Source organism: Triplophysa rosa, linkage group LG2 (genome assembly GCF_024868665.1).
Source record: "Triplophysa rosa linkage group LG2, Trosa_1v2, whole genome shotgun sequence".
In the NCBI taxonomy this organism is placed as follows: domain Eukaryota; kingdom Metazoa; phylum Chordata; class Actinopteri; order Cypriniformes; family Nemacheilidae; genus Triplophysa; species Triplophysa rosa.
This window is the reverse complement of record NC_079891.1, coordinates 31785300-31929478: the sequence shown is the minus strand read 5'-3', so window position 1 is coordinate 31929478 and position 144179 is coordinate 31785300. Positions and strand designations below refer to the sequence as shown.

The window sequence follows — 144179 nt, the reverse complement described above, 5'->3', positions numbered from 1 at the left end:
TATTTTATTTGAGCATTTTTGCACAGTCTATAGTGAGTTGGCCTGATTTTATTTCACTACAAGTTGAATGTTTCTATAACTGTGTATGTGACAAAGAAAAAACTCTTAAATCATTAAGACTAGAGTTGTTTTGGAGCTTGTAGTGAGACTCTGAGCAAACGTTGTTGGAATATTTCCCAAATATATATGGTGAAACGCATGTAATAAAATGTGCTCACCTGCAGCTCGCCAATCTCGTTGCTGTGGCGGTCCTCCATCTCTGCCAGCTGCCTATCTAAAGCCTCATTGTGTGCCCTCAAGGCCTCGATTTCCAGGGTGCGCGACTGGAGCTGTCGGCGGTACTCGGACAGCTCATCCTTGGTCTGCTTCAGCGCATCGTTGTTGCGTGCCGCCACCTCCGTCACACTAGAGAATTTGGAGCGGTACCACTCCTCTGCCTGCTGCTGGTTCCGAGAGGAGAGAGACTCGTACTGGACACGGATGTCCTTCAGAGCAACAGCGAGGTCCGGTTTACTGACTTCCATCTCAACAGACACCTGAACAGGGTTGAATACGGTTTTAAAACGAACATTGTTATGTCAAGGAGCAAAGTGCCATTTAAACTTTTTTATAATTCTTGTTTAATTATTATACATAAGTAGTTTTTCATGACGATAGAGACTTATTTGTACTTAAATAATATTAGTAAATAATCTGATACACATCCACAAGGCCTTAAATCTCCCAAAATATATGGCGCACAGTCTAATCTTAAATAATTAAGCATGTTGCTAAATGTATGGTAGTCCTTAACAGTCTTTAGTCTGTGTGTAAGTAAGTTATGGTGTGGTATTTATCTGGTGGGTAAACCTTAATTTAGTGGTTAATTATTGATTTCTAATAAATAACTAACACCCAGAATGATCATTTACATTGCATTATGTCTAAGCGTATAAATTATATACAGATAGGCTACTTTGGTGGCAAACCTAACATGTGCAGTACTGAAGTTGGCCATTACATGTTTCATGTCTCTGAGCTCTTAAGGCTGTGGGATGGAGCGCAGACTCAGGGGTTTTATGCAAGAGGAAAGATGACGCTGCTATTTCACCTGGACCTGCTCATTTGTATGGCGATGCTGCAGCAGTTAATCACCCACAACATCAGCACCCAGAGACCATGCGTGATAAGCATCAGCTTACATTAGTTAATGAGATATTTGTAGTCTTGGTGTAAACACTAACATAGGCCTTTCTAGAATGAAAGCTCACTTATAATAACGTAATCATGTTTCATTTGAAGTTTTTTACAAAGGTGTTACCAAGAGTTTTTAGACTGGGGTCTCTGAGTTGGATTAGAGTCTGGGTAGGATGAAGTCTGCAAATATTGTAGGGAAGAACCCAAATGATTATTACTTGTTAGCATTGCAAAATGATTTACTGCAGTATTCTGAAAGTCTGACTGCAGCTGAAATAAAGCATCACTTTTATCTAGCGGCCCTGAAGTATCGTTACAAATGGGTTTTTTTTCTGAGCAGAAGCTGCATGACTCTGCACGACTCTAACATGATGCAGTCCATCTCAAGAACGATGCGCTGCGGGGTCCCGTCGCCACACCCAAAATCCTGCGCTACCGGATCAATGTTTGCACGTAGCCAAAAGGTGAAGAAGTTAAAACATCCCGAAACCAACAACTCTCACATTACCTTGATTGATTTATTAAGCAACTCATTATTTTGTCCTATTAATGCCTTACTTGAGTTTAAACTTAGAAAGGAAACGTGTGTACTTTTTAGGTGTCCTGGCGCAGTGCGGGGGTGCACGACTTGCGCTCCACGGACGCGCACGAACGTCTGAGCTGCAGTGCTGTAAATTCAGTTAGACGCGCGCCGCCCTGAATGACAATGCATAGCACGCCCGTCTCGTGCATTATTGATGAAATATGACTACATATTAATTATAGCTTTGTCTTTTTTCCTTTTTATAATAACAACATTTGTTGTGTAAAAAGTGACCTGTGCAATTACAACTTTAACGAACTTGTTCTACGAAATACCTTGTATATCCAATATCTCCAGGTTGATACAGTCATAATAAACAACTCTTCTGAATCGAATAAACTCAGCTTTACTCACGTTCTAGGTTTCCTGGCTAAACTTGCTTTTTTACTTTTATCGAGCAGTTTTTTATACAATCCCAAGCACAAGCAGTGTTTCGCTTAATTGCAATTTATGCGTTTATTTCATAAGAATATCATGTAATATTTTCAAGCACAGATGCAAATGGATCGTTATGAGTTCGCAGATCAACTTTTTACCTGCGTGGCCTGAAGTGACGCCTGCAGTTCCTGCAGCTCCTCTTCGTGCACTTTCCTCATGAACGCGATCTCATCCAGCAGGGACTCGACTTTTTTCTCCAGCTCCAGACGGGACAGAGTGGCGTCATCCACGTCCTTGCGGTACCCCTTCAGGTTGTTCTCGGCCTCCTCCCGGAGCCGAGCCTCCTCGTCCAGCCTCTCCCTGAGGCGCTCCAGCGCCTCGTTCATCTGCACGCAGTCGATATGCATTTGGCTCTTCTCGTGCGTCAACTCCTCCACGCGACCACGCAGCTCGCGGACCTCCTGCTCGTAGAGGTCGTGAAGACGCGACGGCTCGTTGTGGCGCTGACGCAGCAGGGCGACCTCAGCCTCCAGAACTTTGTTGTGCTGCTCGAGGTTGTGCACCTTCTCGATGAACGTCACGAAGCGGTCGTTGAGGCCCTGCAGCTGCTCCTTCTCGTTGGTGCGGATGATCTTCAGCTCGTTGGTGATGGCCGTGGTCTGCGCCAGATCCACCGAGTCCGGCATGGACTGGAAAGCTCCGCGGCCGGACGCAAGTTTCGTGCGGTAACTCGAGGACGTGATCATGGAGGGTGGAGAGGCGTAGGCGCGGTGATGCTGGGGTCCGGAGCGGTACCCCACCGTCACCCGGGACGGGCTGCTGCTGGCCACGGTGACGCGTCGCGGCGCATCTCCAAAAATCTTCCTGTACGAGCTGCTCGTGTACATGTCGCTGGAGTAACTCATGTTGAAATGTTTCTCCCTTCAAGAAGACGAACTGTGTGAGTGAGGTGTGTGGATGTGGGAAAGAGAGAGAGACAGAGAGAAAGAGACAGAGGTGAGATGCGAGTGCCAGTCAGGTTGTCACTGGCGCATCTTTTATAAGCGGAGACCGTCAGCATCATCTGACGCAGGGGCGGTGGTGAAGAGGGGGAACCTGCAACCCTGAGCAATAAGACAAAGTCCCAGGAGAGGAATCATTCATCCCCTTCAGTGCTCTGTCCTGTGGTTTTTGACCACTCATCCTTTTTTCTGATCCTGTAACGTATAAAATGATATATATGTGCATCATGCAGACAGTAAAAACACAAAGGACGCACAAAGGTCATTCGAAGTGAATACTGGTACGTTTAAATACATTTTTAGTCATTTTAGATTTTCATGATGTTCTTTGTATGAAGGAATTGGTAAATAAATAACTAAAACAACAAACCTGCATTAAAATGCTGATATCCTATAGATAGATACAGATGTATTGCATTGAACACCAGATCAATCCCATTGCTTAAACAGAGGCACCGCATGTGTTGCATGTCCGCATGGGATTGAAGCATGTTGCAGAGAGAGGGAGTGTCTACCTCTGGGTGTTGCGTGTGTTGTAATGCGGGTGGCAGTCTGTACCTCTGCAGTGTCTGCAGACTGAGGTCCTGTTTGGATGACCCTCCTTGATGCAGAACTCGGTGCGAGTTCCAAATCAGAATCACATCTTACAAATAATTAATTATATCCCCTATTCACAAACAGTGCAAGGGCTATAAATAGACATCTTCTGCAGAGTTGTAAATATTAGCACATGTGACAAAATACATACAAGCTTTGTGTAAGCTGCGTCCCATCGCACTTTTTTCTGATGAGTCATCAGTATTGGTTGTCAGGGAGTGGTGTGCTGGGGTTTGTATTTTGAGCGCAGGACTGTTGCACCATCCCTTCACACAGACTTGGGTGGGGGCCAGGGGCAGGAGCCACGCCTCAGTACAGGCTTTAGCATGATGGCACCATCAAACCCCTAGAGAGATGCTGCAGGCCTCAGTGTCTTCAATCAGCATTCTCTTAGACCTGAGGCACATGATTCGCTAGTTTCACCCAAAAATACAAATTCTTTCATCATTTACTAACCCTCAGGTTGTTCTAGACCTGCATAAATGTATTTGTTCTGCTGAACAAAAAGGAAGATATTTGGAAGAATGTCAGTATCCAAGCAGATCACCCCCCCCATTTACTGCCATAGTAGGAAAAATAAATACTATGGGAGTTAATGGGGGATGACATCTACTGTGTATTGTCCCTTTAATATAGATAGACATGAATGTAGACAGACAGACAAATCTTCCCTTTTAATTGCGTAACTTATTCATTTTCAAATGTTCTATTCTACGTTATAAATAATTTCAACATTTTTGCAACTTACAATCATTGTTGGTTTGAATATGGATAGATATTTTATCTTTAATTTCTTTTTATTTCATTTGCTTTTCTTTTCTAAACGGCCTATTTCTGTACTTTAGGTAACTAACAGTTTTGTAAATGTAAATAACCGTGCCAATAAATCTTAATTTTTGTCTGTATATACATACTAGAATTTGTCAATTGTCACATGTCAGCCAGTAGAGGGCGTAATAGCTCATGAAATGAGAGTGCTAAATGTTAGGCCTATGTTAAAAAATATTAACAGCCTTAACCATATTGCCAATGCCTTTGATATTTTACTTTATTATTACTTAGATAACTATATAACTAGACAATTTACTTTTTAATTAAGTATAGTATAATTACTATTTTTGCAGGATACACTGCCACGTGAAAGATGTCAAAAGGGTTTTTATCAGGGTAACTAAAGTTCCAGTCCGATAATTTTTTTATTGATTTATGATCATATGCGTTATGATTGTATAATACTTTGTCGTTTTATTTGTTGTTCAAAACTGTAATTTTTGTATTTGCATGGTCATTTCTAAATAAAACAACCCTAAAATATATTCAGCCAGGTTTTAATGGTAGATTTTTTTATTTCAACGTTGAGGACTATTTTTGTAACTCTATGGTCAGATCAAGTTGTCACTTGTGCTTTACATATTCAGACATAAATAATATAATATAAAGAAATATTTTGCCATCATTTCATTTTTTTCACCCTCATGTCATTTAAAACCTGTATATGACTATTTCTACAGTAGAACATAATAGAAGATATATTGAGAAATGTCTCAGGTTTTGTGTTCATACAGTGGAAGTCAATGGAAGCCAGTGTGCATGCTTCAAAATATCTTTTGTGTTTTGTAGAAGAATGTCATGCAGGTTTGCCATGACATAAGGGTGAGAAAATTAAAGTGAACTATAATTTTCATTAGTATTTATGTTGGCCAAATATATATTTGTCATCTTTAGATGTTACATAGTTTTAAATCAAATCAAAATCACTTTTTATTGTCTCTCAACCATTTACACAAGTGCAGGTGAAAAACTTGTGTGCAGTTCCAACCAATATTTTTTTACTATTTTAATGTTCAATTTTAGGCAAAATGTCACAAAAGTCAACAACCTTATGTTTTTGCCTGGCTAATAATGGTGCAAATGTTCAAAAAGCTTCTTTTTTAGCAGAAATTGAAAATCAGCCAAACCTGAGAAATAATCATTGGAGTAGAACGCATGTGACCTCTCTGTCCTTTGACCTGTTGTTAGATATAAGAAACCCTGTCCCACTGCATATAAACACAGAAACAAACATGGCTCACCCTCAATGTCTCGGTTGTCAGTGTCTCAGTTCTCAATGTCAATGTTTTCAGTTGGCTAAACAGCTGACATTATGAAAAGATGCCTGAGCTATTTGTCTCCTGGTTCCACACACAGACTCACCCACGCTCTCGTGCACATGACCATCATTCTCAAGCTCTTGTTAGTATGTTAGAACTAAAATAGAGACATTGCATCCAGGGAGGGAATTCCTTGCGTAAATCCTCTTAAGGTTTAAAATAGAGGTAAATACAAATAGATGACTGGACAACAATCTGTGACCAAGTGCGTAACGCAAGCGTGTTTCTGTCTCTTACGTAAAAGACATGTATGTTTCGGATGTGTCCTCTTGACACGTCTATGTGATTTATTGGCTGTTAGCTCAGCTCATCGGGGTCTGTGTGCTCACATGTGCACAGGGTGGATCTCTTGTTTGTTGCCAATAGCCTCTCTCCCCCTCAGTTCTGCTCCCATGAGATCACAGCCCACATTCAGCCTCTCTGCTCTCCATCTGTTAGCTCACAGCCCTGTGGCAGCTTCACTGCGTTAGTTCCTGTTTCACTGTGGAGGAAGGAGGCTTACTGCCCACTTATACTGAGCACACAACACTTCACCGTCATCTGCTGTCACTTTCACTGTCTGCTGGACTGTGTTTATAAACGTTCAGCTCATAGCCACGAGAAACATGAATGTGCTCAGGTTTCACATTGCTATATGATAAGGTTTCATTTGTTAACTAACTTAGTTAAAGAGAACTAACAATGACAACACTTCACTTTAAAAAACAACAACACATCTAGTGTTAAATTTAGTTTGTGTTACTTTTAACTCAGCTTTGTGTTGTTCCTTTTATTTATTTAACACACAATCAAAACAAAATGATACATAATGTGTTCAAATTTATAACACTATGGCCCGGTTTCATAGACAAGGCTTAGCCTAAGCCAGGACTATGCCTTATAATTTAGGCTATTTAAGTCGTTTTTATTAAAATTCCTTAGAAAAAAACATTACTGATGTGCATCTTGAGACAAAACAATGGCACTTAAGAAGTTATTTTCATATAGTCTTAAGCCTTGTCTGTGAAACCGGGGCAAAATGTTCTAAACACTTTTTGAGAGTGTTTTAAACATTTACAAGTATTTAAAACAATACTTTAATATATTTAGTAATACATTTTAGTGAAAACCTGCTTACTTTAGTTGACACACAATTAACTAACACGAGAAACATTTGTATTAGCATTAACTAATATTAAGAAGTATTAATTAATGCTGTAAATTAATCTGTCACTTTTAGTTCATGTTAGCAAGTGCATTAAATAAGATCACCCAATTATAAAAAATCTCTCAATTTACTTAATACATTTTGAAATATACTAACCATTATACCATAGCAAATCTATATCACTACATAATCTATACAATCTGTAAATTATATTTAGATAATTTTATATTCAATAATTTTATTTTATATGGCGCTCAAAATGGTGAAGGTCCTTGATTTATTTTTTTTATGTATATTTATTTTTATATATTTTATTTGCTATTCCTTTAAAAATATTAATGAATGGAAGTTTAGGGGACAATCTGTTTTTACCCAGTTTAAAAATATGTTGTCTTTGTTGTGCTATAGTGTATTTAAGTTTCTGGTCTTACTTTTTATAGCCTTTATACTTGTATAATGTATAGCACGTTGGTTATGCTATAGAGCTAAATTACTTGCTAATTAGTTTTGTAATGATCATTGTGTTTAAAGCAGGGTTGTGCATTCTTATTCCTGGGGTTCACTACAGAGGACACACCTGGAGAACAGTGGCTCTTCAGGAGCTCGATTGGACAACCCTGATTTAGAGAGACTAAGGGGGTCGATTCCCTTCTTGAAAATCAGTTTTATAAGAGAGTGTTTCAGGACGTGGCACATTGTTGGCCGATAACAGGTGCACGTATTATTTAGGCCGGTGTGGAGTGTTGGTGTATGTGGGAGGTCGCTGTTGGTCGACTGCTGGATAAAATGTGGGATTTGTCTAATCTGACAGCCATAGCGAGGGGTCAAATAGACTCTGACCCCCACACACAAACACACATCGGACACGCACAAAGGCAAACAAACACACACTTAAACTCATCCAGAGACAGCAGAACTCATTCTACATGTCTGTCGCAAAATATTGACTCACAAATGGCTACCAATTCCCTGTCATTATCCACCCCGAATCTATCAATTACAGTAAAACACTGCGTAACAATCCCATTTTTGGTCGTTTTTCCATAAATATAAATATTTATTAAAAACTTTGGTTTAGGTGAAATCGTCTTATTTTAAAACATCCCAGTAAAACACAGACAGTATTATTTTTCTTATAGTAAAACTTAATGGGTAAAGACCCTGAAGAATAGCCACACTGCTAAAATCCGTCTCTTAATGTTAAGAACAAAATGACACAGCTGGACATTCATCACATCAGGATATAGTGACAAACGCTGTGCTTGAATGAACGACTCTTAACTAAAGGTGAAGCAACGCATTCTGAGAAAAATTAGCTTTATCGGACATATTTCTCTTTTTAAATTATTTTCTACATAATATCATTATTTTTCCTTTCTACAAAACACTAAAAGGGAAGGAAAAGAGATCACTATAGTGACCTTTAAGCATTAGAGCTTTGTAGCCATAATCCAGCTAGGATGTAGAAACCCTGACAGCCCTCATCCCTCTTTATTTCTTCTCTGTTTGGTCTATTGCTTCCATTTTTGTGCCGTCTAAAAACGACACCTACCCTTCCCCCTTTCATTCTTCTATCCATCCTCCACCTCTGATCTAGTTATTGAACGACAGCTAAAATGTTATCTTCACATACTCGGGGGATTAAACTGAATCTTATTTCATGTGAAAGAGAAAACCGGTGCAGTCAGGAAGCACAACGTCCGCTAATTTAAACAGAAATGTAAATATGAACTTAAACTGTTATTCTCTTGTAAAATTTTACAAATTATAAAATCAAAGTTTATCAAATTTGAGTTTTGTGGATTTGTCTGTTAACTGACAGTGTTGTCCGTCTGCTGACATGTATATTTAGCAGAGATGCACATATAACATTTCCCTCGTTCTATTAAAAAAAAATTTCACCACACAGTTGTTGTCGAATAAAATGCTCTCTGAATTATAAATGACACATGCTTGTGATACAAACTAAAGAATGCTATATAAAAAAAGGACAAGCCATTTAATGTCCCAAGTTACTTCCCGTTTCATTCTGTCAACACACTTAAGGAAACTGCAAACCAGAAAAAAGCATCGAACCATTTGGTCTCTAAAGCAGAAGTGTGTAATTTCTGTGCCATTTGTTTTGCTTAATTTCTGTGTTATTTCTGGGACAACACATATCGTGTTACTTTAAACACAACTTGTGTTGTCCCTTTCATTAATTTCACACAAAATCAACAAAAATGTGTCAAAATGACACACAATGTGTTAATAGCATAACAAGCGATGTGTTAATAATTAACACATCATTTTTAAGAGTGTACACTGTTTGAGTCAGTACCATTGTGCACATTGTCTACACTTTATGGAAAACACATAATTCTTTGCTGCATATGAAATAGAAGACAAGAATGACACGCTTCAGCTTTGATGCGTCATTAAACATTGTCAATTTTTCTTTAAAAAAAACCCCCACAAACAACTCTGCTCTACATTTTAAGTTTTTTATTTTAAGGTCATTCCTTTTAACCACATATTTAGCAGTCAACATCAAAGTAGCCCAATTCTTAAAAAGTAACAGCATAGAAATGTCCATTTCTGATTGAATGTAAAACAGACATAAACCTCTTTTGTTTAGCGTACAAGAGGCAGTATGTGAAGGACGAGTGTGTGTGTTTGTGTGTATTTGTGAAGGTGTGAAACACCTGAGACGCAGTCACAATCGATGGGAATGACTGGCGATGGGCTCTTCTCATGTGGACCACGTCTGCCATCGGTTTCTGATGACATCTATGGAGTCCATACATTTGTATGTCTTAAGGCTCTAGCCGTTTTCAGCGTACGATAAATAACCCATATATACAAATCAAAGTAGTACATCTACCCCCCTCCCACGGTGACATCATTGACTGTGATAAGCGCAGCGCCGGGACACGGTACGTCGGAGCAGGAATTCACATCGGTGTGTGACAGCACCAGTCTTTCACATAACGCTCGCAATGCGTTAGCCATGTCCCGTCACCAGTGTTCACAGAAGACGACGAGATAGGTTACGCATAGAAGGGGTCAGACTGCGGAAAGCAGAAGGAAGTTCAGTGGGCGTGAGAAACTTCAAGACACCAATTTTTAACAAGACACAATCTTGAGAAAGAAGTTCACTTTTTGTTTGCACTTTTCTTAAAACACCTGTAACAAATAAAAACAAGACAAAAGCATATCAATACAAAAGGCATACAGCCCTAAACCCTCCACCCTCCCAAGAAGAAAATAAGAGAATCGAGCCCTTTCTCTCTGTCTGTGGACAGTGACGTCACAAGCAAACATACATTTATACACACCACCCCTCCCCGTCTCCAAAATACACGGTGCTCTAATGCTCTCATTGCTACAATGCACACAAAATGTTATACTTTTTTTTACATTTCATATTTATAACAACCCAACAGCAGCATTCCATATGTAAAGAATGAACAATCGTTTATTTTTGTTCTATTTAAAAGGATTTTTTGGTGCATCATTCGAGTTCTATAAAATGACATATTGTAAAATCTGAGTTAATCTTGGCATGTGATGCGATAGTGAAGACGGTTTCACTACATTCAGACGTGTATCCTTCACAAAGACTCTTTACAAAACCTACATCATTTTACTCACTAGTGTTATAGGAAAACGTATGTAGTTAACCATTTCCCCAGACCCATCAGGCACAATAACAACAGGACTTCATTCCCATAGCCACTTTTCACCACTTCAATACCACCAACACACTAACAAATACCCCCTATTTATTTTTAATGCGTTTTCTCGATTTTTAATGCTTTTTTAACACGTTTTTATTTTTTGTGCAGGAAAAACAGGAAAGTGAAAGAGCACCAATTTTAGGTCATGTAAAGTTTTCGAATATATAATTATACGTATTTTTATGTAGTGCAAATCAACTACACGTCGAAACTAACAATATAGGGAAAACAAAAGCAACTAAGGCAATCACTACTTAAATATAATCTCATATATATATATATATATTTATATATAGTCTATGTTTGAACATATATGTAGATCAAATATAAACACTTTATCAATATACGTACATACAGGGTAGATATCTCTCTTTTTCTGTGAACTATATACATGACTACATTTAGCAGAAATGGTAGATAGCTGGGTGCCGAAGTAAAACTGCAATGCAGTAATGTAGCCACCAAGAAACCACACACACGCATGCTTCCACACACTCGTACAATGAGCCTGATGGCACAGATGCGGAGAGGATTCATTGCTCATAGGTAACCTGAAGCCTCAGACCTTTCTATCAATGTCCGCAGTGCACGCAATAACCCCGACCACGCTGCTCTGCTTCTCATGGAATGTGCTTTTACAATCGCCCTCGTACTTCTGGTGCTAAACGGTCGAGAGAAAAAAGTAAGCCAAAAATTAACAAGAGGATGCAACACGCGCACACACAGGAAACCGCCACTGTCCTTAGAGAGAGAGAGGAAGAGATACCTGAGATCCAGATTTCAAAACCATCCCTGCCCCAGTTCATAAAACCCACCCACAACCCCTTCAAAGAATCTCATGCTCCGTTCTTCACGACGATGTCAGGTGTGTCGCCCCCCGGTAGTAATAAAATTCAAGGTGGCAGCTCGGGGGCATCAAAAGCACAGACGCTTAAAAAAAGACAACGAAAAACAAACCCCACCGACAGCCTTCTTTTGCTCCGGATGTCAAAAACCGAGCAGTCAGTTCAGTTGAGAGGTGTATTGCTACCGACCTGATGATTCTGCACAGCATGAACATTACGGGTGCTTGCTGGGTAAAAAACACACAACAACGACACATCAGTGATAACTCCCAGCACGTGACGGGAGTGGCAGGCGGGCGGATGGAAATTAGACAGTGCAGGTAGATATTTTTAAGACTAGCTAACACACTACGCCTGATACATCACTACAGTAGCTGCAGTCCCTTAGAAGAGACGTTAGAAACGAAACGACATTACAGTACATCTTTTGACACCGAGCGATCCTTGCCTGTACGGTAGAAGTGGCCCTTTTGCTCCGTTGTCCCGTCCGCGTTCATTCTGCGTGACAGGGCGAAAGCGGCTTCGGTCGAGCGTAAAGAGGCCACTCCTACTAAATCGTTGTCTAAGTGCAAAATACCATGCTCTGGTAGGTTAGCTAACTGGTCAAGTGACCCAGCCCTGCGTCTTCTGGACGGTTCATTCTGATTGAAGGAACGATAAAGGGCCGTCAAAGACAGCCTTGGGCGCGATTGTCCCAGAGCGAGACAGTGAGTAGGCAGTGGACGTGGTATGGTACACATTCTTCATCTGGCTTTGAGGTCTTTAAAGCATACCGCCGCCAAAAAATGAAAATTCCATCATAAATTGCTCACCGTCAAGTCGCGTGTCAAGCCTAGGACCTCCACAACGCAAATTAAGGTCCTGGAGCTTTCTGACTCCTCCATAGACTGAAACGCAACCAAACTTCAAAGCGCTGAAAGTGAGTAAAGACATCGTTGAAATAGTCCATGTCACTCCAGTGGTTCAGCTTTAATTATATAAAGCGACAAGGATACGTTTTGTGTTAGTTTCCACGCGCGTTCACGAGTCATCGCATCTTGGTGCTCTCGTGAACGCGCGTTGGAAACTAACACAAGTCAGGAAATTGTTGAATATAGTCTGTATTTACTGTATGTTTGTTTGCGTTTCAGTCTATGAAGGAGTTCTGGAGATAAACGGAGGTCCTAGGCTTGACGAACGAATTTAGGGTGAGTCATTTATGACAGAATTTTCATTTTTGGGCGGAGGATCCCTTTAAGGGTCTCTGTTGAGGAGGGAATGTCCTGATCGAGTGCCTCTCTCCATAATTGGATGATGGGAAAAGGTGGGAAGATATGATTGGACTAAGGCAGGCGTTAACATTCTGCCTCCACCACCGGGGATTGGGGAGTGGAGCCGATGGTGTGAGGGGATCGGTTAGGGTCGCGGAGAAGGCCTGTCTTCGGCAGGCTCACACGGGCCTTGATTCCCAGTTAGCGCGAGGTTTGTTTATTGGACGCCACGGTCGAATTCCAATACCTTCTCCATGCATCCTCCTTTGGACTCCACACACACACAAACACAACAGACTGGATTTGTCAGAGCATCGAGAAAGGCCGTTTCTGTCTTTGTCATCGGTCACAAAGGAGGCAACATCGTTGGAGTATTAGAGCAGGACGTGGCAGGAGATGACTGGAGGTACGGGTTGAGGTGGTGGGTGATGAGTGGCAGAGTAGCGTGGTGATCTGTGCTCTTAAAGACTGAAGCCCAGCGTCGGGCTCTTCTCCTGAGAGTTGGCGAGGTGAAGTAGACTGGCACTGGAATAGCCTTCGTCGCTGCAGCTACTGCGCAAGCTTCCCCGCTCGTCCGAGTCGCTTACGCTGCTGGTGCTCCACTCCAGATCACCCAGCAGATAGTCCGTTCCCTCCACGTCGACATCCACCTCTTCTGTAATGCAAAAACCAATTCTTAATAATGTGCTAAAAACTAGTAGAGCACAACGCTGCAATGTGTACATTGGATGATTTGATTTTGTGTCAAATCAACCACATTTATTTCCATAAAAGTTTGATCTTTTTTTTTCTGCAAAAATCAATACTTAAATGATGAAGAAAGCCTAAATTATTACATGCCATGGATGAGCATTTACCAAGTAATTCACGATTTTGTAGAATGGGTACAATTTTAACCTACTGACAAATTACAATAAAATAACGTTGACATCTTTTTATTTTAACACAGATATTGGTCGGTTTATTAGTAGAATATGTTGGCTTAAGAGATTCTTGTTGCATTACACGCAAGTTTAAAAATGAGAAAGCACACGTGTTCTTTTTCCAGTCTGTGTGCTTATAATTCAAGAAGTATTAAACACATCTTGATATTCTTTTATATTGTAGTTTTTAACAAACGTATCTTTTGGTGTCCTCATTCATAAGGTCATGTGTGGTTCAATGTCAGAGATGTAGGGATCCAAATATGGCTCCATGTGTAAATTGAAGTCAATAATCCAATGTGGGTCACTTTGCATACAGCTGATATTTAAAAACAATAATGAGGGTTTGACAGATCATGTTAACACAGACGTCTGACACTGTCTACAATGCAAAAAAAGGGTTGTGACAAGACAAACTAGGTCGATCCCTATATAATCAATAGAACTGTCAACATCACACACTGACAGTCAGCTTTGTTAGTCATAACGGAAGCGATCCCGTTTTTGTTGCGTTGTTCCGCTTGCTTGCATTGTGTACATTTGCGTTAACGCCATCTGACAAACATTCCTCAATGATCCAGATCGTACGTATACATGTTTGTTGCAGATTTTAATCTCACCGTATTTTCTACATAGTAATGTTTGTACGAAATACCAATTTTACATTAATCTAAATAATCAAAGACTATATATCCACATAAAAGTGCTAACGTTACAGAAAATGTTACAAAACATGTTACTAAAAATACAAGCTCATACAAAACTGAACAACTGGTCTGGCCAAGAGAGCAGAAAAAATGCAATTGTAGCGTAAATGTAAAAACGTTAAATCTGTTCACATGCAAAGACTTTATTGCTCGTGTCATGACGCAAGCTGTGATTTGCTTAAGAACTTGTTTCAATCGATCATTGTTAAGGTTACGTTTTCAAGTGTGCTACGTTTAGTCGAGCTGGTCCATTATCTCCATGGCAACATTCCAATTTAGGTGTTAAAGCATTCATCATACACTTCCAACATGCTGCAGTCTGCTTCTTGCCATCTGTTTGTGGGACAGGCCACAGCACATATACAATGGGAAAAAACTCATTCTGGGAAATCTGGGAAAAGCGTGTGGGTTTCCTGTGCGATCACCAAACGTCCACCGTGTGTTTGCGAGACAACTAAGTTCATGTATACTGATTAGGGATGTCAATTTATACAAATTCCCATAATCGATCTTCATTCAAATTAACGATCAATTAATCGATTACTCGATAACTTTAATAGGCTACTGCAGTAAAATATAGAACTTAAAAATATTTCTTAGTCTAAATAAAAGACTAGTGGCAGTGTAAAATAAGTCAATTTTAATGGATCGTATGATAAAATGATTTATTTTAATAATCAAACAACAACTCAGATGTGCATTCTATTTCCTTGAGTGTGTCCGCGTAAGAAAATATGATATTTTGTTATTATAAGTGTGTTACTTTCTTCCCCAAATTAATGTGCATATCACAGACATTCTGGAGAACTCGAAAAAGCACGCTTTTACTCTTGAATGTCGATGACGTGTCACAAGTTTAACCGGCTGCGGTCCTGCAGTTGAGACTCGCGTATATCAAATGATGTTATCATTTGTATATTACATGCATTTCTTTGAAGTTAAATGTAACAGTTAAGGTAAATGATTAGCCGATTCATTTTCATCTGATTAAACTGCCCACTGAATGCGTTGCGGTGGAATGCGATGTCAAAACCCGACATTTTTTAAACAATATACTCTGTGGTCAAATTATAAAAAATTTAAGGGGGGTGGTGTTGTAAAATGTGAGTGTATTAGGGCTGAAACGATTCCTCGAGTAACTCGAGTAATTCGAATACAAAAAATCATGGAGGCAATTTTTGTTGCCTCGAAGCCTCGTTTAATCCATTTAACTACAGTACACACGGAGCACTGCATTTCCCCACAGACCGTTATTACTGACGCACAGCCCGCTAAACTATATTCATGTTACAGGGCTCTCAAGTCTCACGCATTCACCGTGAGACACACGCATTTTAATCTGTTCACACGCTCACACGTATGTCTCATGCTGATAAATAAGTGAGAGCTTATTGACATGGTGAACTGCTATTTTACTTAGTTTTAGTCTAGTTTGCGAGTGAAACTTGTTTTCCGGCTGCATTGAGTCCATAAAACTAGATTCGGACTAACGTTAGTTGATGCCGAATCATGTTATTTACACATGCCATCTGACTGTTCTGCGTGTCTGAGTGAATGAACTGCACTTTATGAGGACATGAACACATGAACTTCATCTCCAGAGTTGCTCTGAGAGTTCATTTCAGAACATTTTACTGAGTGAAGCTAACACACTAAAAAATAAGCGTCTTCCGACGACCTGCCAAAATAAAGTCCGGTTAACTCGGTATTTTTATGTGGACAAATATATTACTATTTAATAGTAAAAAATAAACTAAAACTAATTTGGATAAACTAAATGCATCATGCATAAGCTGAAGTTAGTTGTTTACCTTTGAAATTATTCTTTCTATTTTTATTAATGTTTCTTATTTATACATTTGTATTATATTGCATTTTGAATTTAATATGGCAATGGAATGTACTAAATGGGTTTAGTTTTCACAGATATTAATGTATGCAATTTCAGCAATAAATATATTAATTTTTCTAAAAAGGAAACAAATTAGTTGTTCATTTTAAGAGACCCGTTTTATTTTCTCTTGTATATTTAGTATTGCTCTTTAATAAATAAAAAGTACTTATTATCCGAATACCCGATTAATCGATGGAAAATCAGTAGAATACTCGATTACTAAAATAATCGATAGCTGCAGCCCTAGAGTGTATTATAACTTGTTCAAGTCAACCGGACTTTTATTTTGACGGGACGCCGCAAAGAGCGTTAGTTTAAGTTAACCGGACTTTTATTTTGATACTGGTATCGGTGCATCCCTACAATTATTCGATCCTCGATTTATCATTAACATCCATTATGCCGATAGATGATAAATAGTTCTAGGTAGGAGCATTAGCAAGAAAACAAACTTCAGCTGTTTCTTGGTTTTTAAAAAAGTTCTAGGAAGCCTCAAGTGGGAGACGATATTATTTGAAGAAATATATATTTAATGATAGACACAGCTTATTCCATTTTTTTAAATTATCCATTTATACTTTCTATTTGTCATAATGTTTGAGTTAAATAATATAAGGCGATACAACATAAATAAACATAACATAAAAAACACAAAACATATACAAACAAACCTAATAAAAAATGTAACATAAAAAGATGACTAACAGCTGAACCTGCTTTTGTTTCTTTGGTGTTATTTTTGTTTAACCACTCTGTTGTTTTTTCTATGTAGTGTGTTGGTCTTTGTGTAAAATCATGCTCGACTAAGAAAAAAATCGTAGCATGATTAGTCATCAGTTCCTTTGGTACTTTGTGCTGCTGTTCTTGACCTAAAGCCACATGCTTCCTTCTATATATACTGTGTATATATTAGAACTCACAATATAGTAGAATTTAACTGTGTACAATGGTAAGAATAAAAAACTTTTGAATGCAAGTATAATTCCTAACTTTGAATGCAATAATTTAGTATATTAAAAGCTCTAAGCATCTAATGGTTCCTGTTATAACCTTAACCCTGTTTCTACTTACACAAACACCTTAAATATGATGCAGAACATCGTGTGTGGTGTCATGTGAACTCTCATGTGATGTTGAATCCGCTCATAAACAATTATTTGAGGTAGAATGCGGCAGTTTTACCATGAAGTCTGTTTTCAAATATGGAACAAACAAAATATGAATTGACCACTGAATTCAGAACTGCTCTGGACCAGACTACTTCCTCAACCATTAACCTGCTGCACATGAGAGCGTGACTGCATGTTGAAAGTGCTTTCTTACTAGGGCAAATAAATCTTAAACGTATCTGAGTGGCGACAAATCATGTGCAATAAACACGGCTCCCTCGAAAAACTGTGACAGACCTATCTGCTATGGTCAAACTGTCACTCACTCAAATAAACAGATGACATTTTAAATTGCACAGCCTGTATATGCGCTACATGATGTGCTGGATCACCAACCAACCGCCTAGAATTCCAATCTGCCAGTTACGTTGTCTATAACAGTGTGTATTTACCTTGGTCAGAGTCAGATTTGTCAGAGGAGATGGTGGAGCCCATGCTGTCCATGCGTGTGCGCTCCACTCCCAGCTGCTCCAGACGTCTGCGCAGGTGTCTTTGTTCTCTCTGCAGATGGTCTAAAGTGTGCTGAGCCTTTCGCTCGCCCTCCTCCAGCCTCTGGACACAACACACACACACACACACACACAAGTTCAAAGGCTTTTTATAGAAAAGACAGTTTAGCTCTCAAATCTGATTAGATGAGTCGTGCTTGAAGCCATTAAAAAGTTAGTTCGGCTAAAGAATGGAGAAATTATAAATGTCTCTAGATGGTAAATAGACATTGGTCTATTTGGCTTATGCAGTGAAAACTTTAAGCACAGGGCTAGCAACACCAGGGTTATGGGTATAAGTTTCCAGAAGTACATGGACTAATAAAATGCATTTCAAACGCACTGTAATGCATTTGTTTTAAACATTTAGAAAAGTTAAATGGCTTCTAAAAGGTTTCTAGAGGTTCCTAAATGTGTTTAGGCTTTACCCTGTTTTACTATGGTTTAGAGGGTTTCAATTACTGCTGTACTTTTACTAACCAGTGCACATGTGCTGATGTGACAATAAAATCTGATAAAAAAGAACTGCAATGCAAAGCCTCTTGTTAATGATTGCTGTAATATCACACCGATGCCGTTGGGTCTTCTGAGAATTTCATGCCAACACCATGGGCACATACGCACGTACCTTGATGTGTTCCTTAGCCCTCATAAGTAGGCTGAGAGTTGTGTGCCTGTTTGAGTCTGGTCCTAAGGGCACGATGGATTTCAAGCGTTCCAAACACAGCCGTAAATGTGCCCTCCTGGGTTGAGTAACATGAGGAAAGAGAGACAGAGAAAGAGAACACAAAACTTTCCATAAGCAATTTTTTTTAGCAATAACATAAAGAGGATTGTGTCGACAATCTAAAACAATATATCTGTGCCCTAGTGTTGGCAAAACACTGAAAATCAGCGATCTGAATCTCATCTAAATCTAAAAAATAAAGCTTCAATATATAAAATATTGATGTTTTGTTTTAAAGATACCACGGACAAAATTCTAACATTCACATTGCGGTGTATTGATCTATCTTTCAACCTGTTGTGTAACATAAGTTGATGTTTCCCAACACTACTTTATGTTTATCGGTCACGTGCGTCGGACAAGATTCACAGCTGCCAGGGCGTGGTGAGGATCGGTGCCAGCAGCCACATGACCTGTTATGCAACCTGCCAGAAACTGCAGACTGCTGTATTTGTACAGAGACGTGGATCGCAACCCAGCTATTTTACCTTCCAGACACTGCGTGTGAACGTCTGTGTGTTAGCACTGAAGGAAAAAGAGCTTTGTCAAAAGATAATGATGTGCATGTTTGCCACTAAAGCCACTACAGTTAAAGGGACAGTTCATTCAAAAATGAAAAATCTGTCATCGTTTACTCACCCTCAGGTTGTTTCAAACCTGTATACATTTCTTTCTTCCAATGAACACACTGTATTCCCGAACAGTATAATCTACTCATTAAAAATAGGCAAACTACTCAAAACTGTGAAAAAGTTCATTTATCTTACAACTTTTAAGTGCGTTTAACTGTTTTGATATTTTGAGTTCCAGGGCCACAACATTTTTTTAATAAATAAAAAATATTAATTATATCTTCCAATGACGTCAGAGCGATTTCCAGCATGCTTTGTGTGGACTGGATAATGGAAGTAAATCTCGAAATAAAGTGTTATTTTATGTAAAATTACAAAAAATGACAAAATTACAATGGGAGGAGGCTTATACATGTTTAGTATTCTGTTCTAATCTGATATTTAAAGAGTTTTGTGACATTAGTGATCTTAATGAGGTTACCATTGTGCAGAGAGTAGAGCATTTGCTTAGGAGGGAAACAGACTCGATTCAAATTTTAAGTGTTTGATCTGAAGGCATTACATTGGTAATGCTACAGCTGTAATTGGCTGTTGTTCCTTCACGACAACATTAATAAGTGAAACTCAAGTAAATGTAAAATGAAATAATGAAAAATGAAGTTTTCAAAATGAATTATTTTGAGTTTACTATACTTATGAGTTTAGTGTTCTTTACTCAAAAGAATCGAGTTATCAACTTAAACATTTGTGGAAACTGATTACCGCAAAACTTTTAAGTTGTCTTAACTTATCGGGGTTTACAGTGCACAGAGAAAGATATTTGGAAGAATGTTAGCAATTTTCAGTTCTGGGACATCATCCACTACCACATAATGAGATGCTTTGAAGAATTTAGGAAAACAAAGAGTTTTCAGGCACCTTTGACTACCATTTAATTCTTCCTACTATGGTAGTCAATGATGTCCCGGAACTGAAAATGACTAACATTCTTCCAAATATCTTTCTTTGTGTTCATCGGACCAAAGTAACTTATAGAGATTGGATGAACTATCCCTAAAATTTCAACACAGTCTCAGGAATTTGTGACATTGTCATGAACTGTAATCTATTAATTCGTATTTACTGACACGAATTTCCCCCTTTTTCCGTGTCAGTCTGCACAACTTTTTTCGTGTCACCAAGCAAGACTAATGTATTTTAATACGCGGTATCTTTCATATGTATAAATATACTGTATATCAATGCAATCTGATAGGAATTCATACCTATTTTACAAGGTGGCTCATTCGTGTGAATTCCTGTTTCCTACGATCTCATTGGTATGATTTGTTATGATTTGAATTTTTCACTGTGACGTTAGGTTTAGGGGCGGGGTTAGGGGAGCCATTTATCATTGATTTGCCACCTCGTGAAACTCGCGTTTTTAGCAAAATTTGCCTTTGCGGCTGTGATTTTAGGGTGTCGGGTGAAGTAAGGTGTTGGTTAGCCACATTCTAAAATATGTATGACTTCTTTTGATATCAAGTTATAAATGTAAATTCACATGCAGTCTGTCTTGAAAGTCGTGATGAGTGACACGAAAAGCAAGTCGTGCTGAGTGACATTAAAAAAAGGTCGTGCTCACGGACACGAAAAAATGGGGATATTCGTGTCCAAGAACACAAATAAATAGATTCCAAATTTCGTGTCTATGCCACGAACTGCCGTGAGACTGGGTTGAAAGTTTATTATAGATTGTACAAGGCACTTGAAAACAAAATGGTGTTTCTTTTTCCACATGGAAATGGTTATTAAATTATGCAACTTATTTAATAACACAAAAAAATTAATATACTACTTGTCTGTAGAAGTCCATGTACATGAATTAGAAAATGGACAGATTTGCAATAGCAAACCAATTGTACAATGCAAATAACCATGGAGATCAACTATTAACTTGTTACCTTACATGCCTGTGACTCTATCGGCTATCTTTAGCAGCTATGTCGCGTCTATTGACGCCCTATAGACATGACTATATTAACAACAGCAAACCATCAAGTCCCTCATTGATTAAGTATGAAGCATTAAGCATCTGCATTGCATTCAGGTATTTACATTCTTAAATGTTGCTTCTGCATCTCAAGGCCACATGTGCCATTGAATCAAGTGGATGCTTTAACAAATTAGCAAACGTGAGTTAAACAAGAGGTTGAATGCATTTGTGACAGGTTTGTTTGCAAGGACTGCAATATGCTAGACTGCTAAAGGACGGGTTGTGTGTACACCTGCCTCTCCAGCCCACACATACACATAAACGTCTAACCCACTAGGTCATGTTTACAGCCCTTCTCTTCGCTTTCATTCTGCGTGTGGTTGGCTGGTCTAAAGGGCAGGAATACTATTACATAACTTTAAAATCTGCCACCGAAGTGGTGACATAACCTGAGTAGGGTGTTTGTTAAACAAATACAGACTGCAGGCTCCGTCTGTCATTTACACACACAGTGCGTCGTTGCACGGATCGGGGATTGTTGCATGAAAGCGTATGCAGTTTCGTTTCTCTTCTACAGTACTTCTGTTTTCTCCATTCCTTTATGAACCACGCCATTCTCTCTGGGGTCATTTCATGAGGTTTCCTAAGAAGACCACTGAAGGCTGCAACAACTAATCGATGAAATCTATAATAATCAATAATCAAATTGATCTTTTTGCGGCACACAGAGAACCACTTTCATTTAGCGAAAGACATTTATATTTAGCTGTTTTTAGAATGTGGGAATGCCTATTTCTTAAAACCAATGGAATAACGATATGTAATATCGATATAAAAACACAAAATTATATTAAGTGCATATGTATTTTAATCAAACAGAGCAAAAAAAGGTTTATTTAGGTTTTAAGTTAACCCCAGCTGAAATGTAAAATCTCATATGCAACTCAGGTAATGGTATTTTTACAAAAGTGCAACTCTAACGGAATAACTGAAATTAAAAAGAAGTTCCTTACATAATGAAAGTAAAATATTACTGCAGCTGTTCCTGCAACACAATAATCTGATTAATAAAAAATAATAATTATTAGGGCTGTCAACCGTTTAATCGCGATTAATCACATTCAGAATAAACGTTTGTGTTTACATACATGTCTGTGTACTGTGCATATTAACTTTGCTTTTATAAGAACAAACACATACATGCATATATTTAAGAAAAATATCAAATATAAAAATTAATAATAAACATTTATATATAATTTTAATTATTGTTAATAAAATAAATACATGCAAATATTTCCTAAATATGTATACGTGTATGTGTTTATAAATACAAAATTAATATGCACAGTACACAGACATATATAATGTAAACACAAACTTTTATTCGATTAATCGCGATTAATCGGTTGACAGGCCCTAACAGTTATTAAAATATCTGCATCCCTAAAGACCACCCTGTATCTGCACTTAAACAGGACTTCTGCACACCTGCAGTTAAACAGGTCACCCATTCCCAATTCAAGCCATATGACATTCACAGTAAATCATCATCCTCCCCTAGCCTTTGACTTCTGACTCCTAAGTAATTGTCTTAACCCCACTGGAGAAGTGTACACGCACAGGCATCCATGGCGGCTCGCAGCTCAGATTACACATCTGAAACCTCTCTTAAAGGCAAACAGGCCACCAGCATGCAAGGTCTATCTAAAGAATAAAGCCGCCATGTTGCAGGCAAACGTAACCATGTGGAGAGAATGTTGCTTACAGCTGTTGTTTGTGTATTCTTTTAGAAGCTGTTAGGCTACAAAAACCACCCTTTCGCTTTGCCTATAGGGCATAGTGTGCATTACATATGCTATAAATTTTCACCCTGCACCCATTATGGGCCTTGTGTGACCCAGGGGGTCACTGGGGCGAGTGTGACAGATTCACACGATATAGGTGTGTGAAATTTTGCATGATACTGATAAACCCCAATAGTAGATTGAATATGGAGCATTTCAAGTAAGATTCGAAAGCTGTTGTATTTGTGATTGAGCCAAACAGTGAGAAGGTTGAAAGTGAAAGTGCTAGCTCCTGCTATTTAAAAAACAAAAATTTAACAAATAAGCTTTTGAATTTAGCTAGTAGGCAACGACTTAGAAGCTACCTGGAACACCCTACAATGTCATGAGAACGTATTAAAAACCTCTCCAAAACACCTTAGCAACAGCATAGCCATACCTGGGCAACCGTACAAAAGTCCCAGTACCGTGGTCCAGGGTATAATGCATAATAGTGGCATGGTATAAGAATTTTTAATTTTTAATCATTTAAATTTACAAGTTTAATTAAACCCTGAATGTTGCCAATTTTGTGAATTACAGTTTTCTACATAAAATCATAATAATGTGAAAACAATGTAAAATAAAGTAAATAACATTCTGTGAAAATATAATCTTGATATCTTTAATTTTGACTGAGTAAGTTCATGGCAAATATTGAAATAACAATAAAATGAATGGCTGAAATTTAACTTTAATGCTCATTATCTTAAAATTTAGACTTCAGCTTGGTTTTCACAGACTAGGTTACAATTGGATGCAAAAAATATAAATAATTCTGTTGAATCTTTATAAACATCAACAATGTTGTGATACTATTATATGAAGAGTTTGGTTTCAAAATGAGATAACTCTGTTTTTAAAAATGTTCAAAAATCATGTTTTTTTATTGTGCATTCCAATAAATATCAATGAAACTGCAGTTGGTTTGTTTTGATTTAAGCCATAATAACAAAAAAATACAGCTAACTAACACAATAAAAATATGAAAACATAATTAAAAACATGAAATGAGTTCTCATTTTGGAACCAAACTCTTCATATTATGAACCCATTATTGTGTGTATTGTATCGAATCGTGAACCGAGTCTTTCATTACACCCCTATCGTGGTCGCTTCATCTGAACGGGTGCAATGACTCAACGTGTCGACCCACGCTATCACTAGGCCATGGCTGTGTTTTTCAAAACTAAAACGCTAACTTTAATGATTACAACACAGCTGCACTGGTGCACTAGTCATCCTGCCCATTTATCCAAATCTGCATAACAAATGCACTCCCACTTGAGTTGCTTTATGAATATCAGCCATGGACTCCATTTTGAGCCAGCATGAAACAAAAAATAAACACAAGGAGCCTCTGTGCCCTTCTTTAGCTGAATTATTCTAGCAGGGGATAAAAGCCAGTCTTTAGAAATGAACAGCGGGCTTTGTGACATCAGAGCACTGCATGAGGAAAAGAGCATGCTTTACTAAGTATGTCTGGTGTCAGACGAGGACTGTGACTACAATATAGCATGCATTGTTAGGAGTGTAAAAGTCAAAGTCCAGATGCCTTGGTTTTGCTCACTGCTAAGCTTTACAACATGTATTATTCAATGCATTGGGCAAGCTGAGCTCAGAGCTCGGCGTGTGTGTAAACCAAACCGCAGCGCACTGGGGACGGAGACTATATGAGAGATCTTTCACATTCAAAATTTCAGGTCATCCATTTATTGAGGATTTGTCTCTAGGTCAAAGCTGAATGGATACACGAGCTCATTGACTGACCTCAATACTCAGCGTTCTCTGGGTCCTAGCGGAGGCATGTGATAAAAGAAGCCTCCAAAAGACTGAAATGAGGCATTCGGTCACATTTCCCGGTCATTTAGCTTTATATTACGGAAGAGTAATCTCATCATTAAGGATGTAATGAAGTATAATCCTTCCGAGTTTACACATAGGAGCTAATGAATGTGTCAATGACATTAAGCTTATATGGACATACCTGTTCTTCTCCATCTCGTTGTGTGTAGACCTGAAAAGACAAAAAAAAGAGAAATGTCAAAAATCAAACTGGCGATGACCAATGATCACTATTTGTATTGCTCAAATCATGCACTTTAATGACATGTGTTATTTGTTTTCGAAGCACTGGTTCTTATGAACGATGATGACACAGGCTTTATGGATTTACATTTGAGGAGCAGGGCTCTAGACTGCGAAGCGGTCGCATTTTGCGACTATTTTTCCTGCCGGTGCGACCAGTTTTTCTTAACGGTCGCGCCGGTGCGACTGCCAAACTGATCAATATATAATTTTTACACATTATAAATTTAATTAGCAGAAACGTTATTTTGTGCAAGCAAAGCATCAAGTCACTCTATTTAGCCTCCTCTCCTTCAGCTATTCACTTATCTATCAGTGCCCCTGCCCCCCAAAGCCGTATTGCGCGGAGTCGCATTCAATGCTATATTGCTGAAGCGGAAGGACAGAGCAGACGAGTGAAGTGCTCACTCTTGCAACTGAAATAAATATGTTTTGCCTGCAAAAAACAAACAAACACTAAAAGCCTTTTAGGTTTGTTTGAGTTATGCGCGCGCCCAGAGAGTCAGCGCGCAAAATACTAAACTGAGTTGTCATTCACATCTTCTTACTCTGAAACGGACATATAAACACAAAATTACGTCAAAATTCCCATATTAGCAAGTATCCTTGTAAAAGTAGTCCGTTTCATGAACATAAACAGTTGGGAAATGCATGTTTCACACTATATTTTTATACTCACTCTTAAAGGGTCAGCAGCATAATAAAGATCTCGGTTTATAATGTTCATTAAACAACAAAGAACGGGCCCAAAAACACTCGCTGATATTGAAGGAATTGTGTACTCCTTACATGAGTTGTTCATAACAAAGGAAAAAAGTCGCATAGATTAATTTAAATATGTGCTTTAAATATGTTATTAAATAAGTCTTGATTATGTGTGTGAGTTTATGTATAAACAATAATGATTTGTATTAATTGGTAATTTATTTATTAATGCATTAAACACGTTTGGAATGGATATCGTTTTTGTCGTTTTCTTGCCTCACCCCGAGTCTGGTGCCACCAACTGTATGACTTGGTAGCACCAGTGCCACCTCTCTCAAATGTTTGTTTAGAACCCTGAGGAAGAATCTAAGCTTTATCTGAATAATCAAAAGGTACTTAGCGGGTGGGCTCTTCTGACTTAGGCCAGTAAGTAACCACCCTAATGCCTAAAGCCGCAGGTATACTTGACTTTCCGCGTCCGCACAGCTTTTTGAGCATACTCATCATTGATTAGGCGCGGACATCCGAGTTCAACACGTGCACAATATAAATGAGTACGTGTGCTCTACCAGACCGTCAAGAGGGCAGCGCTGAGTCGTGACATTCACAGACCCACTGCAAATTAATGATTGAGGAAGTCATTCGCCATTGCAAACAATCCGAGCAAACAGCAAGACAACAAGAACAACAACCAAACAGTATAGAGAAGGATATGCTTCTTAGCATACTGTTCTTGGTTTCAGCGTGTTGGTTTTGTATCATTCTTCTTAGACAACGGCACACTGCACACTTTCTGTGTGTGTATTGACCCCTAGTGGACTACTGCACTTTTTACACTGTTCTCAAAAAATGGGCTGCACGCGGACGGGGTGTGCGGACGACCGTGGACCCTTCTGATGACGAAAATTGCGTCATGCCAACGGCGCACGAACGCGGACAGACGGACCATACTTCGGCCTTTAGTAGCCACCTAGAAACCGCTTAGCAATGCTTTAAAAAACATTCGGAACATATTATCTAGGGAGCACAATATCAACGACGTTGGGGGTGGGATTTCTATTAGCAACGATCCAGAACACACTAGCAACTGCACAGCAAAGAGCCTAAAAACAACTACGATCAGAATAACATTATGGCAGAGAATGTACACGAATGTAGATGTTTGGTTAAAAGGATAGTTCACCCCAAAATGAAAAATCTGTCATTATTTACTCACCCTTACATCATTCCCAACCTGTATGACATTCTTTCTTCTGCAGAACACAAAAGATATTTAGAACAACGCTGGCAACTAGGGCTGTGATGGTGGCCGTGACTACTGCACCCATGACGTGACGTGCCTATTAACTTCCAATGTATGGACACAAAACCACTTCTTAGAATACATTTCTCAGAATATCTTTTTTTTAATTTATTTTGTGTTTCACAAAATGAAGAGAGTCATAAAGGTTTGGAATGACATAAGGATGAGTGAACCAAATCTTTTAACCTATTTGTCCCTTTTTGCATTTCTATTAATAATAACATTGATATAACAAAGATGTCAAAAGTAGGAAATCAGGATTTAATGTGGTTAAGCTCATGCACCAACCAATAGGTTACAACTTTACCATCACTTTCCACTGTTCTGAGGTTTAGAAATCACACAGTGCGTCCGGTGCTCTTTGCTGATTTGAATGTTCAGTAGGACAAAATGGTGTTTATGCGGTGTAAAGGATGCAACTCTAAAATGGCAGAGGGCTTCTTTAGGGCCCCCGGGCTTCTTTAGTAGATGTCGGAGTTGCCAAAATGCTAATTGCTGATTGCAAATGTACCTTGTCCTCTCCGTCACTTTCTCTGTAGCTAGGTTCACAAAATACATAGAGGCCCTTGGCCCCACTTAGCAACAGTAACTAGAAACACAAGCCCGAGACACAAGACAGTGGTGGGGGTAGAGGTTTCACACACCATGTGAATGAAGGCTCATTTCAGACGGACCACTGCTAGATCAATAGAGGAGTTGAAAGAGAGGCGAAGCAGAGGAGGGTAAGAGAAACGATTTGGAAAAACAGAGGGAGCTGTTTTTGTTGCCTACGAGGAATGAACGCATCGATAAGATCAGCCATCGCAAAGTTACCAAGCTGAACATTTTTCTATGAGCCCTGACAGAGCAAGATTCCCATCATTCCGAGTGGCCAGACGTTCCGAGTGACCAGGACGAACAGGGGTTACCTTGCTCAAGGGCACAATAGTGAAAGGATCGAAGCAACAACCTCCCAGTTATCAAGACTGACGCTTGGAAAGAGGACGTATGCTGGCCCAATCAAACTACTGGACCTGAACCATCCGTTGTATAAAATGTGCAAACAGACTGAACATTTCCATAAACGCACAAGCACACCCTTCAACTCTGACAGCTATGTCTAACAAGAGAATACGTGAGCACTGAAGGGCAGATCGTGCACAGTAAAAGGGATAGTTCACCCAAATATGAAAATTCATATTTCCTCATGTCACTCCAACGCTGTAAGACTTTCTTCTGCAGAACACAAAAGAAGATATTTTAAAGAACATTGGTAACCAAACAACATTGGACTCCACAACACTAACACCACAAAAACCCGACACACATTTCTCAATGAAACATCATTTGTGATCCACAGAAGAAAAGTCTTACAGGTTTTAAACGATATGAAGGTAAAAAGGAAAGTATTAGAAGGAACGTATCTCATCTCCCCCCATCCATCCTGACCTTGTGACCTCATCTGCAGTAATCCTCACCCTAAAAATAACCCCAACCTCAGAGAACAGGATATCTTCTCACGCCAACGTCTCTCCAGTCGTGTAGCCCCTCCCCTTAAACCTACATGTCTGGACTAAAAGCAGATGTCAACCTTCAAAACAGCTTGTATTAAACGTACCTTTTCTCTTCATTTGCAAATGAAATTGGGACCGAGAGACAGGCCATTCAATAGATTGTGTCTTGTAATTTTGTTGACCAATGTTTTACTAAAAACTAATAGTAAACACATTTTGAATAGTATATTTACAGCTGCTGTGCGAACGCCTCACTGTCTCATAGTAAACAAATTAAAATCCCTGACTAAGTCCATAACTTCTCCTGCAGGCCATGTTATGACATGCGGGTCGGTTAAAATTAACAAATTTATAAACAAGGTTTCTAACAAGCTTCCATATTAGTGCGGTGTGTAAAGAGACCGGACGATCTGCTTGGCTGGTGTCTCCTCGCGAGGTGAACTTCAGGGGGTTGGGTGAGGTGGATGGATAGATACTAGTGAAAAACAGCCTGTATCACTGTGCAAGGCCAGTTGATTCTCCCTTGGCGCTACTGTACGTGCCAAGCCACCTGTTCCCAACACATAAAAAGGCAAACAGAAAAACATATTTGGTGCCTCTCAGGAAATGGACTCGAGGTTCAGTCCGGTTTGCTGGTCATCTGTTTTACATGTCGGTTGCACCCACACCATTAGAACTGTGTAGCGGGCACAGGGAATGTAGGAAAAAAATACCAATCTATAAAAGAGGAACCCATGTCTGCTGTTATGTGCATTAGCCTACATATACTGTCTGATCTTAAGTGAGACGTGGGAGGAGCTCTGTCATATATATATATATATATACAGTATATATATAAAATGGGGGTGTTGGAGTTATGCTGGTTGCCTGGATCGAGAAGAAGGGGGAGGGGCAAGAGGAAGGCACTAGCCCACTACTCTCTACACACATGCATCAGGGACACACTGCCACCCTTCCCCCACAATCCATCAGGAAGCGCAGCTATGGAAAGCAGGTTTGCCAGGGAGATACACTAGATAGGCGACCCACCTGACCTACATATAATAAAGGGTACACAAAACATGCATCCATAAAAATAAATTTCTAGAAAAGTTTGTAAATGACATTTCTATGGCGTGTGTAGCTTTTCTCAAATATGTCATCGTTTGGACACTCAGAGATCAACTGAATCACGTTCAGTCTCTCAAGCTGTATGAATAGACACGGGGAGAGCCTTCTAATGAGTCAGGCGTGCCGTTGGAGCGACGTGGAGTTTATTCGGCGCATACACGCCAATCGGAATTCTAGAGCAAAAAGTGATGCATTAACACCAGTGCTTGGGTTGTGAACGGCCGTTGCTTGCATGTTCTGAAGTTCAGAGTGGAAGGCACGACACAGCTAAAAAATGACATGACGCAATGCATATGCAAACTAAATTTTGCGAAATGGAACTTATAGATTTAAAGATATCCTGTCTTATTTTTAGCAGTACCAAACATACTGTCTTAACTGGATGTGCAGACAATATATCGGTATATCTTATTATCACAATCGTTTGGATTTCAAGAAAACACATTAGCTTTCCATCAACTGGGTCAAACGCTGCGTTTGATGTGTATATGGGGATGAATGAAAATGCCTCAATCTTCCAATATGAACGAAACAGACAGTACATGAGAAACACAAAGTATCATATAACAATGTAATGTTGGGCAAAGCATAAATATCAAGTGGAACTTGACTAAAGCTAGGCTGTTAATACTCCAAGAACAATACACCCATTTCCATTAAATGAATAGCTATAAACAAAGGGCACATTTGCCAGTCATTGGTAACCTTACAGAGCCCGAATTAACCTGTTTAGCAAACAAAGCTTTACAAGTGGGCACGACATGACCCCTTATAACACCAGGAGTCAAGAAGTCCAAATTTGGATTGAGAAGTAGTGCTCTAAGAATGCAGGTCTAGAGGCCATTACATTAAAGAGAAAGCTGTATACCTGCATGATTTTAACACCACTCAACTCAACTGGTTTAGCATTGTGTTGACAATGCAGAGGTTGTGGGTTCAATACCCTGAGAGAACACATACTGATAAATATGTATAAATCTAGTGCTACCCTTGTTAGGTCTTATATCCTGCTATTTATCCAGTTACAAACTATAGATTGGAGATGGGGCACGTTTTCAGTTTCTTGTTGTATCACAGCAAAGAGACACAAAAAAATAACTACATCACGTATCCCTAAATTGGTTCGTCTCTATGAAACAGATCACATGGGTTCCATATCTGCCAAAATCTGTGACACTTTTCTGCGGATGGGGGCTCTGTTAGGATCCATCTGGTCATGAGATGGTAACGGTTAGTTAGTTAGTGACAAATTAACGTCAAACCAGCAATCAGCACTTCAAGAGAAAAGCAATACAGGCCAACTAATTCCATTCACAGGAAGGAAACTGACAGTTTCAGGCGTACTAATCGGGTGATGGTGATGAAATCTGAGGTGTTGACTATTGACGGAGTAAATGATGACTGTGGGACGTGGGTGGTGAGAGTCACAGGGAGAGAAGCGAGCGAACGTCTCTCTCCATGTCGATTGTGGGACGGTGTGTCCTGGCTGCATCTGCACGAGGATGAATCAGTGAGTAAGTTCCTTTCACGCACGCATAAGTGGCAGATACGTTCAGGTCTGTTGATTTAGAAGTCACACACGGGACACGCGTTCCGTGTGAATCGAGGATGTGAACAAAATGTTCCCAGTAAGAGGGTGCGCTGATACGCTGATGCTACGACATCTGAAGTAGGTAAACACGCGTGGGCCAATGGCACAGAGGCGACTGTACGTACAGTAGAAGAGCAGAGTAACAGATCAGTCAGGAATGCATTGTTGTAAAGGTGGATGTACCTGCTACTGCAATTTTTCTTGCTTTTGATTTTTCGCTTCGAGCCGTCCCTATCTTTGCTGCTGGTGAACGGTAACATTGAGGCGTAGCCGTGCTCCGCTTCTGCAAAATCAAACAGAGACATTTAAAAGCCCATTAGACCACACAGGAGAAAATCAGAAAATCAAAGCCACTGATCACACGTACTGACCAATTTTGCAAAAGTTAGAGAAATGAACCAAAAACACCATCATGCTACATATTCAAATGGACAATTTTATTAAAAAATGTTTTGCTCATGGCTCAATGATGTCATCTGAACTGGAGTAAACCCAGTAGCCAGCCGAACCACAACACATACAGGGAGGGGGGGGGGGTTGCACCAGGAAACCCTGCACAATACACCAACAGCAGTGCAAGAAAAATGGATTTCAATTGTACATGAACACAAACACGTCACCGAGCACCATTAAAACAGATCTACGACACAAATATACTGCATTTTATCCCCAGAGAGCCTTAAAAACACACAAGAGTCCTCTGCAACGTCAAATGTATGGTGACTGGTCAGCACACAGACAACTGAAGTGGCCACTTCTCCATGCTTTGATCTTCCCCAAATGCCATAATAAGAGAATATATCATGCCTTCGCGTCTAATAAACAGGCATTTACTGGTTAAACCCCCCATTTGATTTATTATTAGCAGACAAGCGCCATAGCAACAGTGTTGGGATTCATTTGCATGCCAACGTGCGTCCTTATATCGCATAGACATACATAGGTTACTTTACCTCTTTCTCTTCGATCGAGATATTCAGCTGCTTCGATCAACATCTGCAGTTTTTCAATAGCCGACATTTTCCGCGATAAAAACGACAATCCGGGTCAGAAAGGAGAGGGGGAAAAACAAGCACCAGCAGCCTTTCGTTGCTTCGTGGTTTTTCCGTCCTTTAGCTTTTGGAGAATAAAAAAAATCCAGCCAGACGAGTATATAAAATATATTAATGTAAGGCAGCGAGGGAAATGTTTAGATATGGGGGCTGGTTGATATCTGAGAGAACCAAAGACGTGTAAATAAACACGGCTGTTAACTAACGCTGCTTTCAAAAAGGCTGGATGATAAAAACGAATAAAAAATGTCCCTCAGCTGCCAAAAATCACTAGATTAACTAGTCCTGCTCATATTAGACGAGAAACTGGACATCAAATGTTTAAAAAATGAGAACTCGAGCAACACGACCCAGGAAAAACACTCACGCAAAACCAAAAAACACTCCAGGTTTGCAAAATCAGGGCAACTCTTCCTGGAAGCATGTGAATGGTGATAGTCAGGAAAGTCTCAATACGTTGAATGATGAGCTGTCAAACAGATAAGTCAATTTTTAGACTCTGATACTTAAGCTCTTAACTAGAGACCAATGTGCATCGTGAAAAAAAACTAGTTAAAATACTAGACTTGACAGCTCGGTCAGATCTGTTGGTTGCCAGATTTGACAAAAAGGTGAGTTTGAGCAGCTGGTGGTGATATTTTTGTTATTTTATCTCGTGCTTTTCTGCTGCTGTGCTGGTTGCGTTTGGAAAACAAGCAGCATTCAAAGCCATTTTCGATATGCCTCGTCGGCGAAGTGGTAAGCAATACTTTGACGTGTAATAAAAAAAGGAAAAATAGAAAAAACGTTGATTAGTCGTTGGGAAAAAACGCGATGAAAATATAGATTGGACGGCCTCAAAGTCCAAACAATCGGCTGGTTTCGGTATTTTAAGCTTGACAAACGGTCTGGCTACTTATTAAAAAGCTCGAGCTGCACGGAATGTGTGCAGCTGAGGAAAATTCAACAAAAATAGGACAAAAACCCCGCAGCTACCAAAACCATAACGTCGTTGTGCCAGACAGATGAGATGTTTGCTAGTTGCTGTCATGTTACTGTTCCTGTCAGTATTCCTGGGGGGAAGCTGCGATTTGATTGGAGGGAGGATACAGGAAGCCGGTCTCTGATTGGATGAGTTTCCTGTCAATCTAACAGACCGTTTCTGGAGCCGACCAATGGCGGAGGGGAATTCTGAAGCGTGAATATATGACTGCTGTAATGCGATTCCGCAAGAAGATAATGGTGCAACTAAGCAGTACCGTAGCGCCATTTTGGAGCGAGAGTACAACATGTACCGTGGTATTCTGGGGTTTGCTCCTGAGCCAAAATGGATTATTATGCAAATCGTGTATTGTTGTTATGCGATGATTGGTTGGATCGTCACATGACTATCTCCTGTGATTGGCTGCCTTTAAGACATCCCGGAACTCCTAACAGCCACACCTCCCTTGTACATGCGGATTGTTAACATGACTTCACTCGATTTGTACATTTTAGCAGCCAACATTGCAATTATAGCTTGCATTTTTTCCCTTTGATTTTTGTGGCGTAAATAAATGTATTTATAATTACACAAATGAAGCACTAGTTTATACAAGACAGCTTGAATTGTCATAATTAAATTCCAAATTATGTCAATGAAAGAGGAATAAAACAGCAAGTCAAATGGACAAAAACATCCATTAACTGTTATTAATTTATTTAGTACTGCAAGGTTTTCACAAAATGATATTCAGGACAAAGAATCCAGCATCTTTTTAAAATTAGCTGAAAGGTTTATTTACTGCAAACTAAATCAACACTTACATAACAACAGCCATTAAATGAAAAAAATAAACAGAGGAAAACTGTTGGAACACATATTTAAATAAACTGAGGGTAAATGAATATATGCTTTGTCGCAAAAGTCAAAGTTGTTAAAGCTTTGGCTCCTCGCTTCTCATCATCAAGCAATGAAATCCAAAGGTCTGTTGAAACCACCTTTCCTGTTCATGTATTGCCTGCAAGAGAAATATGATTACATCATTGATCTTCCTCCTGCACCAAGACATTACATCACTGCCCACCAATGAGAACGTTCGTCATTTAGCCGAGCAGTACCTGCAGAGGTGATTGGCCACATGCTTAACTGTTGCTGGGATATTAACTTTGTGAATTGCATGTCAAAATGTGTGACGTTTGCACATATATTTTTTTATAAAACAGAAAGCCAGGGAGCATAAAACATAGAGCTTAACATTAAGTGATTTGGGGGAAATTATGTATAAACATATAGGTTTCTTTTAACAAAAACACTGTAAATACAGACCTGTATTTTCTCTTCTGAGACACATTGACTGCAAACGCACCGATTGAACCTTCTTTCCTCTTGCCCTGTTGAAAAAAAAGAGAACGACTACAATACAGCATTATGTTCTTGTGTCATTACAAATTACAGTTCACTACAAGTTTTAGTAAATAAATACTATAAATGACAGTACGGGATCTTAATTTGTTTTTAATAATAATAACTTGGGCGTACACTTTGTCTAGCTGTGCCATCTTGTGGTTAATTTGAGGATTAGCTTTGCCAGCCATGGTTTTGTGGAACAGCAGGTACTGTTGCCCATTAGAGGGCACATAACACAGAACGAAACGAGTACATTTTGTATTGCTCAAGAAATGTAACCTATCAAAAACAATTCTAGTTATTTCAATCGGAATGTAAAATTTCATAACAAACATGAATAAAAAGTCTATGTTCTGCTCTACACTTCTTCTAAGAATGTCATTCTTGAAGTTTAAACTCTAACACCCTTCATAAGTAAAGAAAGAGAGACCTTACCTTTGAGGTGTCAAAGGATCCAAACCCCATCGTTTTCATCATCTCTATTTCCTCCTCTGTTTTCCCCTCCATATCCTCAGCTGCATGAACAAACAGATGAGACGGCACAAAAATTCAGGAACTAGTTGCATGGTATAATACCCAGTGTATAATTTGAACTTCATGATACCGGATTTACGACTATTCTAGTTCTGTAGTGAGATGCCCTTACTATAATACTGTGTACTAAACCACTACTATTTTGTGATTATTGCCATAACCTTTTTAACTTGGATTCAAATACTGCGTTAACTATTGACACGATTTCAGAAAGTGTACAAAACCTACAAGAGTAGGCTATTTGGATATTAGTTGATTAAATTACGTTGAATTATTTTTAGATAATTTTAGTTTAAATTTCGTTTTGACCTTATTGTAAGGTAAAAAGACTGACATAATGACCTGATATCTGATGGACCTTGGCATGCTTCTCCTTAACTTCTTTCCTGTCATCCTCTCTTCTGTCCTTCTGCCGCAATGGAGATAAGGAGGAGGAGCGGCGCCGTGGAGATCTGCAAAAACAAAACAGGCTCAAAACTTTATGGGAAGGTTATTAACAACTAGCATTAGTCCCAATCTCACTTTTTTACCCAACCGGATCTTGCATTTATTCATTTGCTAGAAGCTTTTATCTAAGCAACTAACAGTGCATTCAATCTATACATTTTGTTTTATTAGTAAGTTATGTGTTCCCCGGGTGTTGAACACATGACCTTTTCATAACTGATGCCTATTCTTAACATATTTCATATTCTTAACAACGTTGTTGTAATATTACGTAGGTCATGATTTGCACCATTATATAACTATAAAAGTCGGTTATCACCTGGATCTGCGTCTGTGGGGGGAGCGCGAGCGCGACCTCCGTCTGTCTCTATCGCGCGACCGAGACCTCTCACGCTCCCTGCGCCTGCGCTCGCGATCTCGGGAGGAAGAGCGTGAACGGCGTCTCTCTGAAAGAACATAAAAGAATATTTTTAAAAAATGTTTTTGCCAAAAAATATGGGTAGGGATTGGCAGAGCAAAGGTCGCTGGCAAGATGTTGCTATGCACCGTGTATACTAGTTAATGCTCCCAAACTATTTATGACCGCATTTGTCGACAGGGTAAACAAACTATTAATACAGTCAGCAAACTAATTAAATTCCAGTTATACACTTCCAGTGTTTGAATGTTAAAAAGTCCATTTGCATTGTATGTGATTATCGCAAATTGCGAAATCGTAGGAAAGAATCGTGTGATGATGAATGTGATTGTTGTGATGTTAGCAAACAGCAAGCCAGAACACATTTTACGGTTATTTTTTTAAAAGGAAAACTGAACTCGTACCTCGCCGTGGTGGTGTTCGGCTCCTACTCCTCCCCATTATTCGATCAGTCTAAATTAAACGGGTTTATTTCAAACAGTTCTACCACAAAATATAACTAGAAATTTTCTGATAAAAACGTCTGACGATCGCTATTAACTGTGCACCGTTGTTAAATGTCCGTGGAAACAAGTGTATCATAAATAATAGTTCCTACCAGGGGCGTTGCTAGACCTAAAGCTCTACTGGGGCACAGGCTCCCATTACTTTTTCTATCACATTTTTCTTAAAAACCTGCTGTGTGCAAGAAATGTGCAACACAATGCACTGTACAAACTTCCCTTGCTTAAACCACTATTCCTACAGTGCAACAATACTGGGGAAGGTAAACATTTATGTATTTAAAAATATTTAAGTATCTTCAACATACTTAACATAAACTTTATTAACATGTTTGCATGCACTGTATGGAAATAATGAAAGTAGAGATACGTTTTTCTTGCACATCTGCATTTATTACACAATGGTAACAATGAATAATTACATCTTTTCAAGAATTTAAAACTTTTCAAGAAACCAGTCGTTTTATGGCTCCAACTAATATAAAAGGGAATATTTGATCTAAAACAAAGAATATTTTCTGGTTTCACAGCCAAGTCCAGACAAAGTGGTTCATTTTTTGCATTAAACTGTACTGCCTATAATAGCACATTATCTCAGCCATAGTTACTGCCAACTTTTTAAGTAATGTCCTAAACTAGAGCTAATAAATTCAATTTTAATTTAATTTCTGAAAGTACAGAACACAAATGTTTTTCTAAGCAACAATGCAATTTTAAAACTTGACAAATGTTTCCATGAGACATTTTACTCTAATGTCTGAGACCTGACTGGCTGGGGATTTAAGTTTGTTGAAGTCTAATTACTTCCCTCAAACTCGTCATCTCCTTTCTGCTAACATTTCCCTGCTTTGCAGAAACAAATTCTGATGTCCATCTACAGAGGATATTAACTAAGGATTAAGTCAAAATAAGATGATCGATATTATTTAGAAACTTACTTTATTTTCGTCATGTTTTCATAGTCTTGCGTGCTGCAGTTGTGGCAAGGAAACAAACGTGCGCGGACATGGATTTCTGCGCGAAAGTACGGCACGAGTTTGTGTTTTCAGACCGGTTAAAATGAGCGACTGCATCGCTTTTACAAGCGTGAATTAGGTATACGTTGCATATATATATCCGTTTTTTGGAGCTATTATCAATGTAAATGATTACTGACAAATAAACAAAATTGTTAAAACTTAAACTTGAAATTTAAGGGGACTAGCGACGCCACTGGTTCCTACCACACATTATGTTCTTTTTTTTAACAAACTATTGTTTTGATAGTAAAAATAAAAAGTAAATGCATTATGCATTTACAAGAGAGTCTTTATATAAATGCTTCACTGTTTAGTTAGTGTATAAACACGAAATGACGGCATAGTTCGCTTTTTTAAGTGTTGTGACGTCATCGACGTTAACAATGGTGGTCGGTAGGCAGCAAATATCATATTCAGGACCGCAGCTCGGCAAAATGTTTTTGCAAAGTGAATGTAATAAAATCTCCCTTTAATTTCACATTCATACATTGTTTTTAAATCCACCCCCAAAACAGTGACTAAAAACAGGTTTACATGGATGTGATCTTTAATGAATGTTACATCCGATCCTAGCATTTTACATTCTAATATTGACATGGAATCAAGTTTATAAACCAGCGAATATACACACCAAAGCATTTAAATAACAGACTGGTCATAAAAATAATTAGGCCTAAACTGCAAAGAAGTTTCCAGCATACATAAAAAATAAATATCATCATAAAACAAAAATACATGGAAATGAAATAAATATGTGCATTTAAAGTTGGATGCTCTTTGCAGCTTTGCATCTTGCTTATTTTGGCCTTTTGTCAGATTTTAGTCAACTCAGAACACAGTTATGTCACATGTAATTATATAAACACCTTGATGATGATGACTGAGCAACAATCAGAATCGATAGACATGAACAATCAATGTTTACTCAATACCACATTCTTTTTTTCTATGCATGTACTAAGTGCAATTTCATTTTAAAGCAAGGGTGGGGTCACAAGAGCAGGTTGTGTACTTCATGTATCAATGAAGCATTGTGAATTTTGCATCAGTGTGGACAGAGAGTAAAGCAAGAACAGGTTTCAAGTCATAACCCATAATCAAAAACTTGTGTGGTATGTTAGTGAATACACAATGAATAGATGAGAAAGTGTGTTTGTGAGTCAGTGTGTTGCGAGGAAAGTCTACAAACACACGAGTGCTGTTTGTTTTTGAGCATGTGTGTGAAACTGTTAGTGAAGAACACTTCTCATCATCAAGTTTCTACTTTCTCTTTCTGTTTCTTGTTTTTCTTTAGGAAACAAGGGGCCTTGAATTTCTTCTTTTTCTTTGAGGGGGATTTGGAAGGCGAGCCCTCTGGGGTGTTGCCCACAGGTTTGTTGGGCGGAGCAGTGGGCGGTGTCAAGGGTGTGGTTTCTGAAGTGTCAGTGGTCGTCAGGGCCTTCATTTCTTTTTCTAGCTCCTCCAGTTTCTTCTCGTCACCTTCATCGTCCTGCACAACATCGGTGGTTTGTCCATCTGTATATAAAAGCACAATTTTAACAAACCAGAGAAGAAAAAAGTGAAATAAAAAACAAAGCAAGTAAGCAATTCATTTTCACAATTTTAGAACTTTTATCCACGAGACAGAAGTAGCTGCTATGACATGATAGCTTTCGCCAACATGCTCATCCAAGTTGTGTGCAATGTCTTTAGTTTCCATATACTCACTAGTGAGACAAGATCTCAGTACCGAACGATTGTCCTACAAATCATAATTAAACAGAAACACACAGAGAAGCACAAAGGTGTGAAGACATATGGAGGTCACAGTACAGAGCTGAAATGTCACACATAAAAACAGAAACACGAAAATTAAAAATAAAAACACTGACACAGACTTGAACACAGACATCCCTTGTTACTTCATCCTTCCATTTAAAGGAAAAACAATAAAATTGTCATTATTTACTTAAAGGTGTCATGAATTAAGACATACATTTTAACCCAAGCTTTTGTTATATAAGAGGGAATCATATTCAAGCAAACATCCTGTAAGTGTCAGAACTGAAAAAGCCCTTGTTACTGAAATTACAACTGTTATTGACACGAGGCCCAGCGAACGCCAGGTTCTGGAATGCACCTATCTATGACGACATTGATAGGTTGAACACCGCCTCCACAGAAGAATATCAACGATTACTTCTCTAGCCCCGCCCACTGGTTCGCGCATGACAGTACTGAAGTAACACATGTTGCACGGAACCAGATAGAGCGAGCAAGCAATAAACATGCTGTTAAAGATCGCAAAATATTGTGCAGTGCCTGGTTGTGGGAGAACACACTCGCTGCATAACCTTCCTTTGGATTCCGACATTAGTAATGCGTGGTTGAAGTTTATTTTGAAAGATGTTCCAGCTCACGTGGGTAAAACATTGAGCATTTGTTCGCTTCATTTTACCGTGGATTCCTTTGTGAACAAGGCACAGGTCGATGCTGGATTTGTGGAGAGACTAAAATTAAAAAGAAGTGCTGTGCCGTCAATATTGGATCCGATAGGAATTTCTAAATCACACGAGGTCCCCAGATAATACTAATCCCGTGCGAATAGGGCGAATGTGTAACCTAACGTTATGTCTCTAACCAAATTCACAGAAGGCTCCAACTAAGTTTACTACGCAAACTGCTATCCAATCATAGCAGTGGGCGTTTACTTCCACGTAGACATCTGCCCGATTAACCGAAAAAATATATCACGTGATTTATGCACAATTTGTATAATGCAGTACGGTAAAATGCTGCTGCATCCGAAAGCCAGAGGGCGCTCTCGTGCAGAAACTCCAAATAGGCACTGCAGAAGAAGACCATAACACACGTAGTTCTAGGAAATGCCTAAGGAAATGTTTTTATCACTGTTCCTCAAGCCTCTTCAGGTATTTTCATCATAATAAAGTATATTTATAATGATCATGTTTGACAGGTGTTGCTTTTTTAAATGCACATTATAAGCGACTCAAACTCACACTGCATTTAGATCGAGCAGCATTTCTACTGATCCCAGAGCCGTGCTTCACGGACAAGCTACGTATCATTAAAATAATCTATTCCTTGCACTATCGCAGCCAGCTCGGTTTCAGCAGGATTTAGTGGTAACCGCGATTAATCGTGCACATGTCTACTTCCAATTCCTCAATGCGGAATGCCCAATAAAACCGAGCGTTTGTCGAGCAGGCCTCAAAACCCGGGTAAAAAATAGCCCATTACTTATTGATTTTGATGTTTTTGAATGTAAAAACAACGCGAACATCATAAGTAGACCTCATACAACAGTATAAAACAATAAACAAGGCCAGTTCATGACACCTTTAAACAAACCTGTACGTGGTTATTTTTTCTGTAGAACACAAAAGGAAAATTCAATCACAGTGCTTTTTCCAGATATAATACTTTTAGAAGATACTTTCATAAGCCAATTTTTATCAAGAAGCATAATGACAGTAACCGTAAAACTGAAAAGCTAGTTGTCAATATTGTTGTCAATATAAACTGTTATGTGAAAGAAAATTCTGGGATGATAAGATCTGTAACTACATGAGGGTGAGTAAATAAAGACAATATTTTTTATATATTATAGGGTAAGTGATTCCTTATAATTCGATTATAATTAAAGGGGTCATTTGACACGGCTAAAATGAATATTATTGTTTGTTTTAGATGTAATGCAATGTGTATATGATTTAAGGTTAAAAAAAGTTGTATTTTCCACATACAGTGCATGTTTGTATCTCCTCTTTGCCCCGCCTCTCTGAAACGTGTGGATTTTTTACAAAGCTCATCGCTCTGAAAAGCGAGGTGTGCTATGATTGGCCAGTTAACCAGTGCGTAGTGATTGGTCGAATACTGCAAATATGTGATGGAAATGTAACGCCCCTTACCATATTTGGAACATCAGGTTCCAAAGCAATTGTACTGAGAGATACGTCCACCTTACTTGCGTATACATTTGGACGGTCTTAGTCAAATCAGACCATGAACTGACGTAGATTTGTGGGGGTGTGGCTACACGAGGCGTTTCAGGCAGGTCTGGGTGAGCATTAGCTTTTAGATAGAATGCATCTTTTGTTCCCACACTTTCATTTTTGCAATTTTACGTGTGTAACACATGCATGGGCAACTTATAAAACACCAAAGACACAGAAAAACACGTATTCGCACCATATGACCCCTTTAAGGTAGGATTAAATTTGGTCAGTGTAAAGGAAAAAGCTTTTTAGTCTTATTAGTGTTGTTAGTAACAGGGGTTGTCAAGCAGCAGTGAATGATGAAGCACACCAAACAGCAAGTGGGAGCACAGCAGGTGTTTCCGAGGCGTGATGTTCACAAGCGCAGGTGTTAGGTGTAGCACCCACACGCTCTCACCTGATGCTGGGGTCTTATTGGGGGAGGTAGTCGGGGGAGTCCCCGTATCATTCACCACCTCCTCACCTTTTACAACATCAGGGGAAGGGAAGGAAAGAGAACAGGTGAAGGGCAAGGACAGAAAACGGAAAGAGGAGAGGAAGATACAGAGGTGTTCTGTACAGAAGGGTCAGAATTTTTTGCGTTTTGGAATCAATTTTCAGTGGCAGTTTTTTATGTGGGCATATTTTTCTAGCCATATGAAAACAGAGTACCGTGTATTCATGTCAAATACATTAGTTGAATTAGTCAATTAAAATATAAAATCTTTATTTCAAAATGTATAGAAAATAGAAAATCAAGGAATAGACCATGGGGACATTATTTGCCCCCACATTTTGAATAGATGGGGCATTTTAATCAAACATTGCTTAATTTCTGACTCTGATGTACAGTAAGGAACAATTGTGAAGGGGCTTTTAAATTTAGCGTATGTGTATAAAGGTTAACAGGATCAGACAGAAAGAATATGAAAGAGAAACATCTGTGTTATAGACGGGAACGATTGTCGGGACATTCAATTCTAAATAAGTTGTTTCTGGAAAGATGCTGAAATTAAAAGAAACTTTATTGCCAGAATCCTTTTGAAATACATGCATATTTGGGTAGTTAACAAATAACAAATGAACTATGAGGTCAATGTTTTCAAAGTTAAGTGATCACATCTCACACATTTTAGCTTTTCTGTTTACTTAAATCATTTTTACAAAAATATTCTGTGTCATCTCATAAACTATATGAAATCACAAAAATGCATATATAATTCATAATTTTACAATTTATATTTTTTATATAAAATATAATTGTATAATTATATGTAAACAATTATACACCTTAATTCAGAAAATGCTTATAAAATAATAAACACACTTTCACATGTTAACTACTCATTTTACCCACTAATTTTTTGTTTGTTTCCAAACAATGTGCACTCTTAAAGGCGTATAATTTCATAATATTAAAATCACAACTTCAGTGTTCAGTAACACACAAGTGACATCCTGTCAATATTTCTGCAAGGACGTAAGCTGTTCACATAAGGCACTGCAGCACTTATTGAATTTGATTCTTTCATCCAGTGCACAAATCAATAGAATATCAATATTTTGCCTAGAAGTCAATAGGTTTTAAAAGGATCAAGTGGAACTGAACTACTGTCTAAGTCTTGTTAAGAGACTGTCAGCTCATACCGTCCTCTCCGTGTTGTTTGCGCTGCACCTCCTTACGGTACTCCTCCAGCTCCTGATCCGTCAGCTCGTTGAAAGGATTCGGAGGCTCTGGTTCCGTTGTGGCTTGGGGTTTGGGCTCCACTTGCTCTGGAGACTGAAAACAAAGAATTCATATGTACACACATGAGAAAACACATGCACAGACGTAGAAAGGATACCATCTGCTTGTTACAGATATTTATAGGGTGTGTGATTAATGATCTTTTTATAAAACGGTTCCTAGAATATTGTGGAACTGGCTTGAGAACTATATGAATTAGATTTGTTTATTCTCATTATTATTGGTATTAAAATGATATATTTATTGATGTTTCTGCTATCACCATTTCATAACAGTTTAAAGCGGTACTTCACCCCGGAATCAAAATTTCCCCATGTTTTACTCACCCTAAAGGCATCCTAACTGAATATGGTTTTCTTCTTGAAGAATAATGCAGTCGGCGTTATAATACCACGTATCATTTTACTTCCAAGCGGTAGAATGGCAGTGAATGGGTGTTGACTTTTTGAAGCTCCAGAAAGTGCATCCATCCATCAAAGAACTGCTCGACACGGCTCCGTGGTCTTAAAGGTATTCTGAAGCGAATCGATGCATTTGTTACGAGAAATATCCATATTGACAGCACTATTAATGTTGACGTCATCTCTCGAATGAGCGTGAACCAGAGGCTTGTTTTTCCAGCAGATGACGCAGGCGTGTCGTAAGTTCCGGTGAAGAACGCTGCATTTTTAGTTTTCTTCCCATAGGATAGCGTCTACTCTGGCGGGAGCTTTCGTCACCGTCATTTGCCGGAAAAACAAGCCTCTGGTTCACACGCATTCGAGAGATGACGGAAGCTAGACATCAAAGTTAACAGCGCTGTCTTTGATCCATGCACTTTTTGGAGCTTCAAAAAATCAACACCTATTCAACCATTCAAACCATATGAAGTTAGGATGCCTTGAAGGGTGAGTAATCTACTCAATGGAGCTGGTAGTACAACTCTCTTTTGGGTAGCAGAAAGCGGAATAAAATTAAACAAAATATGTGATGCAATACTGTGGTAATCTGAGTCATTTCATGCGGATTCGGTGCGGGTCTGTGCAAAGGCTTCCGACCTAGTCCTCGCCCAAACACACGTTGTGCAGTGACTAATGCCGTTGTGTTTTCTTACCGGTGGACTGTTGTCTGTTATGACACTGGCTAACACCTGAGACTGTGGTCCGGCTGTTTTCATGTCCTGACGATTCTGTTCCCTTATCTGAAAGAGATCCATCATTCTCATGCCCCACATACACTCTTATTCTATACGACATGCTTATAGAGCAAACAAAAACTCAAAAAATCGAATCCATTTTATTGCGCTGTATAATCTGTATGTGCAATCTAAGTGCATTCAGACAGAAGGCTAATGTTTGGCATCTTTTAAAGCACATCAAATGCAAAATGTCAGGATACAGCAAGTAAATCACGTCTATTTATTAAGATCAGTTATGGACATGTTTATACATTCATTAACCATTCATTCATTTTTGTTCTGCATATACACAACATGTTGCCACCCTTCTGGTGTCATTGGGACTTCATCTCACAGTTGGTGAGACCGGGGTGATATTTTTAGTACAAATCTGTTGGTGGTTTGAACAGTCATACATCTGTGGTTAATAATAGAACTGATGTATAAATGTACTGTATTTTCTGCGCTGTTATGCTTTTACTGATATTTGATAAAGTATTTTAAATCTCCCGTGTCATGAAAAACCTGACAGCATAATCATCTGTATTGAACTAAATACGTATTACTATGAAACGTTATATGCAGAACAAGAGCATCTGCACAGAATATGAACATTTCTGTGCACCTGCTGTACCCTGACCTGCACAGCTATATTTATTTTTCTCCAAGTAATGTGTTTTAACTTTGAGTTGCCAGATCTTAAAAAAACATGATTTGTTTTGATTTCATCTTTGTTAACATTAACACCATCAGCTGTTTCTAGAAAAGCGTGTAGAAGACATATCTCATCTAGTGAGTAATAAAAGAGCTCACTGTACCTTATTTCTAGTCTCCAGCACCTCTTTTGGGTTAGTGAATAGTGGGACAAACTGGTTAGGATTTTCTATCTTAATTCCTTTTCCACTTCCCTGGGTCATTTCTTCTGCCTTTAACCACTAAAGAAAATAAACAGCACAAAAGAAATTCAGACTCTAGGTCTGTCAATCAGGAACTTCGACTGGTAATAAAAACAGACACCAGAAGTGTAAATAAATAGTAAAGTTAGGAAATACAACAGGTAAATGTGTGACTGACATAAAAGCAGCCAACAGAGGGCAGTGCAGACACTGCAGTGAGGTTTATGACAATGAATTATCTCCCCTGCATTGCAGAGCTGGAGAAAGAAAGTGGGTGGAACATTTTAGGAGAGCGGGAGACTGAGGACAATGAGTAGTCGTCGTCTGCCAATGATGTAACTCATACACCATTGTTTGACTGCAGTCTTTTACTACTATTGATGTTTTCTATGTTATCTTTCATTATATATTTAACATATGTTTTTTATATATTTGTTGTTTTTGTGATGCGAGGGAAACTTTCGCTTGGAAAATTCGGCACCATAATTGCATTACATTGCTCGGACGTTGCAATATGGATGTGTTTTTGAGGTTGTTAAAGGGACAGTTCACCCAAAAATAAAAATTCTGTCATCATTTACTCACCCACGATATGCTCCAAATCGGAATAAATTTCTTTGTTCTGATGAACACAGAGAAAGATATTTGGAAGAATGCTTGTAACCAAACAGTTCTTGGCCACCATTGACTACCATAGTAGGAGAAATTACAATGGTAATCCCAGTGACCCAGAACTGTTTTCTTTCCTACATTCTTCAAAATATCTTCTTTTGTGTTTAACAGAACAAAGACATTTATAAAGCAATTTGTCCTACTGTCGTGGTCAATGGTGGCCAAGAACTGTCTGGAACAACAATTTTTTGGGTGAACTGTTCCTTTAAGTGGGCTTTTAGGAAGTTGATGAATCTGAATCTCTTACCGTAGTCCGATGTCCTGGGCTGGCCTGGTCCTGATTGACTTTCTGATAGGTATTTGGGGTGTTGAGCCATCTAGTCTTCTGCTGTTGTCTCTGCGCGTGGGGCTGGAAACGGGGGTGTGGATGAACACCATCTTCGTGGAAGGAAAATGACGTAACTGTAGCAGGAACCTCCACCTCGCTTCTGGTTTTAGAGCGTTCCAGCAGAACTGGGAAACGGTAGGCATATCCGGTACGGTAACCCTTGAGAACGTTCGGGGAAACAAACCTGTTACGTCGGGCTGGTAATGAACGGTATTCAAGTCAGTCCAATTAGGTCAAAGCGTAGACTAACCAGATTGTCCAACGTCCTCATTAATGCTTCAAACTCATGTTCTCCCAGCCTGCTTTTGTGCATCGGGCCGAAGGTGGATCCGGCCCAGCCCACAGTGCCAGTAGCAGAGGGCCGGTGAATGCTGCGGTCCAGCATGATGAGGTTTTGCTCCCCTCCGGCGCTGCACAGTGCTGCCACCTGTCAGAGGAGCGGAACATTGCAGCATAGCTTTTCATAGACATTTACGTTTGTGCATTTGACCGATGGTTTAATCCAAAGCGTTCAATTCAGCATGTGGCATCCAGTTTGGAAGTACAAAACATTATTCGGCATTAGTAATCCAGTTTGTGTGCAAATATCTCAACATTTGGAAGTACAATAAGCCAAAGAGTGCACTGCATTGTGGGTACAGAATTTCACACAGTAAGCTCTGTTGTAAAGTGCTTATTTTGGCAAATGCAGTATGTCATCCTGATATGCGTTTCATACAGTATATAATGCAGAAAGAGTAGGAGTAATATGACACGCATCTAAAAATAGCCACACAATAGCAGCATTGTTCAGCTGCACCCCAGCAAACCAAAATGAACTGCTTGACCTCCATTTACTGGATCTCTTTTCACAATATTGTTTTTCTCTCTCTCTCCATCTTACGGACTCTCACTTACATAAATATTCTGTCTCTTTTCTAATAATCGTTCTGTCTACTAATGTACTCTTCAGTATTTTATTCTTCTTATAGGAACAGTGGTAGATTCGTGCTTTGCCTACCTGTATTTGACAGGCGTTCTGAATGTGGTAAATTGTGTAAAAGGCCTCTTCCACAGTTTCTCCCAGAGCCACAATACCATGGTTCCTTAAAACCAATACCTGTACAACAACACATTTGTTGCAATATGAAAATATTTCCCTTTCTACAAGTTTTAATCAGCCAATAATATAACTTTTTTTATGATATAACCTTGCATGTAGGCCCCAGGCTCTTCTGAAGATCAACTCGGTCTTCTTCTTCCTCCATTACACCATTATAGTCATAATAAGCAACGTCACCCACCAGCAAGGCCTCATGGGATAGTGGTAGGAGGCCACACTTCATGGCTGATACCTACGAAGGTTAAATGTGATGTGTTAGGATCAGTGCAATTTTTGTTTCTCTTCTCTGAATTCTCTTTATATGTTCTAAAATGTATATTTGTACCCTTTTAGAAATCTTTTGTTTACTAATAATGAAAATTAATATTAATAATACTAATAATATGAATATTTCTGCCATGGATTTACAGTATGTGGTTAATTTATAATTGAATATAAAAAGAATAATTAGTATGTAGTGTACTAGTTTTATTAAAGATGAGGTAACATGCTATTTCATGCATTCTGACTTCTTTACAATGTTAAACGTGCTGGCTTCTCAAGCTTAACACAGTCAAATTGTAAAAAAAACGAGTTGAACGTATGACGTAGTATTTCTGTGCTCGATTCACTCCGCCAGTTTTTTTCGAACATGGATTCCCGTTTCGTAACAAGGGTTATTAAGCCCCTCATTGAACAATTCTCCCAGAAAAGCACGCCCACGCATCATCCAGTGAGCGAAAGAGTACGCGCAAGCGTCAACCAGCCAGCGTGAGAAAGAGCATCAATGCCGCTTCACTCGGCTGACAGAAGTTTACCTGCGTTTGTTTGCTCACTGCATTTTCGGTGATGAATGTTATATAAACGATGGATATAACGCTGGATTTGGAGATCGTTTGAAACTGATAGATGGCGCGGTCCCAGTGCTCTAAAAGATGCCAGACATGAACCCCACGCGGTAAGTCAAACTAAATCGTATGTCTGTGTTTTGTTGGCAATCGGCGTGTACGTGCTTAATGTAAACAACATGAACTTATAGTAAATCAATGCGATGATGTATTGTGTGCTCGTGCTGTAGTTCCACCCCCCTTCACGCCTCCAGGCGCCCGTCTTTTTCCGGAAATAATCGTACAGCTGTATCTGTCTTTTATAAATTTGATCAAACTAAATACTCTGAAGATACGAAGTATGCAATAATACTGTATAGGTACTCAAGATTAATATGAGATTGGCAGAAACTGCGTGTTACCTCATCTTTAACAATTACTATCAATACTAAATCTTTGTAATCAGTGCATACTTCATATAAAACAAACTTTCATTCCTCCGCTAAAATGTAAGAAAACAAATAAAGCGATTAGTTGAGAGAGGGACGTACTGCAGCGTTGGCCGGAGTGTGAAGATGCACCAGACATCGGACGTCTGGTCTTGCAGAGTAGATCGCAGAATGCAGGCTGAACGCAGACACATCCACACCTAGTGTTGTGCTGCCTCTCTCGACCACCTCGCCAAGAATATTCACCTTTACCTGTACATCACACACAGCACATGCTTAAATAAAGTGGTAAAACAAAACCTGCAAAACATCCACGATGACCTCATAAAATCACCATAACAGTTTGGTGGCGTTTAGCACAATTTAGCATATAGTCTAGCATATAGCCAGGGGCGGACTGACCAGTAGGACATTCTGTCAAAGTCCAGAACGGCCGTTCCACCAACGGCCTACGGCCGCGACCAGGGACGGTCCGGCCATCTGGAGTATCGGAACTTTTCCCAGTGGGCCGCAAAAGTATGGGGCCAGAATGGACGCTTGGGCCAGACAGACGTATGTTATTAACGCAAATGCACGCAACGCAAAGGTATTAGCGAGACGGACACGTATACATGTAATGCAATGACACGTCACCCCCCCATCGACAAAAATGGTTAAGGGCCAATGTGGGCCGAAAACTCCAGGGCCGTTTTTGCTTCCCAGTCCGCCCCTGCATATAGCATTTAGTCGTCTATATTCAAGTGCATTTTTAAATGTTCACCAAATAGACTTTTAGCGGACACATCATTCTATTTGGAGAAAATGGAGCAAAATATTGACGCTCGCATCTCGTTTCCACAAGGAACGTCAATACAGGAAAGAAAATTGTGTTTATGGGGGGTTAAAAAAACTGATGATTTAGATTCAGTGATTCTTTAGGATTCTTCTTGAAGCATGTTATTAAAATTTCATGTTGGACATTTGAACCTTATAACATGAATTTAATCATCTTTCTTAGAAATTAGAAATTGAAGGACAGATTTCTTTAATTAAAAATCACTGCATAATTTAACCGTCCCCCATCATGCACTGTGCTCATCTTAAATATAAATGCCTTACCCATTAACTACATGTAATTAATTCTACTTTAACCCTTTAATGTAGTCCGTTAATGTATTTAATCTTTTGTACAATATTTTACAGACACTACACATCGAGCACAGACATGAAAAATATCTTTCTTGCAATGCATTATTTATTTTTGATATAAAACTCTTATAAAGCACGATATGTGTCCAGTAAAATCCTGAAAGCACTGAAATCTTCCACATGTCACAGCATTTCTTTATTTGACCTTCCTTTGAATGCTTTTGCACAGAGAACACAGAAAGTGCTTCATCAGCTGTTATCTCATGAGAGGAAACCATTTGTAATGTGTGCAAAGAAAGAGTGTGTAAAAGCTCACCAGACTGGAGGCAGTCACCTCCCCGAAGGCCAGACCGCCCGGCAGCACCAGGAAATGCTCCTGCTCTTTACTAACGCGTATCTGTGGCGAGAGAGAGAGAAAGTGAGAGAGAGGCCAAGTAGTCATTTAGCAGATGCTTTTATCCAAAGCGAATTACAGTACATCCATTTATTACAGGAACAATCCCCCTGGAGCGAGCTGAAGTTAAATGACTCAAGAGCACAATGATGACAGCCCGTGGCTTCAACTTTGGGGAATCGAACCAGCAACTTTCTGGTTACCAATCATGATCATTGTGCACAGTTAGGTGGCTTATTGAAAACATCAAATGCACATACTGCAGGTATGAAAAAACACACAATTCCATTATCATGACCATGAGTTATAAAAAGCTTAAACAGACACATGCATATTGTACAAGTTAACCAAATCGTATTTAGGAAAGCAGTGACGCCTCTTTCATCGAAAAAAAAAAAAAAATTTATAGGCCTACACACACAGTGAGAGAGAGGATTTTTTCTTACTGTGAGACATGTGTTGGCAATCTGGGCCCAGCCGTATAGATCCAGCAGGCGATGCACACTAGCTAGCTTACAGCGCATCAGTCTCTCGCCCTTCACCATGGAGCTCGACTCCCATCCGTGCAGATCATTAATGGGGGTCACCATGGTAACGGCTTCACGGGCATTAGTAACAACAACACAAGAGTGTCAATGAATATGCTACTCATGAATGACTCTGCATAAAGTTTGTCAGACGGAGCTCAAGTGACTGAATTTAATTTAATAGTAAATTAGTTCAAAAATATTAAATTCATAGTTTCAATGTGAAATGCAAACTAAACTCCGTCTCAGCCACAGAAGGGTGAATGTGTCAATATACGTTATGAAAGGTTTCAATATACTGTATAATAAAATGAAAGTAGTACAATGCTCTTTAAATACTCCATTGCAAGTTTATGTACACATAAGGAGTATCTATCTACAAAATAAATAATATATCAATTATAATTAATGACACTATAAAAAGGTGAATTCATATGAACCATGTAAAAGCGTCTAATTTGTATAAACAATATGATAAAAATGGGAATTTTAAACAAATAACTATAGTTAATACTCTTGTAACAGGGATGAACACCCTGTTGCAACCCTGGAGTGTCTTTAACAAGAAACATTTATGGCTCATCCCTTAAGGATTTTAACCTACAACCTCATGGTTATCAACCCAGATGTTTATCCCATAGATCAGATATGGAATTAGTCCTGTGTGTAACGCACTGGATTGGGTGACAGGCAGAGCGACGGGCGATCCGTGAGTAGCCATGTAGTCAGCGATCTGTCGAAGAGCCCACAGACTGGAAGAACTGCCTTCCTTCTTCATCTGCTCCTGAATCAACACATCCAGCTCCTCTCTGAAGGACTACAACACACACATATACAAAAATTTTGCTACCCAATGCACGCAAGTGACAAAGTTAGGTTGAACATATATTATTGTTGTTCATATATACGCCCTGAAAATGCTGGGTTGTTTCGATCTTTGTTTGGGTAAATATGGACATTTAAACCAGCGGTTGGGTTATTCATATTTTACCCAACCCATATTTACTCAACCAAGGGATGAATGCTTTTTTGACAACGGTTTTATGTTAAAATGTATACTGACTGATGCATTATTAAAAGTATAATGTTAGACATTGAAACTGGGTACTGTAAGGTCCTGCAACTCAAATTTTCCTTCAAAATGTACATTACATGTAGCCTCTGTAACTGCGTGTATTATGCTAAATAAATTTATTAGATTATTATTTACTAGAATGATCTATAAACACATGCACTGTGCTGTGTTTTACCTTATTCGTATTTTTCTTATTTTCTCCTGTAAAGCGGCTTTGGAACAATGCACATTGTGAAAAGCGCTATATAAATAAAATTGAATTGAATTATTATTAGATCTGAAATACCCAGTGTTTGCTTAAAAAATAAAAAATTGTGTAAAGGACTTTCAGCATTTATCTTGTCTTGTGCATCCACAAATAATGCCACACCGCAAATACGCAAATAACAAGACCAATCAAAATTCAGCATGCAAATAGATGTATAAAAGAAATGTATCAAAATTCAGTCTTATCTTACATTTCTGTTTTCTTCATTACAAAAACAAAACAACTAATTATCTAAAAAAAAATGCAATATCCCTTTAAAGGTCAGATCAAAATAAATGTTTGCAGAATAACAATACAGTTTTGCCATGCAAGTGCTATAATAATAATTCAACAAAAATGAGAAAAACGTTGCTTATTACAGAACAGATACAAAACAACACAACACATTTGTAAACATACGAAGCAAGCAGGGAAAATTGTTCCAAAGCAATGCACAACAGGGCAGGAAGAAATAAATCGTCCTCATGCTGACCTCTTTCTTCATTTCTGTCATTTAAAACATTTCTTTATTCTGAACGTCTTTATTTGTTTCGCACCAACACCTAAAACACATGGCACTATCTCCGTTTTCTCTCTCTCTCTCTCTCTCTCTCTCTTTTTCTCTCTTCAGCTGCATCTGCTCAGATTACATCTGAGCTGTTCAGATAATCATATCTTTGGGAACCTATCTAGGGGGCAGGGGAGAGAGGACAGAATGACTGGACATAGGACATGAAAGAGTGCACAGAACAAGTGAAGAAAAGGAAGAAAATGAAAGTGGGTCTTCTGCGAATGAGAGATATGCCATGTCTAAGACCTTTCTAAAGGCTTATAGTAGCCACTTGAAATATTCACTCACACACTCATTCGCACCATTTATAAAAAAAAATCCCAAGAAAAAAAAAAAAAAAATCACAGCCATTTTCTGCATTAAGTCCTTAAACAACCCACAAACAAATGTGTTTTTAAAAAATCTGCCAAATTCCCCAAAGCGAACGATACTACTCAAATCCTCTTAGTGCAAAGTCAAAGCAATGAAAAACGGCACACTCCCATAATGCATTGCAAATGACCCAACCATATCCAAATAATTCCCACTCTACTCTTAAACTACTTCGTGTATTTTGAGTTGCAAATATAACTTTTTTTACTTAATACACGAACCAACTGCTTTATATTGTCGGTTTTGATTCATTTATATATAGTGCATCAAATTGTCTCCAAAAAATTGTTATGTGCGCAGTCGCGTTCTCGTCTTCCGGGTCTATTTCCATATACCAGTTTTGGCAAAACAGATCATATATGGACTTTATTTATAGTAGAACTATATGGCTTGTCACTCACAGGACTTTGCAAGAGACTGGAAACACGTTTCTTGAGGCCGCTGGACGGCGTCGACTGCTGGGGAGACTGGAGCATTTCCATCTCCAAACACTCGCCGTCCACGGGACTGTGCTGCACGGGCGTCCCTTTAGGGGTGGGGGAGGTATTCATCATCTTTTTCCCAGTGTGAAAGAGAGAGGAAAGATACAAGGAAAAGAGAGCAAAAAAGAAAGGATAGGCAACACGGAAGCTGGCGATATGGCTAGATGGGGGCACAAAAACACACAAAAAAGATTATGTAAATTAGTCAGTTGTGGAGGAACACCGTTTTATTAAGATATCATTATTCACATTATGGGGATAAAATCCCTTAGAAACGTGTAAATGTGAGGATATACACATAACACACACGTACAAATGCACACAGGCCGATCTGCACACACAAGATAAGAGATTATACACACCACACCCAGAGTCATGTGATGGGCTGCACTAACTGTCACCTATTTCCAAACACTCAGTTTAAGTGCCCTTAACAGGGTTATATAGGGCACTGCAATTACAGATTTAAAAACACATACACAGTTCTTTACGTGCATTAGTAAAGTGATCGATTCCTTTGCTTGTTCGGTCAATGTCATCATGTCCCATGATGCATGACACAAAATACTGTGCATATTTTTAAAATAATTTTCGTTTCTAATATTTTTTTTGCAATTTGTTCAAATAGTTTAAAGATTAATGTGCAGAAGTCATTCATTGGTTGGCTTACCAAAAAGTGTACACAATGTGCATTTTTTAAATGTTGCATGTTCAAGCCGTTGGCTTCAATTCACAACCTCACCACAAGATGCCGCTAAATTTCATTCACTGGACCTTTAAAGAGACTTTCTTCTGAAAAACAAAAAATAAGATATTCTGAAGAATGTTGTTAACCGAACAGCGACATCACCCATTGACTTGCATTGGTTTTGTGTCCATGCAATGGAAGTGAATTGGTGCCGCCACATTTCGGTTACCGATTTTCTTCAAAATGTCTTTTGTGTTCTGCAGAAGAAAGTAAGTTATAAAAGTTTGAAATGACATGAAGGTGAAGGTTTCATAACCCTTAGCAGTTTTATTCTCTAAACTCATCTTATATCATTTACACTAAAAAATAAAAAATAATTGAATCAACTATTTGTCATCCTGTATTTGTCGAATCTGCATCTAAAAATATTTTAGCAATCCCATAAATGCATCCAATGAAGTTAAAGCACTAGCAGTCACGGTATCTTTGTGTCTGGTCATCTAACAGGGGCTCAGGTGCTCTGGGACCCCCGCTGAGAGGCCCTCTCCCGGGGGAGACTTTATAATGACTGGGGCCTCTCTGGATCCAGACACCAAACCGGCGCCGCCCTGTGCCGTTCCTAGGATCAGTTTCAAACAGAGCTTTCTACTCTAGTGGATCCAATTTAATCAAGTCCCTCTGCTATTACAGTGATCCACTCCCAGTGTACATCACATCGATGCCTTTCTGTAACTCATACTGTAATCTCAAAGACAGCCTTGTCTTTTGCTACAGCAAGTTTTTGATGTCGTTCTGGGGAGAGATGAAAAAAGATGTCACAAAAAACATGTACATGCGTCTGTTACGTATTGATCGCTCTGAGCTTCCCTGACCGGATGAAGGCTTTCAACCCCACTGAGAGATCCTAATGCTTTTAAGTAGTATGGAAAGAGAGAAGGAATGAAGGGTATGAAGGGAATGCATAATGGTGAAAGTAATGCTTGATTGATATTTTAGATGTCTTTTCCAATTAAGTTCACGTGCAGTTATGAATGCATTCACTACCGCATCATGCACTGAGAGCTAAATGACGCATGCAAAATACTCAAACATAAAAGACACTTATGGTAACAATCATCAATCAATAAACTGCATCATATGTGCTTTTCTGTGAAATAAAATATTAAAATATAACTTCAATAAACATTTTGCCCATAAATGCTTATATCTACTATAGCTTAGTTGCCAAAAGATTCATGTTCTATAGTCTTAGATGAGATTTATGCAATTTATAAAGGCATTTAAAGGATTAATAGTTTGCAACATTTAATTTTTGAACATCATGTATTTACATGCCTCAGTGGTTAAATTAATACTGTACATTCTATCCGACTGAACGTTTAAGTCTTATTTTATTACCACACAAAGACCAGAATAAAGATGTTGAATGCTGTTGTCCATGACAATTATTCTTTTTGATTATGATAAATGTGAATACTCGAATGATTAACATACTTTGACAACCCTGTTAAACTTAATTCTGAAAAGACAATTCAAGAGAACAGCAGCGGGTGACCCTAATTTAAAAGGGTCAGGTTATTATCCGATCACAATTTGGATGGCTGAGGATTGAACAGACAGGGCTGTGCCGCCCTCTCTCCAGGGCTCATCTGCTGGGGGAAATTCTCTTGTGTCACGCCCACTACTTTTACAGGAAAACAACACCCCTTTCACCGATATGAGAAAGGGGAGATATACTAGTCATTCACAATGATAACGAAACATGTGCGTCTTTAAAAGAAATGGATACTTTTTTGTCGACACGGTGTTATAAAAAGCGCCTTTTTTGTAAAAGCCACAGAAAGTGTTCACGCGGCTGCCTAGCAACAACGCGGCGCCCGCAGCATCAGCACCAGCGGTGTCGTGGGGCTCAGCCTCCGGGCACCACGCTGAAATAACCCATACAGAATTTTATAGGAACGCATGGCATTTTGCGAAGTACTAAATATCAAATCGAAGTACAGCCATGTATAAACAACCCCCGCGACCGTGCTTTTAAAGCGTTAATGGGAGGGAAAATACAATAATGCACATCATGCTCAAACAAAAGCTTCTTGTGAAAGTATTATGTCAAAATGCAACTCGCACAATCATGAACGCTTCAATGAAAACAAGGCCCCAGGGCCTCTGATTGGTTAAACGCAACAAAAACAGTTCAGAAGATACGTAAGCATCTCAATAAAATACCAATGGAGTAGAGAAATGCATTCTGTTCTTTATTCTCCAGTGCGACAATGCATTTATTTACTGAACTGTTAAAGCAATTAATCACGTTGAAACAAATCCTGTAGTAGCTTTAGGCTATTCATGCAATGATGGTATCATCATGGCACTGGACATTCTCATAAGCAGCAATGTCACAATGAACATAACGAATGCACGAAGCCCAAAATACCTTCATTCACCTCCACTAGTGAGTAAATACGACCTTGGGTCTGTTGAAATGTCAACATGAACTAAACTCTGGAAATGGTAATGAAAAACAAATGAACCAAGAGATGCTCACCTCACAACATCTCGTCTTTGTCCTTTTTACGCGTAGTCACAACGTAACACTGCAACGCAATGTGTCCAAACAACGCAATCGATGCTTAGTCTCCCTTTCCACTACGAATGGGTTTGTTTTGGCTGTGTGTTTTCTTAGACCTCCGCATCCCCTCGTTTTTGACGTTTTATAGCAGGCAAGACCAGCCCACGACCACGCCTGGCAGTTTCATGACCTCCCTTCTTTACTATACATTGAACATTCAGCTTCTGTTCGGATTTCTTGTAGACACTACCAGTTTACCCGCCAGCGGTGTTATTAAATACTAGAAAACGTCCACTAAACGAAAACGTAACGTTTTATTACTATCGTGCACTGAATGCAGTGGAATTATCGCATCAAATGATTTATTTGGGATGTTTTTGGCCACAACGATGCAGATGCGGATTGCTGAAACGTTGCACTGGCTCCACCTGCTGGTGATTCTCTTATATTGCAAGGAGAAACTATCAAAACACAGAACAAGGGTCTCCAACCTTTTTGTAAGCGAGGGCTACCTGAAGAGATAAAATCATCTAGAGGGGCTACCTGTTGATAAAATACTTTCAAACCTTAAACATGTAATGCATTACTTTTCAGCGCACAGGATCAAATTGAGTTTTCTTTCACATATTTTTGCACTTGAATATATTAAAGTTAAAAACATATGCTAATAATTATAACATTTCATGACGATGTAGCACTTGGTTGATCGGTATAGTCTCAGATTCGTCAACTCAAAAATTGAATAAAAAGCTTCAGAGAACGCAAACAGATGTACAAATTTATAACGGTTGCTTAGAGACAATTCACCCAAATATAAAAATTCTGTCATCATTTAGGCTACTCGCCTTCGAGCTGCTACAGATCTGTATACATTTCTCTGTTCTGATGAACACAAAGATATTTGGATTGCTTATAACCAAACAGTTCTTGGGCCCCATTGACTACCATAGTATGAAAAAGTACTTTATTTTTTGCTCCGTTGAAAACAAAAGATATTTTGAAGAATGTACGTAGGACAGCAAATAGTTCTGGGGCACTTCCATTATAATTTTTCCTACTATGGTAGTCAATGGGGTCCAAGAACTGTTTGGTTACAAGCAGTTGTCCAAATATACTTCTCTGTGTTCATCAGAACAAAGAAAGTTATGCAGGTTTGGAACAACTAGCGAGAGTAATTCATGACAACAATTCTCATTTTTGGGTGTACTATTCCTTTAAATCAAGTTATGAGGTTATAATAGTATAGTAATAGAAAAGTTTCCTCCTTATTTGTAAAAAAGAACACCACCAATAAACACTATTTATTATTTATTTGCATAAATCATAATATAAATGTGCTGTAGAGCCTCAAAAATAAACTTTACACAGCTCTCTTTCAATAGTTTAAGACAATTTAAATGTATACTGTATAGACAAAAAATTATTTATAGTGCAGCTCAACTGCCAACCATCAGTGTTCATAATAGCTGACAAATATTCTATAATATTAAATAGAAGCATCAGAAGGCTACAGCTTCATCTTAAAGGCACATACAAAAGAAATAAGAGCTTAATTCAATGTACCAAGTTTCTACGAGGAAAGTTGTCCTGTTACCACAGTTTGGTCTGAGCCAACCTGCACAATGTACATTGGCACGACACACTGCACCATCATGTTGTTGAGATCCACATCATCTTCTGATCCGGTCGCCGTGGTAACCAGTGGGGCAGTCACACTCACATCCGCAGACAGAAAGGGATTTGACATTGACTCCAGAGCCTGAGATGGAGACGATTGGTACATTGATAGCATGAAAAGCTTATAACCAATTTACATTGGTAACATCAGAATGCAAGCCTTTCCGTGTAAATGAATGTAAAGGCCATGTTCACATTTGAACACATCTCACATCTTCCATGGTCCATAGATCAGAGTAGTCAGTCTCTATGTTTGAATAGTTTATTTCAGTCTCTAGGAAAACATCAGTATTCCCACTGCCCTGCGAAGAACAAGAATAAAGACATTTGCTGTATTTATATATATATATATATATATATATATTGAAAGCACGTTCTTTTAACACTATGTAGGGCAAAAAGGATCTTATTTATTATTCGGTGTACAAGTTTAATTCAGATCAAAAAAGACGACACTGTCGAGCCATTGACTTACACTGGACGATGTGTGATTGAGAACGGCTGACAGAAGTCGAATGTACTCAGTTGCAGCTTTAAGCATGTCTACTTTGCTGGGCTTTCGGTCCTGTGGCATCACCGGCACGATACGCCGGAGATACGAGAACATGCTGTTCAGGCTTCTTACCTGAGGGAAGTGAGATAAATTAACCGTCAACATTACAGAAGCATATTTAACTGAGCTTTTTAAAAGAAATTAGGCTTTAGCCTATGTTTTCCATGTTCATTTCTATGCAAATGGAGAAATTAATAAAGCCCCATTCACTTTAATTAAAATTTATGGCGCTTTTCTTATTGTGTCAAATGTGACAGAAACTTTTTATTGTATTTTATTTTAATATTTGTAGCACAGCCATGGTCATTGTTCATTTTCATAAAATAACAAAGACATTATTTAACATTTCTCCTTTAGTAGTGTCTTATGAGTCAGTCTTATGAGTGTGACACCAATAAATTAAAGGGGTGATATGACACGGATAAAACGAATATTATTGTTTGTTTTAGATGTAATGCAATGTGTATACACAATTTAAAGTTCAAAAAGGCTGTATTTCACATACCGTGCATCTCCTCTTTGCCCCGCCTCTCTGAAACACGCAGATTTTGTACAAAGCTCATCGCTCTGAAAAGCGAGGTGTGCTATGATTGGCCAGTTAACCAGTGCGTAGTGATTGGTCGAATACTGCCAGCGTGTGACGGAAATGTAACACCTCTTACCATATTAGGAACATCAGGTTCCAAAGGAATTGTACTGACAGGTAGGCCCACCTTACTTGCGAATACATTTGGGCGGTTTTAAGCCCTATTCGCACGGGATTAGTATTACCTGGGGACCTCTGGTCATTTGTAGTAATTGCAGAGATTGTCTGTGATCTTAATCCCGTGCGAATCGGCCATGTCTGTAATTTGTAAAGTAAAAATTCCCCCACAAATTACCTACCATATTTTGACGAACACTGAGGTCCTGTGATAATATTAGTCCAGTTCGAATCGGCATCTCTGATTTGGCGCGCTCATATATCATTTTTCAAGGTTTATCCACCGTTTGCTAATAATGGAGGCTGTTTTGATATTAATTTGGTTGCGGATTCATTTCCACCCATTGTCAAAACTGTTGTTTTGACCGGGAGTCTTCCGTTTATTTATTTATCTTGGAAGCGCTTGTAAAAGCACTTTTCACATAGAGATCCCAGAAAATACACGGAAAATGTGTCCAGGAATTTGTTGTCCCGGGATCGTTAGATTTTGTTCATTCACACTGCCAGTGATTTTCTGGAATCTGTGCGTGCGTTCACACACATTCCGTGAAGATCCCGTTAAGACACATGGCGTAATATACTGCAAAGTTATGTAACGTGCATTTTTTTGTCGTGAAATGAGGGTTGATAACTGAACGATACTTGTGTTTTTAGGTGGCTAAATAGCGCAGTTTGTTATTATTACTGCCTTTATTAATTAGGCCTATTTTATTTAGGCCTAATTAATAATCTCTTTTTTGGTTATTATTCTGTACCATGTATTGTTGCCTTTTGCAAATGACAAAGACGTCAATTTTAAAAAAACTTTTGTATTTATATTTTTATTGGTAAATGCAGAACAACAAAGAGGCACAAGAACGCAAGGTAGGCTATAGCCCAACGAGATTAAGCTAAATATAAAATGTCATATGAAAACATTAGGGATGTAACGATTCACTCAGCTCACATGCGAGTCACGATTCTGATCTCACGATGCGATTTAGTCACGATTTAGTCACGATTTATTTTGAAAAAATGAGTTGAAAAATTAGAAATGAACAACTTCCCTTGCATTATTTCTTAAATGCTTCACGTTTCTTTGTATGATAAAATAATGTTTTATTTCAAATAACAAAACTAAACTGCAATTTTATAACAAATTAATAATAGAAAAAGTCTCTTTAATATAAACAAACTAATACTGTATGTGCTTTTCTTGGATTTTTTTGCATTTAAGAAATATCAGCATCCACGTTTAGTTTTGCAGTGAAAATAGCGGCCCCTGCTGTTCAAAAAATGTATCGCGATTCAGTTCAAGCCTCAACCGATTTGAATCATTGCTCATTATAACCGATTTTCAACCGGCTCACGGTGAATCGTTACATCCCTAGAAAACATATAAATGCAAATTGTTCAGTATTGTTCAGTGCAAATTTACACAACCTTAATAAAAAAATATAACGGAATGCTGCGAAGTTAAAATGAGCCAGTATTTTCGCAACATAGCCTAATGCAATACAAAAGGCACGGTATAATATTTTTTCAGTAATATGATGTACAACAATGTGAGTTTAAAAATAAGTTTATCGTTTTTTAAAACAAAGTTTGAGAAGTTTTTCAGCATTTACATTTTGTAACCATTTCGGAATAAGATCAAGCAGATCGAATGAAAAACCCACTAATAGGACCTAAAGCATATTCCACATAATTCTATAAAAACCACAAATAAACACTAAGGTCGGTATATGATCATGATGTTTATAAATTATATTTATAATGTTTTTGTTGCGAAAAACAAGCACATAAATGTTCGGGTGATAGTTTGGAGTTAGTCTGTTAACAAGCGGGTTTCCATCACTCTGGTTTTATTCGCATTTTGAAGTTTCGCATCAGAAACGAGTGATGGAAATACCAAATTTCGAATTAAAAACCTTTAATTCGCAAAAAAAAGCTTTTACGCTCGCTTGAGGTGGTTTTTCATTTTTCGAAAAAGAGTTAATGCGAATAATGGGAGATGAAAACGCATTTGCCGAATAAATTCCTCCAAAAAGTCACGCAACTGCACTATGAGATGGCAAAACCTGACTAACCAGAGTACTTGCATTTATTGTGTTTCGTAATCGTCTGCTTGCGCAAGTATTATTATATATGAAAATTATAATATTCAGTGGCTTCTCTTAATATTCTTACTGATATTTAGTGGCAGTTTATTAGGACAGTGACGGCTGACTAGTTGGATGGAAACGGTTCTTATTCGCAAATGTTTTATGCGATATTTCCAATTTTGCACAGAAACACTCGGGCTTCTCCGCAGCACGAGCACAGCAGGTGCACGCAGCCGTTTTTAAGGTTGGTAAGCGATCAAGTTTATTGAAGCGCTGTGTATTTTCGTGTTAATATTTTTGATAAAAGTAATTTCAAGTTTAAACAGCGTTTAGAAGCAGACAACTCTATTCTTGCATCTGACCTTATGTTTGGTGATAGGACTCTTGCATTCATCCATGATTAAGCTAAAGACAAATAGTAGTTTTTGATTTACAAACGAAAAAAAATAATCGCTTAACCATATTTGTTTTCATAGCCAAATTATTTACGATTTATTATAGATGTGTGCCATCACTACATGGCTTTTACGGCATTGTTTCTGCCTTTTGTTCACACATAGCGCTTTCCGGGACTGATCCCTTTAATGTTATAGGTCCCCTTTCCAGAAACATTTTTCAGATCTATCCGGGATGCCTTTGCGTTCACACAAAAGGCACTCTGGCAATTTTTTGGCAATTTTCCGGGATCAGCGGGTTGTGTGAATGGGGATTTAACATTGTCAACATTTGAGACCCGTGATCGCGCACCGGACAGAAGATCACCGCGATCACGGGTCTCAAATGCTGACAGGTCATATCATTAAACACCGTACAACCAGAGGTGGACGAAGTACACAACTTCCTTACTTGAGTGAAAGTACAGATACTACTGGTCAAATATTACTCCACTACAAGTAAAAGTTGTAAAGACAGATTCTTACTGGAGTAAAAGTACAGAAGTACGTGCTTTTAAAAGTACTCAAGTATTAAAAATAAATTTCCTTTATGTCAGTTGTGCATTGTTTTATTGTCGTATACCTTATGCCTCTGAAGCAACCTACTGAATACACCGAGTAGCTCACAGTATCAGTTGTATTAAAGGAGTAGTTCACTTCAAAATTTGCCCCCATTGACTTTCCATAGTCATTTTTATTCCTGCTATGGAAAGTCAATGGGGGCAAATTTTGAAGTGAGCAACTCCTTTAAGAGCTTTATATGTTTAGCACATATATGTTTAGTTTAGATATAATCGTGTATGATCATTTAGCATAATTATCCTCATTAGCCCCCTAGGCCTATATGTATTTATGAGCAGTGTTCTTTAATTTTGTATATTCCCTTTACCAGTTTTAGCAGCAATTTACCAGTAAGTAGTAAGGTTCTTGTAAATAGTAAAGTGTAGAAGCCATGTGTTTGTTGGATTTATTACCATAATTTAACCTCAAACATAAACTATAGCTAGTATAATAATGAATATAATGAAACTATGGTATGTTTAGTTGCTGTGGTTTTACTAAAGATTATTAATTGGAGTATGGTTCCTATATTTAGAAAATGGTAAATTTGTGGATACTGTGGTTTTACGGCAAATACCATCCCTGCTGAAAAAAAACAATGCATTTTTTAATTAGAATGAGACTTAAATTAAATTCCTCTTTGTAGTGTGTTTTGGGTTTTATTCAAATAGGATTTACCATCCCACCAATAGAATCCATCACATACAACCCTGCTGAAAAAATCAATAGAAACCATTAAAGTTATAATGGTTTTATTGGTTTTAAAGAGATTTGTATTGGTTTAAATGGAAACTGTAATGGTTGTACTGGTATGTGATGGACTCTATTGGTGGGATGTTAAATCCTACTGGAATAATGCCCAACACACACTACAAAAAGGCATTTTGTAATGGTTTTAATGGAAAAATCTAATGGTTCATAATGGTATTTTATTGTAAACCATTATAATTTCTGTAATGGTTTCTGTTGGGGTTCTATTGTTTTTTTCAGCAGGGCAGTATCCATAGTATAATTCCCATTATAACCATTAAATCCATTACATTTTATGTTGTATTTTGGGCAGGGTTCTATTGTTTTTATTTCAACAGGAATACTTCAACTATAGTTACTTCAGTAAAAACATCATTCATTTTCTAAATCGCTTTAAATGATACAGCAGCAGATCAGAAGTTAACACGCACACGTAGCACAAGGTGTATGTGATGTTTATTTGCCGTTTAGCCGTTATGCCGATCATTTTCATGACAATGTTTCTACGATCTTTGACTGATCGTAACTCAGATGATTACACCACACTTTAACATGTGCCTTTTTCGTCTTTTAATGTTCTATTTGTCTTTTTAGAGCACTATCAATGGTGTAGCAGCGCCTACGTTTACATTAGTTTAGCGGGGAAGATCCCAGAGTTGCGTTAAAAAATCTGCCAAATGGCCATTCAAAGCCTGCCAGAAAACCGTGAGCTTAGAAAAACTGAAATACTTGGCAACAGTAAAAGGTCCTGGCAGATCGCAAGCCAGATAAATTGCGCACACAGGAAACCCCGCTGCAAAGAAACAATTTTCTACTTTTGGACCTTTTTATAAATGTAGTGGAGTAAAAAGTATGATATTTGTCTTTCAAATGTAGTGAAGTTAAAGTACAAGTACTCAAAAAAAATAATACTCAAGTAAAGTACAGATACTCAAAGTGTACTTAAGTACAGTACTCAGGTAAATTTACTTCGTTACTGTCCACCTCTGCATACAACAATAGGCTATTCAAACTATATGCAAAGCCTTGCCATCACATCCGGGAAATAAGTCAGTAAATTTGAGTAAAATCACAGGCTTCACTTATCCCGTGCGAATGCGCTACATGATCACAGACAATCTCTGCAATTATTACAAATGACCAGAGGTCCCCAGGTAATACTAATCCCGTGTGAATAGGGCTTTAGTCAAATCAAACCACGAACTGGGTGATAGAATGCAAATTTTGTTCCGAAACTTAAATTTTTGCAATTTTACGTGTCTAATACATACATGGGCAACTTACAACGCACCAAAGACAAACACGTATTCACGCCATATGACCCCTTTAAACATTAATGTAAAGTTAAAAAAAAACCTACTCCTATCCCAGATTATCAACCCACACTCTTAAAAATAATGGTGCTTAAAAGATTCTTCGCACAGCAAAGCCATAAAACAACCATTTTAGGTTCCACAAAGAAGCATCTCTTTCTTACCTTTTTAGAATCTGAAGAACCTTTTTTCACCACAAAGAACATTTTGTGAAACAGAAAGGTTCTTCAGACTTTAAAGGTTCTTTATGGAACCATTTAGACAAAAAGGGTTCTTTTATGGCATCTTGAAGCACCTTTATTTTTAAGAGTGCATTATCACAATTTAGGTTGAATTCCCTAAAATGTGCAAACACATTCTGCATGAATAGTGAAAAATAACCCGACATGTAGAATAGTCTAAAGAACCAGCTGTCGTAAATTCACCAAAAAGACTAGCATCATACAAATGACCATCATTTAACTTTATTCACACAATTGAACTCAACCTTATGTGACAGGTCAACACTGATGACATCACCTTGTCGGTTTGCTAAAAATCATATAACCTATTGTCATAATTGCACATTTGCACCACTCAGATACACCATTCAGAAGAACATGGACTTCACATTTTAAACAATTATCTGTAGCCAAAGAGTGAAATTAGTAGGGGTGTAACGGTACGTGTATTCGTACCGAACCGTCACAGGCAACATTCCAAATATAGTCATCATACCTATGCCCTACTCCTTCGAAGGGCAGATCCCTCGGAGTTTAGACTTTGGAGTGAACAAGGCATTTCCGTCCATTATGAAGATGTTTAGAATGCGCTTGGCAAAGCGACGTAATTTCCTCATTATCTTCAGCTGGCATGTTCACGTGACAATGCAGCATTTTGTCCGTCAGCAGATGTCGCTGTTTTAATGGCATAACGTAAGCATAAAACCTGATTGCAAATAAACAATACATTTTATATTTTTAAAAGTTTTATATATATTAGTGTTTACAGTATACATTATATGGCATATTTTAGAAACTTTTTAAAATATAAAATTTATGTTTATTTGCAAACAGTTAGGTTTTATGCTTAAATTTTGCCATTAAAACAACGACATCTGCTGACGGACACAATGCTTCGTTGTCACAGGAACATGCCAGCTGAAGATAATGAGGAAATTACGCCGCTTACTTTGCCAAGTGCATTCCAAACGTCTACATAATGGCACGCAAATGCCCCGTTCACTCCAAAGTCTAAACTACAAGGGCTCTGCCCTTCGAAGGGAGTAGGGTATAGGAATGAAAACTTTTCATTTTAATTTTCCCCTCGACAGCTCGTGACGGTTCGGTACGAATACGCGTACCGTTACACCCCTAGAAATTAGCTGATAATATGATTGAGCAGAGCATCCATCTAAAGCAGGGGTGTCCAATGTCGGTCCTGGAGGGCCACTGTCCTGCTGAGTTTAGCTCCAACTTGGCTCAACACACCTGTTTGGAAGTTTCTAGTCTGCTTTGTGAGACCTTGATTAGCTGTTCAGGTGTGTTTGATTAGGGTTGAAGCTAAACTTTGCAGGACACCGGCCCTCGAGGACTGACTTTGGACACCCCTGATCTAAAGGGTTATTAAACTAGATTTCTATTCTAGTTTCTAGGCTTTATAAGAAACAGCAGTGATGTTTAAAGACATAAGGGAGAACGTTCCAGGAATAAAGTGCTAGAGGCATGAGGAATTATGAAAGAGACCTTTGACATTATCAGCCGCCGAAAACATGCCATTAAATCATCCCCAGCGGTTTTAATGGTCAAAGTTCTATCAATAGTTTCGGTAACCATGGTTTTACTACAGTAACCACGTTTTTTTTCATGTATTTTTGTTGTTTAAACCATGGTTAATTTGATTTAAGTCAACCCTTCAGTGTCCATAAGAGGGCAACAATGCACAAACTTCCGCGTAAAAGGATATACTGACACGCCTGAATACTCACCCGCAATCTCTCTTTTGCGTTGGCAAGCTGTCGTCTTTTAACAGATTTATCTCTGTCTTCAGTGTCGATGTAGTGTCCGTCTTCCAACCGGACAAATTTGCCGATACTCACGTGCACTGGTAGTGATGGTTCAGTACTCTCGCGCAATAAAATATCACCCATGAGCTCGCGCTCTGGGACCTTCGTTAGACCCACCACTGCCCTGAACTTTCTACCGGTCATTTTATTTCTCTATTTTCCAAATGAGATAACATTGCATTGTATAACCTAATGTAACAAGGGCAAGCAGAGATATGCGGGGGAAATCACAGCATGCAACGGGATCTATTGTGTAACGTACAATTCTACTAGAAGCTAATCAATCACGTGATTATAGACATCTAATTCAAACTAATTTCACCTGTGAGTCAAGCCCCGCGTTTTCAGTAACGATCCAATGATAGGTGACAGAAAAAGCACTTGTGAGGATTAGGTGCATTTTAAATCTTGACCGCTAGATGGCCTCATAGCGATGTGTTTCCCTTCTAAATGTCTAAATGATTAAGAACTTTGAGTTATGTGATTTAATGTGAAGCTTCAATTCTGCTGAGAGTAATCAGAAACGTTGATTGTTGGGGAGATCAAAACTGGTTGTGAGATTGTCACATGTCATTAAATGCATTACAATTGTTGTTGGCAAAAAAAGTGTCATGTCATGTTCTACTACCCTTTTCTTGTTGGTGTCTCAGTTGCTCTGTGTTTCATACTTCTTTTGTAGTGTAGGATGGAAGTAGGCCTAATTTAGAATGGCAGCCTTCCATTGTGACAACACCCCATTTGTGCATCATGCATTCACCTTCATATCATTCCAACCCTGCATGACTTTTTTTCTTATGAAGAACACAAAAGAAGATATTTTGAAGAATGTTGGTAACCAAACAACATTTCCTCCCCATAAGATGCACACAAAAATACTAAGCATATACAGTATACCTTTTGTGTTTTACAGGAGAAAGAGTCGCACAGGTCTCTATCCCTTTATTTTATACATCAATTAAAAGTATTTTAAGAATACAATGGTGTTAAAAATTGTTTGAGCACAATTATACTTGCAGTAATAGTATGAATAAAATGTACTATTTTTGACAAACCTTGTTAACAGTTAACAATGTAGTTGACGTGTGTCCTATGGTGTAACAGCAAAAATTTTGGGAAAAAAACTAGCAATGAAGATAAATCTCTCTTATGCTATTTTATATTATAAATGTAAATATTAATAGTATAAAATAACATATTACGAACACTATGTACGTACGGTTTATTTGTCAACCCCAATACAGTTTTAATTTTACTGACAGAAAAGTCAAATTACATTTTGACAGTCAAGTTACAGTACATTTGCATGAACTTTGATTCACACATTAAACATTTCTACTGATTACTTCACCAGTGAATATATGTGAGCGATATGCTATTTACACTAACCTAAAATAGCTGTAGGGCCCATTTTCTTTGGATTAAGTAGTATAATAGCAGTAATAGTAGTTAGATGCTTTTTACTTATAAATAGTGGCAGATAACATTACTAGTTGCACCTCAGTATTGTTGTGCATTAAACATTATGCAATAATAACAGACAGTAAATCATTATATTTATAAAAAATATTAAAATGATGTCAATTTATTGATATATTAAAGCCCTATACCTACCCCTAACCTTACCCTAAACCTAAAATTTATGAATAAAAATTCATTTTAAATCTTAAATCAATTTTATTGAAAACAAATACCTTTATAATCGGTAAAGTAATAAAAAAAGTTAAAGGAGGTCATCAGCGGGACTCGAACCCCGGTCTCCCATGCCGCGCTATACAGACTTCCCACTTTATGGCACTCGAGTCGCTGTTTGAAACGGCGTCAATCTTACAGTTTCTCTATTCCAATCACATATTGGTGGGCGGAGCTAGTGTAAATAAATCGTCTAATGTTAACGCTGCGTAGTGTTTTAATGAATTGAGTTTAATGTCATCATCCCAGTAGATGGTGCTGTCCACCTTCTTATGGTGAGAGACAAAGTTGTTTTTTACAGTCTAGGTTAAAAACTCATGCCCTTGCGGCCCCTGTGACATAATTTAGAGACTGCTCTTTGACATTATGCTGTTTTAAATGACATAAAAGTATTATAACGTCTGTTTAAAAGCTTTCAAGCTAACTTGGTAATGCCTAACTAATGGAATCAAGCGGCGAACCGGAAGTCTTAAGCATCAGCCCTACGCGCATACGCAAGGCATAATGGGTAATTTCGCGCATTGCGAAAAATGTGAATTTGTACTCAGTGTAAATAGACAAAAGAAATCATACTTGAGTAGCTATGACCTTAAGAAAAGCTTTCTTTGGACATGTACAATTGCAAAAATCTTTTTGTGACGGTTAAGTTTAAGGTGTGGTTAGGGGTGAGAAAATACTGTAATGGCATTATGGTTAAGTATAAAAAACTATGCACTTCCCCATGAGGATAACAAAACAATACGTGTAATGTGTAATGAGTGTATTTGTACATTCAGCATGGTTAAAAGTGTAAACCATCCTATGTAAACATAAGTGTCATTCATTTCCCGTTCCTCTACTTCACAGTCATAAAACAGCGGCAGCCACATCTGAGAACTCCAACACCTGACATTAAACTACCTGGCTTTATAATACATGTAATCCAATGATGCATCGTGGATTTGTCCCTCAAGTACTGCATCTTCACCCGGTGTAATAGGATGAATAAAATGAATGAGCGTTTCCCATATACTGTGATGTTCATAATATTATTCATAGTCCCAAATGTATTATGTATAGTCCTAAATCTATTCAAACAAAGATTGGCACTGCAAGAGTCTTCATTTGAATTAATGAGGTTGTTGTCGAGTTAACAAGAATGTCTGTAATTGTGTCTGCTGGTCAGCAATTCTGCAAACACAAACAAGAGAAGAGCAAACATCTCCATAATTAACAACAATGAGCATAATGTTTTATTTTCTTAAATTCTTCATTTTCTTCATATGCCTGGCTTTTTATTTAGTCAATTATAATAAGTAGGCCCCTATTCATTTTTAAGTTGACAAAGAACTGGTAATTTCGCTACACTTTCTGTTAAGCATTGCAAACCCCATTGAATATAACTCAATATGACAGAGACATTCTGTTTAATTTAACGGTTATGCTGTGTAAAGCTGTTTACAAATTGATCAGCTGCAGTATGAATGAAAAGTTTTTGGATTTAACATTAAACGCTGCCTGAACAGATGAACGACTGATTTAAATAATGAAATGAATAACTTGACCAACAACCTGCTGACATCCTGGCACAAGAAGCATGTCTGCGTCTTTCAATTGTTCATTGGACAAACCGTAGGTGTCTTCACAGATTTCTGAGAACAATCGAGGCACCATCGTAGGTTTGGAATCTGATCAGCTGCTACCCTACATCAATTCGCCCGTAGGACGTCAAGAACTCCACCCGTCTTAATCTGATAACCAACGCTGTATACAAAATTTGTATTAAACCAAATTAGTATGCATGGCACTGCAGGTATTTTAACCACGTACTGCGTGTTTAAACAGAAACGTTATTGAACACTTGAAGCCTAAAGCAATTAGCACAACACCAATGAACATTGATGAAGCCATGTCTGGTTTTGTGTAATGTCTCAGGTAATGAAAAATATCAAATGAAAATTCAAAGTTGAAATAACTCTCAGAAGAATGTACACGTTTTGACCTTCTGAAGTCCAAGCATTTTACACATTACACACATTACACTATAATAAGAGCAGAAAAGGAAAGTTTGAAATTGAGAAATATCTCCTCTAAATTGCAGAAAAAAGTCCAGAAAAATGAAGCCAAGACATGCTTAACGTGTATCAGCCCACATTCTTGATCGAGGTCACTTTATTCAGAGAATATAAAGGATACTCTGTGTCATTTAAAATTATATGCGAAACCATTCTGTTATTCTAAATTATCTCTTTTTGCGTTTTTAAGTCACGGATGTTTAAGATAAGTGGATTACTTATAAATTCCTGCTAAATTCCTGAAGCACTTTGCAAAAACACATGCAGACATTAGTGATAAAGTTATACTTTACCTTGGTGTAACCTTTAAACGAAACCAATTTTTTCTGAATACATTAGTAAACATCAATGCCATAACATCTTTTACACATCTTTTTAGTCTTTTAACATCTTTAACGAGTGCTATACTATCCAAATAAATATGCGGATGAGTAGATTAATGAAGCATGGAGAGATGGTGTAAGTGGATACATTTACACTGTACAAATATTTACCAATTTCAATGCATGTTTATGAAGTCCCTCAAGTGATATACAGTTATCTTATTAAAATGCTAATACACTGTAAAACAAACTTAAAAACTTAAGCTAAAAAGCTTTTTACATTTTTTAAGTTAAATCAAATTAGCTTTATGAGTCATTTGAACTTAATTACATTGAACCGACTTAAAAAATTGAGTTGTAAAATACAACTAGATTTTTTAAGTTCTAGTTTATATGACTCATAATGCTAATTTGATTCAATTAAAAAATGTAATAAAGCTCTTTAGCTTAAGTTTTTTTTTTACAGTGCATGAGCATTGTAATAAGATAACCTTATATAGAGTCCATGTCGTTCCATGTAGATAACGATACAGATGCCTTAGGAATGGCTTTCAAAGACTCTTTTAATTCCATGGGCGTTAGTCAACATGTGTCAGCACCCACTCACCTTCGTAATCATACTTTAGATTTAATACTGTCTTACGGTATAAATGTGGACGACGTTAAAATCCTTCAGCAGAGTGAAGACATTTCGGATCATTATCTGGTATTATGTTTGCTTCACTGGCCTACGGCTGCAAATCAAACTCCTTGTTACAAATATGCTAGAACAATAACTTCAACTACCAAAGATGCGTTTCTCTATATTCTGCCTGAACTGTCTCAAATCTCTAGTATGAGAAATAACGTTGAAGATCTTGACACTACCACTGAAAATTTTAACTCCACCTTCTCGGAAACGCTAGACACAGTTGCTCCTCTGCGTTTAAAGAAGATTAAGATTAAAAATGGCAGCCCAACACCGTGGTATAATGAACACACTCAGGCTCTAAAGAAAGCGGCCCCGAAAATGGAGCGCATCTTTAAGAAAACTAAATTAGAGGTATTTCGTACAGCATGGAAGGATAGTATTCGAAAATAAAGAAAAGCCCTAAAAACGTCTAGATCCGCCTACTTTTCATCACTAATAGAAGAAAACCAGCACAACCCTGGGGTTTTGTTTAACACAGTGGCTAAATTAACAAAAAATAAATCGTCAGCGACTTCAGATTCTGGATATCAGCATAACAGTGATGAATTTATGAACTACTTCACAAATAAAATCCAAGATATTAGAGAAAAATTATAACAATGCAACCAGAAGTGAAACCCGCTGAACAAACTAACTACAGCGCCCTTAAGGAGAAATTGCAATTATTTTCTACCGTAGATCACGAGGAACTGTCTAAAATCATTAGATCATCTAAATCAACAACATGCATGCTAGACCCTATACCTACAAATCTACTGAAAAAGATTCTCCCAGAAATTATAACTCATCTCTGACATTAGGACATGTGCCTAAAGCATATAAGGTGGCTGTTATAAGGCCCCTTGTCAAAAAACCCAACTCGACCCTAGAGAACAAGGGAACAACAGGCCTATATCGAATCTACCTTTCATATCTAAAGTTCTTCAAAAAGTAATTTCAACTCAATCATGCTCCTTCCTCCAAAGGAATGACATCAATGAAGAATTCCAGTCTGGATTTAGAGCGTGTCACAGTACAGAGACTGCTTTGATCAGAGTTACAAATGATCTGCTATGGGTTGTATCTCGTTATTGGTGCTGCATTCGACACCATTGACCACAGCACACTCCTACATCCTACAACTTTGACTGGTAACTTACTTTAGAGTCAGTTTAATATAATTTGAATTCAAGGACTTGCAAAGCCAATTTGATTCAACTTAAAGATTTAAGGCAGCTTTTGAACTAAAGTTTTAAGTTTTAAATTTACAGTGTACAAATACTATTTGTATCACTTTTTTAAACAGAGACAGCCTACAAAAGGTATATCCACATAAACCTACATGTATAGTATAGCATACTGTTGTTCGCAATATTTATTACTGAATTTATAATGCTGTTTTATTTTTGTTCATATACTTTTTAATATGAATCAGTATTCAATATACAGTATGCAGTACGCCTTTATTCCACACTGAACAACCTGGCTTTAGTTTGGAGGCAGGACACACCTTCTTTGCGTCCAATCGCCGGCAAAAGATGCAAATGACGCAAGACGCTCAAATTACTGCGGCGATGGGGGTGGATTAATCGTGACATCACTTCTCATCATCCTTGCGTGAGACAGCGCGAGTTGAAGAAAGAGTTTTGAGAAACTTGAAGAACATGAGCACGCACCCAAAGTGACCTAGTATCAGTTCAGATCAGACGTATAAAGTTAACAGACGCTGAAGTTCACAAAAGACGATGATCGCCTCCCATTTACTGGCGTACTACTTCACCGAGCTACACCATGACCACGTTCAGAAAGTAAGTACTCCAATCGGGCTCGTCCTAAAAGCCGGCTTATCAAGATTTCATTGATTTTATCCGACCGAATCTCCATCCGGATGAACGGAGATCATTATTTGTCAATAGTTTAACACGATTGTAGTGGGTGATACTATGCCGTTTACATCCTTTATCGACACACGTGTCTTTACAAGGTCGAATACATCGTTCAAGATAACTACGAATAAAATCACACTGATACCAGAGTACGTCTGATACTTGTGTAGATTGGATGTGGTGCTGTTAAATTTAGTGAAATATATAGAGTATGCAGAATCCCTCAAACTGGTTTTTTGGGTTTGTGTCAATGAGTTCACTTGCGTCAGTTTGCGCAGTTTCCGCATTTTTTTTTAAGTGTGGAGATTTAGAAGTATACTAACTGCATATGAGAGCTCTTCAAACCTAACAACGACCTCGTTCTAATGGAAGCTTGTCTACATGTTTAGTTCTAGTATATATTACGTATCGTTTAACAGTTTGGCCGTCGATGTGTTGTGTATAAAATAAGTCAATAGGAATAAATAAAAGCGATATTGTTTAAATTAACTGGGCAAGTACAAGTGAAATATGTCGCTTCCTGCCACGACGTACCTTTAATGAATGAGAGTTGCTCTAGTAACCTGAGACACAGGCGCCGGTGACGCGCATCACACCCTGTGCGCGTCTTATGTACAGTGACAACGTCACAAAATTTCAGACCAAGTGGTATTATATGAACGATGATAGCACAAGCGCTCTTATCACCTGCTTTCAGTTCTAAATTATTAATTTGTAAATAAATTATTAGTTTATTTTACCTCGATTTTGACTCTTTATAAATGTTATATCTTTGGTTAAGCGTTTTTAAGAATGTATACAAAAAAATCTGGGAAATAACATTTGAATAAAAATAAAAAATGTGTGTAGTATACAGTATATATTACATCAAATCAGTCATAGCCATAAAATGATAAAAATAAATGAAAATGATAACTGTAAATGATAGATTGTGATTGTGATTTTGAGATGGACTATTCCAGTTTTCATATAATACTGAAATTAATGATTTTATAGACACGGTTTTATTATTTTACACAAAAAAATACTGTAAAGGTGGATTTCAATCTTCAATATGGCCTTAAACCTGGTGCAGATTACAGGAGTTTTATTATCCTGACATAGTTTTAATATTTTAAAATCTGGTTGCGGCACACACATAAGGAGAATCTCGATAGATTCTCTTATTTAAAATCTTAACCATGCTGAAACAAAATATTTGACATTTCTGTCACATCACACACTACAAGTTCATTTTAAGATTATCATACCAGAGAACACGTGTATCACGTGATTTCACTAGAAAGCAGATGTAAATAATGTGATGACATGGGGACATCTAGTGGTAGTATGGCGTTATGTCAACCGGTGGTCAGGCAGGGATGTTTTGTTTCTGGTAGCATTTAAATAAAGTTGTGTGAGGAAGCATCAGCTCCTGTTCGCTATGTAAAATACAGAACACAATGGACATTGCGAAGCGACAACTTTAAGGACACGTTATAGAGGTACTTGTTATGTTGCCACATTTCAACAAGCTGTTGAAATCTGTACATCTCCGCTATCCAACGCACCGCGTTTGCATTATTACTGTTCTGTCAGTCACTCCGTCATCTTGCAGTTCATTGGTTGTTGTGAAAGTACCGACGTCATCACTCCGATTTGAAATCCTAAATGTCAAACAAACGTGTTTGATATGATCGGGGCGGCCCCGATTGTTCTCGGAGCAGATCGGGATGTGTAAGATTTGATCTGTGAATGCCTCACATTACGCAATAATGTGGGCCGAACCTCGCACCTGATCGAGGTCATGAACCCGATTTTTTTTAAAGATTCTCGGGAGGTGAAAATCAGGGTAAAATCTGGCCGAATATCCTGTAGTCAGAGCCTTACTCTTTCAACAATAAAGATGTCAAGATTGTATTTTCACAGAATATTCTTTGCATGGTGTACAAATATTTTATGTATAAAGGGCAAATGGTGTTTGAGAGCCCTTTCTACAAGTTGAGCTTTTAAATGTGGTCCGTCCATTAACAGTGACTTATTTAGGCGTCTGTGTCCCGCTGATTTATGTTGCCACATTGTGTCTGTGTTGTATTTCTAGCGCAGTCACATAGGCAGTAAAAATTCCACTGGGATCCCGTCAGATTCACAGTTCGTGCCCTCTGACTTTCATCATTTCCTGGTGCTGCAACACACTTTCAAGAGTTCTTTTTCACAAGTTCAAGAGTCCTGAAACATCTTGTGTAAATGAAAGCAGTTCCTTCCGTGTAGAAGTATTGTTTCACCTATCATGCGTTGGGGTGAAATGGTCAAAAGCGTGTGTAACAAGTTGCTGGTGTTGAAATTGCCATGAACTGCGTCTCAAACACAAATGACACCCGGTCCATAGAACCCGAGGCCTTATTGCACTACCTTAAGTCAATACAGTGGCCACCCTCATGTCTTTGTGATATTCTTGATCTGAGATTTAAAAGGGTTGTGTCTCCATTATATTTAGTCGTCTGATACTGTGTTCTTTTTAGTTGGTCCAAATCTTAAATGGAGACATCCTTTACGTCTGAGAGCTTTACACGGACCTCTTGTAACATACCTGCGTCTTCACACTTTTGCGTACAGCGTGTACCTGATTTCTGGGACCCGCTGAGACATTTTAGCAAGGAGAAGGGACTTCGAGTTCAAGGTGACTATCAGTCTGTACTTACGGTCCTGCTTTTTTGTTACACGTTTGTTTCCTGAATGCAGAAATATTTGAGAATCTGATTTGCAGGAGAGCTGGTTACACTTTATCACCCCAGTTTACAGTCTGGGCAAGTCATACATGTGTATATACTTAAGTGCAAATTAAGTATATATACTGCATGTAAGTAACTTAGTCGTGCTCAGTGTTGGGTGTAACTAGTTACTAAGTAATTTGTTACTGTAATTTAATTACTAAGGGATTACTCTTATTTTTTCTGTAATTTAATTACACTTACTTCTGATGTAATTAAACTAAATACTTTGTGTAATATATGTGTGTGCAGAAGAGGAATTGACATCAAAAGTCTAACTTTAAAATCTGTGCTTTAATGTAGGGCTGCTCGATTATGACAAAAATCATGAATCCCGATTATTTTGGTCAATATTGACATCCCGATTATTTAACACGATTACTCATTAACTTTTAAAACAACATAGAAAAATAAAAAAACGTAAAGAAATAGCACAGTGGAACCACTGTAAAGGAAAGGGGTGGATTTTTACAAAATTTATACAAAAAAAGAGAGAATCCTTGAAAATGGAATGCAGCACAATAATCGCTTTACCTCGATTATTTTGTTTTTGTAATTGTTGAAGGCCAAAATTGACGATTACGATTAATTTTCGATTAATTGCACAGCCCTACTTTAATGTCTAATTCTCACATTTGTAATTAATAATACTTTATGTAGTTTTATATTATTTATTTGAATTAATTAAAAGAGCTGTTTCATGTCTATCCTTGAATCACTTAACTCATCAAGGTTGATGTAGGATATAGAAAGTAATTAGTAATAAGTAACTAAATACTTTTTGAAGAGAGTAACTTGTACAGTAATCTAATTACATGATCGAATGTGTAATTAGTAACTAGTAATTCATTACTTTTTCAGAGTAACTTACCCAACACTGGTCATGCTTATATCACCCTTCTTTGCAACACCCACTTTTCCATTTATGCAATTATAATGGCTAAAATCAAACCCCATCTAACATTTTCTTTCCTTGTTTGATAAGCCACTTCAGAAATATGTTATATTACGTAAGTCCATCTCAGTTTCACTTTCATGGCGACTTAATTTCTTCCCTTTTAAAGTGCCAAACGCACTGCCTGAAGGCGGTTTACTCTACGTGATGTGTTAATGTATGTATGAGTGCATAGCTGATTCATTTACAGTGTGATCTTGGCACTCCTCCTTATGTCAGGCTGCAGGCAGCCGTGTGATGTGTTTGTCCCCCTGTGGTGGTAAATGTCATTCTAGAAGCAGTCGAATGGGCTTCACCTCTCAGCGTAGTTCAGAGTATTTACTGAGAACCAGCCATTTCCTCTGCTGAGGTGAAATATTTGTGTGAATGTTGTTTCGGAATTTGTGTTCTTCGTGATATTCCCCAGGGTGATGTCCTAAAGCAGAATAGAACCATTATCGAACTAAAATTACAAGATAAGATTTGCTCGAATTGGGTGACCCAGAAATTTCAGTCATTATTTACACTCAGTTCAGTTCAGTTTTTTTCAGTAAAAGAAAGAACTTTTAAAACTTTCCAAAGTTGTGGAGCTCTGGCCATACAAAGACCGCTTATAATGACCAGAGGCCAGTTCGACAGTTGATAACAACTACCTTAAAGGAACAATATGGTGTTTTTATATGAGGCTCTATTGACAGAAATGCAATGTACTATACAAAACTAATTCTTCAGAGGTGTATAAAGACCTTACGTAATGAACCATTATGTTTGTAATACCTTAGAATAAGCTGTTTATATCTACATACAGAGCGGCCCTTCATACATTGAATTCGCCGCCATGTTTTGTACAGAAGCCCTAAACGGACAAACAACTCTACAACGAGCGTTCCCTCTCCCCTGCGGTATGGTGGTGAAACGGATCGTGCTCTACGGTTCGAAACGCACGTGACCCGCGGATTAATTGTAAGTTTATTCATCATTGAGTAAAAGAGTAAAACGCGCTCTCGCTCTCTCCAGTTTTAGCGCCAACATGCTCTCTCTCTCCAGTATCTGGACGAGTACAATATTAAAGCGGTTCCCAATAAACAATGACGCTCAAAACTGCTCCGTCACGCAACTAATATAACAACAACAACATATCTTGGTTCTAACAAACAGAAAAACCAATGTTACTCGCATACTGATCCGAATCAAAGCAACTTCCTCGGGGGTGATTTTTAGACGATCTTTCTCTCCAACGTCTCTCTCTGCTGGAAAGTATCTCCAATCAAATCAAAAACGGAAAATTTTATTAAAAGTGTAATTAAGTTTTTTATTTTGACTCAAATCCCATTTGTTTTCATGGAGAGTACTGCATCCAGCCACCAGGGGCAGCTTCACTTTTCAGGATGTGTGAGGCACACCCGACCATGACTCATGGGGCCAGATTTATGCTCCGTTCACATTACAAGCGGCAAAGCGACATGATCCCATTCATTCCAATGGAGAGCTGCCGACTTCCAGCGACACGAGCAGTAGCAAACGTTGGCGACTGGATGGGGCGTTTCTAGCGACACGACAAAGTTAAGAAATGTTTAACTTTATGCAAATGAGGAGCGACTTTTGGGAGCAAAGCCAATAGGCAAAGAGAAACTTCCGGGTTTTTGACTTCCGCGTAGTTCGACGCAGGGTAAACAATGTTCTGGTTACAGCAGTAACCAAGTCTAACAAGAGTGTCTGGATTAAATGTCTTCGTATGAATAATGTAAACAAGCTTAAAGGGATACTTCACCCAAAAATGAAAATTTTTTACTCACCTTCGAGTTGTTCCAAATCTGTATACATTTCTTTGTTCTGATGTAAAGATATTTGGAAGAATGCTTGTAACCAGACAGATCTCGCCCCCCATTGACTCCCATAGTAGGAAAAAATACAATAGTAGTCAAAAGTGCCCCAGAACTGTTTGCTGTCCTACATTCTTCAAAATGTCTTCTTTTGTCATGAAAAAAATGATAAAATATTTTTCCTACTATGGGAGTTAATGGGGGGCGAGATCTGTTTGGTTATAAGCATTCTTCCAAATATCTTTCTCTGCGTTCATCAGAACAAATTAATTTATACAGATTTGGAACAACTTGAAGGTGAGTAAATGATTTGATCATTTTTGGGTGAAGTATCCCTTTAATACCTTATTACCGCCTGTTTAAAGAGTACATAACATGAGATCAATATCAAATATAAAAAATATTTTAATAATGTAAAATATATAATATCAGACGTTTTACTCGCGGGTGCATTGGATTATTGCCACGCATTATGTATGCGTGTTTTATTATGTCTGCTCTGTGTTCTGTGATAGTGAATAATTGTTTATATATACAGTTACAGTATATTAAAACAAGCGGAAGACCATGATTATACAGGAACATTTGAATAGGTCTAATTTATTAATATTAGTTACAGCGCAATGTAATACTTTGTATTTCTTAACCTTGGTTAATTTTTAAGTTCTACATTTATTACGTTTTCACAATTTAAGTTTTAACATTTTACATTTGGTATTATGAATGAACAAAGAATCGTATTTTAATTACAATAAAAAAAGAAACCTTACCATAGCAGTTTATGATATCTTATTCACTAACAAATATTAACGAGTTACAGTCTGTTAACAGTGTACCAGTATTTTAAAGTAATTTCTTATGATACAGTGACGCGATCACGTTTAAATAACATGCAAGCTAGGGTGTATAAACTCAAAACACTTAAATGAATATTAAATATTTATAGTGCATAAAACAGATAAACGCACAGACATTCATTTTTATGTTTAATATATATTAAAGTCGCAAAAAAAGACTGTACAGATAAATGTAAGTGGCTTCAAATGACACAAGCACATTCTATTACAATGGGATTTAATCCGTAGGGGAAGTTGACGTAGTTTCCGACTCTTGTGAAAGAGGCCCATAAGGGTGAAGTAGGGAGTTGACGTGATTCTCAGTGAGCGTCACCAGTAGTGGGAACGCTTCTTTTGGTGTAAAAAACACTCTTGGTGTTTACCAAAGACGCACAGTGAAAATAAGCGCTGAAAAGGCGTGGACACAGCTAGTATTTCAATTAATCACGCAATGCGATTTACTACAGTTTGTGCTCATCTTTGTATTAGTATTTTGCGGCTTTATTTAATGCCTAAAAAACATGTCTTTAATCATGCGCTAATTTGCGCTGATCTTGGTAGTGTTAGTTAGTAGTGTCAGCTACTCTTTTGTGTTAGCCATTATGGGAATAAGATATTGCGCCTGTGTTTTTTAATGGACGCCTTGTTAGTAAGTCACCCACAGAAATGTCCACTACCATCTGGGCTTTTTTGCCGTTTAGTAAATCTGGCCCATGGTGTTTGTGTCATCTGTAAGGAAGTTGTCTAAAGCAGGTCTTTTCTCAACGTCTTTCAGTAGCTTTTTATGAAATCACCATATGACCTTTCATTGCAATGTGGGACGGGACATTCCAACTTCCCTTTCTTGTAAAAAGAGCTTCAGCCGATGGTCTCGTGTTACCTCTGGCGTTCATACCCGATCTGTAGTACAGAAAGACAGAAAGGCTGTGTCAGTCACACACCCCTTACTGAATGCATTGTGTACACATGCAAATTCGAGCTTCTCTTTCTTGCTTGTTTTGTTATTATTTTATAATGCTAAATGATTTTAGGATTTTATCTTTAAAGCTGACGTGAATTTGTTTAATTCATTAGTATGGATGTTATAGTGTCTTTTCTGAAACACGTTTGCTTCCTACACAAAACAGTACTTGTTTAATCCTTGACTGGCTGTCTTTATTTCTCAATCACCACTTTCATGTTTAATTCAAAGTGATTTTACAAATACAACCAGTGCTCGAATTGAAGGGTCTGGGGGATCCAGGAGTCCAGGACCCCCATAAGGCATATTGGGACCCCCTATGAGAGTTAAAAAATAGACTTAAGGGGGTCCCTCATACAACTGCTTTAGAAAAAAATAGTAATGACAAATCTGAAATTTGTCCAGATAAGATCAAATAAAATGATTTACAATAATTCATACATCTATTTTTTGGTGACTTGTCATGTCAAGTAGTTTCAAATAATTTTTGTTTTAAGATCACTTAAGTCATTTTCGGTTCCCGAAATGACGAGCACTGAATAAAACTGTTGGCAATTTAAACAAATAAGCAATTTTAGTTTTAGTTTTAAAAAATGGAGAGGTGAAGTTGAGGTCATTGCATTGGGTGCTGGCTATGTGCATCACAAAATAGGTCATGTGTCTATTTCATGCATACAGATGTAATGTACATTCTGTACACTTTGTATACATAATACAAAAGTAGTATGATTAGTATACTATTATGAACATTACCTGTGTCATAACTCGAAATATTAGGTTATTATTTGCAAAATAAACAGACATGGTGATCAGGGGTTTTATTGTGTAAAATTGACTGTCTGGCTGAATACTGTCTTGTCCACTATGGGTGTACTGTGCTTCATAAATAAATGGACATGAAATATTGATGTTGAAGAAATGATTTGATAAGATAAGGAGAAAGAGACTGAGATGGATCACAATAGCACAGGGTAGGAAATTGGTTGTCAGGGACAACAGTCAAATTACAGTTTAATGATCATATGAAATGAGAGACAATTGCATTCAAGCTTTTTAGCCTAAATTATGTTTGCACAGATACAAATCAAAGCAATATTGAGGTTTGTACCTTACTTTAAATGCATCATATAATAGAAGAGTGAAAAGGTTTTATCAGTTTTTCAGATTTTGAGATTATTATTCTGTTATACACAAACAAACAAAAAAGTATTAAAGAATTGGATGTTCACCTGTCATCTCTTCTTCCCAGGTGGACAAGTACCTGTACCACATGCGGTTGTCTGAAGAGAACCTGATGGACTTCTCCAGACGCTTCAGGAAAGAAATGGACAAAGGTCTGGGCAGAGACACTAACCCAACTGCTGCCGTCAAGATGCTGCCCACTTTTGTTCGCTCCACACCTGACGGAACAGGTAACTTGCATTCATCTCTCAACAAACAGATTAGATTTGGACTTTTAGAGAAATAACACGAACTACAGTTGATCTGAAACGAACACAATTTGACTTAATGGATTTTCTGATGTAGGTCTGAAAATGGATTTTCTCAAATCGTATGCAAAATAAGTAAAGGTTCTCAAATTTGACAAATGCTAGGTATCATCTTTTATTATATTTTACTTTTTTAAATATATTTTTGAAATTGAAACAACTGGTGATAACTTTCACACATGTCCGCAAGCAGAGCAGCCACATTTTAACACATTAACTGTGGACGTGTTTCAATTAGTCTGACAACAAGAAAATATTCAACAACACTTCAATCTTCATTTTGAATAGTTTTAAACTACTTTTTGATTTAAAACCATATGTTTGCAAGTGTTGTTTAAAGGGATAGTTCACCCCAAAACAAAAAAATATTTGATCATTTACTTATCATCATGTGATTCCAAACCTGTTCTTTTTTCATCAGAACACAAAAACATTTTGACAAACGTTGGTAACACAACAACATTGGACCCCATTGACTTCTGGACACAAAACACACATTTCTCAAAATTTCAAGTCATAGACAGGTTTTCAATGACATGAATAAGCATTGACAGAAGTCTTATTTTTGGGTGACAATTCCTTTAACGGTGTGTTTTTTTGCCCATTCCATGTAAACTTTTTTGTGTGAAAAATCTTTTAAATAACATGGAAGCACAAAAGTCAGGCAACGTTCTTAGTTCTTAGCACTTAGTTCGGTGTCCCTGCATGTCTGTCTGTAGTTGTGAGTTGAGAAATGATTGATCTAGCACTTCAGGTGTGGTATTATCACCGGTCTCGGCATGTTTGTGTGTGTTTTCTCCGTGACTGACACCACACCAGCGGATTCCCTTGTTTCAGAGGGCGTTTGCCTGCCTCAGTCAGGGTGTGAAAACAAACTGTAGTCGTGTTTCTGGAATGAATGCCGTCACATGGAGAGAAGTCATTGCAGCGGTCATGTGGGTGTGGACCACAGACAGACAGACAGACAGACAGACAGCTGCTTGGAAGTGTTGCCAAGGGAACCGCATCGATCTGGGAGTTGAGGGTGGACGCATGTCCAGATGAATGTTTGCCGTACCGGCTTGCTCGGAGACTTCTTTTAAATGTCATAGTGTAGTTCTTGAGATGTTTGTTTGCTCAACTAGTTGTCGTTATAGTTCTTTGTGACCGCCTCATCATTTCTTCAGCATTTACACAGCTGCCTGTTGATGCTCTGAAGAAATGGATTGAAGTGTTGAAATGCTTTCTGAGAAATCTGTGAAGTTAGAGTCAAGAGTCTAAAGCCTGAAGTACAGTTGCCTTTTTATGCGTAAGCGAGGGACAGCGTACAGTGCGTGTGATGCAAATTTCATCATCAAAATAGTACGTGCCGCCGGAATTTTGTTACCTCGCGTATAAAGTATGCGCAGGTCGCGCATTCCATTTCTTGCAGTAATTAGTTGTTATCAGTTATTAGTAATTAGTCCTGGGAGCATCGATTCAAGGTAGTAGAAGAAAACCTGACCCCTGTGCTGCCCTACAAAGGCAAAAGACCTTAACTCGCTAGAGTGTGAAACTGAGAAAATGACTTTAAAGTTTTTTATTTGTCCAGCCAAATTAATTATAGGTAGGACACTGGAAATCTGGCAATTAGATGTTTTAGTAAAAAACTTAAAAAAACATGAGCTTAAACTTGATTTGACCCCTATTTTGAAGTTACTGTCCTCTGCCTTTGTAGTGTCTGCAAAAAGTGAGAAGTCACGCCAAGGCAAAAAGCAGTAATTTCCACATTATCAATATTCATCTGCTGATCACCATTTACAAAACTATTATTGTAACACCTGTATAATGTTTTACTTTTTAAAAATAAATAATGTTTTAAATAAAAAGGTTCAAAAGAGAAATATGCAGTGATGATAAAATAAGTGATCCTTATAGGGGGTGGTAGCCGGTAGGGGGTGGTAAGTAAGTAATTAAGTGAGTGACATATCGAGTCATTGACTGTGTTTATGAATAGGTCATTGAATCACTGAATCTCACTTCAAAGATTTGTTCAAAGCCACAGATTCGTTCACAATAATTGCCTCGCCTAAAGGACGATTTGATTTATGTGAACGCCAGCCCAGCAGGTTGGAATAATGCTCAGAATTCTTGTGGATTAAACATCTTCGATGACATTCATTGCCATGGATTTAATTGGGTTACAAGAAAAGGTAGGATATGGATTTAATTGCGAACTGTACTGATTTTATGTGTGATCATGCTACATGCTACGCTGTCACAGCATTGGAGTCAAATCTTGCAACTAGTGTGCAGACCCAGACTGTCACGGCACAGTAACTTCATATTGACGCACAGCTAAACAAAGGCAGAGTACCGTAACTCGATAAAAGAGCGTTCCAAAACAAAGTCAAAGAGCGGTAACTAGCGTTACGGTGTTCTGCCTTGGTTTCCTTTGGGCTTTTGGAAGTTACTGTTAAGACAACGCATTGTTTTCTCGAAAAAACTATGAAATTGACCCAAGGTACTTATGCACGTGATAAAGGACGTCTTGAATATCCCAAAAATATCAATCTCATTTTCGACCAAAATCGAAGTTACGGTCTTTTGCCTTTGCACGGCAGTGTAGTCCCGGAGAGGTCTTGCAATATGTCGTAATGCGCATGCCTCAAAACCCGCGTGAACGCATATGATTCGAAGGAAGTGTACTTTGTAAGACTGTGCGTTCGGCTGTAAGCGTACGTTCGCGCACACGTAAAAAAAGAAGTATGCCACAGGCTTTAGACACAGAAAACCATTGAAAGCTTCGAGGAAAAGCTTACTGGAACATAAACAAATAGTTTTCAAAGGTGTCGTTTGAGTCGTAAAGGTCAAAACTGTACCATATCTTTTGAAAAAAGTGAGCTTGTTTTAAGTGATTCACCCATAAAAAAGTGTGGCTTTTTGTGGATTTGTGGTAGCTTTGGAGCCATTTATATGCTAGATGAATGCAGTTCACAGCTTTTGTATTTTTATGACAAACCGAAAGTGTGTTACCACAGTCTCTGGGTTGATCAATGCAATATTGATCTTTTTTGACACACACTATGATGTTCAGAAAAAAGTCTCAAACTAATTTCTAGATATAAAGTATATCTTCATAATGGAATGTGTTATAATATGAGTTTATAATATGGGGGCAGACATATTATAAAGTTTTAAAAAAATGTTACAAATGCAGAATCTGGACAATTTGGTGAAAATAAGGGGAACTTAAAAGAATGATGGTATATTTTTAATTTAGTCCTGTCCTGAACAAGTTATTTCACGAAATAAATGTTTACACAAAAAGTTCACACCAAAGAATAATAACAGGATTTCTAAAAAGTTCACATCCCCCTGATTCTTGACAGTTTTTATGTTTTGTCACAGTTGTGTTTAAAGGTCCAGTGTGTAATTTTTTGGAGGATCTGTTGACAGAAATGCAATATAATATACATATTTATGTCTTCAGAGGTGTATAAAGACCTTACAAAATGAAGCTGTAGCAAGGTTCGTGTAGGTGAGAAGGAAGAGATCGGGTTGACTACTGCAGAGGAGAAGTATGGTTTATTAACAAATAATATATCACAGTTCAATGCTGACGCAGCGCGTCTCTGTTTCCAGCCTCCGTATTCCACTGGAGCTGACGATCCTCTCGTGAAGCACTCCTCTCTCAGGCTTTCTCTCTCTCGCTCTGTCTCCGCAGTAGTCTCTGCTGGCTCTCACACACCCGGCTCCTGTCTCCGAGCTGTTTATATGCATCCCCACACCAATCACTGGAATAGAGGACAGCTGATCATCATTTGCACTTCGCACCCCATTTACTCACCACTCTTCTCTCAGCCTTCTCTCCCGCTGCAGACCTTGCTAAATCACACACCCCTTGCCACAGAAGCGTTATGTTTTTATTACCTTAAAATGAGCTACTTCTATCTACATGCACCGCGGGTCCCCTTTCATATAATTCGCCATGTTCTGTCAGCCGTCATAGTGTTTTGAACGGGAGGGGAAGAGCGGTTGGTTGCAATTCGCAACCTTGCCGCTAGATTTTACTGAATGGACCTTTAAGGGTTTCTTGTTTGTCCTGAGTCATTAAACTGTCCACTGATCTTCAGAAAAATCATCCAGGTCTTCCAGAATCACAATCCTTTTTCAGCATTTCTGTATGTTTGACTCATGTCCAGCAGTGACTGTATGATGTTGAGATTCATCTGTTTACATTGAGGACAATCAAGAGACTCATACACAACTATTAAAATAGATAAACATTCAGTGATGCTCATGAAGGCAACACGATTTATTTAAAGTCAGGTTGGTGTAAACCTCTGAAAATGTTTTTTTTGCGGCCGTAAATTGTTATTGTTTTGTATATATATTTACATTTTCATTTAGAAATGTCTTTCAGAAGCTATACAAATACATGTATGTTTCACAGGAAATTAAATATAAAAAATTGAAACCAAAAACCATTTTCAGAGGTTTACACCCACCTGATTTTTTCCCAAATATTTAGCACTTTCCAGATTCTGCAAGGGGATGTAAACATTAGACCTCAACTGTATTTGAGAAGGAAAACACCATTTATTCATCCAGTTGGACTCAAAGCGCAAATATGCATAAAAGTTCATTCGCACATGCATGTGTCTGAAATGCAAACCACAATCAACCATTCTTTCAAATAATGTTCTGCTGTCAAATACACATTTTTTTATTTGCTTGCAGAAACGGGTGACTTCCTGGCCCTGGACCTGGGTGGAACCAATTTCCGGGTTTTGCTTGTGAAGGTGTCCAGTAATGGAAAGCAAAATGTGGAGATGGAGAACCAGATCTATGCCATTCCAGAGAACATCATGAGGGGCAGTGGAACAGAGGTGAGGACTATGTGTGGGTCTGGGTTCACACTACCTTACTACTCCATGTGCCTACTACTAAGTGAAACGATAGAAGCGTTTGCTAAACACGTAAATGTAGTATGCCACATTGTTGTAGTACATCGCATTGCATGTCGGGCATCCTTCACCGTTTCTTATCGTTGACAATAAAAGCAGGTTACCATTTTCATATTGTGCAAAACTGATATATTTGTGCTTCAGTCGTCTCACTGGAAATTAAATGTCAAGTGAGTTTAAGATTTAGAAATATAACTCTGATGTATAATCAGAATTTCTACACTTGCACAGTGGACTAACTCATTTTAAAACTTTGACGCATGCTTTTACATAAATGCCTCTTGTTTTTATCTTAATGAATTTTGGCAGATTGTCTTTGAGGCTTCTGTTCTCACATCATCTGTCTGAAATGAGCTGTTTTTAGACTGAACTTTTGAAGGTGTTACAAGTGGATATTGTGTGCGATGTTATTAGTTTTATGTCTCGATGCACACTTTCTTTTCTTTTTAAAACACTCAAATGCTTCATTTAAATCCTTTTTTTTCACCTTTCACACAGTTCTGTAAAACACAAGTGGCCTTTTACAACTTTTAGTGTCTTATTTACACCCGTTTCATTTTCACAACAAATCCTAAATGTGCTGCTAAATAATCAATAAACATAATAGATATCACCTTAAAATAAAAAAAATAATAAACATCGCCTTTCTTTTGGTAGATTCTTCGTTTATTTTGTGTTCATCTAACAGACACTTTATTACCCAAAGTGTTTTACATGAGCATTTAATGTATTCAAAGCAACTTGGGATCTAACAGAGACTCTTCATCATGAGGTTCAGTAAATGTGTAAATGCCAGTAGAAAAGTGTGACTTTGCAGAAACAACATAAAAGAAAGTGAAAAATGATCTAAAACAGGACACAAATAATAAGCTATTCATAGGACAGTGATTGTTCTTCCTAGACTCCGAATTTGTTTCGGATATGACAACTCTGATAATATATTTATATATATATATGATAAGTAAGGGATAATGTACAGGCAGGCCGTATGTCTGTACGTTATCCCGCTTATTACACGGCTACTTGCCCCAAGTTATTGAACATGAAATATAGATTTGATATCTTTTATAACTTTAATTTAGTATTCTATAATATTATATATTTTATACATTTACCTTCCGCAGACCATGAAGTTCAAATGCAACGAACAGGCAACTTGGTTTAATCATTTGTAAATATAATGCAATTTATGTTATTAAAAACTACTTGTGTAGTGTTAAACTGTGCCTGTCAACATTTTTTGTAACATCCGGGTTACTATGTGTCATTAGTGGTTGTTATCTAGAAATATCATACCTTGTAATGTCACAATTGGCCAATCAGAATCAAGTATTCCAGATCGCCATAATGACTATTCATACACAGACATAAAAATATACCTTATATGCAGTTTTTGCTTTTGGTTGAAAGCATCTGTCAAATGCCTAAATGTCAAATGTGCTTATTTGGATGGCAGCTTCTTCACCACACCAAACCACTTTCCTCTTTGGATTGGATTTTCACATCTCTTTTTGGCTGGTTTTGGTTGTTTTCACTTTCAAGAGTTTTAATAACTACAAGCTAGAGTAAACCATTTGTTCACTGTTTTGTTCAATACATAAAAAAACCTGTTTGTTAAATCTCTGACTATACCCTGCGTACTCTTTGTTTATAATTCTGTATATTTACCTTTTAAAAAAACCCTATTTAGGCCCCCCTTTAAAAAGCTTTATCTGTTTCCTTTGGTTTCATTTAGACTTTGACAATTTTGAGGCACGTTTAGAGGTTTCGGCACAGGTGATTTTTGAGCGAAAGGACTCCTGAATGGAAGGATGCAATTAAGTCCGTCTCGGAATGAATCCTGTTATATTTCTCTTCCAGCTTTTCGACCACATCGCTGAATGCTTGGCCAATTTCCTCCAAAAAATGGGCATCAAAGACAAGAAGCTGCCTCTTGGGTTTACCTTTTCATTTCCCTGCCAGCAGACCAAACTGGATGAGGTGAGATGGGAAAGGAAAAAAATGAAACGGAAGGCTAAAACGAGGAGCTTTTTAGTAAACATGTCACTCTGTTTGCGTTTGTGTTTGTACAGAGTTATCTGGTGTCGTGGACCAAAGGCTTCAAGGCGAGCGGAGTGGAAGGAAGAGATGTCGTAGGTCTTCTGCGAAAAGCCATTAACAAGAGAGGGGTACGATGTGTCATGTTTTTACATTCTGATGTCACCTGCCCTTAGGAGAATTAATCGTAGTGTAGTAATCATGTTTTTGGCATATTGAATACGATTTGTATGTTGAATACCATTGTATGGTTAAACTTTGGTTACTGTAGCAAAAACATGGTCAATTTGTGTCTACCGTTATTTTCCTACAAATAAAACGAAACAAAAACATGGTTGCTAGAGTTAATCCATGGTCAATTTTCATTAGGGCTGGGTAAGGGGTCGATCAGACAGAACACGCTTTTCATGTTCGAAAGCGCGAGGCGCGCTTGCGCTGCTCTTTTGGTTGACTCTTTGACGCAGCGATTTTGTTGTTGTTGCTAGGTAACCACCAAAACAGCTGTCCTGTCAGTCAAGGAAACAAAAAATCTGCTCCTCTCACCACCTTTCATACATTTAAGTGCAGTTTAGATCTGCAGTGACAAACATTTCTTGACACGCTTTTCATGTTCGAAAATGCGAGGTGCGCCGTGCTGCTCTTTTGGTTGACTCTTTGACGCAGCGATTTTTTTTGTTGCTAGGTAACCACCAAAACAGCTGTCCTGTCAGTCAAGGATTATAGCGCGAGTGCTCTAGTTGCTGTTAACTGTCTTATTATCAGAAACTTTAAAAAGGTACAAGCAGAAGGCGTTTGCTCTGACCTTGCTCGGTTAACCGAACACAAGTTTCTCCATCATCATTGCAGTCTCCGGACGTTTCAAGCAAATGTAAAGTTCCCTAAAGACCCCTAAGTGTTTTGTTGAAGGAGGGATTAAAAAGGGCGTGAAGAGGGAGGAGAAATATTATTAACTATGTTTTTAAGTATTGCATATAAAAACGACTTAGAAGTTTAATAGTGTGATTAAAAATGTACACTCCCATAAAGTAGATTTGTGTAAGTGTGAACGCTGTCACCCGAACCCTGGTGCGCACCAAACAAGCGGACCGAGACCGCTGAAAAGATGGGTCTCGGTCCACTTTCAAATGAACTCTGGCGCGGCAGCACGGACCAAAGGTATCGAACCGAACCAAAAACAATATACGACCCCAAAATCAAGTGATTTGTTCATATAAAAGGAGTGTTTATTAGATCTGTGCTTGCGCATGTAACGGAGGAATTCCTGGCGCCGTTTTGACTGCTTTATACACTTCATGAGGTCTTCGCGAATGACCGACTTGCTAAAAATACCCTCGTATGCGCAGGCACACACTGAGCATGTATAATCCAGCACACAGCATTGTTTTGGATGTCCGGTAAGTTCCGTTTTAAAATATAAATCATAAAAGCTGTCCAATCACGTTGCGTCTTCAAACGTAAGCTGTTAGGTTCGATATCTTTAGGTTCACTGTTAAAATGCCAGTCTGAACGCTAAGCGAACCAGGACTAAATTAATATGTTTCTCTTTTGGTCCGGGCCAAAATAACCAAAAGCACCGAAATAAAAATATGAACAAAAAGTCAAAAAGCGATTTTATCCCTTTTATGGGGCCTGCTATGTTAAGATCACATGCCACAAAACTACTACTACCACTACTAATAATAATATTTACATATATTTGGGCCTTTAGACAGTGCCTAAGGCACTTTGCAAAGGATAAACATATTAAACCAAACAGGCCAGACTAAACTATTTTAACACCGGCCGGCGTTTCCAGGGCTGGGTTTAAGTCTAGTCCCAGACTAAAATGCATGTTTGAGCTGTCTTAAAGGGATAGTTCACCCCAAAATAAAAATGCTGTCTTCCTTTACTCACCCTAAGATTGTTTCAAACCTGTATACATTTCTTTGTTCTGCTGAACACACTGGAAGATATCTGAATGTCAGTAACCAAACAGATCTCATCCCCCATTGACTCCCATAGTATTTATTCTCCCTACAATGGCAGTAAATGGGGGATGAGATCTGTTTGGTTACTGACATTCTTCCAAATATCTTCCTGTGTGATTAACAGAACAAATAAATTTGTACAGGTTTGGAACAACCTGAGGGTGAGTAAATGATGACAGAATTTTCATTTATGAGTGAACTATCCCTTCAACTGGAAACATCACACATTTTGCTCTCTCCTCAGGACTTTGACATTGACATCGTTGCTGTGGTTAATGACACTGTTGGCACCATGATGACGTGTGGCTATGACGACCATCATTGCGAGATTGGCCTCATTGTCGGTGAGTCGGTTTCATGCGTTCTCGCACAGTATCTGAGAACGCCAGCCAGGGCTGTCAGCGCTGTTGTCAGTGAAAGGTGCTTTATTTTACCCAAGCCCTTTGTTCTCTCGTTTGTTTAGGTTATTGGTTAAGTGAATACTGGAGCATACAGTTAAGGGCTTTTATCATGGCCTAACAAAACAAATTTGGCTGGTTTTTGAAAATTAATTGTATCGATTCATTTTTGACAATGGGTGTTCAGATGATTACAGAGGGTTGAATAAAAGCCCTTGAGATGTTCACCAACTCTGTGTTTTTCAGCACCCCGAGTTATTACACTTTCTAAATTGTAGGTAATTTTATCTCTCTCACACATTAGCTGACAATTACTGTGGGCTAAATTTATTCTTTGTCGTGCGAAAAACCACAGGTCTCCCGCACCGAGGTGTTGAAGGGGTGCTGAAGTTTAAATATGCATTATAATTTTTCAAGTGTTACATATAGAAATTATGCAATTTGATTAATAATGTACAGTACACTCCCATGAGGTCAAGACTCAACAAAAAGCGCTTTTATCCCTTTTGTGGGGGATGCCATCTTGAGATCACATGACCTTCAATTTCATGCAGATACCTGAACTGCTACAGCTACTACTAATGATAATGTTTACATAGTTTTGGGGCTTTCAGACAGTGCTTAGGGCGCTTTGCAAAAAATAAACATAAAAGTACATTTGAACCAAACAGGACAGAATGAACTATTTTAACATCAGCCCGTCTGAATCGAATGAGTGATATAATGGAAACAAGCACAGGACGATGCAACCAAACTTCATATTCCCGAACTAGAGAATATTTAAGGCAAATGTAAGAAAGTAGACATTTGTATAGACCGTTTCATCGGACGTGCGCGTGCCTGACCCCCAGTTAACCTCCGGTTTGTGTTTGATTAGTGTCTAATAACATAACTATTTATTTAATTTATGTTAATATTAATTTGTATTATTATTTTACTGTATAATAACTGTATTAAATAAACGATTTGTTGAATTTTATTGTATGTTCATTTTATTAAATAAACAATTTGTTGAATGGGTCCTGTAGTTCGGCCGCATTTAAAGAAACCGTATGGGGCATTGACATCTAGCGGTTGAGCTTGGGATCGGGGTCTAAATTCAAAATATTGGAGAGACAAGTTTAGCAAAGTAACGGTTCCTCTCGGTTTCTTTTGATTGTTATCAGAAATAATCTACAGGCACTCTATTGTTTGTGAATGTGTTCCCGGAAGTTCAGTTGGGGTCACAAAAGTGCACATGCGCAGTAACGTTTGTTTATGTTGTTAAGATGAAACTGTCGATAAACACTGTCATATGAATAGGAAAAATATAATTAAGTTTAACTTATTTGGATGCGTAAGACAGTTGTTTGGGTACTACAGCTGCGGACAGTTAGAATATAATTTAACATCTTAAACATTTAATGTAGTTTGTTTCAAAGGTGAACGGTACGGATTTTTATTCTGATAAAATACTTGAAAAATCTTTTTGAGTACAGTGTTTTCAGTTAGAACAATTTTTGCTTCTACATTATAAAGCATATCATAGTTTTACTCCGCAACATTTAATGAATCTATATTTTTACTTGTTTTTTTACCTTTAATACTGAAGTACATTAAAAATATAGTATTTTCTTACATGTACTTCAATACATTTTATAAAAAAAAATTATTTTATGTTGGAGTATGATATAATGTAGTAAATCAGTATTTTTCCAAAGTAAAAACACTAAAGTACAGATGCTTTTAAACTGTACTTAGTACTGTCCATCTCTGGTTTGTTCTGCTCCCTGAACCTGTTGATCTTCCTGTGGTTTACATGTTTAATATTTTATCAGGACGTATAGACAGAGGTGGGTAGTAACGCGCTACATTTACTTCGTTACATTTACTTGAGTAACATTTTGGAAAATATGTACTTTTTAAGTAAAAGTAAAAGTGTGTACTTTTACTCTTACTTGAGTAAATTTCTAATAGAAAATCTGTACTTTTACTTCGTTACATAACTTGCATAACTTACAGACTTTGAAAAAGCTATTTCGCTTTTTACAATTAATATGATAAACGATACAACGGCAACGATGTAACGCAGCTGTAACGTATAGTTACCTGGGCTTGGAACTATAATCTAATTACTATTTTAGGAATTATAACGCGTTAAATTACTCCGTTACCAAAAAAGTAATCAAACTACAGTAACGCGTTACTGCCCAACACTGTTAACAATACCATATTATATTATATTGGGGTGTAATGATTTTAAATTTAATCAGACGTCATATTTTGTGTACGTTTATTATTTCGTACTCGCAATTTAGATGTATTTGAGCACGTAACCCCACCCCGCCCCTTAACCTAACAGTTTGTATATTATACAATATAAAACACAACATGTAACGGGCAGATACAGATACATATGCTCTTTATTCAAAAGTGCAATTATTCCAAGCGTTGCGAAGCCAAAGAACAGACCCGAAAGCAATCACCTTCTCTGTCCGCCATTAAAACTCCGGACCTGCAGTGACAGAATAAAAAAATTGCGCCGGTGTGTGAACCTTACGTTAGCGTCGACTGTAAAAATGGCATTGGGTCTCGTGTGTCTTGTGACTGGTTGCGTCATTACGCTAGCTTACGTTATGAAATCACGCGCTAACTTTGAGCATACACTAAAACATGACTGGGTGCATCCCTGGAGTGCGATCGTCAGCGATTTTTTTTGCCCCCAGCGATTCCTATGAGACAAGGCTGCGATGAGTGTCCCCATCCATCCGTTCGCCATCGCGTTCTGGGGAAGTCCCCGTCAGTTCGTTCGCGAACGCATTTGGGGAGCGGCGTCTGTTCGTTTACAAACGCGCTGTCAACGGGGGAGAGCCACAAAGAGCGTCCGTGGGTTCGATCCACGTTTCAGAGTTTACTGGGAGAAATGACGGGACAGTATGCTGACAACGAGCTACAGTATTAATGCGATCGCTTGTGTTGTGTATGTACAGAGTTTAAAAAAACTTTAACCGATTTGAAACCTCGATCATGAACAAGGCGCTATTATTTAATTAGGAATTACTCTTCTGCTTCGGTCGATCCCAGTCGATGCATAGTCTTTGTAATTGATACGAATTGTAGATGTACTGTATACTTAGTAGTTGTCATAAAATTGTAGCACTAGATGAGTGTTTTAAATACATGTTTACAACATCAGAAGTCAGCAACAGGCCAATGCCCAAAACGGTTTTTATACACACAAAATGTCCGACTAGCTCAGCTCTGAAATAGTTAATTTGCTCTAAATTGCAATTTGTGAGTCCAGTCTCTTTAAAATAGTTAGTGAAATATCCTGTGAGGTAATGTTCTGAAATGTATCGACCATTAGGTGTGGGAACTCTGTTGTCAGAGTATGAGGGAACATATTTTTCAGAACATACTCCTACAATGTTGCGTCCCACTAGATATTTTCTTGTATTTTCACTTCTGCAATCTATGGAAGAGGGAGTTTAAGATATGCAATGCAAAAAAAATAAGTTAACACCCGGTGGATCATACTGCCGTATGTGTCAGTTCAGTGAAAAGTGCATTGACATGGTACTTATATGAAAATATGAATCCTTTTCTCACACAGCTTTTGTTTTGCTCTTGAGGAGATTTTTTAACCCGCTGGTAAAATGATGATGTGGTGTTTGGAGCTGCTTCATGTTGAGCCCTATATAAAAAAAAATAACGTGATTGCAGTAATCGTGAAGAAAGGACATCTGGGATGGCATGAGGATGAGTAAATGATGAGAGAATTTGCATAGTTGGGCAAACTATTTCTTAAATTAAATGAAATTTTAGAAAGCTGTCTGAGCTTAAAAGGTGTATGATTAGATTCTGTCATTTCTGGGTAATTTAGCATGCAGACGTTCATACATAAAAGATTTACTTCAGTATAATTTTAGTTTTCTTGTATATGAATGTACTTTTGATGCCACAGATATGAGGTACCTACATCTAATTAAACATCATTTACTATAATGCCAACAGCTTTTTAAAACCTTTCAAGCATAAGAGTGTGTTGTTCTTTCCGCTCTGGCCCCTCAACCCAAAATAAGTTTGATGCTCCTTATCCGGCATGTCACGCAGCAAGCCTAATTCTTTGTGTTTTGTAGGTACGGGCACCAACGCTTGCTACATGGAGGAGATGCGACACCTGGAGATGGTGGATGGAGACGAGGGTCGTATGTGCGTGAACATGGAGTGGGGGGCGTTCGGAGACGACGGGGCGCTTAATGATATCCGCACCGATTTCGACCGAGAGATTGACGCGGGCTCCCTCAACCCAGGCAAACAGCTGTGAGTGACACCTGCTGCTGACACTTAGCGTCATTGCTGTCAGGTCTTGCGCCGAGACCAAAAGACAGCCATGTCTTGTTCCTAGAGCATTGTGTACAACTTGGCGATTGCAAAAGACTTATAGCGATGGCATGGCGATATGTCACAGCCCAATTACATGTTCTTGCCTATGTGATTGCGTAAGTGTTAGGAAGACCAGATGTTACTGCTTCCTGCTAGACAAAGAGTCATTAGGTAAACTCGTGCGCCGTTAGTGATACTCTCATTTCTAATGGAAGCACACAGGTCCAATGTTGTTGCTCCTGACCTTTCGTAGGCACTTTTATTTTGCCGATAAGTAGCGGGTTGAAAGCTCAGAAAAAGGCTAGACCTTTATGATGAAGCGTAATTATATATTCTGTGACTTAAGTACAACTGAGCCCGGCTGAGCTTTCTAAAAGGCCACAGTGGTGGACGGCAGGCGTTCAGTTCTCCTGCCCTTCTGATTTCTGGTACAATCTTCCTGAAGCGACCAGGGTTTTAATGTGTTGTTCAAGAGTAAAATGATGATTATTGGGGATCTAGCACGTTGCTCCAGTGTAGGATCAGTAACTGTGGGTCTGAGTGCTGGATTTTGTTTTGTTTTTATGCAGATTTGAGAAGATGATAAGTGGATTGTACATGGGAGAGCTGGTTAGACTCATCCTCGTGAAGATGGCCAAAGACGGACTGTTGTTCCAGGGTCACACCACGCCAGACCTGCTCACCACAGGACATTTCCAGACCTCGTTCGTCTCTGCCATTGAAAATGAGAAGTGGGTACTCTTTTTGTGTGTTTTGTCTTTTTCTGGAAACAATTTGCTCTGTCAAAGCCATAGACGCTACATTGGCTGTTGAATCGTGGGTCAAGAACGCCGCCATAGTCTAAAAAGTTCTGGGTTGTTTTTGACCCATGCTGGGAAAATATTGGACAGATCACACTGCTGGGTTAAAAATGACCCAATGCTGGGTTATTTCATCCCAGCTTCTTGGTTGTTTCCTCTCATGGGTGGATAAAGACAACCCAACAACTGGGTTAAAAATAACTCCGCATTGGGTCATTTTAACCCAGCAGTGTGTTCTGTCCAATATTTACCCAGCATGGGTCAAAAACAACCCAGAACTTTTTAGATTGCGGTTATGACAAGAACGCTCTAAAAAAGCACAAACAAGTGAACGGAGGACCTGCGTTTTTTCTGTATAAAAAGCACAATAATTATTTCAATACTTTTTGATCTACGTCAAGTACAAAAACATTTAGTCTCTGGCTTGATGCTCAATATTAGTTACAGTAGTAATTAATAACGTAGTTTTGTAATAAAGTCCAAGTTTAAACTCTTCAAGACTTGAAAAACCTACTTTGTGATTATTGAGCTCTAGGAGAACAAACAGTGGCGATTGAAGGCGCCTTCCGTTGGTTTCTCATTAAATGGGTCTCTCTTGTGAGAACGGACAGCTGGAAGCCAGTGGAGACCTGTTTCAGATCATAAATTCACATCCACATATTTAGTTCTCTCCGTCTCCACAGAACCTAAGCGCAGAGACTGCTGCGGGGAACACTCCTGCGGTCTCCATTCAAATGACATGCATGTCAGAATTACTGGCATGGGCCTTAAGACATGCTGTCAGGTCCCCATCTTTGACATTTTTGCTATTTTAATCCAGTAGGTTTTATATTAAAATCATATTCTAATGGCTCAAACTCTTTCGGCAGCTTGAACACGCTGCTTTAATTTACATATTGTAAAATTGAAACCTATAATTATGTAAACTTAAGTGATTTGTAATGTAGTTCAACTGATTCCGAAATAATTACATCTTTCATTTGCATTCTTGACCTATGTACAAAATACATTTACTGTATCTTAGGTTCTTTCAACAATGGGCTTATTATGAGGTGTGTGTGTAAAATATAGAGTAAGGTACAGAATGTCTAAGATTGCAGGTGAAAATGCCTCTTTTTTTATTTTTTAATCAGTAGTAATTTTTAATACCATCAATACATTAGTTAGAATAAGAATTTTATTTAAATTCTCAATTTCGTTTTCCTTTTCAAATGTCCTTCAGACTGACAGTTGAAGGGGAGGAGTTAACAGATGCTCCGCCCAACCCGTCTATCTTACGTCATCTGTGATAGATAGCCACTAGAGAGCGGAAGTGCATTTTTAGGTTTTGATTGAATATTATGAGGGCACATGAATTTTAAAGTGAATGACTCACACTCTGATAAGCTATTTATAATAACCACTGCAATATTTCATAAACAATTTGAATTGTTGTTTTTTATTTTTATTTATTCAATATACTGTCATGCAAACTTTAAGTTTTTTGTCTTCTGCAGGAATAATGAGGGCCTGGTGAGCACCGAGCAGGTGCTGAGAAGTCTGGGTTTGGACCCGACGCCTGAAGATTGCGTTGCCACGCAGCGAGTGTGTCAGATCGTGTCCACGCGTGCCGCTCACCTGTGTGCCGCTACGCTGACCGCTGTGTTGAGACAGATCCGGGACAATAAAGCTGCTGAGAGGCTGCGCACCACCATCGGAGTGGAAGGATCCGTCTACAAAAACCACCCGCTGTGAGTTCTACAGCTGTGCCGATGTCCCGTCTGAAGTGTTTCTTTCTTTAGTTTTTCACAGACTGCTTTTTTCAGGTACTAAAAGTTAAGTAAGGCTAGCCGTGCATTAAAAGATTTTAATGCACGATGGTTGCCTCCGCGAAGTGCATTAAAATCCTTTAATGCACGGCTAGCCGTGAATTATCCCGCTTATACCATGGACATTTGCCAAGTTAAATCTGTTATTGATGTTTATAGTGTAAGTTTTGATCAGACACGTGAAAATGACAGTTATTTTCGTCAGTTAATTTCAAACATTGATCAAACTGACTGGAATTGCCCATGCATTAAACTGTTTTAATGCACACCTTTCAGCCAATCAGAATCGAGTATTGTAACAGACCATGGTATAGACGGTTTCATTGGAAGTTAACTTCCTAACTTAACCCGAAGTTAACTTCTGGTCTGTGTTTGGTTATGATATAACAATTTATTCTATATTTAATTTATAATAATATTAATTTATATCAATATTTTATTGTATATTGTTTGTATTAAATTAAATAAAGAAAATTTAATTAAAGAGAGTCTTTGCAGAGCTCTCTACCCGAGGTTAAGTTTGGGCCACATAATGTATGTTTATGTTGTTGCCGCTGAAACATCAATAAATGCATTTTGGAAACACTTTACCATGAGGTTCCGTTTGCTAATATTTGTTTACTATAACTTTAAATAACAAACGCTATACCGTTCAAAGTTAATTTCAAAATTTACAAATGCATTTTTGGAAGCAAAAGATGTGTCTGTTAACAGTTAATGCAAATTTAACTAACATGAACAAATAAAGAATTTTTTGTTTTGTTTTAATATGTTAGCCTTATAGATATCTAGTATGAAGTAGGGTTGCACGGTGTACCGGTGCTACGGTAGCATCGCGATGCTAAAGCTTCAAAATACCCGCGATGCCTCTCTATTTTTGAAACGGTAGTATCGTAGTTAATGTTGCATATGCGCATTAATATTTATTTGAACACTTACATCTGCCTTTTTGCGGTGTTTATCTCCTAAATGAATGTGTGTTTTGAATGTCTGGGACGAGTTGATGATTCAAATTGGCGATTTGAACGAGTTAAATGATTCACTAACTCAGTGAACCTACTGGCCGTTTTAGATCTGCATTTAAAGTAAGCCTGATATTTCCCTTTATAAAGACTGCTGTATCAATTAAATTTGTCCAACATTTGAATTAGTTCCTATGTGAAAAATGATCTAGTGTACTTTAGTATTTACTACAGTAAACTACTAAAACTCATAGATACTAGTGTTTTTGAGTCTTATCATAGTAAATATTTAAGTATACTACAGTATTTATAGTATTTACAAATGACTAAATGTAAATGTATTTGGTACAATTTATCCAATTACTACAGTTAATACAACAACATATTCTAGTGCAAAGTATAATACAGTTTACTATAGTAAATACAAAATGTTTAATCTAAATCAGTGTTTTGTGTATAGATTTGAACTATATGGCACAGCATCGTGATACTACTTGGTATCGAGATACTTCAGCTGGTATAGTATCGTAAGACATGTTTATGGTACAGTGACAACCCTAGTATGAAGTGTGAACTAGTGTGCTCCAAAACACTGTCAAATTTTATTGCACTTGCTCTAAATTTTTATTTTTAAAACAAAAAAGATATTGTACATTTTAGGAGAGGATTCACCAGTTGAGTTTCGTACTTTTTTTTTACAAAATCAGACATATTTCGTGAGAGGTTTAGTATAACATGTCACATCGCTGAACATTACAGTCATTCCTTAAAATTTCCCGGATATATTTCTTCCCGGATATAAAACTGTTTGACTTTTTGTAAAGTGCTGGTAAACGTACAGGCCGTGATGCCGTGTTTAATGAAATGAAAGAAGTCTGTTGGCGTGAGTTAATTAGTGAGTTAATTAGTTGTGCTAATTTAGTCCTGCGCGCCTTTCGCTACTTAACTAACATCAGCGTGTGTTCGTAAAAACAAGCTGAATCACATTTATTGAATCTCCTGAAGTTGTTTATTAACCTGCGTCTGTTAGCGGGTATGTTCAACGTGTTCGGTGACAACATCGAGGAAGTAACGCTTCATTTGCTTTTCAGTATTTCAAAAAACAGTCAACTTGTTAGAATGTGACACTTGAGGAATGTAAAAAATGTGATGGTGGATGTGAGTTGAGTTGCAGATGAACAAGAAAGTGAGACATGGTTGCTTTAAGAAACCTTTCAGAAGTTTTCTGTTCTCTAGGTTCATTTTAAAAAAAGTTAAGTAAATAATTTGGATTTCAGTTAAAGCTAAGAGAGTAACCTATTTGACAAATAAGGAAAACTACAGCATATCAGGAAATATGGGTTTTGTTCTAATATACAAATGCATAGAAAAATAACAATCGCACAGGATATACAAAATCTAATATATTGTTGGTCCTTTCATGTTTTTGACTTTCAGATGTTCTCTTGAGCCTTCAGATGTATTGTAATATTCTGCCAAGCCAATTCTTTTCAAAGTTGAGCTTCTGTCTACGCTCCAAGCACAACTACGCCGCAAGCATACACAATTTTGTTCCTTTAAAAAAAATGTTTCAATAAAAAAAGCCAATTTTTAAAAGTTGGATATCAGTTTTGGCCACAACTGTAGATTATTTATGGACTCTCTTGAATGACTTTTCTTGTTATGTGTGAAAGAATGGATTTATTCTTTTAATCATTTTTCTTGATAAAAAGTACAAAACGATTATCATTCTTTTTTTCTGGTGAATAAATAATTTTCATAATTTTCATCCGGTCGGCACTACAGAGCACCAAAACAGCCAGACATAGAAAAAGTTTCTTCCCTCAGGCCCTCATGAACAGTTAAATGTTCTACTGTGCAATAAAAACATATACTCGCATTTATTATACATATGTTATCGATATAATATTCAACTATCCACATTCCCTCTCTCTCCCTCCAGGTTTGCTCGGCGAATGCACAAGATGGTGAGGATGTTGGTACCTGACTGTGACGTGCGTTTCATGCGCTCTGAGGATGGCAGCGGCAAGGGCGCTGCCATGGTAACCGCTGTGGCATATCGGTTGGCAAAGCAGCACGTGGAGCGCCAGCGTATTCTGGACACCCTGCGGCTCAGCCGAGATCAGCTCCTGGAAGTAAAAAGAAAAATGGAGAAAGAGATGGACCTCGGTCTGGCGAAAGAAACGCACCCCACGGCCACCGTCAAAATGCTGCCCACTTTCGTTCGGTCCACACCGGATGGAACAGGTCCGATTGAGCAACACACAATTTGTAGTTTCAGAAAAAAAACTTTGTTTATTTACCCTTGTCACTTTGGATAAAAGCATCTGCTAAATGTAAATGTTATTCTGTGTTCTGCATGTACATTTCACAATTTTTTGGAATGCCAATATAAATGTATTTTATTAGTCTTTAATTGCCGTATGATAGCATTGTTAAAAGAACAGACCAAATGAAACAGACATGAATGACATTTTTTGGAACTTGTTAGAAGATAGACAGAAAAAGTAGTCAAACTGGACTGCACATAACCCTCTTTTCTTCTCTCCAGCATCCATAAATTGAAAAAGTTGATGGTTGTGTAAATCTCATCCAGAGAGAGACCGTTTACGCTCTCTGAATCTTTTGTGTTTGCTCGGCAGAGCGCGGAGACTTCTTGGCACTGGATCTTGGCGGCACAAACTTCAGGGTACTCTTGGTGCGCGTTCGAAGCGGGAAGAGACGGAGTGTCGAGATGCATAATAAGATCTACACCATCCCTCAGGACATCACGCAGGGCACCGGGGAAGAGGTACGTTCTCCAAACGTAAACCCATTCAATGTGACACCAGAAGCAAACTTGAATTTTGTACGTGAAAGTGTGTGTCGCATTACAAGATGTTACTCTGCAACCTTTTGCGAAAAAAGATATTCGTGTTATTGAGGCTGAAGTGCTCTCACCTGTTTGCAATTTATTTGAAAGTGGTCACTGCACTCCAGCAGAACAATAAAGCTACATGTCGAAGGAGAATCGCAAAATTGAATGGGAAACTTGTTGTAGTCATATTTCCAGGCTTTATCCTTATTTCTAAACATTGCCCTGACTCGAGTGCAGGTGGTTGTGACCAGATATGACGGATCTGTTGTCCTCATGTGAGTGTGTGTGTGAATGGTTCTCCACAGTTATTTGATCATATCGTGCACTGTATAGCTGACTTCATGGAGTACATGGGTATGAAGGGGGCGTCCCTGCCTCTCGGCTTCACCTTTTCTTTCCCCTGTCATCAGACTCGACTTGACCAGGTCAGTTTGGAGCGCACACAAAAGTACAAGTTGGGCACAATGTGTTTTTCTGTGTTTGCACATACTGTAGCACCCTTGATCCTGTCTCGTAGGGTATTCTGATAAAGTGGACGAAGGGCTTTAAGGCCTCGGGCTGTGAGGGAGAGGACGTGGCCACACTGCTAAAAGATGCCATCCATCGCAGTGAGGTCAGCACCGCCACCCACCGCTCCGAAGTTTCTGCCGCTAGCACAGAAGGGCTGTGAAAGCAGTTTCTGCACTTAATAGCCACAATTACTGAGGCTTTTATAGCAAGATGTAATTAAGAAAACGTTCAGTCACACAGATGATGTGCAGAATGATGGGCCTCTTTGTTCTGCATAAAACCCATCTGTCTTTCTTGCTTGCTTGCTTTCTTTCTTTCTTTCTTTCTTTCTTTCTTTCTTTCTTTCTTTCTTTCTTTCTTTCTTTCTCTCTGCCTATTTTGTCTCTCTTTATGTCTTTCCTTTCTTTCTTTCTTTCTTTCTTTCTTTTCTTTCTTTCTTTCTTTCTTTCTTTCTTTCTTTCTTTCTTTCCTTTCTTTCTTTCTTTCTTTCTTTCTTTCTTTCTTTCTTTCTTTCTTTCTTTCTTTCTTTCTTTCTTTCTTTCTTTCTTTCTTTCTTTCTTTCTTTCTTTCTTTCTTTCTTTCTTTCTTTCTTTCTTCTTTTCTTTCTTTCTTTCTTTTTCTTTTTCTTTTTTCTTTCTTTCTAGTTTTTCGTGCTTTGGACTATGTTTGATCTCTCTTAGGATGTCTTTTCCTACCTATCTATTCTTTTTATCTTCTTTCTGACTGTCTGCTTATTCATCTTTCTTCTTCCTTCTCCTTCTTGCTATACTTCTTACTTCTTTCTGACTTTGTTGTTCTTCTTCTCTTTCTTTTTCTTCATAATAACTATTCATTTCTTTGTGTCTGTTCTCATCAGGTCCGATATGCCTCTCTGGTCTCGTGTCTCTCTTTAGACGATTCTCGTCTACCGATCTTTTCTTCTTTTTCTTTCGTTCCTCTTCTTATTTCTCTTCGTCTCCTTTCTCTAAGATCTCTTCTTCTCTCATCTGTTTTCTTCTGGTCTGCTTCTTTTTGGAGCCAATTTTGTCTCTACTTTCTCTTTTCCTCTCTTCCTTTTTTCCCAGCTTTAAATCTAATCTTTATCTGCTTTTTGCTCTATCTACTTTCTTGTTTCTTCTGTTCTTCTTTCTGTCATTTTTTATGTTATTCTTTTATTGTTAGTTTTATTATACTTGTCTATTTTATGCTGGGGCCGTAAAGTCATTTAATTCACTACGTGGCTGGAGACGGTTCTACTTATACTTCTTCGCTTCTGTCTTTTCATCCTCTTTCTTCTCTTATCTTTTTGTCTCTCTTTAGTCTTTCTTCATGTTCTTTCCTGTCCTGCCTTTCTTACCTATCGTGCTTATACACTTCTTTTCTTCTTCGCTTCTTTTTTCTTCTATCGGTTCATTCTTTTTCTTTTCTATGTCTTCTTTCTTTCTTACTATTCTACTTATTTTTGGATCCTGGTTGTTATGTTTGTCTGTCTGTGCTCTTCATTCTATTTCCTCCGTCTTCCTTCCTTTGTCTCCTGATCAGTATCTCTTCCTCGTCCTGTCTTATTCTTCTCTGTACTATCATCTTTCGCTTGTACATTCCTTCATTCCCTCCCTTTCTTCTTCCTTCCTATACTTCCATTCCTTGCCTTTCTTCCTTCCTTCCTTCCTTCTTCTATTCTTTATGTATGGATCATCGCGTCGTATTTTTCTCGTTCTGATCTGTCCTGCGTGTCTTTCTGTCTTATCTTTCTCATATGTTCTTGGCTTCAGATACAGTCAAAAGTGGAGAATGAAATGTTTATTAGGCCCAAGCAGAAAGAAGAAGACAGAAAAGTCTTTAGATTGTGATGTTAACACTATTTTGATTAGAATGATGAAAACCAGACAATTTTTTATAGTGTAGAGCAGTGGTTCTCAAACTTTTCAGATCAAGTACCACCTTTAATAAAATTAGTTGTTCCAACTACCACCTAATGACCGCCATAGAAAATCATATCAAAAAACACTTAAATTAATAGTTGAGCCGTGAATCTTTCTATTTACACCTCGTCCTCCAATTCTAAAGTATTATTAATTACACAAACACTTTATTTACCAGCTGTTTTCAAACTAAAGAACATGTTTTTTTCCATGTTTTCAAGTTAGTCAGCAGTAATAGTTGACACAAAACACTTTTCTGTAGTGCACTGTAAACAGGGCTCTGTAAACTCTTATGGACTCTTATGGGGGATTTATTAACTTTGTGGGGACTTGCAGAAAGACAACAAACTTATATTAAAGACAAACAATGTGGAAAGAATATTTAACGCAGAAGATAAATAAATACACGTATACTTTAACATCAAGAGAACAGCTGTATATAACAAACAGAGATTTACACTTTACTGCAGCGGCTCTTGTCAAAGCGACGCGTGAAAAATACTTAATTGATTTAACCTCGAGTAGATGCAGACACGTGTTGAATTAGCGCTTTGCAGCAATAACGACAGCATTAAACAGCGGTTCAAGTGCAGAAATACATAAGAAACTTCATTTGCACGCAGCTCGTCGGAAGAGAGTCAGTGAGAGAGCTGCCCGTCACGCGCCTGAGTTACATCCACCAATGATAAATAAACAACAACAATTCATACAACTATTTTAAAATTGCACATAGGCTGAGATGTATTCAGTATTTATCAATCATGTAGGCGTATTAAACATTTGAAATTGTATTTAAAACACGAAATGTAAATTAATATATAGAGTTTTTAATTTTCTGTCGTGTCACCTCACGTACCACCGTTTGAGAACCACTGGTGAATTCATTAACATATGGTGTTTCAAAGATGTTGTATGCTCTGTTGTGGGGAACATTGTGGAAGTGTTTTGGGTTTAGTGAATAAGGAATAAATACAAAAAACACGATTTATTTAATTTTGTGTTTTGAATAAAGTCTCAAATCTCTCTTGCCCTCTCTCTTTCGTCTCTCACAGGAGTTTGATCTGGATGTGGTTGCCGTGGTGAATGACACCGTGGGCACTATGATGACGTGTGGCTATGAAGACCCGCAGTGTGAAGTTGGGCTCATTGTAGGTGGGTGCCCCAGGACTGTTTAGCTTCGGTCCGGAAAGCCATTATCCTGCACATTGTCCTCCAGCTCTAACCAGAAGCCTATTATTACAGTTAGATTAGAGCTCATTTAAACTACACAGTACGTGTGTTCCCTGGGAATCTAATCGGTGACCTTTGCGCTGCTAATGCAACACTCTACCAATTGAGTAACGGGACCTGTAGCATCATTTGATGTTAGCATTTCTAAATGCACATTTGGTCCACTGTATGTATAGTATGAATCAATGCATCTCTGTCTGTGTGCTATAGGGACAGGCACCAATGCATGCTACATGGAGGAGATGTCTAACGTTGAGCTAGTGGACGGAGACGAGGGCCGTATGTGTGTGAACATGGAGTGGGGAGCGTTTGGAGACTGTGGGGAGCTGGATGATTTCTCCACAGAGTTCGATCGAGCTGTGGATGAGCAGTCTGCTAACCCAGGCAAACAGCGGTAAAACATAAATCACAGATGAAATACTCCAGCACGCAGAATGAAGTCTGTGATTAAGTCTTTGTGTATTCGGCACAAAGACCATTAGACGGCTGCAACAACTGCTGACCACATTAACAGAGTCTTTCGGTTTTCTCACTGGTATCCCGTTACCTATAAAATTGATTTTTAAAGTGCCATTACTGATATATATTGCATGTAATGACATTTCGGCTATGCCTGCAAAAATATCTCGTAATACCTGGGGTTTGTTTCAGCCGTAATGGCGGCATTTAGCTGACACCTGCAGCTCCACGAGGATCACAGATGTGCCTCAACAATAACCACAATCAAGTGTGAGAAAACAATCGTTAAACTGTGCATTCTCTGATTTTGGGGAAGGTTCAGTTCAATTTTCATAATGAACATCATGTGGATCTTGAACAAAATGTCAAGGAGCACATTAGGTTGATTTTTGGCTGAACTTTCCCTGCAAGCGCTGCGTTTTAAACTAGTTTTTCTGTTTTGTTTTTTCACCTATTTATTTTTTGATGAGTTTGTAATAAAATATATATTTTACTTTATTATGCCTTAGTAAAGCACTCGTATGGCAAAATATGGAGTGACCTGCACGATGGTCTATGGATAAATAAAGTGTTTGTTAATGGTTTTGAGTTCTGCGGTATGTAAGGGATAATGTACAGGCAGCCGGCTGTTATCGCAGAAATAAGCGCGATAACAGCCGGCTGCTTGTACATTATCCCGCTTATTAAACGGCTACTTGCCACATGAGAAAAAAACTGGACATAAAATGTGAATTTGAAATATTTTATTAGCTCATTTTTACCGAATACAGACCTTCCGCGAGGAAAAGCCGTTTAGTTTCGGTTTTAAAGTGAGAAACGACGTTCAAACGTCAGGCAAATTGGTTTAATCATTTGTAAATATAATGTCATATATGTTATTAAAAGACATATTTATAATTCATTTTTGTGTAATATTAAACTGCCCCTCTCAAAATGATTTGCAGCATCTGGGTTACAGGGTGTTACTAGTTTTGAGCGGTTGTTATTCGAAAATAACAACCCGTGGAATGTCATGACTGGCCAATCAGAATCAACCATTCAAATGAGCCGTGTAATATGAAGCTATAACGGTTGAGTGGGCTTCAGGGAATTAGTTGATTAGTTTGTCAAAAGCTGATTTTAATATCACAGTTCTTGTCATTTTTTTTAAACTCGTTTATTTTATTTTGCTCTCTGTAAAACTAGATTTAATGATTTATAAGGGATGTTTGGCTCCTACAGTTGTTTATATTTGGAGTTAAGCATGTAAACAAAATCGTAATTGGTATTATAAACTCCTACACGTGTTGCAAGGACACCTTAAATCAAATGGCTTGTTTATAAGTTTGATATTACCTGTTAAAGCCACAATATGGAATATTTAGACCGCTAGATGGCGCACTTTCGAAACAACAACAAAAGGCAAAGCTAGATGACGTTATGTAGGAGAGTGGAATTATGGGACATGTCGCCCATCATGTTCATGGACGAGGTAATGAATGAATTTTATTTTATGTCATCGTAATGAATTAGCTTGCAAGAAACGTGGAATGTAATGCTACGTTAGCCTAGGGCTGCTCTATTATGACAAAAATCATAATCACGATTATTTTGGCCAATATTGAGATCCCGATTATTTAACATGATTACTCACTAAGTTTTAAACAACATAGAAAAAAAACTTGGCTTTTAAACTGTGAATTCAACTGAAAAATAAATGTAAAGAAATAGCACAGCTGAACAACTGTAAAGGAAGGGGGTGCGCTGTGGATTTATACCACAAGAAATGAGATGATCCTTGCAAAATGGAATGCGGCACAATAATCGTTTTACGTCGATTATTTTGTTTTTGTAATTGTTGAAGGCCAAAATTGACGATTACAATTATTTTCAATTAATTGCACTGCCCTACGTTAGCCCGCGACTGATATTGGACTTTGTCAATTGATTTGGTAGCGTAATGCTACACAGCTTTACGTGTTTCAAACTGTCATACAGTCGTCGTTTAAAAAGTAAATTTGAAACCCAAACCCACAGCATTTACAAGTAACGTTATTGGCTACATATTTTTGTGCGACATATGCTGTATTTCATAGGGTAACTGCATTCATAACTATTCAAATAATCTGTGCATGAGTATTTCGTGTACAATAAAAAAAATGTGCTTACCTGTCTATTAAAACACATGCGAGAGTGGAGTCTGTCGAGTCCAAGTTGGTCGCGAAGCTCTCTCCATTTAGAAAACACTTTTATTAATATTAAAAAGGATATTAATCCTTGTTTTATTTCTTCGTTTGTCCATAAGCCTGCTTGCCTCATTTGGCCTGCGTTTACACTTTTTTGGGTTTCCTTTACTCGCCAAAGCGTAATCGTGATCCATAATAACAGAACAACAGATGCTGCGTCCCAGATGCTGTATAACCACTTCCGCATTTGCGCGTTGCCGTAGTTTCTACAACCGGAAACTGAGGGTAGTGCGGAGCAGCGGATATTAAGTCACTGATATGCGACAAATACAAGGGAGACAAGGGACGGGCCATTATTTTAAATAGGAATTTCTCTAGATTTGCACATTCTTGGGAACATTTGGGATAATGTAAGTACACAACTGCATGAAATATATCACACTGTGCAAGTGATTTTTGGATATTTCATAACAAAATTCTTCCATATTGTGGCTTTAAAGTGAGTATCGTTCACTGCGAGAAAAATCACTACAAAGTACTTGCTGGAAATCCTATAGATTTCATTTAAAGGAGGGATCTAAAACAACATCTAGGTGCTCGAATGTCAGGGTAATAAAAATGAAAGATCTGTTTTTGAATTATTGATGAACTCATCTGCTCGCTTTTTTTGATGCTTTCAGGTATGAAAAGATGATCAGTGGCATGTATCTGGGAGAGGTGGTTCGGAACGTTCTCCTGGACTTCACCTCTAAAGGTCTGCTGTTCCGCGGAAAACTCTCAGAGAGGCTCAAGACCCGCGGTATCTTCGAGACCAAGTTTCTGTCGCAGATCGAAAGGTGTGTGAACAGTCCTGCAGCGGATTCCACCTCTAGGCGTTGTTATCGAGTCCTAGGGTCCCTCTGGATCTAGAGAGACGATATTGAGATGCTTAGCACGTTGTTTATCATTATAGACGCCTCAGGCGCTTCGGCACATAATTCGATTGTTTCTAAGGACATAATGTAATGCATTCATTTTGAAACAATGTTTGCATATTTATTGCTTTTTAAAGTTAATCCATACAGTTATGATGTTTCGTTAGCATGGTTTGCAGTTCATTTCTAGCTTGTTGTGTTGTGTGGGAGGACATACACAGTACAGTTTGTGACGGATGAGTTTTTTTTCACAGTGACCGTTTGGCGCTGCGGCAGGTTCGCTCCATCCTGCAGCACCTGGGCTTGATCACCAGCACGTGTGACGACAGTATTTTGGTGAAGGAGGTGTGCAGCGTGGTGTCCAAACGTGCCGCCCAGTTGTGCGGAGCCGGTCTGGCCGCCGTGGTGGACAAGATACGCCTGAACCGTAACCTTGATCAGCTGAAAATCACAGTGGGAGTGGACGGCACGCTCTACAAACTCCACCCGCAGTGAGTAGAGTAGAAATGAGATTGAATCTCTTTGTGTGTGCAAATGGTAGATTCCATGAAACTGTAATGTAACGCAGAGCTTGGTTGAAAAAGAAGCTGGTTATAAACACTTCAAATGTCTGTATTGTGTCATGTCCCGCCTCGTATGGTTGCTGTCAGTTCATGTCTGTTGACAAAATGTAAATAACGATATGCTTATTTCTGCTAAAAGACAGTTATCAATAAATAAAATGTGTCCTGCTCCAATTTCCTGTTTAAAAAAGAAAAGCATCAACGCAGAAAAGAAATCCTGTAAACTGTTTTACGATACCAGTTTTATAGCCTTTCAGTTCATTCGCATCGATTTCTGTATTCAGTGCATCACTGCTGACTTTTCTACTTTTGTCTCATGATCAGCTTTTCCAGCATCATGCGAGAGACTTTGAGAGACCTGGCGCCCAACTGTGAAGTTACTCTCATCCAATCGGAGGACGGCAGTGGCAAAGGTGCCGCCCTCATCACGGCTGTGGCTTGCCGATTGAGGGATGCTGGAAAGTAGCGATGCTAAATGTGACGAAATGATCGAACAAAACAGAAAATCGTCAGCAAACTGATCTTCCAGACGACACTCCTGTTTATAGAAGGATGTATTTTATTTATTTGTTTTTGTTTGTCATCTTTCGGATCCGTAATAACAAGGATTTCAAGGGATATTTCACCCAAAAATAGGAATTCTGTCATATACACCTTCATGCTGTTCCAAACCCATATGACTGACTTTTTCTGTAAAAAAAACAAATTACATTTTTAACAAAACATTTGTGACTGACCATCTGTGAGTTCCATCTGTTTTAATTGCATTTGAAAAGGAATGTCAACAGTCCTCATAATTTCTCCACATACTGTAGACTGAATTGGCGTTTGGAATGATATGGGGGTGAGAAAATGACACAATTTCCATTTGTGGGTAAAATGATCGTGCTGGTGGCGGGTATGGAAAGTGAACAATCTGCGTGAAAAAAGCCGAATGAGATTTTATTGACATGAGAACTGTAAATGGTGTAATTAACTCCTACTGAATGGGCACAATTAACGTTAACCTTAAATATACTATGAAGGCTGATTTATAGTACACTGTCTCTAGTGTTAAATCTAATCTAATCTAGTCTAGTGTCTGATGCTGAACAGGTTGCGTCATGATCTAAAGAAAGCCTTGAGAGCAAAGATAACCCGATGTGGGTTTCGATATTTACTGTCACAGAATTTTGTACCGAATAATATATACTAAAAAAATGTATACAATCTGAAATCATGAAATAAATCTGTATAGTAACGAAGCCACATGAAAGTAGGTGCTCTTTGTTTGGGTAGACATTATTTTTCGATTGCATTGGTCCCTTTTATGTTTAAAATGACAGCTGAAATTACCACTGTTAGATGCTGTGCATCTCTTGGATTTGCATCTTTTGTCGCAGCTCTTGTAGGATATTTCATATTGATGAATGCTCAGACCTTATCAACATAGAGATTTGATGTTTGGAGTGTTTGGTGTGCCATTTTCTGTAAGAGAATATCGAGTCCCTGTCCTTACAGAATGTCAGCCACTCAGTCAAAATCACGCAGGAAAATAGCCCCTTTGAGTTCGGAAAACAATCAAGATCAGAACAGTCACTAATGTTGTATCGTTTACCTTCTCTTTCTGCCTAATCTGAATTAAATTGTTGGTCGGGTTGATTTAATTGTGCAATTTGTTGGCTCTCCAAATCGTTTTGTACATGTCTGTACAGTGCAAAAACCAATAGCGGTTGACCGTGCAGGAATCTGTGAAATGTCAGGGCATCTATTTTTGTATGTAATTAATGGTTCTCCTCGCAAGGTGTAGAAATATTCTTCTGGCTGAGATTTTTCTAGCTGAGCACTGCAGGCTCTAGAGAAGAGACAAATGATTTTCTTTTGTTTCTTTTGCCAGTTATGTGATGATCGTTGGTATGTGAATTGGTTTATATGTTAGGCTTGGACAAAAGGTTGTGAATTTGAATTGCCTTGATGAGATGAATAGTTGATCAAACTATTTTAAGTGTGAGAATTTAAATCAAATCTTTTTCATCAATACTTGTGTTAATTAAAATGCTAATAACTAGAATCGAATAAAGACAAAATCTATATAAACCCGTTCCTCTTTAGGTTTCTAAAAATCTTTATATGATGCAATTGGGTACATACAGTACAGGTCAGTTGTTTTGCATTCATGCGTTTTGTAGAAAATGTCACTTGGATTCTATTCAATGACAGATTTGCTATTCAGTATTCCCATCAGCTCTGTACCCGTGAGCGTCTACTTATTCAAGCACTCTATGGACGGTTCAACTCATGAATTTTCACGCTCGAATCAGGTTGCCTACACGACAGCTTTAAAAATGTTTCTGCGATTAAGGGGCACTTGTGTAGTTAAAAAGTCTCCGTGCGTGTTGAAGATCTTCATATAAAGTGCCATAGCCAGAACACGGCTGAACCCATCACGGATATAAGTTTATCAGTGTGCCATTGACAGAATAGTTTGTAAAACAAAATAAATTAAAACACAAATTTTAATCTGTGTGCCGTGCAAGAATAAATCATATATTCCATATAAAATTCCTTTGATTAAATTGTTAAGGGTTGAAAATTACGAAAAATGAATACATTTCAAAAAAATTCAATGTTTTCAAATGTGTACTATTTACTTTTTGCTTATGCTATTTTCTCCATTTTAGTCTATGGAGCATTTCAGTTTTTCTGTTTCTGCTGTATTATACAGTACTGCAGGCAAACTGAACGTGTGCGTGCGTGCAGTTTGAAAAAGACATCATATTTTACCGCCAATCACAAGTCACTGTAGTGTACTGAGATTTGAAAATATTTTTAATTCAAACATGTGAGATAAAAGGTGAGCTTGAATTTGATGTATAAGTTCAGAAGCCCCTCAGTACAGTTTTCACCATTAAGGCATAATATATGTGGCATTATGTAAACAAACTAGGTTAAAACTCTGAAAATTAATAAATGTTTGGTAGTTATGATCTGGAAAGGATCTGGTTAAAAAATTAAAGTTAGTAAAAGTAGAAAACATTTGAATATATAATAATTTTACGAGGGTTTTTGGACATAGACATTTTTGTCCATTTTGAACCAGTGTGATTTTTTTTTTTTTTTTTTTTTTTTTTTTGAAAATCTGGCACTGCTTAAAACATAATGCTATAAAATGAATGTTGTTGTTAATTATTAACAGATCCAAGACTGTAATAATACAAATAAAAAATCAGCTTCAGATTTAGTATATAGAAAATATTTAGAATTATTCTTTTTTTTTCATGAAAAACAACAGGGCAACCATGTAAACATTGGTATTTAAAGGATTAAAATTCTAAAAATAAATGAATGTTTGGTAGTTATGATAATGACTGATTGTAGTGAAAAAAATAGTCTTTGAAAGTGTGAAAAAATATGGATATATCATACTTTTATGACCATGTTTGGAAATAGACATTTTTGCCCATTTTCAGCCTACGTGTGAGTTTTCTAAATTGATGCACAAGGGTTAAGCTTCAAAATAAATTGGAACACATCACAGAAATGTCATTAAAAGTATCACTTTAAGGTCGTATAATAACGTTATGTGAAGAGTTTTTATTTTAATCCAGTCAGCTGTTCAGTACTGCGGTCAGCAATTTTTTCAGCAGGTAGACGTCACGCAATCTGAACTCCGCCATTTTGGCAGGCATTCAGGAGAGCACTAGAGTGGCTGTAGCATTGGTATTGACAAACAATCAAACAATAATTGAAAACCAGGCTGTTTAGCCTTTTCAAATCGTACTATTTTAACATGGTGGACAGCTGCTGTGCGCCAGGATGCCAGAAAAGGCGGGGGAAAGCAAAGGGCAAATCATTTTATCATATTCCTAGGATCCCGAATCCCCGATAGACGATTAAATGGTTAACTGCAATAAAAAATGCTAACCAACACATGTCACCGCTATCTCTTCCTCTCTGTCGTTATGCTGCCAAATCCTAAACAAGAAGACACATGAGAGCAGCACTCGCCTAGTCCAGTTGTGCAGTCGCAGTGGGCTCCTAACACAACCCCATCCATCGTGTCTAACCACCACCCATGGCTTCAATGGAGGGTCATTGCATTTTTTGGAAATGTTTAACCTGCAAGATCAGTGATATAGCTATGCTGGCTACCTACAAACAAGGACGGCTAGGGTCGATTACATTAGCTAACAACACACTTGACTTACCATTCCAATGAGGACAAAGCAGGTTAAAGCCGGCAGACTCCAAAGTTGAATATCCATTACAAAATTCATGTCAATTTTTACCACTCAGGCTTTTAAAGAGTCTCCGGAGTAGGAAGATGAAAAGTCAGGAAATGTATCCGTTTCTTCATTGATACGCATTAAAAGCACCCCGGCGGCATTATAGGGATCTGTTATGTTTAATATACTAAGTTTTGAATTAAAGTGCGCAGTGAACTCATTGCCTTTGCCTTGAAACTCATGCTGGCGCCATTCATTTCATATTCGCTACCGGCTGTCCTTGCCTGCCAGGGTGGCAGTGTAAACAGAATAGGTCACGTGACTGCCGGAGCTCTATAGGAGGAGAGGAGAGAGATATAGAGCCAATTCAGAGGGTGGGCATTATTAGGAGGCCATGATTGACAACGGCCAGTGGAGGGAAACTGGTCAGGACAACAGGGTTACACCCCTACTCTTTACGAGAAGTGCCATGGGATCTTTAATGACCACAGTTCTGTCATGACAACTCTCGGAGTGTTTAGCATGGTAATGTGCATGACATATAATGTATTTGGTCTTGGCGGAATAGATCTGCTACGCTGCTGCTGCGGCGGAGCATGTAAGGAGACTTGTTACTGCCAATAAATCCACAACATGCTGCTGTGTGCATATAAGGAATGCTGCTGCTGCGTGCATATAAGGAATGCTGCTGCTGCACATATAACATATGAATAAACCCCCATCAAAGCAGGAGACACAGAATGATCATATTCAAGCCGTGGACAGGAACACCCCCAACAGATCTATCACCAAGACATGTGTACTGCTGCTGTCCCGAAGGACTATGTGAACAGCATGTATTACTATCTAAGTGTGCCTGGGCTTTCATGCCGACCGGCTAAATGCTAATGACCTATGGGTTATGTGTGCCTGGGCTTTCATGCCGACCGGATTAAAGCTAATGGCCTATGACTATGTGTGCCTTGGTTTACCTCGCCAACCAGCTTAACACTAGTAGCTTATAACTATGTGAGCCTTGGCTACCAAGCCAACTGGCTTAACACTGATGCCTATGACTATGTGAACCTTGGCTTTCATGCCGACCGGTTTAATTCTAATAGACGCGCACTAAGTGCAATGTTATTGAACAATGATTCGTTGCAGTCCACAGATGAGACTTCAGCATCCACCCGAGCAATTTATCAAGATAAGGTCATTGATACTTATCTCGAACATTAAATCAATGAAGCACATGCTTCTGCCATTGTACACACTTAGATACCATGGGAGAACTGTACATTTTGTTTGAGCTTTTGTTTCTTAATTCCTTGCCAGCACACCTGATCTCAGTAAGGATCAATCACGACAGTGATGCGGGAGTCCCGCCTCCCTGCTATATATACCACTGTCGGTGGTCCCCACTTCATTCTCCGCATATCTCTTCTCCGTGCAACTGCAAGGAGGGAAGTGTGGTGAGATACCTCACTCATGTTATCAGAGAACCAGGGTTACGAAAGTAACCTAACGTTCTCTTTCAAACATTCGCTCGGTATCTCACTATGGGATATAGACAACTCCCGTATTGCAGATATGCTGTCCGAATATGCTGTTTTTTTTCAACACTCAGGACGGAATGAGCCAACGAAGGCTTTGTGACAAGTGTGAGGCGAAGCCCAACTCACTGCCGCACACATGTCCTGAACTGACACACATTTAAACAGTGCCCATGAAGCAGACATGCCTTTGGTAGAATGAGCTCTCAGTCCGTTGGGAGGACGAAGACCTACGCTATTATAACTTAATATAATAGCTTCCACTACCCAGTGTGACAGGCGCTGAAGTGAAACAGGTTTGCCCTTATAAGAATCAGCCCATGACACAAATAACTGATTACTCTATCTTAGTGTCTTCGTTCTATCCACATAGTGAAGAAATGCACGGACAGGGCACAAACAATGAAGCCGTTCGACTTCTGATGAAGAAAAAATATCTCTGCTAGCCATAATTTCCCTGGCCAGTTTGGGGCGATCAGAATTACTGAGTGACCGTGATCTCTTACCCTTCTTAAGGTTGGCATGATCAGACTTAGCGGAGGAAACGCATATAGCCGCACGTGCGGCCACGGGTGCGCTAGAGCATCCACATCCATAGGCGCACCGTCTCTCGCCAGAGAAAAGAACAGCGGGCAGTGTGTGTTTTCGTGTGATGCGAAAAGATCTATGGCAGCCCGACCAAACCTCTCCCACAACTGGCTCACCACCTGCGGGTGGAGAGTCCATTCTCCGTAAAGAGGATTCCCCCTTGATAGGAGATCTGCCCCCACATTCATTATTCCCGGAATAGTGTTGCCCGTAATGAATGAAAATGCTTTGCACCCCACACTATCAGTTTCTGTGCCAAACTGTGAAGCTGAGGGGAACAAGTTCCCCCCTGGCGATTTATGTATGCCACCGCCGTCGTATTGTCTGATCTGATCAAAACGTGGTGGTCTCTCAGAAACTGCACAAAATGTTTCACTGCCAGAAACACTGTTAACAACTCCAGAAAGTTTATGTGCGCGTTCTGAAGCGAGACGGGCCATCTGCCCTTCGCTATCCTGCCCTGGCACACTGCTCCCCAACCCGTGAGCGATGCATCCGTCTTCACCACTTTTCTCAAGAAAACTGCCCCCAACAGTGTTCCCGATGCGAGACCATCACTCTGCGGTTGAGGTGCCGCTTTGAACACAAACACTGCGCTGCTATCCAGTGCTGAAACGCTCTCATTCGCAACAGTCCCAGTGGAATGACAGAGACTGTCGAGGCCATCAGCCCCAGTAGACGTAGACACAGTCTTAATGGGACTTTGCTTCCTTTCTGAAAAAGGGAAAGACAGCCGCGAATGGACTTAATGCGTTCCTCTGATAGAAAAGCTTGATACCGAGTTCAGCCTGAGACCCAGATAGATTATCTCTTGTGTGGGTATTAAGCAGCTTTTTATCTCATTTATCTTGAAGCCTAGGCTGTTTAAATGAGACACGAGTGTTACTGTGTCCGATTCTGCCTGCTGCCGTGACGGGACACAGAGAAGCAGTTCGTCCAGATAAGATGAGACCCGATATTCTCAGCGTTGTCAGTGCCACTTTGACACACTTGCTGAACACTCTCGGGGCAAATGAAAGCCCAAAAGGAACTGTTAAAAATTCGTAGGCTGTGCCCTGATAGGCAAACCTGAGGAACATTCTGTGTGACGGATATATGCCTATGTGGAAATATGCATCCTTCAAATCGACTGACGTAAACCAGTCTTTGTGAAGGCCAGTCGATAGACACAACACAAAAGAAAGAATGTGAAAACCCGCCTCGACGCGTTGGTTCCCACAAAAAAACCAGCAGAATCCAGAGAGAAAAATTCGTGAATATTTCCATGTAAGAGGAAAAAAAACAGCCGCGTTCGGCGATGTACCTGTTAACGGCTCGTCTACGAACAGTTAAGTGACCGCTCCTTACGGAAATCTGCTGAGGATAGCTTCCAAAATGATCTTCACAGGGAAGAAAACGAGAATGAAGTGGGGACCACCAGCAGTGGTATACATAGTAGGGAGGCGGGACTCCCGCATCACTGTCGCGATTGGTCTGTCAACTGACAGACGTGGTGTCATTGGTGCTTCCAGGATCTGTCACGCCAGAGGCGTTCCCATAGTGAGATACCGAGCGAATGTTTGAAAAAGAACTGCGACGGTAAAGGAATCTCAATAGCTCGACTTTGAAGGAGGGTTTTGACTGTGCCAAAATAAACAATTTGCTGTCAAGACCTTTACAGTACGTGCCTGCTTTTGAAATCGCCAACAAAACAACCTTCAAATCCCAGATTGCCTACACTAGCTGTCAGGGTTTTGTGGATCTTGTCATAGCAAGATCATACAGCTAATTACATAACATGTTGTGTCACAGCCTCCAGGTGGTAGAGGGGATTTTTTTCAGCCTTCAGGATGTGATTTATCCTTTCTTGATAAACTGTAGAACTGAATGTCAAGCATGTAAAGGTGAGTCTTCAAATGAATTGTTTGATGTAACCAGCAGCGCCCTCATGTCCAATTGACTGGATATCCAGCAGCCTTTTTGACGCATGAAAGAAAGGTACAACAGAGCCGGTGCTTAAATCACAAAGACAAATAATGGTGCTCCAGTATTGCTTTTCACTTTGACTGGCCACACAGACCCCCATCTGTTGTGGATTCAGTGGCATGCTGAATTGGTGATAGGTTTCTTTGAAACGGAACGCTGGGTATCCTTGACTTCTCTCAGACAGTCCGTCCATTAAAAAAAATCCTGTTTGTTTATCTGCAGCCTCTTCTATGCTTCAGGCTACTGTGATTCAGTGAAAGAAACTTTTTAATGCACAATTGTTATGGGGAAATGAATACAAACATGACTGATGTAAATAGATCCGGATGGAAATTTTACAACTCATTTGGCCAGAATGACAGATAATGAACACACTTCTCATCGGCTGTGTTTCAAGCCTGACAATAGCTCTGTGTGGCTTGTTTATAGCAAATATATATAAAATAGAGTTTGTTTAAACACAAAATTAGTATGCATAAAGTTAACAACCAAACTAACCTACAATTGGCTGGCAGGATGACCCTTCATGGTCCCGGTCAACTCGGTCTTCGTCAGCCTTTGTAAAATATCCTGATAACTTTGGAATTAAGTAACTCCTGTCTTCGCTGCTACTTTTTCTTTTTTGGAAAATCCGACATTTTAGCAGATTTTAGCATCTTTTCAACTGTCCCACGGTGAAGATAATGAAATGTAATTTTGACACATAATCATTGGAAATCTGATCAATCTGATCTTACCAATCAAATAGCTTTAATTTTTGAATGACCTGCTTATAAACCTATGGGACGATTGCCTCTCTAAGGATGTCCGCATCCACCAATCACGTCCACTCTTTTTGCAGTTTGGGTTGCTCCTGGAGCCAGCACTTTTTTTCCACATGATGTACTGCACCGCTGGCTGCGCGTCACAACTCAGAGACGAAGATAATTATTTTAAATACGTAATTAAAAAAAAATCTTTGTTTGTGTAAAGGTCCCCTTGCAGTGACGGGCCCTGGGCTTAAGCCTGTGCGTTAATGCGGCCCTGACTGCACACGGTCTGCATACCCATTGACCTCTATTGTATGGACACACAATGCAAGTCAATAGGTACTGCCGTTGTTCGGTTACGAACGTTCTTCAAAATATCTTCTTTTGTGTTCCGCAGAAGAAAGAAAGTCATACAGGTTTGGAATGTCAAGAGAGTGAGTAAATGATGACGGAGTTGTCATTTTTGGGTGAATGATCCCTTTAATGTCATCTGTGTAAGTTTCAATGTTGTTTTTATAAATGTTTTCTCTGACACACACACAGTCACACCTGCGTTCATATGGCTATGACTCCAATCCTTTGCGAGATTAAGAACAGAGACTCAAGGATCTAAGAGAATAATGACAACTGGAGCTCCAGCATAATGAGGAGACACGGGGGAAATGGAGCCAGTTTCCGTGCACTTCACCCAGGGGCAGGCTTCAGTGAATATCTGACAAAAATCCTGATTATTTCATGGAATACTGATCTGAAAAACTTGAGTGCTGGTGCGTGGGATTATATGAACAGGATCTCATCTCCGTGCGACAAGAAAACCTTTAGGCTCGGAATGACTGCTTGTAATTATATCTCTCTGTGTTTGAGGGGAGAGCGATGCAAAAGAATGCAAAATCATCAGATGATTCCAGTGATGAAAACAAAGCTGTGGCTTTTGTTTAAATTAGAGGATGTATATGAGCACGCATTAGGAATGGCCCAATCATGCAATTGCTCTCGGAAGTTATTTGAAGAGAATGCAACGTAATTTGCATCGATGGAGAATCTCTTTAATGAGAGGGGTCCTCTTTGGCTTTATTTTTCAAATGAAGGTCTGCATACTTTTTAAATCTCATGTGATGGTATGATGGTGAGAGTCTTGTTGCCAGGGAAAACCGCAGTAACTGTCACCTGGTTTACAACTATTCTGTTTTCAAAGAACACAGCTGTATTCACAGTGTGCTTTTGAGAGACTGTATGTAATTCTTTCTAGGACCGACTGAGGTGTTCTATAGAACCGCTGAATAACTATACAGCAACGCTTCTGCACAAAGAACCTGTTAAGCCCCTGTAAGGTTCTTCAGCGGTTCTATATAGCACCTCAGTCATCCCAAATAACCCCTGAAGAACCACTGAAGCACCAATATATGGTTCTATATAGCACTTCAAGTGGTTCCCCTATGATTATGAGACAAGAACCACTTTTAGTGCTATATAGCACCAATTTTTTAGAGTATCAAAAACATATAGTGAAAAATGCATACCTTGAATGCATTGAAAGTCGCTTTGGATAAAAGCATCTGCCAAGTGCATTTATATAATGTTATGTAAAGGTCCTCCTTGCATGCATAAGATCACTGTGCTCTCCTTTATCTTTCATGTGGTCAGAAGGAGGATATCAACATTAAAAGTAAAGGATTTATAAAGGGGAATGAGACTCTGGTGATGGGCTTCTTTGAAATCCGTGTCCTAAATCGATAGGCCAACAGACAGTGAATTATGTTTTTTCCCTTTACTTCAGGTGGAATTTGCTTTATCTCAAGAGTGCTTGGTGAACACGGTTTTCAGTATCTGAGGTCATGACTGCATTATATGTAATGTTGAGTGTATATATAGAAGAAATTGCATGGTTGCAGTCATTCCCCTGAAGTAAAGCAGAAATATTCATTCATGGCAGGCACATAAGGTATGAGTGCAAAGAAATATTTGTTTTGTGATGGATCATTACTGCATGATAAATAGTCAACAGACTTTCTCAAAGTCTCTGTCTGATTCGCTGTCGCAACTTAACTAATCTACTAATTGTCCGATGATAACTATCGTGCCATCTGACTAATGAATCACGTTGCTGGAGGCGCCGGGTAAAAAGAGCTGTCACCAGCAAATGTATCTTCATCCCAATGGGTTTCAATAATAAGGTTTCCGATGAACACCATGCCTGAAAGCAAAAGATCTTGAGCCATTTTGCTGTTTTTCAAAAGGTCATTTGCTAAATGTTCAGTCGAAAGCCAACAAACTGGAGAGATGTTGAGGAAAACGTCTCCTTATTCATTTTGCAATGACAAGCCGTTGGCAAGCTGTTATGTCGTTAATAAATAAGCAAACAAACAAACAAAGCGATGCTTCTTAGCATTTTATTTTGTTTGTGTGAGACGCTGTTTTAAAATGTAATTTTAGGAATCAGAGCAGAGCGCAGCAAACAGATGCCTTTATTGTTTGAAGATTTACAATAGCCCTTCATCTGTTTGTGTCTGTTTGACAAAGACAACACAGATTCTGTTTGGAGACAAAATAAATTGCCACATGTGAAAGACTACAAGATCACTGCAAAATATTGAGGTTATTATCTCTCCAACACCCACTTTTTATTGCCATCTTGATCTTATTTTATCACAAAACCGAGAGGCTGGAATGATTAGTATTCTGTTTATATTGATATCTTTGAAGAAAATGTGATGCGCTACAGTGAAATGTTAAAGTTGTATAACCTTTTGTCATGAAAGAGCAGCTCTTTAAAGTTAAAAAACTCTTTATTCTTTCAACAATATGACAATGTGAAATCGCACTTTCAGGGCTCGAAATTGCAACCTTACCCTCACACCCTCGTGTACGTAGTTTGGATTCCAAACTGACTGTATATCTTTGCCCGAGGTACATACATACACTCAAAAAAATGTTTATATTTAACCCAACAATGGGCTGAAACAACCCAGCTTTAATTTATAACCCAACGGGTTGGGTCCTTCCCTTTTTGACAAATTGCTGTGTTGAAAACAACATTTTTAGAGTGTAAGAAAATACAACTGTACTGATAGCAAACACTCACTGGAGGTTTAGTACCAGGTAAAAGATACCAGGTAAGTCAAGAGCAATATGATGAAGAATATTAGTGCAGTGAAGTAAGATAATAATATCTAAATCTTTGTATGAATCACCAGATATGGATGGAAAGCTGACGAGAGTTCAGGGGAATGATGAACACAGATCACACCTGGACTTGGACAAAGACAGTGGTATAAGCGACAACGCTGGGGGAGAAAAATCACATGAGTGACTGTAATCCTTGCACAAGGTCAGACACTTGAGTCAATGCATTTTAAATGGACATGTCTTCCTTATTATTCTAGTTGAGGTAGTTCATTTGACATAAATAGACTTTCATCTCCAACTGTTATATGTCTTATAAAGTGAATGAACAATCTTATTATTACGTACATCTATGATGATAAACACATGTTAGAAATGCTATGAAGAAATGCAATGAAGGATCCACCGATATGATTCATCCTCATTGCTGTAAGCCTGTGATAAAAGTACAGTTCACCCAAGAATGAAAATTCTTTCATCATTTATTCACCGTCATTTTAAACCTTTATGACTTTCTTTCTTCTGCAGATCACGAAAGAAGATATTTTGAAGAATGTTAGTAACCAAACAACATTGACTTACATTGTGGTTTTGTGTCTCTTCACAATTTAAATCAGAGACATTTCTCAAAATATCTTCTTCTGTGTTCCATAGAAGTAAGAGTCGCATATAGATTTTAAGCAACAAGAGGGTGAATTATTTTTTACATACAGTGAGGGAAATAAGTATTTGAACCCCTGCTGATTTTGTAAGTTTGCCTACTTACAAAGAAATGAAGGGTCTATAATTTTTATGGTGGGTTTATTTTAACTGATAGAGACAGAATATAAAAAAATCAGGGAAAAAAATGTTATATAAAGGTTATAAATTGATTTGCATTTCAGTCAGTGAAATAAGTATTTGATCCCGAGCAAAACATAACTTTGTACTTGGTGAAGAAACCCTTGTTGGCAAGCACAGAGGTCAGACATTTCTGATAGTTGGTCACCAGGTTTGCACATGTGTCAGGATACATTTAGTCCACTCCTCTGTCAATCTTTAAGGTTTCTTGGCTGTCGCTCAGCAAATTGGAGTTTTAGCCTCCTTCACAGAGGTTCTATAGGACTAGGGTCTAGAGACTGGCTAGGACATTTAATGTGCTTCTCCTTAAGCCACTATTTGGTTGTCTTGGCAATATGTTTTGCGTCTTTGTCATGTTAAAGGCTCATCCATGACCCATCTTCAGTGACCTAGTTAAGGGGAGGAGGTTCTCGTCCAAGATTTTACGGTACATGGGCCCGTCCCTCAGCCCCTCAATGCGGTGAAGTCATCCTGTATACCTGTAGCAGAGAAAAAGCCCTAAAGCAGAATGTTTCCAACACTGTGCTTCTCTGTAGACATGATGTTCTTGGGCTCATAGTCAGCATTTCTCTCCCTCCAAACACAGGAGTCCATTTTGGTCTCACAGCAGTGCCAGCACTTTCGCCAAAGCCTTTTCTGAATCATTTTTATGTTCATTGTCAAACTTAAGACGAGCCAGGCGGGCCTTCTTGGGCAGGAGGACCTTGCGGGTGCTTCAGGATTTCAGTCTACTGTGGCATAGCGTGTTACCAATGTGTTACCAATGTTTTGCTTGCTAACTGTGTTCCCAACTGTCTTGAAATCATTAACAGGCTTCTTCCGTGTAGTTCTGGGCTGATCTTTAACATTTCTCATGATCATCTTTACCCCATTGGGGAAATATTGCAGGGAGCTCCAGAACAAGGGCATTTGATAGTTATTTTGTATATCTTCTATTTCCAAATAATCACACCAACAGTTGTCTCCTTCTCACCAAGCTTCTGTCTGTAGCCTATTCAAGGTTTGTGCAGGTCTCCAATCTTGTCGCTGACATCCTTTAAAACCTATTTGGTCTGGACCATGGTGTTGGAGAGGTTGAACTGGAAGATACAGATTCTGTTGGCAGGCATCTTTTATATACATAACAAGCTGATTTAGGAGTACTTTCTTAAAGTGACAGGACTAATCTGTGGTCCATATAGGCACATAACCAATCTGTGGAGCCAGAATTCTTGCTAGTTGGTAGGGGATCAAATACTTATTTCACTGACTGAAATGCAAATCAATTTATAACCTTTATATAACATTTTTTCCCCTGATTTTTTCTATATTCTGTCTTTATCAGTTAAAATAAACCTACCATAAAAATTATAGACCCTTCATTTCTTTGTAAGCAGGCAAACCTACAAAATCAGCAGGGGATCAAATACTTATTTCCCTCGCTGTATATATTTATATAGGTTCTGACAGGCCGGAAGTGGAATGCCCAAATTGAGGTTGACCAAGCCATCAGTCGTTTGCAACACCAAGAGATTGTAGGCAGAGTTCAGAAAGGAAGAGCAGAGCTAGGGTGGGGAGAAGCGCCACGTTTCTGGTCCAAGCCCAACCGTAAAGAGAGGAAGGAGATGGTGGTGACGGAGGTGACAAGAATGGAGGAAGAGCGCTATAGGATCAAGGCCGTGTCGCAGGGCCGACAGGGAAGTTGGACAACCTGGGAGGGAGTGTCAACTGAATCATCACCTGGTCAGACCTGTGGAAGATCCCGTAGGCAAGGTTCAGCTTCCTAATCCGCTCATCCTACGACACGCTTCCCTGTCCTCGGAACCTTCACCAGTGGTTCGGGAGGGAGGAAGGCTGTGCACTTTGCAATACCCCTAATGCAAGCCTCCAGCACAACTTGTCAGGCTGTAAGATCGCGCTCTCCCAGGAACGCTACAGATGGCGCCACGACCAGGTTCTGAGAAAGCTTGCCGAAGTGCTAGAGGGGCGTCGACAGGGCAGCAAAGGGGTACCACCAGCAGAGAACCACAACCACATCAGTTTTGTCACGGAAGACGGGGGGAGAAGAAACGTCAAACCAAGAGAAACACCTAGGCCGTTTACCCCTGACCAGGAATGGAACATGAAAGTCGACCTCGACAGGCAGCTCCGTTTCCCGGTCGAGATCACTGCTACATCTCTCCACCCCAACATAGTGGTATGGTCCACCAAGTCAAAATCCGTGCTGCTCATTGAGCTCACAATACCAGCGGAGGGGGGATGGAGGCCGTCTACGAACGCAAGAAGGCCGTCTATGAACGCAAAAAGGCCAAGTACTCAGAACTGGCTGCTGAGTGCCGGGAGGCTGGCTGGAAGACCGCCATCTATCCAGTGGAGGTTGGATGCTGAGGCTACGTGGGGCTCTCAACCACACGCCTTCTGAGGGAGGTAGGAGCGACTGGAGGGACCCTAAAGAAGGCAATCAAAGAGCTAGCGGAGGAGGCCGAGAAGGGGAGCTTTTGGCTCTGGCTGAGGAGGAAAGACAAGAACTGGGGAAAGAACAACTAACCCCGACAAGCCGCAGAGAGTAACACCTATTAGCTACAGGGGGTGACAGGGAGATGTCCCTGTCACTGCTCCGCCACCAGGAGATGTTCCAGGATTAAAGGAGTGAAACGTTGGTGAATGTTGGTTCCTGGCTGATGACTCAGCAGCTGACCCGTGGGCACCGGAGGAGGTGCGACCGGCAATATTGCCTAGCAGGTGTTCCACCTACCTGTACATTTCACTATATTTTGATGAAATACCCCTATACAGTCCTGCTCACCATTATTGGCACCCTTGGTAAATATGAGCAAAGAAGGATGTAAAAATAAATCCACATTGTTTCTCCTTTTAATCTTTTATTTAAAAAATCTACAAAATTCCAACATTTCATTGAAGGAAAACAATTTGAAGTGGGGGGGGAATACCAAGGGTGCCAATAATGGTGAGCAGGACTGTAACTAATTTTCCTCACTGCCTCTTTACCAACACTATATCATCACAAAGATCCTTTTCTACATTTTAATGTTATTCTATTCACATCCAAAAACGCAATCGATAAACAATCATATACAATTACTTTTTACATGGCAAAACACTAAAGCAGAAAGATGAATGCAACTGTTTTGTGTTTAAATGCAACCTGATTTGATTGCGATAGTGATTATCTGATTTTGGAACAATAAAAGATATTTCTGCTCTACCCTAAACAATATTGCAATCACCATTCTAAACTACAAGCTGCTGTTGTACTTTACTATATTTCATAATAACACATACACATTTCAAAATGAAAGAAAACCATCAGCAATGTTTTTTAAATTTACCTAGTAAGCACTGTGGCAGCACTGTAGCATATTAACACAAGATATGGATTGAAGACGTAAATGCATTTTTTCCAACATAAACCAGAACAGAATTCTGATGCAATCTGTTAAAGAGCAATTAAGTGCATCATTTTTCTGTCATCATCTCTAGGAGTGAGAAATGCAGTCATGTAGACGATTCATTAGTAGAGGTTAATGACCAGAAGAGATCTGCTTTGGTAACACTGTGTTTTAACATTATTTTGGTTGGTATGCTGACGCTCTGAGCCCTCTCTTCACTTCCCTTCAGTCGGTTGCTTGATAATAGCCTTCTCTCTTTCTGCGATGTGCAAATTAATATTTTCTGACGGATGCTTTTCTGAAAGAGACGAGCGGCTTGCGTAATCAGAGTGTTTTGAATTCGCAGTGTTTCAGTGTGTCTGCAGGCAAAGGTCCCAAGTGAATAATTCTTGCGTTCTTGTGTACGTTATATGAAAATAAAGCTATCACTTTGAAGACGAATTCCTTTTTGCACCGTATGCTGTGGGGAACCAGGTGTCTCTGCTGTGTGGAAAGACTATATTGTAGTGTGAAAACAACTTCAATCTCTCAGACAAACAAGGTCCAGGTGTCAAAGTGTTAACTTTATTTGCTCGAGTCAAACAAAGTGAGATGTTCTCCAGCCCATAGTTATAGTAAAACTTTTAAAAGGTGGTCCATTCTAGAACCAATCACGAAATGAACCCATTATCTCATATTTTTTTTGACCAATCATCTTTTATCCGCCACAAATAGATATCAGGCGACATGATACGTATCTAATCGTGGTACGCTGAAGATTACCTAATTTTTAAAATAAATTTACACACAATGGTAAAGATTTGCATAGAATGGTCACACCATATGGAGCTATCAAAAATTTGATGGATCATGTCCGCATCTTCAGCTAAACAATGGCTAGTGGAAAGTACCCAGGTGTCTTTGGTCAAAAACAAGTGAACAAACAAGTTTTTGTGACAAAAACAGGTTTCAACTATTGAACTTTTATTGACATCTCTGGATTTTATATTGCTGAATAGTGCTCAAAATGTGCTCTTAAACATGCTTAATAGTGACATAAAGTGCATTATATGAATAATCATTGGTTACATATATGGATTTATCACTAAATCATCAAATCATCATCATAACTGATTTCTATGCAATCATTCTTAGTTAAGTGTGATTTCAGATCATTCTACTAATACGTCTACGTCTACTAATGTTCATATGAATACTTCTTAATACTGCTTAGGTATTTTTCAGGTATATAATAACTGTGGTGAATAATAGTACTCAATACATGCATAATATATCTTATCTGTGTCCAAATCATACAGAAAATATACTCAATACACCAAAAAAAAAACTGTTTGGTACAAACTTAAAATCAGAGGTGGACAGTCTCAAGTATATTTTCAAGTTTCTTTATTTACTTTTTGGAAAAGTTTTACTTTAGTACATGGCATATATCATACCTTTTACTCCGCTACATTTAATAAATATATATTTAAATATATATATATATATATTTTCACTTTAATACATTGAGAATACATTTTGAATACCATTACAAAAATCGTTACAAATTAATCGTTCTTTCTTGTTTTTAATTGAAAAAATGTACTTAAGTAAAGCTAATAAAGTACTAGAATTTTTATGTACTTTAGTATCAAAGTAAAAAAACATAAAAATGTGTTTATGAAATATAGTGAAGTAAAAATTTGCACTCCGATAAAGTATAAAGTAAAAAAGCTATGAGAATTGAAACTTTAGCGGGCTATGTTAATGTCATATCGTTCTTCTCATACAGTACGTGCTGTAAATTTTCATTTAACTAGGCCAGAAAATATCTGTAATAGTGTGAATTTTGCTGGCCACTTTTGCACGTTGTTGGCGGTTGTGTTGTGACCGTTCTGCCCTGAGCTGCTTTCCTGCAGTGGTATTTATCTTCAATCTAAATGCATAAGTGTGTCTGGACATTTGACTTTCTCACTCATTCTGTTTAGTCTGATAGATCGCACATAAATGCATTGTGCTCTGTTGTTATATTGTGTCTAAAGTACATACAGCCGCAGAAAAAATAAGAGACGAGTTTTTCTCATTTTAAAATATTACTATTCACAGGTATCTGTATCTGTTCATTCTGTGAACTGCTAACAAAATTTCTCCCATATTTCAATTAAAAATATTGTTTCTATTTGCATTTATTTGCAGTAAATGACTGGAGACACAGGTCAAAACAACAGAAAAGATGCTCTTTATTTTCTCAGACCTCAAATACTGTAAAGAAAACATGTTCACCCTTAAGCAATACAACAGTAGCCTGCATGTATTTAGGAAAAGTTTATCACAGTTTTCATGTGTCTTGTCATGCTGTCATTCTTTCACATCGCTGTTGGATGACTTGATTCATGTGTCTTGACTTGAGGTTTGATTTTGTTGTAATTGAACAGACACTGGACTTGGAATGGCCTTAGAAGGAAAAGTGAAAACCGGTCATAAGAATCAACAAGAATAGACCCTGCAATGTTTTAAAATGAAGGATGGTGCACAGCACATTCAGGGATACATTTTTAATCACAGGTCTTGTACAGTGTGATCCAAAGCTCCATATGAAACTCAGTGGTGTGAGAGTTGTGTGGGATCTGAACATGATGCACCTGCAAATCTCATGAATCTCTTAATCACGATTCAGTGCTTTCTTCAGTCATTTCAAATCAGACTGGCTTTTTTCTTAAAGGACATTAGCGAATGGAACATCTGTTAATTTTCCACCATTTCTTCGTTTTTTGGTCACTCTATCTGGAGCTTAACCCAGGAGGCAGCGAGTTGCAGGCAACACAAAAAATGAATGATGCTTATCAATCAGTAATTTAAAGAGAACATATTTGTATACAGTATATATTTTATCTAGTGGTGGTGTGGCTCGGTTTGAGCTCTGAAAGCTGTGAGCTTGGATCTTCGGTCCAGATTGCTCCGGATTTTTTTACTTTTGTTTTTTTCAGTGGCACAGGAAGCAACACCAACATTATGTGTCAAGATCCTTAGCTGACCCTTATTCAGACCAGACCTATCCAAACTAGCTGGCCACTTGACTCTATTTCACTTTTTTCACATATTTCACTTCACAGCAAAAAACATTGAAAGTTATTTTCTCCCATGGATAACAGAAGGGTGTCAAATATGAACAGCACACTCTGTATCCGTGGTTACCAATATAAGAAAAGTGAGGGTTATATATATTTTTGGGTTATATTCACACGGCGCATCAATATTATTTTTTTATGATCTGCTTAATCATAAAAAAAGATCTGTTTCTCGTGTAATGGATGCATCCTGTGGAGACCAGGAAATCTGTTAATGACGAGGCTTTGAAAGGGTACCGTTGATCTTAAAACCATGGTTTTTATGCCATATTTTACTTTTTCGCAATAGTGGGCATTCTCACTTTAAACAGGCTTCATATTGTCAGGACACAAGCATATTCTTATTATTGTTTTAAAAGTCCAATGTGTAATTTTTTGGAGGGTGTATTGACAGAAATGCAATATAATATACAAATATAATATCTTCAGAGGTGTATAAAGAGCTTACATAACGAAGCATTATGTTTTTGGCAATTGTCACAGGTTAAAAAAATACTATCCACAGGCTGCCATGTAAATGTGCAAAATTATTGACAGGCACAGAATGCCCCAACACACTCTGACTTGCTAAGCAAAGAATGTGACCGTTGTAGTTTTCTTTTTCTTTCTTACCTTTTTGAGATTCAGATTCTTTACTGTTATTGTATGGATCATACAGTGAAATTTCTGGTGCACTTTTTGTCAACATAAGGATTTAAGTCCTTATGTTGGACTTAAACTGAGCCCTTAAGTCCTTAAAAGCTCAGTGCTTGGGCCGTTGCTCTTTTCTGTATGCATGACATCCCTTGGCTCTGTCATTCGGAAACATGGCTTTTCCTATCACTGCTATACGGATGATACACAACTCCACCTGTTATTTCAGCCTGACGAACCGACTGTTCTGCATGCATTTCAGCATGCCTGAGCGACATTTCTGTCCAGACTGGACTATTGCAATGCGCTACTAGCTGGACTTCCTGCTTGCACAACCAAACCTCTACAGATGATCCAGAATGCAGTGGCAAGAGTGGTCTTCAATGAACCGAAGAGAGCACACGTCACACCTCTCTTCATTAAGTTACATTGGCTCCCTATAGTGGCTCGCATCAAATTCAAGACTCTGCTCCTGGCCTACAAAACCACCACTGGTTTGGCACCCCCTTATCTTCATTCACTAATGCAAACCTATGTTCCCGCCAGATCCTTACGCTCTGCAAATAAACAACGTCTTGTGGTGCCATCCCAAAAAGGTAAAAAATCGCTCTCACGAACCTTCTCTGGATTGGTTCCACATTTGTGGAATGATCTGCCTGCTGCTACAAGATCAGCAAATTCTGTGGTCATCTTTAAGAATCGTCTGAAAACACATCTCTTCCGTCAGCACCTGACCGATCATTTCTGACTTCTATATCTTTTCTACTCTATCTACAGTATATACTGTATATATAAACTTAGCTCTGTGCACTGTAGTAGGCTTTGTGAGACATGTTTTATTGCACTTATGCTTTTTGTTGTCCTAATGTTGACCCTTTGGATAAAAGCGTCTGCTAAATGACTAAATGTAAATGTAATGTAAATGTAAGTAATAAGTACAATATAGAGAAAGAAGAAGACTATAGAACAACCATAAGCACAATAATACAAATATAAAGTGGCTAAAGTATAGAGTAGAAAATTGCACATAGATTGGTCTATTTAGGTATATGTAGATATTGCACTTAGTTGTACCTTATAAGTTATTGCACATAAAGACATTATTGCACTTAAGGACATTATTGCACATAAACACATTATTGCACATATTGGCATGTTTTCAATTCAGAGTTCAGTGTGGAAATGGCTTTGGGGTAGAAACTGTTTAAGAGTCTTGTTGTGCATGTTCTGATGGACCTGTAGCTTTTCCGGAAGGTAACAGATTGAATAGGTGATGGGCTGGGTGATGTGTGTCTTTTAGAATGTTCTTTGTTTTCCGCAGGCAGCGGGAGGTAAATATGTCATCCAAGGCAGGTAGCTGTTTGTTGATGATGTACTGTGCAGTCTTTAAGACTCTCTGTAGGGCCTTTTTATAGACAGCAGAGCTGCCTCCATACCACACTAGCATGTCATGTGTGAGGACACTCTCAATGGAACAGCGGTAAAATGACACCAAGTGCTGCTGAGGCAGGTTTGCCTTCCTGAGTACTCTTAGGAAGTACAGCCGCTTTTGTGCCTTCTTTACTAGTGCCGTGGTGTTTGTCGTCCAAGAGAGGTTCTCGGAGATATGTGTGCCCAGAAATTTAAAGCTGGACACTCTTTCCACTAACTCCCCGTTAATGTGCAGGGGTGTGTGACCAATCTGTTTTTTCCAGAAGTCAATGATAAGTTCTTTTGTTTTCTTAGTGTTGAGAGTCAAATTGTTTTCTGCACACCACATCGTAAGCCCCTGTACCTCATCTCTGTAGGCAGATTCGTCGCCCTTGGTGATTAATCCCACCACCGTTGTATCATCTGAGAATTTGATGATGGTATTGGTGTTGTGAGAGGTTGTACAGTCATAGGTGTATATGGAGTAAAGGAATGGACTCAGCACGCAGCCTTGTGGTGCTCCTGTACTGAGTGTCAAAGTAGTAGATTGGTATGGGCCCATTCTAACTGACTGTGGCCGGTTTGTCAGGAAGTTTTTAATCCATAGGCAGATGTTGTGCTGTATACCTAGGTCTGGCATTTTGGTGAACAGTCTGCTGGGTGAAATGGTATTAAATGCAGTAGCCTTGCGTGCAAACAATAGCCTTGCGTGTGTTTCTAGATGTTCCAGGTGGCGCGATATGGGGTGGAGTGCCGTGGCGAAGGCATCGTCTGTTGATCTGTTTGACCCTGTATGCATACTGGTGAGGGTCCAGGGCGGGTGGCCCTGACCAGTCTCTCCAGGCATTTCATGATTACAGGTGTTAGTGCAATAGGCCTGTAGTCATTGAGGGATGTTATGGTGGCCTTCTTTGGCAATGGCACGATTATGGAAGTCTTAAGGCATGTTGGTACAGTGCACTGTAGTAGAGAGAGGTTGAAGATATCAGTGAATACCTTGCTCTGCTCCCTAGCACAGTCTCTGAGGACACGTCCAGGGATGCCATCTGGACCAGCTGCTTTCTGAGAGTTGATTTTACGGAAGGTCCGTGTCACCTCTGCAGGCTTGATAGTTAGTGCAAGGCTGTCAGTTGCAGGAACTTGGTTGATGGTGGTCCCAGTTCTCTCCACCTCAAAGTGACCAAAGAACTGGTTTAGCTGTTCAGCCGAATCCCTTGCCATGCTGAGCGGAGGTCTGTGTTTTAATAGCCTGTAGAACCTTTCTCCACTACAGAGAGAGAGAGAGAGAGAGAGAGAGAGAGAGAGAGAGACCCTGCAGCATGTTGATTAGATTAATCAAGAAAGGTTAAGCTTAATGTTAATTAAATTAGGTGATCACGAATACACATGCATTTGCTGCCAAATTTCTTGATCATTGTGGATTTATTAAAATATAAATCCAAACAGCCTCATAAGAAGGTGAAATCAAATAAGCAAATCAAATAACAAATGATTTGTGCATTGAAATAGAAAGAAACTGGACAATAAAATCAAGAGAGGCAAAACATTCGATGGGATATATAACACATGTGGGCATGTTATGTGTCAAATCAAAAATGTCAAAATGTTGATGATTGACATTTTGTTACATATTTTCTCTTGGGTCTTATTTTAAAAGCTAATATTGTTTATCTCGCTTGGAGGTGCGTCACTTTTGCTCCTGGTGCAAGACATTTCACAGTACCAATAATAACATTTATTTTAATGTCTTTTTTTGACATTCCACACACTTAGCACTCCTCTATTTTCTAAGGCCTTTCATGAATCTCTCACGTACCTGCCAAACGAATCATCCAACATATCTCAAATTTTTTGTCTCAAAATCATTTTCGACTTCCTATCATATGAATTGACTGATTTTGAGCATCTGTTTTGTCATCTGAATGCACTTTTCAATTTCTGCTTATTCTCCTGTCAAGAATCTAAATGCAAAGAATCACCTCAAGGAAACTACTAGTGCGGTATGAAAAATTGTGATGGAGGCGCAAAATGAAGAGGTGAAAATTAAAGGTGGAAGAGAGCGATGGAGGAGACATGTAACAGATGGAGTTAAAGCTGTGAAAAAAAGAGAAGAGCTGAGAGAGCTCTATTGACCTGACGTGAGCTTTTAATGGCTCCTGTGATAGGTTTAGGTGCGTGTGAAGAAAATAAAGATCGACACGAGTGACCTGTTCATAATCAATCGAGTCTAAATTGAGTCAATCCTCAGTCAATAAATTTGCCATCAATGTTTGTTTTTGTGAGGCAAACGATTGCACTATAAACCAATGGGCGTGTGGGGTTTCATGTTTTTTATTTTAATGGCTTTTTTCAATTAAAATAAGGGTTAAGAGCGTCTCTTTTATTAAAAACCCTTTCGACGCGTCTGCACCAGGCACGTATTTTGACATGACGCGCCACACACATGAAGGGCTAAATACATGTTTTGCCGAGCTTCGCATTACTGCTTCCCCGGAAGAGGAGTCACGGATCGCCACTGATCTCAATCAAAACTTGTGAACTGTTTCACAAAACCAGCCTGTCATTCACACATGTTAGCTTCATGCCGCCGATAATAAAGTAACCTGACCAAACATTTCACAAATGTATACTGTATTAAAACATCTAGTCAAGGCAACTGACTTTCCCCACGACCACAGTGTCAAGAAAAATACAAATAAAAAATGAAATAGAGAGGAGGCAAAGGACAAACAACCTTAGGCGAATCACAAATGACTCGAGAGGTTTTCCGAGTATATGATTCAATAGTAGAGCATTCTTCTGTCATTAGCCAATCAGTCTCTTTTTGATTTGAGCAATCATCCTAATGGGCATATTTGTGTTGTTTCTGCAGGAGACTCTTTTGCTATCAAGTCCATTGTGATTAGAAGTGCTGCACTCTATAATCTGAAGGCGCGGGCTGCTGTGCAGGTACAACAGAGGTGATGAAGTGAAGGTCTGACAGATGAATTACTGCTGGACGTAAGTGTCAAGGCTATTGTCCAGGGGCAAACATACTCACATTCACATACTCTGTCCTTCTTTAACCTTCTGGCACACATGTCTCCTGCTCTCTCTCTCGATAATGGCATGTAGTTATGTGTGATATATATATTACTAACTGTGATATCACTGTTATTAATATCAAGGTTATTGTCAATATTGCGACATCCCTAAGTGCACATGGGTGCAATCTGTGGGAGTAATGTAAAAAGAAGTGAATTACAGTGAATATTGCATCAGTTTGCTCTGTTTGTCTATTCTGTTCTGTTCAGCATCTAGGTGGATGCTGCACATTGGTGGTGCTTGATGAATTCCCCTCTTCCATGTAAAGCGCTTTGAGTACCCAGAAAAGCGCTATAGAAATATTAAGAATTATTATTATCATTATTTATAGGCAGACCCACACAAAATCTGCACCTGCAGAAGCTTTGCATAAATCAGCAGAATTTCAATGTCCTTCAATCACAAAGTTCTATGCATCCTGCATTTCACAGATTTAGTGGAAAGGCATTGTGGAAAAGAGGCCTGTTTTACCATTAACATAATGCATGAAGCATCAGGTGTCCATCTACTCTATTGATTTCTGATTACTCGTATTTTGATGGATGACTTTAAATAGGACTGGTTCAACATTACATAATTAAGTCATACTTTATAAAAAGTGCTGTTTAACAAACATTGACTTGGTTTGGATACCCAACAACTGCTATTCCCTCCGCTGCAGCTGTCCGTGGGGGAAGAAAGAGCACAATAAAATGGTATTTCTAAAGAAGGCTCTAAGATGTACATCTCTAAAAGAATATTAAGTGTATGCAGCTGGCAGAAACCAGCAGGTAAATAAGCATCTTATAGCTGTGAAGCCTTTGAGTAGCATTCGTGAAATCCGGCAGTGGTGATCAATTTTGTGTCTGATAAAATACATGATTTTTTGTACACAAATGGATGAACACTTTTTTAAATATAAAAATATGTATATTTAAAAATATTATGAATCAATGTTTTATTGTGTTAATTGGTGTTTTTTTTCCAATAATAAGCCTATTTATTTAAATTTAGTTATGTAAAAGCATATAACAATATATATACAAATATTTCAAATTAATCATTATGACATATTACATATTAGACATTATATTTACACTTAGTATTTTACAGTCAAACTTATTTTAATAAAATCAAATTGTATTCTTTTAACTGATGACATTAAAGTACCACGAGAGCAAATCAAAAGCGCTGTACTTAGCTCTCACTGTACTTTGAAGTCATATGCCGGTGCAGAGAAGTTGAACGAACAAGACTGGCCATTTCTCAATTCCAAGAACGCAAAGAACGGCATCGAGGCATCCTTGATATCGAGAACACATCCGGGTACTTTCACACGTTCTCTGTTCTTGAGTATTGGAACCAGACTTTTGACAGTTATTGATGACGTAGAGCGAACACACCAGAAACCGCTCCCTCGCTCACTCCTTCACTATTCCCTATATAGCGAATGACATTTGAGTCCACTATATGGGGAAGAAGTGAATGAAAATGAGTGAACGATTTGGACATTTATCCAAAGCGACTTATATTGCATTATACTATACATTTGTATCAGAGTATGTGCAATCCCTGGGATCGATCCCATGACCTTGGCGTTGCTAGCGCCATGCTTTAACCACTGAGGTACAGGAAAGCTTCAGGAAAGTACTGTCGCGGACATTCGACATAACGGTTATATTACACCTGTGTGGCTTCATGGATTGCTTAATAAAATGGTGAAATTCATTTTCACCATATTTGTCATGTTTTTGTGTCAGGTTTTGTGGTCAGAACCCAAGAGCAGGCAGTGAAAGGGAATTTTATTAATAAAACAAAAACCCACGATGGGGAAAACACGTTTCACAAAACAAGAATTTAAACTAAAACTTCCCACGAGGGGGAAAAACAAACAAGGTCCAAGATTATATAAATAATAAATCCACAAACATGACTGCAAAACAGGAACAAGGTAATCCAGACAAGAAGACATGAAGGTTGGTACTCATATGAGTAGTCGTATGACAGACAGGCACGGGATGAATACAAGGGGCTTAAGAAGGGAACACTAACAAGGGATACATTACATAGGGCAGGTGACGGGAATCAAACACTGAGGGGAAGCTAAATGAGGAAACGAGGGGCTGGGGTCAAGATGAGACCAGAGAGAGCGCATGGGACGCCAAAACAAACAATACCATGTCTCTCTCCACAATAAACACGTGGGTCTATCATGATCCTGCCACAAGACTAAAAAAACATGACCAAAAGAGGCAGAATCATGACATTTTTGTATTATTTAATATATTTAAAATAAAGCACCACTGTCTGTTTATTCTCAAAAACATGAAAATAACGGTCAACAAGAACAAACACAAGTGTACAAATGTGCATTCATGGCATTAATGGTCACTCTCCTCCAGCTGATTCTAATCAAGCGGTCGTCGCGTGTTGTATCATGGGAAAAAGTGAGTGAGAGCATTGTGCATTGTGGGTAAAGAAGAGTGAACGAATGTTGGGAATGAAGTTGTTCACTCAGGTTTCAGACACCACTACAAAATGGTGGACACCCAATATAGTGCACTATATAGGAAATAGGGATCGGTTTCAGACACAGCCGAGGACACAAGACCGCTGAAGAACGCATCTTGAGAAACGGCCATGGTACGTTCAAAGTAAGCCAAACCAAAGCCTGAAAAGCGTGAATTTTCACCATTCCTCATTACACTGAATGATTATCCAAGTTTAAATATGCAGATTTTAATTGACAGGAGACTGTTGAAACCGTTTGAGAGACGTAGTGCAGTACCTATGTAAACATGCTTATCTAAAAAAGACAACACATTATGAAACACATTTAATGCGTATGTTTTGTAAAAAAGTAAATTGATTGGACGATTTTGTGGGTAAAGAAATAGTGCTGGAGGAGCCAATGAAGACGTGTTAAGAATGTTTTCAGTAGCAACGTAAAGAACTGCTAGGTTTTGCATTTAAAAGATCATTTGAACTCTATTTGCCTTATCATTTCCTAGTACATCATATTGGCTTACATATTTTTTTGACACTTTCAACCTTAATGGCTTAATTTTTGCAAAATTTTAATAATTTGGGTGGTTTATTATCCATTTGAATGTTGTCCAAGTTTTTTAGATATAGGCCCTAAAATGTAATTATTGCATTTGCAAATATGATTGCTACCTTGGGTATTAAAAGACTGAGGATCTCTGGCTTATTAAACCACTTTTTTTCCTTCTACAAACTTTTTAAACAAATTAAAATCTCAAGGTTTTAGAGCACAAAAATTTGTGACATGCATCATTTTTGTAGTATGACTGACATCTGTGTGATTCACAGAGATTTCACATGACAGTAGAGTATATGATGCGCTTAAATGAGATCATGTTTGTCTCGTAGTGCAGCATACAGAGCTGAAAGTGCTTATAGCCACGGGCTTACATTTCATAATTGTTGTTATATATTATTTTATTTTAATATTAGCATACAAATTGTCTTCTGTTTGCTTCCTTCTGAAAAGAGTCCTTCTTGAAAAAAAAATGAACATGAGTTTTTAATAGGAATAAAAGGGAACAATTGCCTCAGAAGCTTGAGAAAGCATGTGGTGTAGCAATCACAATTGTAGGAGCTTATTTTCATTATTAGTTTTATATCTAATTTAAAAGTACATTATTCCATTTTAGACCACTCATTTTAAATGTCATAAGACATTTCATCCCCATAATGGTTTCCAGCTTCAGTTTGACGAAGTTCATTAAAAGCATGATATCTGCAAAGCACAAAGAGATAGGAAAGTGAATAAATCACTGTACCATTTACCTACTGAATCTCTCTAAATAATTTGAACTTCCATAGAGTTGAAGTTCAACCAGTGGAAAACGGTCCTGCACGTTCAAGTAAAATATTGTTATATTTCACTTTCTCCTCTTACTTTTATCTTTTCTTGTTAATGCTAACGGCACAAACAATTTGATTAGTATTTTCATTGTGTACAATAAATGAATTGCAAATGTTTTACGAGACAAAATTCTCATCTTTATTTTCAAAGCCAGGGGGAAAAGCAACAATGTACAAATAGCAATTTAAGACGTGAATGTTTTATAACTTCATTAACAGGTAGAAAAATGATTACAGTTGTTGGCAATGCCAGGTTACAAACAGAAAAAAAAAAAAAACAATACACTGTATGATGATAGTATGCTCAAGCATTTTTAATCACCAAATGTGACGCTGCCTGTGAAAACCCAGCTAAAGCAATTTTTTGCCTCCTATAAAGAAAGTCCTGCAAAAATATAATCTTGATATCTTACATATGGAGTAAGGCTTTCAAAGATTGAAATCATAGTGAAATTAATGGTGAAAATAAAACTTTGATGGATTTCACAGACAGTCACAAACGTATCACTTGATAGCTGTGAGCTGAATGGCAGTATTTATCGTGTCAATTCTTGAAACGAGCCAAATTGAAATCCCAATAGACCAGCAGGAAGACTGCATTGCTCTTACTGTAGTGCTTTAAAAAAGGGCACATGTTCACCCTTAAACCTATTGAAACGGTATGGTTAAGAAAAATTAAGAGAGCTTTTCTTTCAGTCAAAACTAAATGGCATACTGTATACACTAGACAAATTTAATAAGTCTTACATTAAAGGCAGATTTAAACATTAAAGGCAGATTTAAACATTAAAGGCAGATTTAAACATTAAAGGCAGATTGGTCACAAGCTACTAGTAAACAACACCAACAACATTTGCTGAGCCTTCACATTTACATGGACTATATCACTTTAATAAACACTTTCGCTTAGACCAAGTAAAAGCTACACTGTAAAAAAAATCCCGTAAAAAACAGATAAAGTACTGGCAGAAAATTACCAGTACATTTTCCTTTATTTTACGGACATTTCCATTAATGCTAAAATGCAAATGAATGCAGTGCAAAATGTAAAATACAGGTAAAACAACTGTAAAAATGAACACGGAAAATTCCTTCATATTAATACAGTATATTGTGCCCTATTTTTACGGCTTTTTTTTAGAGTGTATAGTAGACACAGGAAGGGAAAGAACTTTGTTGTGATGATGTGACATCATAGAGAAGATACAGGCTGTGTAAACCTTGCAAATGAACAAAACAGATCAGTTTGCTTGCATGGGGTAGTGAATATCTAACACAGAATGTCTATCATTTGACACTTGTGCCATTAAAGTTTGTACGATAGAGACTTATTCTGCGTCACAGTACATGTACATCTGTAGCTGTCACTGTGGCGAAAAAATAAAAAATGAAACAAAATGAACAATAGGGCAAAATAAACATGACTAAATTAAAGCAAATGCTTCATTTGTAAGGTCACTCATTCACTACATAGTAAATTACATCTAGTTCAGTTGACACAAATGTAGATTCTGCTGTACATATGTGTGCATGTTATACAGTTATTATACAGTATATTAGCCACTTTAAACCACAGTCAGATCCAACCGGACGATGAGTGAGTCATAGTCAGTATTAGATGCTTCAGTTCGCCTTTTTCCCCTGATTTGATCTTCTAAGCACTGCTGTCATAGTAAACAACGTTAGTTGGTTTTTCAGCATCTGTCCCCTTCGGTGTTGACCACTGATCTATATAAATGACTGGATTGCGCCTAGAACGCTAAACCAACGGCAGGAGGTGAAGCCACCGGAAACGATCGCGCCGCCATCTTGGTATGCCCAACTTACAGAGAGCGCCATTGACTTACAGTCAAAATGACAATCAAAAATAACCAGTTTTTCAGCGTAGTAGGGGCGTGATAAGTTTTTGGTTCACATGTGTGTTTAAATTAATTGTTACTTCAGATGTTTTTTCCAATGTTTAGGTTTATTTTGGGCAGAATAGGGACGTATAGAAATCAATGTATCTAGGTGAGTGTGTATTGCACACTGTTGTAATTGCACATGTGTACATGTTTAGAAATAAAGCTTCATGACTTTATGAATAAAATTTCTGAATAAGCACACTTGTCATATGTTGAGGCGTCTCGTTAGTCTGCTGATCTGATATGTGCGCTACTGTAATGAAAATGAGTGTAACTCACTCTATATCTAATAAGACAGGAAAATTCTGACTTTAAATACGACATTTGTAAGAATGTACTGTGAGACTTTAGATATAAAAACAGGGACTGGTAAGTTACTGTTTTATCATTAATATGTGATAACTTCCAATTAATTTACTAGAACATTTGGGCAAACCAACATGGCGGCGCGGTAGCTTCAGTGTAATAACGTCATGAGCAATCCAGTTGTTTATATAGATCAGTGGTGTTGACTGTGTTCTTGAACCGTACTGAAATAGCTGTTACGTTCTGATCCACAGTGCTGCTCACTCCACAGACAAACAAACACACACGTTTGCACAATTTGCCGCCTCGAGTCATCTGAGAACCGAGAAGACGCTTGGATTATGAGATAAGTGCCTTTTGTGAACATTTCACAAACTCCATTCCTCTATTCAATGTCAGATTTATGAAATAGTGTTTTTTGTTGTAGATCTTCTAACCATAATCTAGATATTTTCTATCTCATGGGTGGTCGATGACAAGGAGGCAAGAATTATTTTGAGGCTGTTATTTTGACAGCAGTACTTGCATAATGTGGATAACTTGCATGCATATTTCCATCTTATCCAGAGACATGACATATGAATGTGGTTTTGTGAAAACTTGTGAAAACTATACCTTTAAATTTAATTCTGTTTGTCTTTTTGCTGTCTTTAATGCATACAGACAGACAGTTGACATGCAGATTTTTATTATTGAAGATGTTACTTACAATAAGTGTTGATCATTGAAAACCTTTGAAGGGCGATTGGTCCATTGAATGACCAGCCATAAGGCATTGGTTATTTCAGTTTAGTGACTTCACCCGGATAAGTTTGTTTACTCCGATACAATTGTTTATTACTTAGTACTTAGCACTTAGCACTTGTTCATGTGTAGCAAGAATGCCAATGAATTATAATGCATAATTTGAAATGTGTGCGAAACCAAAACACTGGTCCAAGAAACTCAGCCCATTCGATATCAGAAGATACAAATACTCATTACCCAGCTCACCACAGGGACTGTTTTTTTCTTCTCTGTGGGTCATTAGAGATGGTAGGCTTTCATTTTACCGATATATTAGGTTATTCATATGGTCACATGATTTTGTCATGGGAAATCTATATTAAGTGGTTCAGACTATTGAGAAATATAAAGTGCCCTACTCAGAAGCCAGTAAAGCTTAATAATATTAATAATATCATTCGGGAGCTGTTCTACAGAGAAATGCCTAGAACGGTCGCAGCTCTCTTACTGGAGAAATAAAAAAGCTCCAATTCTGCCACGTAAAGTGCAACCTGATAATAATAATAATATTCCCACTGTTTGAGCTCAGAGTTTATTTGGCACGACTGTTTTTTTTTAAATAATTGGTCCTTGGGAAACCTTTTGTGGGCTGGTAAGCCGCTAAGAACCTGTTTGACGTACATAACAGCGTGTTGCAGATCTTTTTTTTTATTAAAGTGACTCAGCGTTTGACATTTGTATGTTCCTCTTCATAGTAAACTTTATAATGTTTCTAAACTTTAATAATAAGAATGTTAAAGCCTAAATGAACTATGTGCTCTATTGGCGTCACAATTTCACAGACTTAAAAAATATGTCTAAAATAGCAGTTTACATGTCTAGGGTTTTGAAATCGATAACAGCTGTTAAGGTCTTGAAGGCCCAAGGTTGACATAATCAATCATTGGGACATATTCGTCCGTCCCTGACATGTACATTCAGTTTTTCTTTCTGTAAACCTCAAGGGCATTTTTCTGTCCTTTGCCACACTGTACAGAGTCGTAAACATGGAGAAATGACATGCAATTAAATAACTATCCTGTAAAAACAAGATTTGTTTTTCTTGTGAATAGACTTCTACACTCTGCATAAGTTATTTTGAGTAAATTTGTTGTGATGGAGTTTTGACAAGATTCGTTTTTTGTTTACGTGTTCATAAATTCAGTTTTCTTTACTCTGTATACATTATTTTGAGTTAATTTGTTGTGATGGAGTTTTGACAAGATTTGCTTTTTGTTCATAAACTTGTACGTAAATACATTTGTATGTTGTGAATCGTACCAAAACGTATCATTACAAGGAAAAAAGCAATACAGGAGCCCCACCCCTAACTCCTTACGTCACTGGTGAAAAAGCAAATCGTACTAAAATGTACGAATGAGATCGTTCGAATTCATGCAAATTATCCAAAATAAGCCACCTCATAAAATAGTTGCATTTTTTTAGTTGCGAGATTATTCGGTCAATTTGTTGTGGTGGAGTTTTGACAAGATTTGTTTTTCGCTTACTTGTTCATAAACTCAGTTTTCTGTACTCTGTAGAAGTTATTTTGAGTCAATTTGTTGTGATAGATTTTTGACTAACAGTTTATTGAAACAAAAAACAATTCACCATAAAACCTTAAAATAGTGGTATTGTCATAAAGGCATCAGGCTGCAGTTAAAAAGCTAGAAAATCACTTTGTACAAGACATTAATAGCTGGCTTCTTAAATGATGTTTTCATGTATGGCTTTCTTACCTTGAGTGTTTAGTGACGCATAAAACAGATTTTCACACTAATTTAATGTAAAGAGCTGCTTTTTTTTGGTGTTACAACTTACTATTATATCCAAGACTCATTCTGTACACTTATACAGATCAAGGCTTATTGGTGCCAGACACAAGAACAGTTTTTTCCCACAGGCTATATCAGCCTGAACAATTAAAAGCTCTTACTACACACTGTCCATCACATTGCAGACTTGCACATTGGACATAGCATCTGGAAACTGTACATTGTAAGAAACAATAGGTTAAACCTGTAAATTACACAACTGTACACTTTTTTTTAAAATAAAAAATAATTTTTTTGTCTATATTTTTTCACGTTTTGTACAAAGTGCATTATGGTTTTTATTTAATTTCACATTTTTTCTATCTTAATGTATATTTGCACTATGTTGGCACCATGTGCACCCTTTCTTCTGCACAAAGATCCTGTCGCCAAGTCAAATTCCTTGTGTGTGTAAACATACTTGGTAATAAAGCCTTCTTCTTCATTAACGTTCACACAAGAACTATTATTAGGTGACTGTCTTACAACCGGAGCACAACAGAGATATTAAAACACATATGAGGTTTATAATGTAGGTCTTGTGTTTTATTA

General features: G+C 38.3%; 6 protein-coding genes across 9 annotated transcripts in view; 1 reads left to right on the top strand and 5 right to left on the bottom strand.

Moving 5' to 3' along the window:
- Positions 1–3441, bottom strand: part of neff1 (neuronal intermediate filament family member 1) — an 8949-nt gene extending 5508 nt beyond the window's left edge. Inside the window, exons 1-2 of the mRNA XM_057361128.1 lie at positions 2296–3441; positions 219–536 (exon numbers count right to left, since the gene is read on the bottom strand). Coding sequence (XP_057217111.1) covers positions 219–536; positions 2296–3042 — 1065 coding nt within the window. The 5' untranslated portion in view covers positions 3043–3441. The remainder of the gene's footprint in view (positions 1–218; positions 537–2295) is intronic.
- Positions 3442–8928: 5487 nt separating this feature from the next.
- Positions 8929–33494, bottom strand: mxd1 (MAX dimerization protein 1). Its single transcript, XM_057326936.1, has 6 exons — positions 32371–33494; positions 31601–31700; positions 25115–25144; positions 18656–18770; positions 17932–18091; positions 8929–13501 (listed from the first exon to the last, which is right to left on the bottom strand). The coding sequence occupies exons 1-6, from the start codon at positions 32435–32437 to the stop codon at positions 13308–13310; spliced, it is 666 nt and encodes a 221-aa protein (XP_057182919.1). The 5' UTR covers positions 32438–33494; the 3' UTR covers positions 8929–13307.
- A 615-nt stretch (positions 33495–34109) lies between these two features.
- snrnp27 (small nuclear ribonucleoprotein 27 (U4/U6.U5)) lies at positions 34110–36811 on the bottom strand. The gene is made up of 6 exons (XM_057326947.1): positions 36641–36811; positions 36138–36264; positions 35714–35823; positions 35273–35352; positions 34757–34821; positions 34110–34448 (listed from the first exon to the last, which is right to left on the bottom strand). Exons 1-6 carry the CDS (start codon positions 36675–36677, stop codon positions 34394–34396), a joined length of 474 nt encoding a protein of 157 aa, XP_057182930.1. The 5' UTR covers positions 36678–36811; the 3' UTR covers positions 34110–34393.
- A 1476-nt stretch (positions 36812–38287) lies between these two features.
- add2 (adducin 2 (beta)) lies at positions 38288–57326 on the bottom strand. 4 transcript variants are annotated; one of them, XM_057326924.1, is made up of 16 exons: positions 56921–57326; positions 53607–53847; positions 51616–51757; positions 50860–51011; positions 50336–50416; positions 48994–49143; positions 47725–47868; positions 47535–47633; positions 46785–46961; positions 46454–46693; positions 45457–45573; positions 44576–44662; positions 43383–43515; positions 42154–42219; positions 39466–39499; positions 39175–39273 (listed from the first exon to the last, which is right to left on the bottom strand). In XM_057326924.1, coding segments are annotated over exons 2-16 (1776 nt in total). In that variant the 5' UTR covers positions 53760–53847; positions 56921–57326; the 3' UTR covers positions 39175–39272. The 4 variants fall into 4 exon arrangements, with proteins under 4 accessions (XP_057182888.1, XP_057182898.1, XP_057182894.1 ...); XM_057326905.1 differs by lacking the exon at positions 39466–39499 and having other exon boundaries at positions 38288–39273; positions 56921–57325; XM_057326915.1 differs by lacking the exons at positions 39466–39499; positions 45457–45573 and having other exon boundaries at positions 38288–39273.
- A 1023-nt stretch (positions 57327–58349) lies between these two features.
- Positions 58350–67308, bottom strand: figla (folliculogenesis specific bHLH transcription factor). Its single transcript, XM_057324323.1, has 4 exons — positions 66986–67308; positions 59097–59246; positions 58834–58923; positions 58350–58703 (listed from the first exon to the last, which is right to left on the bottom strand). Exons 1-4 carry the CDS (start codon positions 67205–67207, stop codon positions 58515–58517), a joined length of 651 nt encoding a protein of 216 aa, XP_057180306.1. The 5' UTR covers positions 67208–67308; the 3' UTR covers positions 58350–58514.
- Positions 67309–73388: 6080 nt separating this feature from the next.
- hk2 (hexokinase 2) lies at positions 73389–112419 on the top strand. The gene is made up of 18 exons (XM_057357581.1): positions 73389–73607; positions 82239–82401; positions 87181–87329; positions 89268–89387; positions 89480–89575; positions 91656–91755; positions 95928–96111; positions 96744–96905; positions 98471–98704; positions 101687–101991; positions 102387–102535; positions 102907–103026; positions 103119–103214; positions 106065–106164; positions 106453–106636; positions 109547–109702; positions 110035–110271; positions 110668–112419. The coding sequence occupies exons 1-18, from the start codon at positions 73545–73547 to the stop codon at positions 110807–110809; spliced, it is 2760 nt and encodes a 919-aa protein (XP_057213564.1). The 5' UTR covers positions 73389–73544; the 3' UTR covers positions 110810–112419.
- The last annotated feature ends 31760 nt before the right edge of the window (positions 112420–144179 follow it).

Excerpts from the sequence above, each read along its gene's own strand:
- figla (XM_057324323.1), bottom strand. The coding sequence starts at position 67,207 with ATGACCGGTAGAAAGTTCAGGGCAGTGGTGGGTCTAACGAAGGTCCCA. Across the intron at positions 59,247-66,985 it reads ACGCAAAAGAGAGATTGCGG|GTAAGAAGCCTGAACAGCAT; the intron begins GTGAGTATTCAG and ends CACTTCCCTCAG. Across the intron at positions 58,924-59,096 it reads TCAATCACACATCGTCCAGT|GGCAGTGGGAATACTGATGT; the intron begins GTAAGTCAATGG and ends TGTTCTTCGCAG.
- hk2 (XM_057357581.1), top strand. The coding sequence starts at position 73,545 with ATGATCGCCTCCCATTTACTGGCGTACTACTTCACCGAGCTACACCAT. Across the intron at positions 87,330-89,267 it reads TGAGGGGCAGTGGAACAGAG|CTTTTCGACCACATCGCTGA; the intron begins GTGAGGACTATG and ends TTTCTCTTCCAG. Across the intron at positions 109,703-110,034 it reads TTTCTGTCGCAGATCGAAAG|TGACCGTTTGGCGCTGCGGC; the intron begins GTGTGTGAACAG and ends TTTTTTTCACAG.
- mxd1 (XM_057326936.1), bottom strand. The coding sequence starts at position 32,437 with ATGTCGGCTATTGAAAAACTGCAGATGTTGATCGAAGCAGCTGAATAT. Across the intron at positions 31,701-32,370 it reads TCTCGATCGAAGAGAAAGAG|AAGCGGAGCACGGCTACGCC; the intron begins GTAAAGTAACCT and ends TTGATTTTGCAG. Across the intron at positions 18,092-18,655 it reads GGGCTAAGGAACACATCAAG|AGGCTGGAGGAGGGCGAGCG; the intron begins GTACGTGCGTAT and ends TGTTGTGTCCAG.
- snrnp27 (XM_057326947.1), bottom strand. The coding sequence starts at position 36,677 with ATGGGGAGGAGTAGGAGCCGAACACCACCACGGCGAG. Across the intron at positions 36,265-36,640 it reads CCGAACACCACCACGGCGAG|AGAGACGCCGTTCACGCTCT; the intron begins GTACGAGTTCAG and ends ATGTTCTTTCAG. Across the intron at positions 35,824-36,137 it reads CCCCACAGACGCAGATCCAG|ATCTCCACGGCGCCGCTCCT; the intron begins GTGATAACCGAC and ends TTGTTTTTGCAG.
- add2 (XM_057326905.1), bottom strand. The coding sequence starts at position 53,759 with ATGATGAATACCTCCCCCACCCCTAAAGGGACGCCCGTGCAGCACAGT. Across the intron at positions 49,144-50,335 it reads AGGTGACTGCCTCCAGTCTG|GTAAAGGTGAATATTCTTGG; the intron begins GTGAGCTTTTAC and ends TGTGATGTACAG. Across the intron at positions 45,574-46,453 it reads GCCCAGGACATCGGACTACG|TGGTTAAAGGCAGAAGAAAT; the intron begins GTAAGAGATTCA and ends TATTTTCTTTAG.